The sequence below is a fragment of the Pelophylax lessonae genome (genome assembly GCF_965119305.1).
Source record: "Pelophylax lessonae genome assembly, chromosome: 1".
Taxonomy (NCBI): domain Eukaryota; kingdom Metazoa; phylum Chordata; class Amphibia; order Anura; family Ranidae; genus Pelophylax; species Pelophylax lessonae.
This window is the reverse complement of record NC_138768.1, coordinates 428,978,751-429,105,903: the sequence shown is the minus strand read 5'-3', so window position 1 is coordinate 429,105,903 and position 127,153 is coordinate 428,978,751. Positions and strand designations below refer to the sequence as shown.

Genomic DNA, 127,153 nt, shown 5'->3' with positions numbered 1-127,153 from the left:
TTCAACTGAAGGACACTTTTATGCTTCAGACAGTCTCTAGTTCTCTGTTATTTTCTTGGGCCTGTTAGCAATTGCTTATCAAAAGAAACGAAAAAAGCAGCGCTCGACCTTACAGACCTTCTGCAGATAGAAATACTGGTGCTCTGGCTAAAGTGCCTCCGCATTCCATGGGATAATTGTAACATCTTAGTTCAAGCCGGCAACTCGGTAGCATCCGTAAATTAATCTTTTTTGGCTACATGGTATAAATACAGCAAAAAACAAGCTGACTTATTTCAGCTGTAGAGCCTTACTCATAGCGTAATCAAAAATACATAGGACAACCATTTAAATATTCTCTGCTTTCCTCTGAAACAAATGTGGGAAACAGGTGACTGGTAATTAAAATTAATGAACATTAAAGTGCACACAATAGCTCTTAAAACAGTCATAAAATGCCAACCTGTGGGACTTTACACCCAAAACTTGCAGAAAGGGTGAACAGAAGACAATGTGGCAGCCTTGCATATCTGATAAACTGAAGCTGAAATGCACTAGAGGTGCACACACATTTTGCCTTCAGACCATAAGCTTAAATGACGGTTTGTCTAAGTCACATAGAGATGATGGAACGAGAAGTTGAAGCACTCTTCTGGAATGACATAAAGGGAATCGGTCATTCTGAAATTAGCTGTGACTGAAAGGTAGACTTGCACAGCCCAAACCACATTCAGACAATCAAGGGAAATTTACTTTTGGTGCACTGGAGCCGGACAGAGTAATGAGAGAACAATTTCCTGACTAAGGTGAAAGGCAAAAACTAATGCCCTGTACACACTATCAGATTATCTGAAGACTTTTGTCTGCAGACTTACCAAAATCATATAATATGAGGTCAAACCTAAACACTTTCAATTTGTATGCAATCCGGCAGGCCCTTGCACTACATAGAAAAGGTAAATCTGAAGACAAAAGTCTTCAGATAATCTGATAGTGTGTACAGGGCATAAGGCAGAAATGAAGTCCTGGGCCTCAATATCACCTTGTCCTTTTGCAAAACCTAAAGGGTTCATTAAAAGATAAAGGCCATCAGGTCAGATATTTACCCCACTTTGGTGATGGCTACAAGGAAAACCACCTTGTGGGTGAGTAGATAAAGGAATGTTTCTGTTTTTTAAATGGTTTCTGAACACAAAAATAACCAGTTTCAAGTCTTAGAGTCTCTGGGGGAGCTATATGAGAGACCACCTGTACAAAGACCTTAATCAGGAAGTGAGAGGCTAACAGTCTCTGAAAAAGGATTGCAAGGGAAGAAACCTGAATGCCAAATGCTTGTCCAAACCCAGCTCCAGGAAGTAGAGGATTTGTCTCACAGACAAACTCCTGGGGTGATAGCCTCAAAATTCCCAGCAATTAAAATATGCCTTCCAAGTCCAATGATAGGCTTTGAGGGAAGTAGGCTTCCTAGCCTTTAACATGGTGAGTATTAGACTGAGAGATGCCTCTGTCCCTCAGAATCTGGGCTTCGCAAGCCATACCAGAAGAAGCAATATGTGAAATCGGTTCTAGAAACAGAAGATCCTGAAAATCTGACAGTGCCCTAGTACCATCTTCCATGAATCCTACCAAGGTAGTGTACCACATCCAACTGGGCCAGTCTGGAGCAATGAGAATTAACAAAATGCCCTACAGGAAAAGCATAGATCAGGGTGTACTGAACCCACAGAACCACCAAAGCATCCACTGCTTTTGCTAGAGGACCCCTGTACCTGGAAACAAACCTGTCTAGTTTGTTGTTGAACCTGAGGGCCAGAAAGTTCATATACAGAATACCCCACCTGCGACACTTATCCTAAAAACTACTCCTCTGGGTCCAGGAGCTGCTGGCTAATGAACTGACAATTGTCTACTGGTGTGTGTGTGTGATAGCTCTGGACCAATAGAATATCTTCTGGTGCTTTTGGATTTTCACCCAAGTGAGTCCTCCCTTAAAGGGCATGACAACTGGTGAATGTGCAGTGTAGGAAGGACCTTGTTCTGGACTGCTCCCTCCTTCCTAGTCTCTAAAGACTATGTTCAGTATATATCTAGCTTTGGGGTGAGTATTGAGGAGGGCCCAGTACAAAGGTTCAAGACACTTCAAAATCTTTAGTCCAGATTTTAATTTACAAATCGTATCAAGAGAATCTAACATGTTTCAGGGAAGATTACCTTTTTGGGTACCCAAGGATTACACATTTCTTAAATAAAAGTACAAAGATATTTGTTGATCACCATATTGTAAAAAATATCATTGTAAAATTATAAAAATTACAGCCACATATAGAGCATCCATGCCACACTTCCCCGGTCCTATGTGGATCAATTTCTAGCATGTAAATTTAGAGTATATTTCAGTTTTTTTACATTGGCAAGTATGTTTTTGATGCGTTGCACACCAGGATTCCAATTCCACTATGTGTTTCTTAGAAAGATTCTGCTTCCTTGGTAAGATGCGAGGAGGCTAAGGCTAGATGAAATACAAATATAATTACAAACCTTCAACACTTTGAAGGCCTTTTCTGGCACTTTTTGTATACATGTAACAATTAGTATTTTTTGCTAGAAAATTGCTTAGCACCACCAAACATTATATATATATATATATATATATATATATATATATATATATATATATATATATTTTAAAGCAGAGGCCCTAGAGGATAAATTGGTGGCTTTTGCAATTTTTTTTTTGTCTCATGGTATTTGCGCAGCATTTTTTTTAAATGCAATTTTTTGGTAAAAAGTACACCTTTTTGAATTTTATTGCAAAAAAACACAATACATAACCCATCTTTTTGGTAAAAAATAAAATTTGTTGTGATGCCGAATAAACAGATACTCAACATGTCACGCTTTAAAATTGTGCACGCCTATGCAACCGCGACAAACATAAATTTTACTATCCACAGGCGCCATTTCAAAAGCCCTTACAGGTTACCACTTTAGATTTACACAGGAGGTATGATGCTAGAATTATTGCCCATGATCTGACATTTGAGGTGATACCTCACATGTGTGGGATGATCACTGTATAAATGCGTGTGGGACCAACGCCCCCGCATTTGCCTTTGCGTGCAAGCATTGGGGAGATGGGGGCACTTTAAATTATTTTTTAAAATTATGTTTTTTTTTTAAATCACTTTTATTGCTATCACAAGGAATATAAACATCTCTTGTGACAGCAATAGGCATGTGACAGGTACTCTTTATGGAGAGATCTGGGGTCTTTAAGACCCCAAATCCCTCCTCAGCACTTAAAAGCATTTAATCACACCAAGATCAGTGTGTTTGAATGCTTTTGATTTTTTTAAAATGGCGCCGTTTACATCCGGGTAAACCAGAAGAGATGTCAGGTCATTACTTCCGGGTTACCATAACCTAAAGATGAACAAAGCCGATCCGGTCTGTCTTCGGCTCTCTGATCAGCTGGTGAAAGTGCTGGCTGGTTGATCGGGACTTCCAGTGGGTCAAGCGATCCGGTAAAGCTGAGGGAGGGGGGAGGACGTCTCCTCCCACTGCTTGTAAAAGCAATCCCGTGTCTATTTAGCCGCTAAAATTGCTTTTACAAGAGAGTTGACCGTCAGCTCTAAAAAAATGATACTGGGATCAGCCCAGTATAACCATTTGAAGTCCAGTGATGTACCAGGTCCGCGACTGGTCGGCAAGTGGTTAAATGTAATTAAATTCAGTATATTTTTCTTGTATTACATACTGGATGGCTGTAAACTCCACAATAACTGAAGGCTAATGGAGTCCTTAGGGCAGGCGCAGGGGCACCACACACCAAAGGATATTGACTGCTCAAAAAGAGACCAAACAGAGACAGAATCTACAGGTATACAATATAGTTTTCACACGCAAAAAAAAAATATACAATTTGTAAAGCCATAAATAAATCGCATCTGGAGAGGACGGACGAAGGAATTGCATTACTTAGACCTATGAGGGACATATATTTGAAATAATATACACTTTAGATATAATACTTCTTAAAGTAGTTGTAAACCTCACACATATAATATGGACAAAGCATATCCCTCTATAGTGTGTGCTGCCTCAATCCAGGGCACTAAAGCCTCATACACACGCAACGATTGTTGGCCGACCGATCGGCCGTCTTTTGTCCAGTGTTGTTGTGTTGGTTGAAATGTGCTCTAGACCGCACACGAATTTTGTCGGCCAACAACAACCAACTGCGGAAGTGATGTCATGTTCTGGTTTACTTTTCGTGTGTTTTTTCTTCTCTGAGCATGCCCAGTCTTGCTCATCACATTTTTGTCTGCCGAAATCTGTACTGACTGATGGAAAATCGGCCGTTCTGCTGACGGTCAACAAAAATTTTATAGCCTGCACACCAGATTTTGATCAGCCAAAAAGTCGCAGTCGGTTGTCGGAAGCATCATACTAACAAGCCGACAATTGGCCGATCAGACGTTGGCCGAAAAAATTCACGGCCAACAATCGTTGCGTGTGTACGAGGCTTAAGTGTAATTTCTGTTTGCTGCCTCATTCCTCTGATATCAGCATAAGTCTCGTCTGACAATTTTTCTTGACACAAGAGAAAAAAGGTGACAGAGGTGGAAGTTCCAACACACAGCCTGTCATTGACAGCCCCAGCTCTGTCCCTGTGTGCTGTGGGAAAGGGGGGGGGGGTGTCCCTTCCCTCCCCTCCAATCAGCTTTCTTCACTGAGCTCTGCAGATAGTAACTTCAGCTCCCTATCACCCTGCTTTCTGAAAGCTCAGACAAGCTGTATCCATTTTGCACTTTGAAGGAAGTTGGAGAAGAGAGGTTAGCAGATAGAGATTAAACAAATCCTTCTAAATAAGTTGTACCTGTCTGTGTATCACCTTTGTAGTCACTTCACTGGAAATAGATAAGGGTTTACTACCACTTTAACCACTTGCTGACCGCCCACATATACTGCAGCAGGGCGGCCACTTTGTGCCAGATCACGTACCTGGTACGTGATCAAACCCTTCCGGGTCTGGGGCTTGCATGCGTGCTGCCGGCGACCCGCTCCCGCTGTTTTTTAGGCACAGTGGAGCTGCTCTGTGGGTACCAGGGACTTGATGTCCCCTGGCACCCACGGATTATTAGGCAGAGAGCCAGAAGGGCGATCTGCCTATGTAAACAAGACAGATTGTCGCTCTGTCAGTAGGAAAGGCATGGATCCTGTGTTCCTGCAAAGCTGAAACATGGATCATAGCCTTCCACTATTAAAAGCACCTCCCCCCAGTACACAACACTGGCTAGGCACACAGTTAACCCCTTGACTGCCCTTGATGTTTAACCACTTGCCGACTGCCGCACGACTATATACGGTGGCAGTCAGCCCCTCACAGGCAAAGTGATGTAGGGGTACGTCACTTTGCCTGTGAGGCTCTAGGGAGCGAGCACGCGCCACCAGAGGCGCGATCCCGCTCGTTTACGGACCCCCCCCGCACGTGTAAGCGGCGGACCCGATGTCCGCCACTCACTCGCCATCGTCGGTTACACCGGGAGAAAGGCAGGCGGCTAATGTAAACAAAGCCGCCTGTCTTTCTCCCCTGTGTAACAGCAGAGATCATACGGTCCTGCTATGTAGGACCGTAGATCTCTGCTGTTACATGAAAAGCCACATCCAATCACAGTTAGAAGCACACCCCTAGGGACACACTTAACCCCTCCTTCTCCAATAAAGTTAACCCCTTCCCTGCCAGTGTCATTTTTACAGTAACAGTGCATATGTATAGCACTGATTACTGTAGTAATGTCACTGGTACCCCCAAAAGTGTAAAAAATGTCAGTCAGGGGTCCGATCTGTCCGCCGCAATGTCGCAGTCCCGCAAAAAAAAATTGCATATCGCCGCCATTACTCGTTAAAAAAAAAAACAACAAAAATGACAAAAATCTTTCCCTTAGTTAGTAAACGCAATAACTTTTGCGCAAACCAATCAAAATAGGCTTATTGCGATTTTTTCTACCAAACATATGTATCAGAAAACAAATTGGCCTAAAATGTTAAAAAATTTTGATTTTTACATTTTCTTGGGGGAATTTCATATAAAAAAACCGGAATTTTTGTAAAATCTTACCTGTAAAATTCCTTTCTCTGAGTCCTCCGACAGTCGCCGCCTCTTCATATTCGTCACATATGGGGTATTAGACTTTGCTCCGAAGGAGTAGCTAGGCAACAGAATATGTTAATAAAGCTTTTAACATATCCAACATATCCCACCCTCAAGGGGTGGTCCCCTCAGTCAATACCCTCCTACTTCCTGCAACCATATCTCAGTTTTAGTGGAATAGCAGTAGAGTATACAACCAAACCCCAAAAGAGGGGCGGGGGCGGCGACTGTCGGAGGACTCAGAGAAAGGAATTTTACAGGTAAGATTTTACAAAAATTCCGTTTTCTCTTACGTCCTCCGACAGTCGCCGCCTCTTCATATTCGTCACATATGGGGACGTCCCAAAGCAGTGCAAACATGAGGGGTGGGAAACACATCCGCGCCGAAAGGCAACGCAGTTTCCACATCAAGAAAGGAACCTTACCAAAGGAAGGAAACCAGCTGGGCAACAGCAAAAAACAAGTGCTCAACAGGAGCAACAACCCAGGAAAAGGCAAAAACCAGGGGATACAAAACTTATCCCAACAGCCAGGAGTCCCCAACAAGGGACCCTAGGGAACAGCCGCACTAAGAATCTTGCGGCCAAAGGAAGCATCCGCCGATGCCCGAACATCTACTTTGTAGAATTTTGTGAAAGTGTGCACGGTCGACCAAGTCGCCGCCTTACACACCTGGGCTACAGAAGCCCCATGACGACAGGCCCAAGACGTACTCAGAGATCTAGTAGAGTGCGCCTTCACAGGCACAGGGGGAACCTTCCCCTGCAAGGCATAGGCCTGTTCAATGGTCTGTCTGATCCATTTAGCGATGGTAGAGGCCGAAGCCGCCATGCCCTTCCGAGGACCCTCTGGAAGAACAAACAAGGAGTCCGTTTTACGAAAAGACTCAGTCGATCGAAGGTAAACCCTGATCGCCCGAACAACATCCAAAGAGTGAACAGACGGACTCAGTGCCGACTTTGGAAAATTTATCGTCCAACCAAACTCCTGCAGAGTTTGCATCGTGACAGACAGGTCCTGCTCCAGACCCTGGCTGGTCGCAGACCGAACCAGAATGTCGTCCAGATACCCCAGGACAGAAATGCCCTGGGCCCTCAATAATGCCAGAACCGGTGCAAGCACCTTGGTGAAGACCCGCGGAGCCGAGGCGAGGCCAAAAGGCAACGCCACGAACTGGTAGTGATCCTCCGCAATGGCAAATCGAAGGTACCTCTGGTGACCCTCGAAGATGGGGATGTGAAGATACGCATCCTTCAAATCGATGGAGGCCATGAATTCCCCCGGAACCAGGGCAGCCACCACCGACCGCAGGGATTCCATGCGGAACTTGCGAACCCGCACAGAGCAGTTCAGAGCCTTCAAGTCCAGAATCGGACGAACCTTGCCCTCCTTCCTGGGCACGGTGAACAGGTTTGAATAAAACCCCCGAAATCTGTCCCGATGAGGCACCGGAACCACCACTCCCTGAGCCCTCAGGTCCTGCACCGCCAGGTGTAGGTCCCGCAGGCGCTCCGGAGACAGTTGAAGATTTGAAGGAAAAAATCTGCTCTCCGGCCGAGAGAGAAACTCGATCTTGTAACCAGACCGAACGATTTCCTGAACCCATCTGTCCCGCACACGGGCCAACCAGGGCTGAAGAAAACCGAGCAAGCGTCCCCCCACCCCAAAACTGGGTGAGGGCGCCCCTTCAGGCCGAACTGTTATGGGCTGCAGGTCCGGATTGGCCGGACTTCTGCTTACCAGACCAGGGCTTCTTCTGAGAGCCTTGACCTTTGAACGGCTTGCCCTTGTAGTGCGGCCGAAAGGCACGAAAGGACCCCTGAGGGGGCCGAAAATTAGCATGCTTCTTCCCAGAAGCCCCCTTAGCCTTGGGGAAATGAGGCAAGAGAGTGCTCTTACCCCCGGTGATTCCCTTAATCAACACATCCAGGGACTCCCCAAAAAGGCGAGACCCATCATAAGGCAGATTGGCTAAGGTCTTACGCGAAGATTGGTCCACCGACCAACATTTTAACCAAACCAGGCGGCGAGACAACACCGCCACACTGTGCACCCGTGCAGCCAACGGAATCAGGTCCAGGTCCGCATCACACAGATACATGACACCCTGGTGGATCTGATCCACCATATCCAGGGTCGCCGGCGAGGCCGAGTCGGCCACCAAGACGCGCCTAAGCATCTGCGTCCAACTTGCGATCGCCTGGGCCGCCATGAGAGAAGCAAACAGAGCTTTAAGCATAGAACCCGTAACAGAATACGTATGACGGGCCAGAGACTCCAGTCTCCTATCTGTGGCATCACGGAAAATGGGTGAACCCTCTGCAGGAATCGCAGTGGCCTTGTTCAAAACCGCAATCGCATGATCCACTGGTGGAGGCACGCACCACCTTTCATCAGTGGCAGGTGAAAAAGGATAACGCAGCTTGAATCTACTTGGTACCGCAAAAGGTTTGCGCAGATCGCGCCATTGATCCTTAACAGCGCGCTGAAAATCAGCATTGCAGGGGAAAACCTGTGGCGTCCTGCGTTTCCTCTGCGTCCCATAAGCCGCCAAGGCAGCGGGGGGACACACTTCGTCCTGCAAACGCAGCGTTTGCTTAATAGAAGCAATCAACTCATCCATGATTGCAAGCTCTTCAGGCGAGCCAGGGGGAGAATTATCAACCCCCTCAACTTCAGCCTCCACCTCAGACCCCACTAGATCAAGAGAGGAGCGGGACCCCGATAGGGAAGCCCCTGCTAGAACAGCCCCATCACCTTCACCCTCAGAATCAGAGGAGAGCACAACTCTGGGCCTTTTGGTAGATTGAGCAGCCACCAGCATTTGCACCTGAGCAGCAAGGCCAGCCACAATAGTGGCTAAATCCCCCCCTGGGGGGGAAGCAGCGGTCCCCTGGCTTTCCACCAATACTGTAGGAAATTTGCCCTCCTGAGAATCCATTGCCCCTGTAATGCCAGACAACCAAGGGTTAACTGCCCCTTTCAGCAAGCGCGGCAAGCGCAGCCCACCGCGTCACACTAAACACAATGAGACCCCCACAGGGATATGTAAACTGAACACAGGCAATGGATAGCAAGAAACAGAAGGATAAAACCTGAGGAGACCCTCGCCGCTGCTGCTGCCTCGATCGGTGTTCCTGGGAAGAGGAAGTGATGCTGCTAGGGCGCTCTATGTAAACCTATGGAGGCTACAAGAAAATGGCCGCCATGCATGTAAAACATGCGGCCGGAGCGAGGGCAGGCAAAATGGCGTCTTTTGGCGCCGAAACCGTCGCTCCACAGTGCAGTAATGCACACATGTTTGTATGTAAAAAAACAGAACCGATCGCCGCAGCGATCGCTGTAAGTGCCCAAACATGCCATAAAACATGCCCCACAGCACACAGCTTTCCACACTGATCATGCTGACACCCATAGTGCCACACAACTCCCCCCCCCCCCTTGCAGCCCACAGCATGCAGCCGAGAGATAGGGAGACAAACAGTGTGCATAGAGACAGGTTACACAGTCCCAGACTGACACCTCTCCAGACAGACAGGTCCCCACATAAATACACTTACCTCACCACCCAGTGGGGGACCCGCACAGGCGAACAAGCCGCTACACATGAGGCAGGGAGAGTCGCATACAAGACGCTCCGAACGTGGGTTAAGAAACCGCACAGCGTCCAGTGAGGTAGCCACCTCACCAAGCATCCCTGCACCGAACAGGGATGGGTCGTTCACTATGCCAGGAGCGTTACCTGGCTGAACGCTCGATGGCAGACTGGGAAGCCACTGACCCACGACCTGCGACCAGGGGGATCAGCCCGAGACCCAGTCCGCATGATCCTCTTCGTCCGAAGAACTAACTAACGCTGATAAAACAACAGCTAAGTAAAGGTAGAGAGAAAAACTCAAACAAAATATTAAAAAGAAGAAAGAGTCTGGGACATAAAGTCCCAGCACAGAGAGAGCCAGCCACTCCTGACAAGCTAGACATTAAAACTGAGATATGGTTGCAGGAAGTAGGAGGGTATTGACTGAGGGGACCACCCCTTGAGGGTGGGATATGTTGGATATGTTAAAAGCTTTATTAACATATTCTGTTGCCTAGCTACTCCTTCGGAGCAAAGTCTAATACCCCATATGTGACGAATATGAAGAGGCGGCGACTGTCGGAGGACGTAAGAGAAATGTAAATTTATTTTTGCAAAATTGTCGCTCTTTTTTTGTTTATAGCGCATGATCAAAAGAATCGCACAGGTGATCAAATACCACCAAAAGAAAGCTCTGTTTGTGGGAAAAAAGGACATCAAAACAGTGTCACACGACCGCGCAATTGTCCGTTAAAGTCACGCAGTGCCGGAACGCAAAAATAGGCCCTGGTCAGGAAGGGGGTAAAATCTTCCGGGGCTTAAGTGGTTAACCCCTACCCATCCAGTGTCATGACAGTGCATATTTTTAACACTGATCAGTGTATTAGTGTCACTGGTGCCCAAAAAGTGTCAAAACAGTGAAATAGTGTCCCAACTATCCGCCACAATATCGCATTCCCGCTATAAGTCGCTGATCACCGCCATTACTAGAAAAAATAAAAATATCCCATAGTTTGTAGACACTATAACGTTTGTGCAAACCAAACAGAATACACTTATTGGGCTCTTTTTTTACCAAAAATATGTAGCAGATTACATATTGGCCCAAATAGTTGAAGAAAGTAGATTTTTTTCATTTTTTTTTATTGGATCTGTTTTATAGCAAAAAGGAAAAAAATATTGTTTTTTATCAAAATTGTTTATAGCACAAAAAATAAGAACCGCAGTGGTGATCAAAGACCGCCAAAAGAAAGCTCTATTTTGAAAACAAGGACATAAATTTTGTTTGGGTACAGTGTTGCACGACTGTGCATTTGTCAGTTATAGTGACAAAAAAATGGCCTGGTCATGAAGGGGGGTAAATCTTCTGGAGGGCAAGTGGCTAAGCAAATTAAAGAATTCCCTGTCCCTTTAGAGATACAGGTGCATCTCATAAATTAGAATATTATCAAAAAGTTAATTTGTTTCAGTAATTTAATTTAAAAAGTGGAACTCATATATTTTATATAGATGCGTTACACACAGAGTGATATATTTCAAGCATTTATTTTGATTTTGAATGATTATGGCTTACAGCTAGTGAAAAAACCCAAAATTCAGTATCTTAGAAAATTAGAATATTGCAATAAAACCAATAATAAAAAGTATCTTTAACCACTTGCCGACCCCTCACATTGTTGCTACTGCAGCACAGCGGCTCCCCTGGGTCCAGCGACGTAGACCTACAGTGGGAGTCAGGCCGGAGGAGAAGAGGTGGCGATCACCGCCTCTCTTCCCCGATCGTCGGGGAAAGTGTGAGAAGATCCGCCCACTTGTGCTTGTGTAAACAAAGCAGGCGGATCTTCTCTGTGACAGACAGGAAGAGATCCCAGGATTCAGCATAGCTGAACCTGCGATCTCTGTCTGTGTCACAGAACCCCTTCCCCCCACACACGTCAGCAAGCATGAAGCATACATTTAACCCCTTGATCGCCAACAATGTTAACCCCTTCCCTGCCAGTGTCACTATTACAGTAACAGTGCATATTTATAGCACTGATTACAGTAGTAATGTCACTGATCCCCCCAAAAGTGTCAAAAATGTCAGTTAGGGGTCCGATCTGTCCGCCGCAATGTTGCAGTCCCGCAAAAAATTTCAGATCACTGTCATTACTATAAAAAAAAAAACAATAAAAATGACATAAATCTTTTCTGTGGTTAGTAAACGCGATAACTTTTGCGCAAACCAATTAAAAAACGCTTATTGCTATTTTTTTTACCAAAAGTATGTAGCAGAAAACGAATTGGCCTAAAATGTTAAAAAATTTTGATTTTTAAATATTTTTATGGGAGTGTTATATATCAGAATGTGAAAAATATTGTTTTTTTATTTTCAAAATTGTCACTCTTTTTTTCAAAAATTAAAAATCGCACAGGTGATCAAATACCACCAAAAGAAAACTCTATTTGTGGGGAAAAAAAGGGCGTAAATTTCATTTGGGTACAGTGTTGCACAACCACGCAATTGTCCGTTAAAGTAACGCAGTGCCGAATCGCAAAATATAGCCTGGTCAGGAAGGGAGTAAAATCTTCCGGTCTTAAAGTGGATAAAAATACGTTCATTGAGAATTTTTTTGTCAAAGACATGTAGCTAAATACATTTTGGCCTAAATATATGACAGAAATTGAATATATTGGATATTTTTTTACAGTCAAAGTAGAAAATGTAAATTTTTTGCAAAATTTTCGCTCTTTTTTTATTAATATCGGAAAAAATAAAAAGCGTAGAGGTGATCAAATACCACTAAAAGAAAGCTCTGATGGGGGGAAAAAAGGACGTAAATTTTGTTTGGTTACAGCTTTGCATGACCGCTCAATTGTCAGTTAAATTCACGCAGTGCCAAGTTGAAAAAAGTGGCCTTGTCATTGACGAGCAAAATCTTCTTCGGGAGCTAAAGTGGTTAATACAGAAATGTTGGCTTACTGAAAAGTATGTCCATGTACAGTATAGTATGCACTCAATAGTTGGTCGGGGCTCCTTTTTCATTAATTACTGCATCAATGTGGCGTGGCATCGAGGTGATCAGCCTGTGGCACTGTTGAGGTGTTATGGCAGCCCAGGTTGCTTTGATAGCGGCCTTTAGCTCATCTGCATTGTTGGGTCTGGTGTCTCTCATCGTCCTCTTGACAATACCCCACAGATTCTCTATGAGGTTTAGGTCAGGCGAGCTTGCTGGCCAATCAAGCACAGTGATACCATGATCGTTAAACCCGGTATTGGCACTTTTAGCAGTGTGGGCAGGTGTCAAGTCTTGCTGGAAAATGAAATCAGAATCTCCATAAAGCTGGTCACAGAGGGAAGCATAAAGTACTTTAGAATTTCCTGTTAAAGGACTGTGCTGACTTTGGACTTGATAAAGCATAGTGGACCAACACCAGCAGATGACATGGCTCCCCAAATCATCACTACATTACATGAAATCATTAAAATTACATTAAATCATTACTACATTACAGTGCCATATTCCATATACAGAAATAGAAGGGACAATTTAAATTAAACAGTGTGTGTTAAGTATCACTATTAATGCTGGTTCTGATAGAAAGGTGCCAGAAGATACAGTGAATCACAGTTTGCTGTGTAGCCACAGACCAGTCGGGGGCTCATGTGACCCATGTCTACAGCCAAAAATGCTTACAATGTGTGTGTGTGTGTGTGTGTGTGTGTGTGTGTGTGTGTGTGTGTGCAGTGAAGTTCTTAGAGGTGTTAACTTGGCCTCCGAACTTGCCAGATCTCAATCCAACCAAGTATCTGTGGGATGTATTGGAAAAACAAAATGAAGAAATGTCATTAGCACACCAAGGATACCTCAAAAGGGTCCAAAGCTTTATTCTGTGGTCACATAATAGATATGTAGCAACTTTTCAGAGCCACGCAGGGCCCCTTCATTAGGCAAGTGATATAGGTCACTTCATTAGACAAGTCATATAGGTCACTTGCCTGATGAAGGGGCCCTGCGTGGCTCTGAAAAGTTGCTACATATCTATTATGTGACCACGGAATAAAGCTTTGGACCCTTTCAAGGTATCCTTGGTGTTCTGATGACATTTCTTCACTTTGAGTATCTACGGTTTCCAACCTATGGTCATTACAACACACTACAACACACAGCATCACTGAACAGCCAGTTATCTTGAATGTGTGCCTGGGCAATATTACGTTTTGGAAAAACAAGTCCATTCTCCTTACATGCTTTTTGGTATGCCATTTTTAATGTTTTTCTTTTACTGTAGGCTGACTTGAAGTTTGTCCCTCAACTGTCTTCATATATGAAGTCTTCCCCAAGCGAACAATTTCTTCTTAAGCTAATGTATATGGATACCATACGGTATACTTTTTACTCATGTCTCTGAATGCTTTGGGCATGAAGAATGGTGTTACTTGCAGTGGCTTTCCCGTGGAGTAGTTGCAAGTGCCCTGTCCTCCCGGACTAAGACATTAACATCCAGGAAGGAAATCTGGGTAGAAGTGCATTGCATATGTAAAATTTAGGTTTAAGGAATTCCTGTTCAAGATATTCATAAATACACGCAACTGATTCAGATGATGCACTTTTGGCATTCCATGCTATGATATGGCACAGGTGCATAGAGGTAAACTAATCTGATAACATCTTTCCCACACCTCCATTATCTGTTTGACTGGGAGAGTAGGTATTTATTCCTTTATTTTCCGTAACAGGTTAGTAATTCCCGTTACATATATACATATCTAAAGGGATAGAGAATTATTTCACTTGCTTAATTAACCACTTGCCGACAGCTCAATGAGCTGGTACTGTGGCAAAGTGGCTCGTTATCGTCCAGCGATGTAGACCTATGTCACTGGACACCTCCCCTTCTCGGCGGCGCGCGCGCCGCCGGAGGCTCGCTCCCGCTGTATTCAGACACAGCGGGAGTCAGGCCAGGGGAGGAGAGGCGTGTAAACAAAGCGGGCGGATCTCCTCTGTGACAGGCAGGGACAGATTACAGGATTCAGCATAGCTGAACCTGCGATCTGTGCCTGTGTCACTCAATCCCCTCCCCCCACACACGTCAGTAAGCACCAGGCATACATTTAACCCCTTGATCACCAATAAAGTTAACCCCTTCCCTGCCAGTGTCATTATTACAGTAACCGTGCATATTTATAGCACTGATTACTGTAGTAATGTCACTGGTACCCCCAAAAGTGTCAAAAATGTCAGTTAGGGGTCTGATCTGTCTGCCGCAATGTCACAGTCCCGCAAAAAAAAAAAAAATCGCAGATCGCCGCCATTACTAGTTTAAAAAAAAAACAATAAAAATGACATAAATCTTTCCCGCAGTTAGTAGCTGCGATAACTTTTGCGCAAACCGATCAAAATACGCTTATTGTGATTTTTTTACCAAAAATATGTAGCAGAAAACAAATTGGCCTAAAATGTTCAAAAATTTTGATTTTTACATTTTTTGGGGGGAATTTCATATAAAAAATGTGAAAAATATTGTTATTTTTTCAAAATTGTCGCTCTTTTTTTGTTTATAGCGCAAAAAGTAAAAATTGCACATGTGATCAAATACCGCCAAAAGAAAGCTCTGTTTGTGGGGAAAAAAAGGACATAAATTTAATTTGGGTACAGTGTCGCACAACCGCGCAATTGTCCGTTAAGGTAACGCAGTGCCGAATCGCAAAATATGGCCTGGTCAAGAATGGGGTAAAATCTTCCGGTCTTAAAGCGGTTAAAAATACGCTCATTGAGAATTTTTTTTTTCAAAGACATGTAGCTAAATACATTTTGGCCTAAATATATGACAAAAATTGAATACATTGGATATTTTTTTAACTGTCAAAGTAGAAAATGTCAATTTTTTCGCAAACTTTTCGCTCTTTTTTTATTAATATCGCAAAAAATGAAAAGCACAAAGGTGATCAAATACCACCAAAAGAAAGCTCTGTTTGTGGGGAAAAAAGGACGTAAATTTTGTTTGGGTAGGGCATTGCATGACCGCGCAATTGTCAGTTAAAGTCACACAGTGCCAAGTTGCAAAAAGCGGCCTGGACGTAAAGCAGGAAAATCCTCCAGTGGTAAAGTGGTTAATATCTTAGCTAAAGCATATATCTCTAATATATGACTCTAAAATGTGGGTGGGTCTAATCGCTGCAATTCCTTCATTCCCACCCCCCTCCTCCTTCTAGAGCTGGCTGATTTGTTTATGCTATTACACATTTTAGAATGTTTCTTTGTGTGTGAAAATTATACTGTATCCCTGTAGATTCTGTCTCGGATTGGTCTCTAATTGTTTAAGAGGTAAATACCTTCTAGTTTGAGGCGTTGTCTATGGTACTCCTGCACTCTAAGGACTCCATTGGCTGCCAGTTATTATGGAGTTTACAGTCTTCCAGTTTGTAATATAAATGAAATTGGTAAAATATACTGCATTATTAGATACTGTATACAATTTTTGTAGTTACATTTGCATTTTATCTATCAGTGGCCGCCTCCCATGCTCCCGAGGAAAGCGGAACCTTTCCGAGAAATGCGTACAGAAATTGGGATCCCATTGTCTGGCGCATCAAAAAAACATACTTGTCAATGTAAATAACAGAACTGTACTGTAAATCATTTGCATTCTAGAAACTGATGTATATAGGACCAGGACTTGCATGGGAGGTAGGCTCTATATGTGGCTGTAATTGTTATAATTTTGCAATGATATTTTTTACGATATAGCAAACACTAAAAATCTTTGTACTGTTTTTCAACAAATGTGTAAACCTTGGGTACCTTAAAAGTCCTCCTAGCCCTAAAGAATCACCACCTCCTCTCCCTTTTCCTTGTCTGATATCAGAACTAGGCTCAGATAATCCAAGCAATGAGTTGGCTGCAGTGATGATTTCTGAAGGCTCAGGATTCACCCGAACCACTGTTAACCTCCCTGGCGGTATTCCCGAGTGTGGCTCGGGGTGAAATTTTAGTGCCATTAGCAGTAACCCCGAGCCACACTCGAGGTACCGCCAGGGAGCATCGCTGGATCCTTGTAGAGGGTTACTTACCTTGTCACCGGGATCCAGCGATGTGTGCCTTCGGCATACGGTGGCCGGATCTTCCCCCCCGATGCTTGTGAGCCCCGGCTTCCGTCTCCTGCGATGTGACGCTCGCAGGGGGGTGGAACCGGCGGAAAATTTGAAAAGTAAAAAACACAAACACACTGATTTCATTACAAAATAAAATATATTGGTATTAGTTTGCCCCCCAGTGCCCTTTCCTGCAGTTTTACTGTACTTTTTATATATATATACAATATATATAGATATATATATATATATATATATGTATATATACTGTGTGTGTGTATATATATATATATATATATATATATATACACACACACACACACACACACAGTATATATACATATATATATATACATATATATATATATATATATATATATATATATATATATACGCGTCCACACGCCCCCATCCGTGCTGGCCTCTACCATTCTGTTGTGAAGGCGCGGGGCGCCACGGTCGGACCTTCAGCCATGTTTTTGTGATATGCCTATATTTGCCTGATGTCTTGTAGCCTTTTAATAAATTTTGCCTGGAATTTTTATGGGATTACGCTATGGTCTCTTTGCCTTACTTTCAATATACACCTGTATCCATCTGACCATTTGGATTCACTGTGGAAATTGGACCCTTCTGAGTACTGTGTCCCTGATGAGATTGGAGTCTATCTGTTTACCCAAAGCCTGTGAGGCCAGTTCATTAATTTGATTGGCTATGTTGCTCTGGTAAGCTGCCTCCCATTATTACTGCACAGTGGTGTCCCTTGCCTGCACTTCCCTGTGATGGTCACAAGAAGAATTTCACCATTTATCTTGGAATTAAGCCTTTGTCTTTCTTTGGACTTGATTTTAACCTTCACTGTTTATGGGACTTTTATATATATATATATATATATATATATATACACTTAAAATGTAAGCTCTAACGAGCAGGGTCCTCTGATTCCTACTGTATTGAAGTGTATTGTATTTGTACTGCCTACCCTCAAGTTGTAAAGCGCTGCGTAAACTGACGGTGCTATATAAATACTATATAATAATAATAATAATATACACACACACATATATATATATATATATATATATATATATATATATATATATACAGTGGGTACGGAAAGTATTCAGACCCCCTTAAATTTTTCACTCTTTGTTATATTGCAGCCATTTGCTAAAATCATTTAAGTTCATTCTTCTTCCTCATGAATGTACACATAGCACCCCATACTGACAGAAAAACACAGAATTGTTGACATTGTTGCAGATTTATTAAAAAAGAAAAACTGAAATATCACATGGTCCTAAGTATTCAGACCCTTTGCTCAGTATTTAGTAGAAGCCCCCTTTTGATCTAATACAGCCAGGAGTCTTTTTGGGAAAGATGCAACAAGTCTTTCACATCTGGATTTGGGGATCCTCTGCCATTCCTCCTTGCAGATCCTCTCCAGTTCTGTCAGGTTGGATGGTAAACATTGGTGGACAGCCATTTTTAGGTCTCTCCAGAGATGCTCAATTGGGTTTAAGTCAGGGCTCTGGCTGGGCCATTCAAGAACAGTCACGGAGTTGTTGTGAAGCCACTCCTTCGTTATTTTAGCTGTGTGCTTAGGGTCATTGTCTTGTTGGAAGGTAAACCTTCGGCCCAGTCTGAGGTCCAGAGCACTCTGGAGAAGGTTTTTGTCCAGGATATCCCTGTACTTGGCCGCATTCATCTTTCCCTCGATTGCAACCAGTCGTCCTGTCCCTGCAGCTGAAAAACACCCCCACAGCATGATGCTGCCACCACCATGCTTCACTGTTGGGACTGTATTGGACAGGTGATGAGCAGTGCCTGGTTTTCTCCACACATACCGCTTAGAATTAAGGCCAAAAAGTTCTATTTTGGTCTCATCAGACCAGAGAATCTTATTTTTCACCATCTTGGAGTCCTTCAGGTGTTTTTTAGCAAACTCCATGTGGGCTTTCATGTGTCTTACACTGAGGAGAGGCTTCCGTCGGGCCACTCTGCCATAAAGCCCCGACTGGTGGAGGGCTGCAGTGATGGTTGACTTTCTACAACTTTCTCCCATCTCCTGACTGCATCTCTGGAGCTCAGCCACAGTGATCTTTGGGTTCTTCTTTACCTCTCTCACCAAGGCTCTTCTCCCCTGATAGCTCAGTTCGGCCGGACGGCCAGCTCTAGGAAGGGTTCTGGTCGTCCCAAACGTCTTCCATTTGAGGATTATGGAGGCCACTGTGCTCTTAGGAACCTTAAGTGCAGCAGAAATCTTTTTGTAACCATGGCCAGATCTGTGCCTTGCCACAATTCTGTCTCTGAGCTCTTCAGGCAGTTCCTTTGACCTCATGATTCTCATTTGCTCTGACATGCATTGTGATCTGGAAGGTCTTATATAGACAGGTGTGTGGCTTTCCTAATCAAGTCCAATCAGTATAATCAAACACAGCTGGACTCAAATGAAGGTGTAGAACCATCTCAAGGATGATCAGAAGAAATGGAAAGCACCTGAGTAAGGGCTCTTTCACACGGTCCGCTCCGTAGGCGGATCCGTGTTGCTCAGCAGGGATCGATCCGCGATCCCCGCTGAGCCGGGCGGATGACTGCTCCGTCTCTGCTTGCAGAGCGGAGAGGGAGGTGTCTCAGCCCCCGCTGCCCTCTATGGGGGATCGGATGAGAGCGGACCGCTGTCAGCTCTCATCAGATCCGATCCGCTCCGATTACTGAACGGATGGAAAAATAGGGTTTCCATCCGTCCAGATTTCAAGCACAGGATCGGATGCGGATGGCAGCGGGTGTCAGCGGAGGTGTCTCCGCTGACACCCGCTGCCCCATAGAGCTGCATGGAGGATCCGATCAGATCCGCCTAAAAAACTGACAGGCGGATCTGATCGGATCGCCCGTGTGAAAGAGCCCTTAAATATATGAGTGTCACAGCAAAGGGTCTGAATACTTAGGACCATGTGATATTTCAGTTTTTCTTTTTTAATAAATCTGCAACAATGTCAACAATTCTGTGTTTTTCTGTCAGTATGGGGTGCTATGTGTACATTCATGAGGAAGAAGAATGAACTTAAATGATTTTAGCAAATGGCTGCAATATAACAGAGTGAAAAATTTAAGGGGGTCTGAATACTTTCCGTACCCACTGTATATATTAAAAAAGAATAGCGCACACATGCAAAAGAAATGACTATCAAATATGGAGACAATCCATAAATAAAAATGGGGATTTTGTCCCACCATATGGCCATATCGTGCTCAAGCCCACCACTACATCAAAGTACCCCATTATCAATGGGTCCTACACTATCCATAAAAAAGGTGTGTGTGGGGTGCTCAACCTCAGAAGTCTGGTCAGACCGAATACATAATAAACAAGCAAAAAATTGGGGTTTGAGGTTGAGCACCCCACCCCCACACACACCTGTACTCTATCAGTGTCCACTATCAAGTAGATATAGGAGGAGTCCCTTGTAGTGCATTAGCACATCTCTCCCAGCAAGGAGTGTTGTCTCCAAGGGTTAGAGAGGCTGGATTCACCCCTTTTTTATGGATAGTGTAGGACCCACTGATAATGGGGTACTTTGACGTAGTGGTGGGCTTGAGCACGATATGGCCATATTGTGGGACAAAATCCCCATTTTTATTTAGGGATTGTCTCCATATTTGATAGTCATTTCTTTTGCATGTGTGCGCTATTCTTTTTTAATATACATGTCGCTTGGTTCATAGCTGCACCGGCTTTAGATATGCATGTTCAGGGTTTGCTCCCCCAATTTTTTGCTTGTTTAATATATATATATATATATATATATATATATATATATATATATATATACATACTTTAACTTATTTATAGTTATTTATTATATTATAATTTTTGATTTTGTGTTTCAAACGTTATCATACCCGAGATGCTATAAAGAAGAACGCACAGTAAAAAAAAAAATCATATGTATATAGTTGGTTTGGGCTGCTCGTCCTTAACCACTTAAGCCTCGGAAGATTTTACCCCCTTCCTGACCAGACCCCTTTTTTCAACTTGGCACTTCGTGACTTTAACTGAAAATTGTGCAATCATGCAATGTGGTACCCAAACAAAATTTTCGTCCTTTATTTTCCCACAAACAGAGATTTCTTTTGGTGGTATTTGATCACCTCTGCGCTTTTTATTTTTTGCGATATTAATAAAAAAAAAGCGAAAATTTTGCAAAAAAATTACATTTTCAACTTTGTCTTTTAAAAAATATCCAATATACTCAATTTATGTCATTTTTTTGGCCAAAATATATTTAGCTACATGTCTTTGACAAAAAAAATTCAATGAGCGTATTTTTATTGGTTTGCGCAAAAGTTATAGCGTCTACAAACTATGGTGTAAATACTGAAATTTACGCAGCTTTAATTTCTGACTGCCTATCTCATTTCATGAAGTGCTACAATGGCAGGGCAGTACAAAACCCCCCTAAACTACCACTTTTTGGAAAGTAGAAATCCTAAGGAATGTTCTGAGAGGCATGTTGAGCTCATTGAATATTTCATTTTTTTGTCACAGGTGTTTGAAAAATGACTAAAAAAAAAAAATTTTTTTTTTTTTTTTACACAAAGTTGTCATTGAAATGATATATTGCTCACACATGCCATGGGTATATGTGTAATTACACCCCAAAATATATTCTGCTGCTTCTCCTGAGTACAGGGATACCACATATGTGAGACTTTTTGGGAGCCTAGCAGTGTACGGGAGCCCGAAAACAAATCACCACCATCAGAATTTCAAAGGGCGTACATTTTTCATTGCATTTTCTCACTACCTATAACGTTTTAGGAGGCCCTGAAATGTCAAGATACCACAAAACCCCCCTAAATGACCCCATTTTGGAAAATAGACACCCCAAGCTGTTTTCTGAGAGGCATGGTGAGTCCATGGAATATTTTATATTTTGCCACAAGTTTTGGGAAAATTACAATTTTTTTTTTTTACACAACGTTGTCACTAAAATATAAATTTCTCACACATGACATGGGTATATGTGGAATGACACCCCAAAATACATTCTGCCGCTTCTCTTGAGTATGGGGATGCCCCATGTGTGAGACTTTTTGGGAGCCTAGCTGTGTACAGGACCACGAAAACCAATCAACATTCTCAGGTTTTCTAATGGCGTAAATTGTGCATGTCACCTCTGCACTACCTGTCACAGTTTCAGGGGCCCTAAAATTCCAAGATAGCACAACCCCCCCCCCCCCCAAATGACCCCATTTTGGAAAGTAGACACCCCAAGCTATTTGCTGAGAGGCATGGTGAGTCAATTTATATTTTGCCACAAGTTCCGGGAAATATATATATATATATATATATATCTTTTTTTTTTTTACACAAAGTTGTCAGTAAATGATATATTGCTCACACATGCCATGGGTATATGTGAAATGACACCCCCAAATACATTCTGCTGCTTCTCCTGAGTACAGGGATACCCCATGTGTGAGACTTTTTTGCAGTCTAGCCGAGTAGAGGTCCCCGAAAACCATTCCCCACTTTCAGGCTTTCCAAGGGCGTAAATTGTTGATTTCACTCCTGACTACCTATCACAGTTTCGGAGGCCCTAAAATTCCAAGATAGCACAAAACCCCCCCAAATTACCCATTTTGGAAAGTAGACACCCCAAGCTATTTGCTGAGAGGCATGGTGAGTCCATAGAATATTTTATATTTTGCCACAAGTTCCGGGAAATATATATATATATATATATATATTTTTTTTTACACAAAGTTGTCAGTAAATGATATATTGCTCACACATGCCATGGGTATATCTGAAATGACACCCCAAAATACATTCTGCTGCTTCTCCTGAGTACAGGGATACCCCATGTGTAAGACTTTTTTGCAGTCTAGCCGAGTACAGGACCCCGAAAACCAACCCCCACTTTCAGGCTTTCCAAGGGTGTAAATTGTTGATTTCACTCCTGACTACCTATCACAGTTTCGGAGGCAATGAAATGCCAAGACAGCACAACCCCCCCCCCCCCTTGACTCCTTTTCGGAAAGTAGACGCCCTAAGCTATTTGCAGAGAGGCATGTTGAGTGTTTTCCAGATCTCACTTTTTTGTCACAAAGTTTTGGAAATTGAAAAAAAGAGGAAAAAAAATGCATTTTCCTGTTTTTTCTTAATTTTCCCCAAAAAATGAGAGCTGCAAAATACTCACCATGCCTCTCAGCAAATAGATTGGAGTGTCTACTTTGCAAAATGGGGTCATTTGGGGGGGGGGGGGGGGGGTTTGTGCCATCTTGGCTTTTTATGGACTTCAAAAGTGTGATAGGTAGTAAGGAGTGAAATCAACAATTTACGCCCTTAGAAAGCCAGAAGGTGCGGATTGGTTTTCCGGGTCTGCCAAAAAGTCTCACACATGGGGTATCCCTGTACTCGGGAGAAGCAGCAGAATGTATTTTGGGGTGTCATTTCACATATACCCATGGCATGTGTGAGCATTATATCATTTACTGACAACTTTGTGTAAAAAAAAAAAAAATAATAATAATTTTCCCAAAACTTGTGGCAAAATATAAACTATTCCATGGACTCACCATGCTTCTCAGCCAATAGCTTGGAGTGTCTACTTTGCAAAATAGGGTCATTTGGGGGGGGTTTTGTGCTATCTTGAAATTTCAGGGCCTCTGAAACTGACAGGTAGTCAGGGATAAAATCAGCAATTTACGCCATTAGAAAACCTGAAGATGTGGATTGGATTTCGGGGTCGCGTACACAGCTAGGCTGCCAAAAAGTCTCACACATGTGGTATCCCTGTACTCAGGAGAAGCAGCAGAATGTATTTTGGGGTGTCTTTTCACATATACCCATGGCATGCGTGAGCAATATATCATTTAGTGACAACTTTCTGTAAAAAAACAACAAAAAAAAAGAAATAATAATTTTCCCGACACTTGTGGCAAAATATAAAATATTCCATGGACTCACCATGCCTCTCAGCAAATAGCTTTGGGTGTCTACTTTTCAAAAAGGGGTCATTTGGGGGGTGTTTGAACTGTCCCGGCATTTTATGCTCAATCTTATCCACACATCACCCACTCTTCTAACCACTTGAAAACCAAGCCTTTTCTGTGACTTTTTGTTTACATGAAAAAATATTTTTTTTTTACTAGAAAATTACTTTGAACCCCCAAACATTATATATTTCTTTAAAGCAGTGGCCCTATAGAATAAAATGGTGGATGTTGCAAATTTTTTTGTCACACGGTATTTGCGCACAGATTTTCCAAATGCAATTTCTGCGAAAAAATATATTTTTTTTAATTTATTGCACGAATACACTATATAATTCCAATTTGTTTGGTAAAATTTAAAAGATGATCTTATGCCGAGTACATAGATACCAAACATGACATGCTTTAAAAATTGCGCACGCCTCTGCAGCGGCAACAATCAGGTTACCACTTTAGACTTACAGAGGAGGTCTACTGCAAGAATTACTGCACTCGACCTGGCGTTTGCGGCGATACCTAAATTGCGGTTTACATATGTCACTAGACTAACGCGTGCGCCATTGCGCGCAAGCACGGGGGGGACAGGGGGGGGCTTGATTTTTTTATTTTGCTTTTTTATGTTATTTTGACACCTTTCATTTTTTTTTTTTTAAATCATTTTTATTGTTATCACAGTGAATTTAGATATCCCCTATGATAGCAATCTGTAGTGACAGGTACTCTTTTTAAAAAAAAAATTGTGGTCTTTTAGACTCTAGATCTCTCCTCTGACCTTAACGCATCTGACCACACCAAAATTGGTGTGATAAAATACTTTCCCAATTTCCCAATAGCGCTGTTTATTTCTAGCGATACAGAAGTCTTGAAATGCTTGTACCTTCCGGTATCTTAGGCAATAGAGATGATTGGAGCCATTCTCATCTCCAATTAGCTCTATGGTTAGATAATTGAACCACCGACTGCACTCTCGGGTTAACCGGTGGGACAGGAGAGCCCGAGAAAAACCACAGAAGGCTGCGGAAGGCGGCGGTGGGGGGGGGGGGGAGGAGTCCCCTCCCACTGCATGTAAAAGCAGTCTAGCAGCCAATTACCTGCTAGGATTGCTTTTACATGTAAGCCGACCGCTGGCTGTAAAAAACGATACCAAGATGATGCCTAAATCTGCAGGCATCATCCTGGTATAACCACTCAAAGTCCAGCAACGTACCAGTACATTGCTGGTCCTTGTTTGGCATATAGGTTTTTTTTTTTTCATGCAGCCTGTGGGCTGAACAAAAAAAAAGAGAACCTATCAGAAATCAGCACAGGAATAATGCGTAGTATTACTCATCATTAACCGCCCAAACAACCACCCACTGAATTTAATGATGGGTATACACGACACTATCCACGTATACCAAAATAGGATTTTAACTGCAGTGCTGAAATCAGAAAATCACCACAGCTGCTGCCAGCAAAGGTATCCATATATGCTGAGCGCAAACGCTCTTTGTGTCAGAATATATAAAATCAATGTTGTGGCAGCCGACGAGTACCTGCAAGAGAAACAGGTCACAAAATAATGAAAAAACAAACAAAGTACCTTAAAAGTACAGTAGGAAGAGTAGAAGAACATATAAAATGACTGACACAACAACAGTTTTTGGATCCTTTTATTTTTCTTTCTAACTGTTGTTCCTTGATTTGGGACTGCGATCTTCCAGCTTGGGTCTCTCAAAATGTCGATGGACATCCAACATCTTTCGAGACCCTGTGTTTGTGTGCCCTACATTGTGTTGTGCTGTATCCTACACTAAAACTCCACTAGTGTACGGTAGCGCTCGAAACATTCCCCGATGCAGAGACCAGGTTGTTTGGGACAATAATGGGTGTCACGCCTACATCTGCGCCTGCTACAGACACGACATCGTCTTTGGGGTCGTCTTTGGGTAGGGGTACTCGGGAGGACATAAGGAAAATGTCTCTCATGCAGCCGGCTCACTGCATCTGGAAGGGGAAGTTGGGCAGGCATGCCTCCTGGGTACAGGTAGGCAAGGATGATCGCTTCCTGGAATTCCCGGAAGGATCCAGTTCGTCCTGACCCCCTGTATAGGACAAAGGCGTTCAGCATAGCCAATTGGTAAAGGTAAACAGACACTTTTTTTGTACCAGCGTCTGGCTTTACGGGCAACTAAATACGGTGCCAAAAGCTGGTCGTTAAGGTCCACCCCTCCCATATTAAGGTTATATTCGTGGACACAGAGGGGTTTATCCATAACGCCAGTTGCCGTAGGAATTTGGATCGTCGTGTCTGCGTGAAGGGAGGACAGAACATAAACATCCCGTGTATCCTTCCACTTCACCGCAAGCAATTTGTCCGTTTTCAAGCAGGCTCTCGCCCCCCGACTAAGACGGGAATTTACAAGCCGTTGGGGGAAGCCCAGGCAATTAGGTCGCACGGTGCCGCATGCGCCAATTTGTAATTCAGAAAGATGACTAAATAGTGGCACGCTTGTGTAAAAGTTGTCCACGTACAAATGGTACCCCTTTCCGGAAAAGGGTGACACCAAGTCCCAAACAATCTTGCCGTTGCTCCCTATGTAGTCTGGGCAGTTCGGGGGCTCCACACAGCTATCTTTTCCCTCATAGACCCAGAAACTAACTGTATAACCTGTGGCCCTGTAACACAATTTATACAGCTTGACCCCATACTTGGCACGCTTGCTGGGGAGGTACTGTTTCATAGCAAGGTGGCCAGTAAATTTAATCAGGGACTCGTCAATGCAGACAACTTGTTCGGGGGTAAACAAGGCTGCAAACCGCTGATTGAAGTGGTCTATGAGGGGCCGAATTTTGTGGAGCCGATCATATTCAGGGTCTCCCCGAGGACGACAGATTTCATTGTCGCTGAAATGCATAAATCGCAGAATTTGCTCATATCTCGCCCTGGACATGGAGGCAGAGTACATGCGCATATGGTGAACTGGGCTAGTGGACCAATATAGCCGCACTTCACTCTGTTTAGTTATGCCCATGTGGAGGGAAAGGCCCAGAAAGATTTTAAAATTGGAAACCGTTATAGGTTTCCAGCCGAATGGTCTGGCAATGGGCAAATTTGGGTTGGCGGCGATGAATTGTCGTGCATATAAATTTGATTGATCCACAATAGATCTGTAAAGATCTTCCGTGAAGAACAGCTCAAAAAAGTTCAGGGGCGTAAAACCAGCTGTCTCCACGTGGATTCCAGGTTGGGCAGTGAATGGGGGGGGGGGGGGGGGGGGAGTACTGGCGCTGTAGAATCAGTGGGTTGCCAATTGGGATATGCCAGCGCATCAGGGAGGGCACTATGGGCTCTACGGGCCTGTCTACGAATACGCGGTGGCTGCGGGCCACTACTTGTGCTAGCCACCGCACCAGCTTCAACTGCACTTAGGGGACTCACCACGCCACCAGGTGATACTGCAGTGCTGGTTGTACTAGGTCCAGGGTTTACTAGGCCGCTGGCGCTTGCCAGGTCGCCAGAAGGATGAGCGGCACTAGTACCCACACTCTGCTCCATACGAGCACCCTGCGATTCCTGCATCTCAACAACTCCAGAATGGGGTCGGGTACGCCTGGGTCTAACAGGGACCCATCTGTCGTCGGAGCTATCTGTCAGGGAGCCGCTGCCGTCATCTGGTTCATATACTGACCCTGATTCTGCCAGTGTAGTTTCCCCATCGCTATCATCTGACACGGACAGTATATTATAAGCCTCTTCACCACTGTACAAACGTTTGGACATTTTGGTAACTAAATTTACCTGTACAGTGGTGTTGACTCACAGGTAATTAAAGCACCTGGTTGTCAAGGACTATTTCAAGCGCTACCAAAAACACTGCTAATGCTAGCAGGGATCAGGCCTGACTCTGCTAACACAGCGGTTTTGTGTGTTGTGTTTTTTTGTAAGTGACAGTAATCTATTGATTACTACACTTGCCTGGGTGAAAGGGTTAAACACAGGCGCTGGCAGGAATCAGTGCTGACCGTGCAAACACCGCATTTTGGGAACCCTAAACTATGGGGGCGCTAGTATAGTTCTGATCAGATATTGATCTGTTCAAAGTGTGTGTGTGTGTGTGTGTGTTAATCAAGGGGTTATTTCTAACTATGCGCCGAGAATGGCGGGGACCCTAAACCTCCTTTGGGATAGAAACTAACTCGCTATCGCAAACTCAAGTCACAAGCACACTCATACAAAATACAGTAAAAACAGTATATTATGTGTGTATTAGTGTGCAATGTGACAGGGGGGAAGGGGTTAACTGGATGTGATCAGGGGGGATTCAGGGGGTTAAATCTTTATTGGGAGGGGGTGGCGGGTATCCTACGGATAAAAGAAACGGTGGCAAGCGCTAAACCTGGTCACAAGTCACACTTAAACGGGTATATAGAAAATGCTATATACTGTATACAGTGTGTGTTGTGGCAGGGGGTGTAGGGGTGATAAGGGGGGGGGGGGGGTCAGGGGGTTAAATCTTTATTGGGGGGGTGGCGGTGACCCTAAACCTCCTTGGGACAGAAACTTAGTCGCTAGCGTTAATTCAGATCACAATCACACTAATACGAAAATCTAAAAACACAGTATATTACGTTTGTATTAGTGTTGAATGTGATGGGGGTAGGGGTTAACTGGGGGGGATCAGGGGGTTAAATCTTTATTGGGGGGGTGGCGGGTAATTAAAATGGAAAAGCGGGGGCCGCAAGCGCTACACCTGACCATAAATCACACTTATACAGGTATATAGGAAAATGCTATATGCTGTATACAGTGTGTGTTGTGTCAGGGGCAGTAGGGGTTAATTGGGGGGGCAATCGGGGGTTAAATGTGCCTATCTACCTGTGTGTGGGTGTGCTTGATGCAGTACTCACAGTTAGATGTGCTCTCCTCTCCCGCTGGATCCAAAAAGGACGATGGGAGGGAGGGCACATCTTTTCTGAGCCTGTGTTTACATTTCACAGGCTCAGAACGGTATCTGATTGGGCAGGACCGATCTACAGGTCAAGGCCAAAAATGATTGGCCTGGACCTGATGACTGATCGGTTCTGAACCCAACCGTGTCATCGGCGGGACCGCGGGAGCGCGCACCAGAGCGGCGAAGGCTAGTGACGTACCGGTACATCACTTTGCCTGGCCAGGGCTGACCGCCGCAGTATATGTACTTGCGGCGGTCGGCAAGTGGTTAAGAATTACTAGCAAAATAATTGTACCGCTTTCAGCACCTAAAATCAGAAAGAATCATACCGCCAGGGAGGATACTGTCAGGAGAGTCAGAGATATGTTGTCCAAAAGAGCCCTCACCAACTGTTCCCTCAGCAGGAGGTTATCCTTTGATGCCATAGGAGGTTAGCAGGGCTAGGCCTGAGGCCAGCACCTTGGTGAATATTCGAGAAGCAGATGAGAAGCTGAAGGACATGGCCACAAACTGGTAGTGCAGGGGCCCCACACCAAATTGTAGCAATTGCCAGAGTCTTCCTGGTGATTGGAATACAATGACAGAGCTGGTGGATTTCATATGAAAAGTTGGAACCAAATGAGATCCAAGAAGGGCAGATGTTATTTTTGGGTTTGGGAACAGCGAATAGGTTGGATTAAAACCAGTGGAACTGTTCTGCTGGCCCTAGGCTACAACCACCTCTGCTCAAAAATCTGCAAAGGTCAACAGGCTTCCACACTGAGGAAAATGGAGGCATACCCTCAAAAAAAGTGAAGGTGTGTCCTAGGATTTGGGAAACTTGACGTGCCAGATCTTGCAGATGAACAGGTAGCCATGCTTGGAGGATCTTAACGTGGAAGTCAAAAAAACGAAGGGAGTTTCATTAGGGAGAAGACTTGGCAGTCTGGTTGAACTTGTGTCTTTTTTTTTCAACCTATTTAAACGTGTTTTTCAGGACCAGATCTGAACCCAAAACCTCTGCTGCATCTGGCACAAGATCTTCTTGCTGAGCCACCTGAGATGCTGGACAGCTCCTTGCCTCAATCCTTGGAAAAAATGTACTTTCTATCTTGTTTCTGGTGAACCCTGAGACCTTTGCTCCTCCCAGGGACTTCCTATTTAGGCCATGCCTTTGCACTTCCTATTTGCCAAATTATTGTAATGTTCTCCAGCCAATATCTTGCACCTTTCTCTCCTGCTGCCAACTTTATCTTCACTACCACTCATTGCTGACCTTGGCTTGTTCCTCCATTATGCTTCTGCTTGATCCCAACCTGCAACCATTTGTTACAAACCTTTGGTTTGCCTGTATGACAAGTTCATGCGATTTCAATTTCCTATCTAATTTCTAATGGCAGGGCCTGCCCCTGTGCCCAGCAAGAGTAACTGTGAGGGGTTGGGGGGTTCAGGCACCACCAACAACCAGGGCCCAATTTTTCTGCACCTGTTTGACAAGTACGTTTGATCTGAAATTTGTATGTATATTTGTATATGACATTTTTTGCTTTAGAAATGTCAGTATTGCTGCAGCAGGCTACATACATCGTAGAGATGCACTACTTTACAGGCACATTCAGGGGACCCCCCAGGCACGATATTTGAAGGAATTTATAGTTTTACTTTAAGCCTCATTAACCACTTTAGGACCGCTCACAGTAATACTACTGCGGCAGAGTGGCTCGTTATCGTCTGACGACGTAGTATTAACGTCGTCAGACACTCCCCCTTCTGGGCGGCGCTTGCGCGCCGCCGGAGGCTCGCTCCCGCTGTTTTCATTCACAGCGGGAGTCGGGCCAGGGGAGGAGCAGCGGCGATCGCCGCTGCTCTTACCCGATCGTCGGGGATCGAGTCTGGAGATCCGCCCGCTGTGTGTAAACACAGCGGGCGGATCTCCATAGTGACAGGGAGTGACAGATCGGACTGTTCAGCATAGCTGGACATCCGATCTGTCCATGACTCACACAGTCACCTCCCCCCCTACACGTCAGTAAGCACCAGGCATACATTAACCCCTCCCTCTCCAATAAAATTAACCCCTTCCCTGCCAGTGTCATTTTTACAGTAACAGTGCATATATATATAGCACTGATTACTGCAGTAATGTCACTGGTACCCCCAAAAGTGTCAAAAATGTCAGTCAAGGGTCCGATCTGTCCGCCGCAATGTCGCAGTCCCGCAAAAAAAAAAAAAATCGCAGATCGCCGCCAAACACCAAAAATGACAGAAATCTTTCCCTTTGTTAGTAAACGCAATAACTTTTGCGCAAACCAATCAAAATACGCTTATTGCGATTTTTTTTACCAAACATATGTAGCATAAAACAAATTGGCCAAAAATTTTTTAAAAAAATTGGTTTTTACATCTTTTTTGGGGGGAATTTCATATAAAAAAAATGTTAAAAATATTGTTATTTTTTCAAAATAAACGCTCTTTTTTGTTTATAGCGCAAAAAGTAAAAATCGCACAGGTGATCAAATACCACCAAAAGAAAGCTCTGTTTGTGGGAAAAAAAGGACGTAAATTTCATTTGGGTACGGCGTCGCACGACCGCGCAATTGTCAGTTGAAGTCGCACAGCGCCGAATCGCAAAAAGTGGCCTGGACGGAAGACAGCAAAATCCTCCGGTGGTAAAGTGGTTAAAATCAGTAAATCACTGCTCCTTTAAAATGATCGTTTTTAAAAATGTTTTTTTCATTGCTACATGTTCCCCAGGTCAGTACCCATACACTTTTTTGGGGCAATAACTTAAGCCTTCATAATGAGGCCATTTGATTTATGAGGTTCGGCTCCCATAGACTTCAATGGGGTTCCTTTGTTCGAACAAACTTTTCCGGTGTTCGGGTGCAAACCGAACCGGGCAGTGTTCGGCTCATCACAACCGTCAGATGGCAAGGGCGTCTCCTGTGCACCCACTCCTGAGGTATGCTGCGACTGATCGTGACTGCTGTCGTGACCAGGGCTATGCGACCTCGCGAGATGTTTCACTCGCCGGCCAGCCCGTCAAGTGGGGCTATGTTGCGGCCAACCTAATAGTTGGGTCACGCTCGCAGGCCAGACAGGGAAGGCCATAAGGATCTGGAATATCTAGTGCATCGCCCAGTCCGACGGTTGATTTTAGTTCACACAGGAAAAATAAGAAAAAGTTAAAAAATTCAATCTAAAACCGCAGATGCCAGCAGAGAGCCAGGTCCTTACTCCCGTCTAGGCAGAAAAAAAAACTGGTGTCCTATAGCAGGAAGTGATGGTATACCCTCTGGGACTGCCCCACGGGTGTAACCAAAAGGGTTTCCACTTAGTCCTACTCCTGACGAGAGAGCAGCATAAAGCCCAATGGTCTGAAGACATGGAGCTGGGTCTGTTAGTGAATTAAAGAACAGAATTTGGGTCTGTCAGTGAATTAAAGAACAGAATTTTTATAAGAACTTACCGTAAAATTCTTTACTCTCGAGTCCTCTGACAGACGCAGACCTCGCAAGTTATCACTATTGGGTAATGGCACCCTCTGCAGGAGCAGGCTAGGTAGTGAAACTTCATTAAAAAAAGCTTTAACTGGACACACCCTTAGGGGCTGTCCCTCCAGACATTACCCTAGACCAGTGATGGCGAACCTTGGCACCCCAAAATGTTTTAGAACTACATTTCCCTATGATGCTCATGCACTCTGCAGTATATTTGAGCATCATGGGAAATGTAGTACCAAAACATCTGGGGTGCCAAGGTTCACCATCACTGCCCTAGACACAGAGCTTACTAATCAGTTTCGTAGCAAGCAGTACAGGAAGACAACCAACCCCAAAATAGAGGGGCGGGGCTGCATCTGTCAGAGGACTCAGAAAATATTTTTACAGTAAGTTTACAAAAATTCTATTTTCTCTTACGTCCTCTGACAGATGCAGCCCTTCCAAGTTTCATCACTATTTGGATGTCTTAAAGCAGTGTAGGTGTGAGGGGTTGGGAAGAGACACAACCAACAAAAAACAGTAAACGTGTCATTAAGGCCAGAAAAAAAAAAAAAAATGTAGGCAACAGAGGCTCAACCAACAGGAGCTAACCCCAGAACAAAAATTCACCCCAGGAAGAGAAAAGCATGTCTCTTCAACAAACCGCAGCCTGTAAAAAACTTTCAGGAAGGACAAACAGGGAATCAGACTTCTGAAAAGAGTCTGTTGCCGTCAGGTAAACCCTGATCGCCCGAACCACATCAACGAATGCAAGGCAAATTCCTTGGGATGCTTGGGCTTCACACAAAGCGAAGGTAAAACGATATCCTCATTAGAGGTGGAAGGCAGACACCACCTTAGGGAGAAAAGTCTGGTTGGGCCGCAAAACAACCTTATCCCTATGAATGACCAGATAAGGCAAACGGCAGGACAGAGCCGACAACCCAGACACCCTGCAAGTAGAGGCGATAGCCACCAGAAAAGACAACCTTACGGAACAAAGGCAGAGAGATTTCTCTGATATTGGAGGTCGTTGCAAAATGGACAAAACCATATTCAGATCCCACGGAGGCAAGGGAGCCCCTCCTCGGAGGAGCTAGATGACGCACCCCTTGAATAAAGGTGCGAATCAGGGAATCTCAACAAGGTAGTAAGTACAGCATCAGAGAGACCTCTGTCTCTCAACCCCTGGCCTTCAACCACCAAGCCGTTAAAGCCAGAGACTAAAGCAGGATAGAAGATCGGCCCTTGAGACAGATCTCACAGGAGGTAGCTGGACAACAGTTGAATCAGAGGAAAGGCATGAATCAGAGGAAAGGCATAAATCAGCAGATACCAGTGCCAAGGCACCACCAACGCGTCCGTGGCGTCGGCCAGAGGGTCTCGAGCCCTGGCCACTAACCTTTCCACCTTTTTGTTGAGACGAGACGCGAACAGATCCACGTCCAGAGTCCCCCACCGGGCACAAAGGAGACGAAACACCTCCGGATGCAGGGACCATTCCCCCTGATCCAAGGACTGACTACTGAGATAGTCCGCCTGCCAGTTCTCCACTCCTGGAATGTGAACAGCGGAGATAGCTGAAATGTGTGCCTCGGCCCAAGTCAGAATCTCTGCCACTTCCTTGGCCGCCCGGGCACTCCAGGTGCCCCCTTGGTGATTGATGACAGCCGTGGCATTGTTTGAACCCGAACCGGCCGACCATGCAACCGAGTCGCCCAATGGAGCAGGCAGAGTTTGATCGCCCTGAGCTCCAGGACATTGGTAAGGAGGATTCCTCAGTCGACCACATTCCTTGGGCACAATGAGTGTCCAGTACTCCACCCCAGCCCGCCAGGCTGGCACTGTGGTGATCACTGTCCACAACAGGGGCAGAAAAGACTTGCCCTGGCTCAGAGCGGGTGACAGAAGCCACCATGATCGCTCCGACCTTGTGAGACAGCTGAGACATACCATCCTGTCCAAGGACTGCGGATTCTTGTTCCATTTGGCAAGGATTTCCGCTTGTAGAGGCCTCGTGTGAAACTGGGCAAATGGGATCGCCTCGAAGGCCGACACCATCAGCCCCAGGGACCTCATGCAGTTCCACAGGGAGGAGAGATCGTTGTCCCCGAGCGGAGTTCAGGACCATACCCAGGTAGCTGAGACAGACTGACAGTCAGTGCCGACATATGGAAGTTGATGGTCCACCCGAACTCCTGGAGCGTCTGAACCGTGACTGTCAGATCGTCCGAAGAGTGGCACACAAGCTCGCCCTCAAAAAATGGATTTTTGTAAGAACTTACCGTAAAATCCTTTTCTCTTAAGCTCATTGACAGACGTAGTCTTCTTGATTCTCAAGAGCTGGGTTATGTTGTCTCCGCAGGAGTAGGACTAGGCAGAATGACAAAACGTTCTGGCTCCACCCTAGGGGGCAGTCCCTGAGGGTATATCCTCCCTCTCTCTGCTACAGGGAATCAGTTCTGTTTAAAGCAGTACAGAGAATTTAACCCAACCCAACTCAATGATAGAGGGGCGGGTACTACGTCTGTCAATGAGCTTAAGAGAAAAGGATTTTACGGTAAGTTCTTACAAAAATCCATTTTTCTCTATCGCTCATTGACAGACGTAGTCTTCTTGATTCTCAAGAGCTGGGACATCCAGAAGCAGTGCCACAAATGAGGGGTGGGATTGACAAAATCAAATCCAATCTAGTAGGCCCAACCGGTGCCAAACTAGAAGTTTTAAAGGCTCATTATAAACAAAGAATGAGACTAAAAGAAAAAAATTTTCCAACGGAAAAAAACCCTTGAGGTAGACCACTGGTCTCCTCAAATTGCGGCCTGCAAAACCTTGCGGCCAAATGAGGCATCAGACGATGCCATTACATCAACTTTATAATGTTTAGAGAAGGTATGCACCGACGACCAGGTAGCCGCCTTGCACACCTGGACCACTGACGCCTGATGGCGAAAGGCCCATGACGCACTAAGTGCCCGAGTGGAGTGCGCCTTAACAGGGAACGGGGGCTCCCGACCCTTAATAGAATAAGCCTGTACTACCGTCTGTCTGATCCATCTGGAAATGGTCGCGGCAGATGCAGGCAACCCCTTTTTGGGTCCATCTGGGATCACAAAAAGTGAATCCGTCTTGCGAAACGAGTCTGTCGTTTTCAAGTATACCCTGATCGCCCGGACCACATCCAAGGAGTGCAAAGCAAATTCCCGAGGATGACTGGGCTTAGGACACAGGGAAGGCAATACAATTTCTTCATTCAGATGAAATTCTGAAACTACTTTTGGTAGGAAGGATGGATTCGGACGAAGAACCACCTTATCTCTATGAACCACCAGATATGGTGAACGACAAGATAATGCGGCCAGTTCTGACACCCTGCGTGCAGAAGTAATAGCCACCAAGAAGGCCACCTTCTGGGACAACGTGGGTAGAGGAATCTCCCTAATATCTTCAAAGGGAGGTTTCTGAAGAACCGACAACACTAAATTAAGATCCCAGGGGGGTAACGGCGCGTACACTGGCGGAGCCAGATTTCGCACCCCCTGGATGAAATTCCGCACCAAGGAATGAGTAGCCAAAGGCTTCTGAAAGAAGATGGCTAATGCTGAGACCTGACCCTTGATAGTACTCAAGGCCAGTTTCTGCTCAACCCCTTGTTGCAGAAAAGCCAATATTCGACTAATCGAATAAGACCGAGGACGGAACCCCAAAGGTTCACACCATGCAATGTAGGACTTCCATGTGCGATGATAAATCTTTCTGGAAGTCGCTTTCCTTGCTTCAACTAGAGTAGGAATAACTGAAGCTGACAAACCTTTGTCCTTCAGCACCTGGGTCTCAATAGCCAGGCCGTTAAAGCCAGCGATCGTAAAGCAGGATGGAAGATCGGTCCCTGAGACAGTAGATCCTCCCTGAGAGGAAGTCTCCATGGGACGTCCGCCACCAGTCTGACCATGTCGGCGTACCAAGCTCGACGAGGCCAGTCCGGAGCTACCAGGATTACTGGGATTCCTTCCTCCTCTACCCTGCGAAGAAGTCTTGGCAGTAACGCGAGAGGAGGGAAGGCATATATTAGCTGGTATTGCCCCCACGGGGCGATCAGTGCGTCTGCGGTTTCTGCTAGAGGATCGCGGGAGCGAGCCACGAATCTCTGAACTTTCCTGTTGAATCGTGATGCCAACAGATCCACATCCGGTGTGCCCCACCGTAGGCACAACTGGTGGAAAACGTCTGGATGGAGGGACCATTCCCCCTGATCCAGGGTCTGACGGCTGAGATAATCTGCCTGCCAATTCTCCACCCCCGGAATGAACACCGCAGAGATTGCTGGAACAAATCGTTCCGCCCAGCGAAGAATGCAAGCCACTTCTTTGGCCGCTCGGACACTCTTGGTGCCCCCCTGATGATTGACATAAGCCACGGCCGTGGCATTGTCCGACTGGATCCGAACCGGGCTGCCCTGGAGCTGCTCGGTCCAGTGAATCAGACAAAGTCTGATCGCTCTCAGTTCCAATACATTTATCGGTAATCTGGATTCTTCCGGGGACCAAAGTCCCTGGACAGATAACTGACCAAGAATTCCTCCCCATCCGGATAGACTGGCATCCGTGGTCACTATCGTCCAATATATTGGCAGAAATGACTTTCCCTGGCTGAGCATTGGAGACCGAAGCCACCAAACCAGAGACTCTCTGGTCTGTTTGCTCAATCGTATCTGATTGTTCAGGGATTCCGGATTCCGATTCCATCTGAGAAGAATCTCTTGCTGAAGAATTCGGGTATGGGACTGGGCAAATGGGACTGCTTCGAATGAAGCCACCATCAACCCCAGAACCCTCATGCACGTCCGAAGGGAAGACCAGCTGTTGGACAGTAACAACTGGACTGCTGATTGAATCTTTCGAAGTTTCCCTACCGGAAGGAAAACTCTCGTCCTGACTGTGTCTAGAATTAGACCCAGATATTCGAGCCTCTGGGTGGGAACCAGAAATGACTTTTGCTGGTTCACCAGCCACCCGAATTCCTGTAAAGAAATCATAGTAATTTCTATGTTTTGTAGTAAGGTCTGAGGAGATTCTGCATGAAGCAGAAGATCGTCTAGGTAACCTAGAATCGATATACCTCTTTGGCGCAGAAGTGCCAACATAGGGGCCAACACCTTTGTGAAGACCCGCGGAGCCGTGGCGAGACCGAAAGGTAACGCCACAAACTGATAGTGGTTCTCCTCTACGGAAAAGCGTAGAAAACGCTGATGTCCTGCGAAAATGGGAATGTGAAGATAGGCGTCCTTGATGTCTATGGACGCTAGGACATCCCCTGGATGCAGGAAGGCTGCTACCGTGCGAATGGACTCCATTCTGAATCTTCTTATGTTGACGAAAGAATTGAGCGCTCTTAAGTCCAGAATTGGACGCACTTTGCCCTCTTTCCTGGGTATTGTAAACAGGTTTGAATAAAACCCTTGAAACCGTTCTGTCCAAGGAACGTGGACTACCACTCCTTGTTGTAGTAGATCTGTGACTGCTCTCCGCAGATCTTCTAGACGATCCGGAGATAGTCGGATATTGGAAGGGAAGAATCGCGCCGGTGGGAGAGATCGAAACTCGATCTTGTACCCTGACTTTATGACTTCGCAAACCCATTTGTCCGGGATTCTGGAAAGCCATGGATCCGGGAACCGGCGAAGACGTCCCCCCACCCCAGTTATGGGTGGGGGCGCACCTTCAGGCTTTGGATGGTTTATCTTCGGGTCTGGAGGGGGCGGGCTTTTGCTTGCCCGACCACCGACCCCTGACGCCTCCTGTAGGAGCTTTGGAGGACTTAGTTTTTTCACCCGCTGGACGAAAAAACCTCTTGTGAGCAGAAAAAGAAGGCCCTCGTCTTTGACGAGTTCCTTTACCTTTAAAATTTTGCGGTAAAAAGGTGCTTTTTCCACCGGTGAGATCCTTAATGATCTCATCGAAGTTGGCTCCAAATAGACGCTCTCCTGAAAAGGGGATATTAGCCAATGCTTTTTTGGAACCTTGGTCGGCTATCCAACCTTTTAGCCACAGTGTACGCCTGAGAACCACTGCTGAGACTGATGCTCGCGCCATTAATGGAGTGGCGTCTAACGCCGCATCACATACAAACTGTAACCCCTGTATCATTTGTTCCAACAAATCTGATACCGCCTGAGGGACTTCTTCTAAGTCCCGGCGTAACCACTTGGTCCATTCAGTTACAGCCTGCGAAACCAGACCAATAGCAATTATTGGCCTGAAAGCTGATCCAATCAAGGAAAACATGGTGCGAGACATAGCTTCTATCTTGCGATCCACTGGATCTTTAAAAGACGGAGCGTCTTCTAAAGGAATAACCGTGGCTTTATTCAATCTAGCAATTGGTGAATCCACCACAGGTGGTTCTGTCCATTTCTTAATAAGGGTTTCCTCAAACGGATAACGCCTGTCAATGCGTTTGGAAATATTAAAAGTGCGTTTTGGCAGACGCCATTCTTCATCGATTGGATTGCCAAAACATTTGGGCAATGGAAAAACCTTTGCCACTTTGATGCGCTTTTTAGTCCCAAAAGGGATCTCAGTTTCAGCTATTTCTGATGGAATACCCTGTAACCTTAAAGTCTCTTGAACAGATACAATGAGTGCGTTTACCAACGCTTCCTCTCGGGCTATGGCAGATGCCGAAACATCCTCCTCACTGTCTGAAGAGACAGGACCCGAGACACCAATACCAGATGAAGTACCTGCAACTGCAGAAATAGGCTCAGAGTCTGAATCCGAGGTTTCAGATAATAAGGGGTTAGGCGGGGGTCGCTTTCTTGCGCCCTGTCCTTGACAAGCCACTTCCACCCGGGACACAAAAGTTTCCATAATAGCTGACAAAGATTCAATTGTCAATGGGGTGCTGGAGGATCCCGCAGACCCCTCGAGGGGATCCGGAGGAGATACATGAGTGGCAGGGTCCATGTTAATACAGGACACTTTGCCAGCAATAAACAAAAAAACTTTTTTTTTTTTTTTTTTTGTGTGTCTCCCTAGCGCAATAGCGCCCCTCAGAGTACCTGCTTCTCGATCCCAGAGAGAGAGAGAGAGAGAGAGAGAGAGAGAGAGAGAGAGAGAGAGAGAGGGACCCCCAAGGCTCACCAACCGATGCAGTGCAGTTTCCAACAACTGCAGCCAGCGTCTGTCTTACACAGACTGGAAGGAGCGGTTTGCTTTTTCCCGGGCAGAAGGCGTGGCTCCGCCCCCTGTGTACGCCTTCCGGCGTTCCCAGCCCTCCACGAGGAAGCTGGGCTCACAAAACATGGCCGCCCCCATAGAAGAGACATAAGACTCCAAAAACATGGCGGCCGGCGTGACCTGAGGACATATATGTATTCGGTCTACGGCAAAATGGCGGCGGACCGCCGATATCGTCTTCCCAGCACATCCACCTGCACTCTGCTGAGAGGTGACATATGGATCTACAGAGATACACTGCACATAAGGTAGGATTATACCTCCTATGTCTGCTGTAATGTTACAGTCTGCTGGGTAGAGTGTTAGCTCTTGAACCAAGTCCACTTCCCACAAACACATGCTGTATTACAAGGGGGACTTGTAAGTGTCAGATATATACTGACCATATATGGAGGGGCCCATAATATATACTGCCTCATAAATGAGGAAAAAAAGGGAACGTTTTACTCACCATACCGAACCGACAGGCACCCTCTCTTCATAATATCCTCTCCACCGGGGTGGGGGTTTGTGGACGCCTCGACTCTCTGGTCCTGGCGTCCAAGCGAGCTTTAACTCGCAAAGTCAGTCCCTTTACTGGGACTCCGTCGCGGCCGACTCAGCGCACTGGTCTGCACGCGCCTTTTAGGCAGAAACCGGGGTGACCACTGGATCTCACATCCAGCCCGTCGCCCGGCCCCGCATACTTACTTGAATATGTCGCGGCCGACCAAGCGCAATGCCTGGTCTGCACGCGCTCGTAGGCCGGCTGGGGTGACCACAAGTGTCGCCCAGTCCGGCATTTTTGCTTGAAGATCTCACAGGAAAAAACACTGGAGAAAACTACCTAAAAAATGTCTTTTTCTTAAAGAAAAAAAGTCTTGCCAGGACCAAAAGATCCCAGCAAGGAGCTTAGGTCCTTACTCCTGACTAGACAGAAAAAAAAACTGATTCCCTGTAGCAGAGAGAGGGAGGATATACCCTCAGGGACTGCCCCCTAGGGTGGAGCCAGAACGTTTTGTCATTCTGCCTAGTCCTACTCCTGCGGAGACAACATAACCCAGCTCTTGAGAATCAAGAAGACTACGTCTGTCAATGAGCGATAGAGAAAAGAGATCGTACAGATAACCGAGAACCGCAATCCCCCTCTTGCGTAGCAGAGCCAGCACAGAGGCCAAAACCTTAGTAAAGACCCTGGGAGCCCAAGCTAGACCAAAGGGTAATGCCACAAACTGAAAATGCTCCACCGCAAAGTGGAGATACCGCTGATGACCTTCGTAGATGGGTGGAAAGAACCTGTCTGCTGGGCGAGTTTAAAATTCGACCTTGTACCCTGAACGAATCACATCCTGAACCCATTTGTCCTGAATTAGGGACGTCCAGGGTTCCCGAAAGCAACGCAGACGTCCCCCCACCCCTGAAACGGGTGTCCCTTCATGCGGCAGAAGACTGGGCCACAGCCTCGGACTGACCGCCCTTAGGCTCACCAGACCAAGACTTCTGGTTACCGCCGGAGACTTTGAAAGACTTTACTTTTTCCTGCGCCCCTGAGGCACGAAAAAGCCCCCGTTGAGCCTTGAAGGAAGGTCCCCGCCGAGCACAGGGTGCATTAACCTTCAAGGATTGGGGTAGAAGGGTACTCTTACCCCCTGTGAGACCCTTGACCATCTCATCCAAGGAGTCCCCAAAAAGACGTTCCCCCATATAGGGGAGATCAGACAAGGTCTTCTTAGAGGCATGGTCCGCCGACCAGCTCTTAAGCCAAATCATGCAGCGGAGTGCAATCCCCACCGCAAAAAGTCTTGTGACCAGGGGAGCTTCGTCCAGGGCCGCATCACAGAGATACACCATGGCCTGGGCCATTTGGTCCGTGAGCTCAATGAGAGGTCGGGGGAACCGACTCAGGCAGCAAGTTGAAAACCAGCCCGGAAGCGAACACAGGCTTGAGGAGCGAGCCCGCCACCAAGTACATGTGGCGGGAAAGTGACTCCACAAGTGTCCATCAGTCCTTTAAACACCAGGGAGTCCTCCACAGGCACCACTGTGGATTTATTCAACCTGGAAACAGTGTGGTCCACCTTAGGGGACACTGTCCAGCGATTGGAAACTGGGTCCGCAAAGGGGTAGCAGCATTGAAAACGCTTAGGCACTGCCAGCATGTGCTTAATGCGCCGCCACTGTTCGTTCATGATATCGTGAAACTTCTCGGGGCAGGGGAAAATCTGACCAGACTTCTGGGCTTTGCAGGAGCCAAAGACAACCCGCTTTCCTGACTGTGTGGGCTCATCATCAATATGCAAAGTCTCCCTACCGGAGTGAACCAGTGCTTCTACCAAAGCGCATTCCCGTGCCGCAGCTAGGGAGGGGGGGGGGGGCGCGATTCCTCCTCCTTGCCATCAGAGTGTGAAGACCAGGATCCGTCAGGGAGGGCAGTGTCCGTGGCAACCACCTCAGGCTCAGAATCCGAAGAATGAGAGGGCATTGACCGTTTTTTTAATAGGAACTCGTGACATGACAAGATCAACTTTGGACGCCAGAGCTTCAATGGCTGCAGACAGGGATGCCAGAGAAGGGGAATTCGGATGACCCAGATGCACAGACACAAGCTCGTGGGGAAATTTTCACTCTGGGACTCCATTTTGGTAAAATTATTAAAAAAAAAAAAAAAGGTACACTGGCCATCTAAATCCACGGTAGCGGTCCTCACCGTGAAATCGCGCTACTTGCGGAGTCCACCTTTAGCTAGCAGACCCACTGATGAGGCTAAATGGGTTTGAGAAATTGCCCAAAAAGACTAACAACCCCCCTGTGTCCAGAGAACTTCTGGGATTCTGGGAGGAGGTGACATATCACTAGAGGCCAAACTCCCCCTTTGAGCCACAAGAAAATGGTGCCAATAATAAAGAAGAAGCACAGGGAAAATGGCTGCCGCCCATACAGTGCGGCCTTGCCCATAGCCAAGATAGCGCCTGAAAACGGCGCCAAAACACAGAGCAAGGCAGAAAATGGCTGCTGCCCTTACATTGATGTCAGCCAGACTGGCCACACCCAAAATGGCGGCCGGAAACGGCGCCAGCAACCAAGAGCCCAGGGAACCAGGCAACCATGGGAATCCACCACAAGAAACCCCCCAGGACAAGGTATGAGCCATACACCACCTCCCTCAAACTTAGGACGCCGTTAGAGCGCCCCCACATGGAGCAGGATCTGTCCTGACCGGCCAAGGGGTCCTTACAGAGACCGCAGCTCTGACATCCCCAGGAGGGCCCACATCTGCCCCACACAACTGTCCCAGGGACACAGGGGGTGTAGCATCACTCACCATACCATGGACCGCGGGCTCCGCTCCGATAAACCTCGCCTCTCACACTGAGTGAGGGTGCTGTCAGCCAAGAGGAGACGCTGCAACTCAAGGCGTTCCAGGTTGATGCGTCCCTCATCTTCACATCCATTGATGCACAGGTTCTTCCGTCCTGCCTCTGCCCTTTACCTCTATGACTAAGACCCAGTGAGTGGGGAAAAACATATCAGAGGGTTTGGCTTGCAGGGTAGTGCAAGGCTGAGGCATCTCACACATTAACCACCCTAACTGGATTAGGAGAGAGTCATCATAGACAGCACATTGTTCCCCGTTTTGCAGGTCTCTTTGTACCCAAAGGGGGATGGTGAAATGGAGGAGAGAGTCAGGTTGCACAACGCCAAGGCTTTTTCAAACCGAGATAATAAGCTTTTCAACCTTTGCAAGCATGTTGTGTGAAGCTCCCTCTTCAACATTGTGACAATCTGAGGAAGAAAAGTCTTCTGCAGTTTCCTCCAATACTGCCTCTTCATTCCTCGAATACTGGTATACTGGGATCAGACTCCGGTGAAGTAACAGGAGAGGAGGCGTGGCATTTTTGGGTCCTGTACAAAGATAGCTGTATTAGGGCTGTAATCTGTCCACAAAAATGAGACACACTGTAGATGCAGAGAATTCCATTTTAGTCAAATAGGCTGCTTGTTGTGTGCTGGAATTGGAAGCAGAGACCGGTGTTCGGTACAAGGGACACAAAGAAAATACATGACCCTTTTAAAAACGTATTCTACATCAGACACGCAGTGTGGTATCACCACGTTTATTATTGGTTCACATTAGAAAAAAAGTTTTGTGAACTTTTTAGGATTTTCATTAGCCTCAGTGCTTAACTATATTTCATTATTAAAACATAGAAACCAAGTTTGATTTAGTATTAGAAGCTGCATGTTACAAGCATTTTCAAACATGGTACAGCTTCACTGAATGAGACATTCCCAACCTGAACTGGCCTCTAGGACTTCCAACACAGATTTTGATTTGTTCAAGATTTTTTTATACATGCAGACAAAGAAAAAACACAATAATTTTTAAAAACAAAGTTTTTTTTTTTGTATTCAAATTGAGACATTTGTCAAAAATAAGACATTTTATGAGGAAAAAAAAAGCAAGCAAATGAAGTTTCACAACTCCAAATATTTGTGTAGATAAAAAAAATAATATAAGTTGTACAGCCCCTTTACAAAATTTGATTCCTATCTTCACATTGCAACAAGGAGGCATAACGATACATTAAAATTTTCTATAATAGGACTACAAAGATTACCGGGAAATTCATACCACATGAATGCTAAAGCTTCATGAAAAAAAAAAAAAAAAAAAAGATTTTGCTAGAAACCCATATTGCATTACCGAACTGAAGAGCCAGATCATTTTAAGCACTAGCAAAAAAAGTCTTCCTTTAATCTACTAGAACCACATGTAAAATGGGTCACTGATAGTTTTCTTTAAAAACTGTCCAATTAGCCTCCAGCTCTGTAAGGTGCAGACAGGTTGCCAGTGTTTGTATTAAGCCTGTAGTGCACAGAATTGCTGGAAGACTGTCAGGATGTGATGGTCCAATTCTCCTGTGAACAACAAATTTTCCAGGGTCACCATGTACTGCTGGATAATCTGATGATGCTAAAAGAAAAAAAAAAGTTTAGTTAGTGTCATGCTACAGCAGTTCATTCCCCTCAAAAAAACATAACTCAGGAAGGTTTGACTCACCTGTAGGAAGATTTGCTGAAGCCTTTCTATACAGTTCTTGTACCATGGAGTGATCACATCAATGCCTCCAGTTTCACAGCGTACTAAGTGCTCAGTCAGAATCATGATAAAGCGCTGAAAGAACAACCATTACTAAAGCTTCTAAACCATATGAGTGAGAAAGGAGCAGTGAATAAATTAAGTTGTGTTAATTACCTGGAAAATGACAAGGAAAAGATTCTTCTGTTCGCTTTGAGCAGCCTCCACTTTTTCTTGCAGGCGCTCTATTTGTTCCTCCAGGGGTCCATCCTCCCTTCCACTATCGTCATCATTGTCTCTCTGAAAGCAATTACACATATATACGTCACTTGTCTGATAAAGCACATTCACTTGCTAATAGGCTGCATACCATTTCCAGGACATCTGAATGAATACATATATCCTTAGTGTTCCTGAACTTCCATGTGGCTGTCTCAAAAACAGCTTTGTTTCAAAGGTTTTATGCTTTTGATTGACTACCATAGAAATTTGTAAATAATGAAGACTGATGAGTAGAACTATAACATTACAATGAAAACCCCACCCCAATAGAGTTGCTTGTCTATAATCTGAGATTCATTACCTCTTCGGAAATATAAATGTAGGCCCTCTGCCAATAATCAGGACTGTATCAAAAGCCCATGCACCCATTCATCAGGTTTTCTTCCACTGTCCAACAGTCTAGACTGAATTAATTGCATGCTGAGCACAATGAGCAGACCTTACTAACAGATCTTGCTCTCTGGTAGGCAGAGAACGATCTAGATTTACTTGCAGTTCTTCTGGTAAGCAGACAGAGCTCAAAACTACTTTCTCACTAGGCACCTACCTAGGAGGGTGCTACATAAAATGTAAACATTTGCCAAACTTGAACAATTTGCAGATAAATGGAGTCAGAACATGGGAATGCCTGTATGACTTGGGTATTGAGGCAGCTAGAAAATTTAAGTATAAAAACCAAAGTACCTAAAGCTGTTTTTACTTGTATCCTTCATGACCCTGAATCAGGGTCCTAGAAAATGCAGTACGCTGTATTCGCTATGAGGTGGTTTTCTTTCTGAGCCCACTTTAGCATGAAAGGTAGAGTTTACAACATCAAATTGTCTTATAAGGGGCCTCAGTCCTCCTTTTATAATGGACTTCAGTCGTCCTTCTGAAAGAAGTCCATTAAATCTGTATGCCCTGGATCCTCATTCAAAATCAGATTAAACCTAGTCTCTACAACTGTGTGCAGCCACTGCTTCCCAAGATACAAGTAGCTCATCTATTGTCTGGAGTTGCTGATTTGGAGTTTGTAAATTTAGATTCATTTTTAAAAATGAGCAAAGCATGGCTAACTCATTCCTCATGCATTAGCATTATATATATATATATATATGTATATGAACCGTGTTATTTTTTACATCAAATTTAGGCCTAGTTGTATTTTAGTCCACTAAAATCTCCAGTACATTTTAGTAGATTAAAATCTACAGTAATATTTACAAACCGAAATATTGCTTTTTGACAAACAGAAGTGCAACTTTAGGCGTCGGTTCACATATGTGCGGCTGCGGCGATCGCATGTAATGTCGGAGCGCACTGCTCCTTCATTACATGCGATCGGCTGTGCGGTGCGAGTTTAGCCATACACTTTGTATGGCTAAATTCGCACTGCACCGGCAGCAAAGACGCACAGGACCCTTTTTTGCAGCCGCATCAGGATCGGATCGCACAGTGGTTCACACTTGTGCGATCCGATCCTGTGCGAACTGTACAGATCGCACTGCGATATGCGATCAAACTGGGGGTGTAGTTAAGATTTCATTGACACCCCCAGCGTATCGCATATGGCAATGTGAACTGCCAGGGGTGCGTTTGCGATGCGGGAACAGGCTGCGAATTCGCAGCCTTCCCGCATCGCATAAGTGTGAACCGGCACTAAAATGTAAAAGCAAAAAAAAAAAAAACACACAATTGAACTCAATTGGCTGTAATGCCATTGCACATAGTACCTGAACAACAAGAATATTGCTTTCTGACCGCTTAATTGGAACGTCAAATTTCAATTTAGTTTTAGTCAGTATTTTGATTAAAATGCCATTTTGGTTTTAGTCCTCTGAATTAAAACAGAATTTAATAATTTTCATTTCACTGAAAACATGCAGCTGATGTAAACTATGGTGAAAATATTTTAGTCTTTAGGATTGCAAAACCTGCTTAAAGGAAGTCGATTGCAGGTCAGTAAGTCGTCAGCTGCAGATCAAATTAATTCTGAATGAATGCAGAAGTATTTCAAACCGATGTTATCAACACAAGACCTTAACCATTTTGTTATTGGTAAACAGCCCTGTATATTAGCAATTACCACATAGCATTACACCCTTCAGTTGCAGGCTAAAATCCCAAAAATTGCATATTCACCCTCTAGATTACATACACGTTTGTGTTGCTTGGCCAGTCTTTGCTTTGCTTCTTCTAACTCCTTCTGTATTCTCTGAACATGTTTGTTCATTTTCCTAATTGTAGAATGCAAAGTTTCCCAAATGTACAATCTAAAAGAGAAAGTTCCAAAATACAATATAAATCAGCATTACAATACCAGTTCAGTGGAACCATCAATTCTACTAGCTATGTCCAAAGTGCATAATCTACAGTAAAAAAACATGGGAAAGGCAACGTTTTTAAAAGTTTCTAGGACTTGTAAGCCTCAAACCATGTATAGAATCATGTGAATTCTTGATGTAAGTGGCTGATAGTTAATCACTATGACTCTGCCACTATACAGGCATCAAGATACTTTGCTTACCAATAAACACCAAAGAGGGGCGAATATTACCTTGTAAACTCACGGGATAACTCAGGGGAAAAAATCCAATTGGCCACAGCAGCACAGTCAACAATCTGGGTCCGTATAAGCTTATCTACAAGAACTGCAGTCATCTTAAAATACAAAAAAAAAAAAGGTGAAGTTATATTTCACATATAAATGACAAAACTATTTTTGGGTGCAAAATTTGTCGCATCAAGTCAAGAGACAGATTTACCGGGAAAATGTTAAGTCACTAATTTATGCATTGGAGTGGAGATTTGCAATGCCAAGTACAATATTTTAACCACTTCAATACAGTGCACTTTCACCCCCTTCCTGCCCAGACCAAATTTTTCAGTTTTCAGCGCTCTCACACTTTGAATGATAGTCATGCAACGCTGTACCCAATGAAATGTTTTATCATTTTTTTCACACAAATAGAGCTTTCTTAAATCACCACTGGGTTTTTTGATTTTTTTGCGATATAAGTGAGAAAAAAAAACATTTAGTTTTAGTTTCTATTATAACATTTTTAAAATAGGTAATTTTCATAAATTTGAGCCAAAACTTATACTGCTACATATCTTTGGCAAAAATAACCCAAATTAGTTATTATTTAGCCTGTGTGAAAGTTAGGCTGGCCATACACTATACAATTTTCTTATTCAATTTCCTTTAGATTTACCTTAAACTATGTAGTGCAAGGGCCTGCCTGACTGCATACAAATTGAAAGTGTTTAGGTTTGACCCTATATTACATGGTTTTGGTAAATCTAAAGGAAAGTTGAACAAGAAAATTGTATAGTGTATGGCCAGCCTTAGAGTCTACAAGCTATGGTGCCAATCATTGAAAATTGAACACACCTGATGTACCGATCTAATTTCTTGAGGCCCTGAAATGTCAGGACAATACAAATATACACCCCCCCCCCCCAAATTACCCCTTTTTGGAAAGTAGACCGTACAAAGGTATTAACCACTTCAGCTATGGAAGATTTTACCCCCTTAATGACCAGGCCATTTTTTGCGATTCCGCACTGTTACTTTAACGAAAAATTGCGTGGTTGTGTGACGCTGTACCCAAATACAATTGATGTCCTTTTTTTTCCCCCACAAATAGAGCTTTCTTTTGGTGGCATTTGATCACCTCTGCGGTTTTTAGATTTTGTGCTATAAACAAAAGAGCAACAATTATGAAAAAAACGCTGCTATAAAAAACATTCCCAATAAAGTAATCTAATTTTTTTTTTTATCAGTTAAAGCCAATTTGTATTCTGCTACATATTTTTGGTAAAAAAATCCCAAAAAGCGTATTTTATTTGGTTTGCGCAAAAGTTATAGCGTTTACAAACTACGGGATAGATTTTTGGAATTTTTATTTATTTTTCTGCTTAGCTGAAACTTCCTGATATCTCTCCCTGCCTGCACGATCAGAAGACTCGCCTGCTTTGTTTACATAAGCAGGCGGGTCTTCTGTCAGTCAATTTATCTGACTATCACGGAAGGCCGGCAGCAATCGCCGCCACTCCTCCTGCGGCCCGCCTCCCGCTGTGCCGAAACACAGCGGGAGCGCAGCTCCTGCGCCGCCGAGACCTAGTGCACGAGATCACGTAGTACTACGTGATTTTGCGCAGCCGAGCCGCCCTGCCGCAGTAATACAGTGGGTGGTCGGCAAGAGGTTAAGAGGCATGGTGAGTTTTTTGAAGTTGTAATTTTTTCCCCACAATTCTTGGGAAAATATAGAAATTTTTTTTTTTTTTTTTTTAACACACAAAATTGTCATATCAACAAGTTATTTCTCACATACAGTATTATGCATACTTGCAATTACACCCCAAAATACATTCTGCTACTCCTCCTGAGCATGGCAATACCACGTGTGAGATTTACACAGCCTGGTCACATACAGAGGCCCAACATGCAAGGAGCACCGTCAGGTGTTATAGGAGCATAAATTACACATATAATTTCCTAATGACCCATCACACTTTTGAAGGCTCTGGAGCACCAGGACAATAGAATTACCCACAAAATGACCCCATTTTGGAAAGCAAAAACCCCAACGTATATTCTATGAGGCATAATGAGTCTTTTGAACATGTCCTTTTTTTCCACAAGTTTTTGGAAAATGTGGAAAGAAAATGAAAACCTTTTTTTTTTACACAAAGTAGTCAATTTCTAGGATATTTCTAACACATAGCAACAATTACACCCCAAAATACATTCTGCTACTCCTCCTGAGTATGGCAATACCATGTGTGAGACTTTTACACAGCCTGGCCACATACAGAGGCCTGACATCCAAGTAGCACCTTCAGGCATTCTAGGAGCATACATTTCACATCTAATTTCATTACAACCTATCACACTTTTGAAGGCCCTTGAGCACCAGAACAATGGAAATGCCCACAAAATGACAATTTTGGAAAGCAAAAACCCCATCACATAATCTAGGAGGCATGGGCTGCAGATAGGTACTCGGGTACTCTGAGTACCTGTCACCAGCCCATCAGAGTACCCGACTACCTGTCATAAGCACATCAGATTACCCAAGTACCTGTTATCAGAGTACCCGATGACAGGTACTCCGGTACTCTGATGGGCTAGTGACAGGTCCTCTTTATTGGGGGGGGGATTGGTGTGCACTGTAATCGGTAACTAGCTGTTACCACAATCTTCTCCCACAGGATCGGTATGTGGAGGAGGAGAGCCCGGTAACAGCTAGTTACCGGGTTTGTTTACATTCTGTGACCGGCTGTGATTGGACACAGTCGGTCACGTGGTAAAGAGCCAATTTCATTGGCTCTTTGCCCAGATCGGGGATGGACGGTGTCAGTAACACCCTCCAACCCTGCTCTGCGCACCCCTGGGGACGTGCACAGAGACAGTGCCTGTGGCCGGCTGTGATTGGACACAGCCGGTCACATAGCAAACAAAACTTTTTAATTGGCTATTTACACTGATCAGGGATGGGCTTTGTCCCGAGGGACACACCTCATCCCCGATCGCCATGCTGTGCACGGTAGAGCGGCGAGAATGGGCGGACGTCATGACGTACGCCCGGAGGTAGGAGACCTTCCTGCCGGCGTCAATTTACAATGCGCCAGTAGGGAAGAGGTTAAGCAAGCCAATATAGGCCAGCTTTGTCTTCCGTTTTGTCTCACAGTCCATTTTAGGAATACATATTAAGAAATCTGGGGTTATACTGCAGCCTACAGGAGAAATTGGCACTAGGAAAAAACTGAAGGCCAGCCTTCCTTTGGGCTATAACCCCTCCCGTTTGCTCAGAGGAAGGTGTAGCTTGGAAGGTACTCAGGAAGGCGGGAGGTGTAGCTTGGATGGTACCCGGGATAGCCGTTTCAGAGGTGTGCACAGCATCATGTGCTGCAAGAAAACCCAGCTAGAGGGGCCCCACTGGCTCACTGACTTCTTCCCATAGCCCCAGCATGAGGAGTCCCAAGATGGAGCCGGCACTCAGCATGGAGCAGTGCTCACAACCTCCAGCAGCCTGATAACACCGACCCCTGTCGGATATGGAAGATTCTCCCTCTGACGCCCTGCAACCCAGATACAGAACAAAGCCCTCTGCTGCTTCATCTGCTGCCTTTCCAAACCATAGGGCTCTAGTAAGCAAAAAAAAAAAAAAAAACCTATGGGGCACACCGTACCGATGATGATGAAGGGGGACGCAGTGAATTTCTAGCTGCCCTACCTAGAACAGATAAACCAGTCTTTGAAAACATAATAAGGCTAATGTTCACATATATGCGGTGCTTCATCGAAAACCCTTAGAGGTGCTGTTAACTCAGAGGTGCACTGAAAAACGCTCTGATTCCCCCCACAAGAAAATCGCATGATGTAAAAGCACCATGAGAATTCTGTGCGGTTGTGCTTTAGATAGAGGGAAGAAAAAAAAAAAAAAAAGTGCAGGCACCTTTTTTTGAATGTTAGAACACATTTCTGCTGTGAAACCGCAATATGTTGAGGGTGCTGTTCCACAGGCATCCTTAGCACTGACCTCTTTTGCGCTGTGGTGATGTGAGTGGTATGTGTAATCTGACTAGACAGGCTGTGGCTTCTATATCTGGGGATATGAATCATCAGGCAGGTGGTACTGCATCACCTAAAATGAGTGCCATAGAGGGAACACCAGTATACTTAATGGACTAAGAAAACCCCTGCATTGGGCGGGAAGTGTTATAGCCTCAAGAGGGCTGGCCTTCAGTTTTCTATGTGCCTAGTGTATTTCTCCTGGAGACAGCAGTATAACCAAAGGGTTTTTACCATGAAACTGTGTCCCTTTATGGATTGCGGGGGAAAAAAAAAAATTGTTCCTTATCTGAGTGGGTCATTATACAATGTAAACTAACATTCTATTTAAAGTGTGGTGTAAACTAAGATTCCAATTTGCTTCCCATGATTTAACAGGCTCTAGATTATAAAAGAACTGTAAGGGAGAGCGCTTACAAAGTTTAGTCAACACATACTTACCTGACCCTAACCCCCACATTTGGAAAACATTGGTATGTGCTGTTCCCTCTGCACAGACAGGCATACGTAAACAATAGGGATTAATCACACCAGCACCCATAACTGATATAGCACTGCTGGACGGGTTTTCTCCTTTTCCAGACATCAAACACCACTCAAAATCCATACCTGGGGATGGTTTTTCCAGACATCATAAACAACTCTCAGAACATGAAGCTTCCCTTCTTCACTGTCAGTTAGTGCTTTTAATACTTCATGAAATCTGGGGGGGAAAAAAAAGCAACACTAAACATTCTAAAACTCAGTAAAAAGGCATGCACTACAGATAATCAAATTCATTTACTGGTCCTACTTACTTTGCAAGTGCACTAAATGAATGACTGAAAGATTTACAAGCCAGGTTGAGCAGGCACTGTAAAAACACTTCTATTTTGAGTGGATTATAGCTGATTCCTTCATCTACAAGCAAAACAAAATTTAAAGATGAGGAAAGCAAAGCAAATCACGCAAAATAATTAATGTCTGTAAACTGTTGTGTTTTTCAATTTATTCTGTCCAGCACGTAATATGTTCCCATGTCCAAAAGCATAGTGCATACTTACCATCATCATCGTCTTGATTTGGATTTGGTAAATCTTTTAAAATATTTAAAATATCATCATTCACGGCCTTATTTTTGATAGCATTTGTCAAAGTCACGGCAATTGCATATCCAGGTAGAGCACCTAAAATGTAAACAAAACATAATCATTCCCATAATGCGTTAACAAGTGCTATCTTAGATTAAAAAAAAGTATATTGGGGATACCGATTGCAATGTCCAAAAACATTTTTTCAACAACTAGATACATCACTTAAAGTGGTAGTAAATTTAATAAGGCTTACCTGTAGGTACAGTGAATATCTCTTAAACGTGCACCTTTTAGGAGATATTCACAGTTGCAGCAGCCGGTGATGTCACCAGCGCATGCACAGTGTGCTCTGAATTGAGGGCACACTGAATGTGGCATCAATTCAAAGCGCTATGCTGCGATCATGACTCCCGTGTGTGGGTGTCTGTATTATGGCCTGGGCATTCAAACAGCCCCGGAGGGAAGACAGACGAAGATGGAAGCATCTACAGTGGTGACAGCGCACTGCTGGAGGGCTCAGTTTAATAGGCAAATCTGTCATAATGTGCTAGTATGCAGTGCATATTAGCGAATTTGACATTATGTGAGGATACTTAAATGCTGCTTTAAAATTGGAATGCTAAAAACTATAATCAATATAAAAGGATTTTTGAACTCACCCCAATCAAATTTTTAAAGTTTTATTGAGGGACACAGCTTATAGTAAGAAACCTATGGTTATGGACCATACTGCTGGCTGGAGGACAAATGGACCAGAAGCACCATAGAAAACTAAAGGCCAGCCCCTATGAGGCTATAACTCCCCCCCCCCATCTCATTTGTCCAGGTGTACCAAACAGTCCAGTGAATGATCACGAGGGGAGGGAGCTAGGCCACAAAAAGGAGATGAGGATTTTTTTTTTTAGTGAACAAAAATCACATTTTTCCTAATGTCCATTGAGCAACACAGCTTAATCGTAAGAAACCTAGGGAGGTCAAAAAGCAGTCCAAACAGAGTGGTTGACACATCCAAACAAAACCACTGAACCAGCCAACAAGAGAAAAGCACAACAAAAGAAATAGTCCCTTACAGAACTTAAGAACCGCAACTAGCATCTGTAAAGGCAGATACTTTAATATTGTAAAAAACTTAGAGAAAGTACGTGCAGAATAACAGGTTGCAGCCTTACAGATCTGTTAACACTGAGGCGCCAAAAAGCCCAAGAAAAACGCTCACTAGTGGAGTGGGCATTGGAGGGAAAAGGTCTCGGTTCGCAGGAGATTGAGAGTGGATGGATGGCAAGTGGGAGTCATCCACAGGAGAGAGCTGCTGACGTTCTGGGGTTTATCGATGTGTATGATGTGTTTTACATTCATCTTCTAAATGTGAGTGTATTATCTACAGTCTTATTTTTATCTGCAATAAATGGTGTTATGCTAGGGCGGTTGGGCGCTCTTTTCCTTTTTTTTATCCTTGGTCTAAAACATTTTCTTTATACAATGGGGATCGTTGTAGGACAACACTGATAACACAGGAACCCTTCTGGCTGCAGCAATAGCCACAAAAAAGGGCTACTTGCTTGATAATGTCAAGGGAATGTGCTTAATAGATTTAAATGGGGTCTTTGCAACACCAACATGCATTTACATCCCACAGCAGTTGGAGTGGAGGCCAAACAGGGGGAGCAATGTGTGCAATCGTTGAGATTTACACCAGGGCGAAAAGCCCAAGAGGCACTCAGGGCCCTAGTAGAATGCGCCTTCACAGGGAAAGGTGGAACCTGACACTTAAGTGAATACGCCTGGTACCACAGTCTGCCTGATTCATCTGGATATGGTCACAGTAGAGGCAGCCAATCCTTTCCAAGGTCCTTCCGTGAGGACAAAAAGTCTGACTTCCTGAAAGACTCAGTAACCGCTAGGTAAACCCTAATTGCCTGAACCACATCCAAAGATTGCAAGGCAATTTCCTTGGGATGCTTGGGCTTAGGACAGAGTGAAGGCAGTACAATGTCACTGCATTCATTGAAATGGAAATCAGAAACCACCTTAGGAAGAAACTACTGATTAAGTTTAGGTCGAAGTACCACTTTATCTCTGTGGACCACCAGATAATAGCACTCTGTGGAGAAAAGCCAAAATCCTGGCCACTGAAAAGGAGCATGGATGCATCTTAAGCGATTCACACCATGAGATGTATGATAAATCTTCCTGGAGGTAGATTTTCTAGCCTTCAACAGTGTAGGAATCACTGAGTCAGAAAGACCCCTGTCCTTCAATACCTGGCTTTTAACAGCCACGCTGTAAAAGCCAGCGACTGTAGAGCAGAGTGGAAGATTGGCACTTGAGACAGCCGATCTTCCCTGAGAGGAATTCTCCAAGGAGCATCGGTGACCAACCCTACCAGATCTACGTACCAAGACCGGCGAGGCCAGTCTAGGACCACCAGAATGACCGGAATACCTTCCACCTCTATACTGCGCAGAAGCCTCTGAAGAAGTTTCAGTGGAGGAAATGCATAGATCAGCCGATACTGACCCCAAGAAGACACTAGTGCGTCTGTGGCATCGGCCAGAGGATCCCAAGACCTGACTACAAACCTCTGTACCTTCTCATTGAGTTGAGAAACGAACAGGTCTACATTGGGTGTTCCCCACCGGACACACAGCAGGTAAAAACACCTCCGGGTGCAGGGACCATTCCCCCGATCCAACACTCCAGTGACTCCAGCAAAGCATTATCGCTCTGAGTTCCAGAAAATTGATCGGAAAAGTCTAGACTCTTTGGACACACAGCTTTCCAAGACTGCCCCATAGGCGTGGTAAAGATTTGTCCTGCCTAGTGTCCTACTCATGAAAAGGGGGGAGGGTTTGGGCAGTATAACCTAATGGTTAAGAAGAATATGGAGCTGTGTCTGTCAATGAAAGATAGAGAAATTCGATTTTTGACATAACATAAAATCCATTTCTCCAATGTTCATTGACAGACAGCTCTTGATATTCATAACCATTGGGTTATACTGCCCCATACAGGAGGACACTAGGCAGAAAATAAATTCTGGCTACACCCATGGGAAGTCCCAGGGGGTATACTGCCTCTCTCTGCTATAGATACTCAGTTTTGTAACAAGCAGTGTCAGGAAAATAACTCCACAGTGGGGTGGTTGCTATGCCAGTCAATGAAAAATCAGAGAAATAGATTTTACAGTAAGCCAAAAATACCATTCTCTTGTTCATTGACGGCCACAGCTCCTGGTATTCATAACCATTGGGACTTCCCAAAGCAGTGTTAAACATGAAGGGTGGGAACAACCACAAAATTCCCAAGGCTAAACATTAGCCAACAGGAGCTCAACAAAACTGGAGCCCACCTGAAAAAAACAATACACCCTCAAAAGAGTATCAGGTCCTCTTAAACAGCAGCTTGCAAAACCTTGCGGCCAAACGAAGCATCCGCAGATGCCAACACATCCACTTTATAAAACTATGTAAAAGTGTGCACCGACTAGGTGGCCGCCTTGCAAACCTGCGTCACTGACGCCTGATGACGGAAGGCTCAGGAGGCACTAAGCGCCCGAGTAGAGTGCGCCTTGACAGGGAAAGGAGAAACCTGACCCCTGATGGAAAAGACCTGAACCAGCCGACTGTCCGATCCATCTGGAAATGTTTGCAGAGGAAGCAGACAACCATTAACTAGGTCCATCCATGAGCACAAATAGAGAGTCTGACTTCCTGAAAGACTCCATAGCTGCCAGGTACACCCTATATGCCTGGACAATATCCAAGGCAGGCAAGGCAATTTCCTTTGGATGTTTAGGCCTGGGACACAGGGAAGGCACCACAATGTCTTCATTCAAATGAAAATCAGAGACAACCTTTGGAAGGAAAGACGGACAGGAGTGAAGAACCACCGAATCATCAGATAGGGTGGACAGGATAACGCCGCCAGTTTCGAAACCCTTCATGCAGAGGTGAGGGCCACCAAAAAGACCACCTTATGGGACAACATAAGCAGGGGAATCTCCCAAATATTTTCAAAGGGAGGCATCTGTAGAGCTGAAAGCACCACACAGATTCCAAGGCAGCAACGGAGCCCGTACTGGACGGACCAAATGTCGAGCACCCTGAAGAAAGGTAGGCACTAGGGGGTGTGTGGCCAAAGGTCGTAAGAGGAAGACCACCAAAGCCGACACCTGGCCCTTGATGGTATTCAAGGCCAACTTCTGTTCAACCCCCCCCGATGAAGGAAGGTTAAGATCCAAGCTATCGAGAAGGAGCGAGGACAAACCCCAAGAGACTCACACCACCCAATGCAAGTCTTCTACGTACGATGGTAGATCTTCCTAGAAGTAGATTTCCTAGCTTTCAACAGTGTAGGAATCACCGATTCATATAAACCCTTATCCTTTAGCACCTGGCATACAACAACCAAGCTGTCAAAGCCAGCGACTGTAAAGCAGGATGGAAGATCGGTCCTTGGGACAGAAGATCCTCCCTGAGAGGAAACGTCCAAGGAACGTCGGTGGCCAGCCGCATCAGACCGGCGTACCAAGCCCGGCAAAGCCAGTCTGGAGCCACTAAGATGACCAGTCGATCATGCATAGAAGTCTGGGCAGAAGTTTGAGAGGGTAGGCGTAAATCCGCCGATACTGACCCCATGGGGCCACCAGCGCATCTGTGGTGTCCGTCAGAGGATCCCTTTACTGAGCCACAAACCTCTGCACCTTTCTGTTGAGCCAAGACGCCAACAGATCCACCTCAGGGGTGCCCAGCCGGAGACAGCTAATGAACACCTCCGGATAAAGAGACCACACCCCGTGGTCCCGACTGCCAATTTTCCACCCCGGGAATGTGTACGGCGGAGAGGGTTGGAACGAACCGTTCTGCCCACCTTAGAATGCCAGCTATCTCAAGAGCCACCAGGACACTTCTTGTGCCCCCTTGGTGATTGACATAAGCAACGGCCGTGGCATTGTCCAATTGAATAGGCACTGGACAACCCTGAAGACGATCTGTTTAAAGATCCAGACAGTCTGATTGCTCGTAATTCCAACCAATGCAAGGGTAGGAAGGATTTTCCCAGTCGAAGCGCCAGAGAACGAAGCCACCATATCAGGGACTGCCTCATTCCCCGACTCAGCCGGATCTGATTGTCCAGAGACTGCAGAGTCTTGTCCTACTTGGTCAGAATCTCCCTTTGCAGGGACCTCATATGGAAATATGCAAACAGAACCGCCTCGAAGGTAGACACCATAAGGGCCAAGCACCCGTATGCAAATGCAGAGGGACGACCATCTGTTGGACAGCAGGTGCAATTTCTGGAGTTTGTCCAGAGGAAGGAGCACTCTGGCTAAAGCCGAGTCCAGAGTCAGGCCCAGATAGTCCAGCTTCGTGGACAGAGCCAGTGCATATTTCTGAAAATTCAGAATCCAGCCGAACTCCCGCAGAGTTTGTATTGTGATCTCCAGGTTCTCCACCAGAGCAGAGGGAGACTCCGTTTGCAGGAGATCGTCCAAGTAGCTCAGTACCACGATCCCCCATTGGCGTAGCAAAGCTAGCACCAGGGCTAACACTTTTGAGAAGACCTGAGGAGCAGAGGCGAGACCAAAGGGTAATGCCACAAACCAAGAACACTCCTCTCCCACAGCAAAGCGGAGAAAACACTGGTGACTGGCACATATTGGAATGTGAAGGTAGGCATCCTTGATATCGATATAGGCGAGGAAATCTACCTGATGCAGGGATGCCACCACAGTTCGAATGGATTCCATTCTGAACTTGTGTACTCGCACAAAGCAGTTGAGCGCCTTGAGGTCCAGGATTGGACGCACTTTGCCTTCCTTCCTGGGGCCTGTGGACAGGTTTGAGTAAAAACCACAAAAAAGTTCCGGAGTTGGAACCAGGACAATCATCCCTTGAAGGAACGGGTCTTGTACTGCCCCAAACAGGCCTCGTAAGCGGTCTGGGGACAGGCGCACATTGGAAGGAAAAACCAGTGGCGGGTGACAACAGCAAAACTCGATCTTGTAGCCGGACCGATTGACTTAGTGGACCCACTTGTCTTGCATTAGGGAAGTCCACGGGCCTGGTAGTCAGCGAAGATGCGACCCCCCCACCCCCGATACGGGTGAGGGCGCACATTCATGCTGAAGGAGCCTTTTCCATGGGTCTGGAGAAGCCCGATCTTGGCATGCCAGACCAGGTTCTTTTGGATCCTCCTGAAGAGGCCCTGAAAGGCGTCAAACCCTTGTCAATCAACCCAGAGGGGCAAAAAACGTATGAGCTGAGAAGGAAAGCCCACGTCTATGATGAGGTTCCTTGCCTATAGTAGCCTGCGGGAAAAAAAGTACTCCCCACGCGAGACATTTAATGATGTCAACCAGGGTAGCTCCAAACAGGCGATCTCCTTGGAAAGGAAGATCAGTCAAGGCCTTTTTTGAAGTCTGATCCGCAGACCAGCACTTGAGCCAAAAGACACCCCCAAGGACCACTGCCAAAACAAAGGTGAGCCATTGGGGAGCAGCATCTAAAGAGGGACCACAGAAACTGCAGCCCTTAGACCAGCTGGTCCACCAGCTCGGCAAAGGCAGGGGGAGCTGTCCCTCCCTTAGGTCACGGCCTAAGAGCTTAGCCAACTCGGTCAGAGTTTGCGACACCAGGGCAATGGTGAACACCGGCCTCATTGCCGAACCAGTCAGAGTGCACATATTGTGGGCCACAGCCTCCACCTTCCGGTCAACCGGATCCTTAAAGGCTAGGGACTCTTCAACTGGAATCATAGTTGCCTTGTTTATTCTGGAAACCGGAGGGTCCACCACTGGTGGCACAGTCTACTTCTTAAGGAGGGACTCCTCATGGGGTAATGCCTAGTAAAGTGCTTAGGAACCCCACGGGGATGGTTTAGTCACCCCCACTCTTTAGCGACAACTCTGTCAAAATAGGCAGGGAAAGAAAACACTTTTGCAGCTCTGGATGACTGGTGAGTGTCAAAGGGTATCTGCGCCTCTGTCGCAGCTTCAGCTGTGTCCTCCATCTTTACGGTCTCCCGCACAGATACAATCAGTGCATCACCAGAGCCTTTTTGTGCGCGGTCGCAGATGTGGAGGAATCATCCTCACTATGAGGGGATTCCAGGCGCGTGGTTGCAGACCCAGCAGGGTGACTTACGTCTGCAGTGGCCGGATCAGGTTCAGTATCAGATGAGAGGAGGCAGGGGAAGGCGGGGGGGCCATTTTGCTAGCCCGTCGCCGAAAGCCATCTCCACCCAGGACACAGACTCCAGTACCACAGTCAGTACATGGATAGATGGTTGGGACCCACAGTGTCAGAGGGGGATCAGGTGGGTAAATGTGCACCAAAAACTCCATGAGTCACCAAGGGGACCCCGCAAAAAGTGTAACACACTCCTAAGGGACAACCCCCACAGCGCTGGTAACAGCACCCGGTTGCCAGGCACAAAGCGCTCCTCAGCAGAGGAGAGGACCCCACCAGACTCACCATCCACAGAAAGAGGCACCTGCAGCCACCAAGAGAATCTGCACTACACGTGCGGCGATCAGGAAGTTAAATGATCCAGGAGTCAGCACCAGGGGATGAGGGGCTCCCACCGCTGAAATCGCCGCCCACATGGCTCCACCACTATTTCCAATGGCAAATCACAAGAAAATGGCCACCAAACTACACAAACATGGCCGCTGTGTATAGAAACACACAGGCTACAACAAAATGGCCAAAAAAGGCTTACAGGGACCCAGGAGGGAGACCAGGCAGGACGGGGGGCCCTGTATACCGTGGCAAAACCTTAATTAATCGTAGCATGGAAATCTGATACCGTCACATGCCTTACTGCAGGCAATGCTATGGAACACCAAAATTGTCTGAACACATGAAGCAAAACTGTTGCAGAAAGTCTTCCCGAAAATGGAAACTACAGGAAGGAACAGCCGATACAGGCATGCACTCTTGAGTAAACAGTCAGCAAATCCGTAGCTGAAGGCGATGAACTCAAACAAACTGCCCAATATGCACACCATATACAAAGATAAACTACATTGGGTGCCTAAAGAGAAGGGAGAAACTCCTCGAATACAGTTCCTAGCCGTTCTCATCCACTGCAGAAGATAAACTACATTGGGTGCCTAAAGAGAAGGGAGAAACTCCTCGAATACAGTTCCTAGCCGTTCTCATCCACTGCAGAAGCTCCACACTACCTTATCAGCAAGGTAAAAAACAACTGCTAGTCACTAGATACAACATTGGGTCTTCAGACACCGGAACAGATAAAATGCTACAGAACTGGTACGGATAACTCTGCAAGGAATACCCAGAATTTACTGGTAAAACAGACATGAATAGCGGAGCCCTGTGCGATTTGGAACACAAGCAGGTCATCACTGCTGACTTTAAAACCATCTCAGAGAGAACCCCAGTATACTTATTGAACTGGAAAAACCTGTGCTTGTAGGCTAACTGGAGAGACTTTCAGGATTTCCAATATCTATCAAACATTAAACCAATAAACCAGAAAAAATTAAACATCTTCCAGTTGAAGCACAAAAAAACTGCAGGAAAAAAAACAAATACATTCATTCTCACAGGCACACTAAGTGAAATTAGCCAAGTGTTGTGTAGGGGGGGTATCAAAGGGGCTGGCCCTCGGTTCTCTACAAAGTATGCTTAGCATGCCTAGTGTATTTTTCTTGTAGACAACAGCTAGTTTTCTTACTATAAAGCTGTGTACCACAACAGACGATAGAGAACAGAAGAATTTTGACTCGCCTGTACGATCCATATCAGAGCAGGCACCTCCAAACTTTCGAAACAAAGGGTCAATTTACTGCTCTCTAAATCTTTAGGTGAACCAAACTCTGCCCAGTAGAAGTAGAAATGCCCAGGCATCGGTGGGAGTAAACAATGCCATAGGTTTGGTGGTCAGTGGGAGTAAAAATTACATCATTGGTATCAGTGGTAGGAATGGTGCCCCATAATTTGGTGTCAGCAGGAGGAATAGCGCCCCATAATTTGGAGTCAGTGGGAGGAGCAGTGCTCCATCTGTAGTATCAGTGGAAGGAGTAGTATCCCATTGTTGGCATCAGTGGAAGGAATACTGCCCCGGGGGGCCAGATTAAGGCAAGCAAAGAGCCACATCAAGCCAACTGGCGGTAGTTTGCCGACCCGTCTTAGAGTTCAGTACTAGATACAGGCAACTTAATCATATGCCAGATAGACTTGTACTTTCAGGTGATTGGTCACTGGCAAGCTTTTGAGGACATGCACCCCTGAAGTGCCTCCACTAAACCCTACCCCACTCAGCGAGTCCTCAATTTTATAGCAAGATATGCAGGTAACAGGGAGCGTTTAGGGAGTGGCCAGTGTCTTCTACTGTTATGGAATTTACAGGCAAGTAAAAAAAAATCCTCTGATCTTAATAGTACAGTACAGGACACAGGCAACTTAACCACTTCTGGACCGGAAGATTTTCCTGCTTAACGACCAGGCCCTATTTTGCGATTCGACACTGTGTGACTTTAACGGACAATTGCGCAGTCGTTCTCTTTTCCCCACAAATAGAGCTTTCTTTTGGTGGTATTTGATCACCTGTGCGATTTTTTTTTTTAGCGCTATAAAACAAAAAAATAATATTTTTCACATTCTGCTATACGACAGTCCCAAAAAAAAAAAAAAAAATTAACAATTTTAGGCCACGTTGTTTTCTGCTACATAGTTTTGGTAAAAGAAAAAAAAAGTTGAAATAAGCGTATTTGGATTGGTTTGCGCAAAAGTTATTGTGGCTACTATCTACAAGAAAAAGGTGTAATTTTTTTTTTTTTTTTTTTTTTTACTAGTAATGGCAGCAATTTGCGATTTTTTGTGGGACTGCGACATTGCAGCTGACAGATCGGACCCCTGACATTTGACACTTTTGGGAGTACCAGTGACATTATTACAGTAATCAGTGCTAAAAATATGCACTTACTGTAATGACATTGGCAGGGAAGGGGTCAATACTGTTGGTGATGAAGGGTTAAATGTAAGACTAGGGGAGTGATTCTAACTGTGGGGGGGGGGGGGGGTTGGGCTTTTGAAAGGATCACAGAGACATGCGATCCTATATAGCAGGATCACATAAGTCTCTGTGATCATTGCAGGCAGAAGGACGGACGGCTGTGTTTACATCAGCGGTCTGTCCTTTTCTCTCAGCGGGGAGAGATAGAGGGTGTCAGGCGGCAAACGGAGCCGCCTGACACGCACCAGTTCCCCGCTGACGATCAGAGGCGGGAGCGTGCCAGCGCTCGCTCCATAGCTCCTCCCAGGCAGATGACGTTTATATACGCGATTCTGCCTGTAGGTGCCACTCTGCCGCCGTTTATATACAGTAAGCGGTCGGCAAGTGGTTAATTATAAACCATAGGACATCCCCAAACAAAAAATACAAGGATGGGCAACTGGGTTAGCGGAACTGTTCTAAAAAGGCCCGAAAAACAGGGCTAAAAGCAAGTTTGAGCGCTGTTGCAAGAACCTTGCAGCCAAAAGCTGCATCCACAGAAGATTGGGTATCTACATGGTAAAACGTAAAAAAAAAAAAAAAAAACAGAAGACCAGGTGAAGGCCTTAATCGCAAAAGTAGCGTTAATATGTGCAACCAGTGGTGTGATGTAACACCTGGTCATCCACTTGAAACTGAGGTCTGACTAGTTGAATTTTAGGGAATTGTATGTCCTCAAAAGATTGCCAGTGTCCACTCACCTGAACCTATAACCCATTGTGCCTGAATACATCGCTGGTGTCCTATACTGTATGATTAAGTGTTCATGAATAGATTTACTATCTTTTACTTTAAACGACATTTTGACTATACCATCAAATCTCTCCTAAGCCAACCACTGTAAAAACAAATCAGCTGTTAACAGAGACAAGGTTAAGCTTAGCGATATTCAAATTTTCCTTAGAACGTAGCATTTTATAGAATGTAATACTGATAAGGCGAACGGTGTTCAGTCTGACAGATATTAGAAGAATAAACCCAGCGGAATCAGAAAACTAAACAATTTTTTATGGTGGCTATATATATGCAAAAAAATCGGCTGAAATTCGGTCATTTTGACAGTTCATTCGTTTTTCAGCCAGGTAATGAGCACAAATCTGTAAACTGGTTGTGTCGTTTTTGAGCAAAAAAAACAAAAAACAAAAACGAAGGACAAATTTGGAAATTTTCTATCGCACAAACGATAAATTGAAGGGTTAAGGCGTTTCTTGTCCAAACTGTTTGCATTAGGCATATGTGAAAAAACTAACAAAAACCAAATGTCCATTATTTATTGGTCATTACATGATATCACGATCGTCTGATCGGCCAAATGTTCCTTTTTTTTTTTTCGAAAAGGAGTTTGAACGATTTTTCGTATAGTGTATGGCCAGCATTAGTTTGCAGCTCCAGGTCACCACAAAATCTCACTCACTGCTGGATTTTCTATGTATTGAACTTACATTGAGAATGAAGCAGATTAAATCCTTCCGGCTTTTTACAAATTACAAAAAAAAAAAAAAAAAAAGAAAAAAATATGGAGACAAGTTCCAAAACCATCCAGAGCCAAGGCAGATGCAAAAGGGAATTCCATTTTCCTCAATGAATAAGATAAATCAGTTTTCTATGGACTAAAGTTAAAAGGATAGAGAGCGATATTATATATTTATTATAGTGTGTGTGTGTATATATGTATGTGTATATCAAACTGATTTTTATACAGATGCTTGCACATCAATGCAAATGGTTCACTTCCAATTCCCCCTCCACAGCAATGCATAGATTTTAATATTCGTTCCCACCCAGCTGCTTTGTCAAGCTGCCAGGAGCAATTAAAGTACCCTGTACTTACAGATATGAAGGAGTATATATTTTTACTCCCCTTACCACTCCAGGTGACAATGCTGCTGGCCGGTAATTAGCCAAGCCTTGTCTCATGGAGTGGTGCATCTCCTAAGACTTCTCTGTAAGTTACAACTAGAGTGACTAAACTTACCATACTTGGGAGTAAAAAGTAAGAATGTATGTACTATTGTGTAGGGCATTAAACTGAATCTGTTTTCTATGCATTCTATCAGATCCTGGACTGCTGTGTTTCTGCTGCAAAGAAAGAATGTAAACATTTTACCTAGTCAGTCTAAATAACCTGTTCTATTAACTTTTTTTTTTTTTTTTTTATTAAAAGGCAATTCATACCCAAGAAAGACACAGCAGTTTACTACAAAGATACAGTTATAACATTCCACCAAATCAGTATACGTCTGTTTGCTTGTTAGAGCATAATAACAGGATTTTTGACTTACGGTTAAAATCCATTTCTCTGATGTTCATTGGACGGACACCGCTCCTTATCTTCTGGACCATTGGGTTATACTGCCCCCTACAGGAGTAGGACACTAGGCAGGAAAGCTTGACTATGCCTATGGGGCAGTCCCAGGGAGTATACTCCCACTCTCAGTTATAGGCACTCAGTTTTCTTACAAGCAGTGTCAGAAGAATGCCAAAGCCACAGAGAGATGGGTGCTGTGTCCGTAAATGATCAGAGAAATGGATTTAACGGTAAGCCAAAAATCCCATTTTCTCTATCGTTCATTGACACACAGCTCCTTATCTTCTTGACCATTGGGACGTCCCAAAGCAGTGTCAAACATGAGGGGTGGGAAGAGCAAGAAAAAATTCAAGGCTAAACCGTAGCCAACCAGGTAATATGGAGCTCAACCATAAACAGCTGGAGCCAAAAAAAAAAAAACACCCTCAAAGAGGACCAGGTCCTCTAAACAGTAGCCTGCAAAACCTTGCGGCTAAAAGAAGCATCTGCAGATGCCAACACATCCATCTTATAAAACTTTGTGAAAGTGTGCACAGACGACTAGGTGGCCACCTTGCAAACCTGCATCATTGATGCCTGATGACGGGAGGCCCAGGAGGCACTAAGCGCCCGAGTAGAGTGCGCCTTGACAGGGAAAGGAGGAACCTGACCCCTAATTGAATAGGCCTGAATCAGTGTCTGATCAATCTGGAAATGGTCCCAGCAGAAGTGGCCAACCCTTTCCGAGGTCCATCCGTGAGTACAAATAGGGAGTATGGCTTCCTAAAAGACTCTGTAGCTGGCAGGTACACCCCGAACAACATCCAGGGAATGCAAGGCAATTTCCTTTGGATGTTTAGACCTGGGACATAGGAAAGGCAACACAATGTCTTCATTCAAATGGAAATCAGAGACGACCTTTGGAAGTAATGAAGGACAGGGATGAAGAACCACCAGGTAAGGTGGACAAGACAACGCCGCCTGCTCCGAAAACCCTGCGAGCAGCAGTAATAGCCACCAAAAAAGGCCACCTTCTGGGACAACGTTAAGCAGGGGAACTTCCAGAATACTTTCAAAGGGAGTTTTCTGGATAACTGACAACCAATTTGAGGTCCCACGGCGGCAATTGAGACCGCACTGGAGGAGCCAAGTGTCAAACTCCCTGGATAAAAAGGTACGCACCAAGGAATGTATGGTCAATGGATGTTGAAAGAAAAACCGCCAAGGCCGAAACCTGGCCCTTGATGGTACTCAAGGCCAGGCGCTGCTCAACCCCCAGTTGGGAGGAAAGCCAAGATTCGAGCCACCAAAAAGGAGCAAGGGCGAACCCCAAGAGACTCACCCCACGCAATGTACGTCTTCCAAGTTCGATGATAGATCTTGGAAGATTTTCTAGCCTTTAACTGCGCAGGAATCACCAACTCAGACAAATCTCCATCCTTCAGCACCTGGCTTTCAACAGTAAAGCAGGATGGAAGATTGGCCCTTGGGACAGCAGATCTTCCCCGATAGGAAGTCTCTCAAGGAGCATCGGCGACCAGCCGTACCAGATCGGCGAACCAAGACCGAAATTTCTTCTGCCTCGATCCTGCCCTTGGAGTCCTGGCAGAAGTTTGGGGGGGGGGGGGGGGTAAGAGACGTAAATCAGACTGACTCCAAGGAGCCAATAATGCGTCTGTGGCATCGGCCAGAGGATCCAGAGACCGTGCCACAAATCTCTGTACCTTCCTTGGAATGTGTACAGCAGGGAGGGCGTCCTTGGAATGTGTACAGCAGGGAGGGCTGGAACTAATTGGTCTGCCCACCATAAAATGCCGGCTACTTCCCCGAGCAGCCAGGACACTTGTGCCCCCTTCGTGCTTAACTCCCACCACGGCTGTGGCATTGTCTGATTGAATTCGTACCGGACACCCCTGAAGACGAATTGTCCAATAATCCAGACAGTCTGATCGCTCGGACTTCCAGTACATAAAATCAGCAGTCTGGACTCTTCCAGAGTCCAGACCCCCTGAGCATAATCTGTGCTGAGGACACCTCCCCACCTGCACAGGCTGGCATCCGTGGTGACAACCGTCCAGGAAAGGGGGAGAAAGGATTTTCCCTGTCGAAGTTCTGGAGTACTAAGTCACCTCTAGAAACCGTGGATTTTTGTCCAATTTCACCAGAATCTTTTTGCAGAAATCTCGTGTGGAACTGTGCAAACTGAGCCACCTTGAAGGTAGACACCATCAGGCCCAGCACCCGCATGCAAACCCAGAGGGATGACTGTCTGCTGGACAACAGAAGCTGAATTGCCTCCTGCAATGTCTGGAGTTTTTCCAGAGGAAGAAACACTCTGACTGGAGGCAAAGTCCAGAGTCGGACCCCGATAGTCCAATTTTGTTGACAGAACTAGAGCAGACTTCTGAAGGTTCAGAAACCAACCAAACTCCTTCAGTGTTCGCAGAGTAGTTTCCATCAGAGCAGTCGGAGGCTCCACTCGCAGAAGATAATCCAGGTACCCCCATACTGCAATCCCCCGCTGTCGCAACAATGCTGGCACCAGGGCCAACCCTTTTGAGAAGGCCCGAGGGGTGGAGGCGAGACCAAAGGGTACCAAAAACCGATAATGCTCCTCGCCCACGGCAAAGCGGAGGAAATTTCCCTGATGAAGGGACGCCACTACCGTGCAAATGGACTCCATTCGGAACTTCTGTACACGCACAAAGCCATTTAGCGCCTTGAGGTCCAGAATTGGACGTATCTTGCCCTCCTTCCTGGGAACTGTAAAGAAGTTTGAATGAAACCCCTGAAAATAATTACGAAGTCGGAAACAGAACAATCACCCATTGAAATAACAAGTCTTGCACTGCCCCAAAGAGACCCCATAAGCGATCTTGGGACAAGTGCAGGTTGGAAGGGAAGAACCTTTTCGGAGTATAAGACCAAAACTCGATCTTTTAGCCGGACCGATGAATGACTTTGTGAACCCCACTAAGACGCCCCCCCACAGATACGGGAGAGGGCGCACCGCCATGCAGAGAAAGTCTTGTCCGCAGGTCTGGAAGAGCCCGCTCGTGGCTTGCCAGACCAGGTCCTCTTGGAACCTCCGTTGGTGGCCCTGAAGGGCTTTGATCCCTTGTCTTGAGACCATGAGGGACAAAAAGGCCTCTTACGAGCCGAGAATGGCTGTCTACAACGGGGCTCTTGTCCTTTGTAGCCTGCAGAAAAAGATACTCTCCTCTCCCCCCGGTGAGATCCTTAAATGTTGTCATCCAAGGAAGCTCCAGACAGATACCCTACAAGGGGGAGATCAGATAAGACCTTCTTAGAAGTCTGGTCCGCAGACCAGCATTTCAGCCAGATAATACGTCGAAGGACCACTGCTGATACAGCCAGCCAAGGAATCAAAGGAGCCTCATCACAGATAAACTGTAGCCCCTGGACCAACTGATTGGCCAGATTCGCAAAGGCAGGGGGAAGTGGCTTCCACTCTAGGGCGGCGCCTGCTGCGATGCGGATGCGCAGGCAGGGTACCCTGATGGGCCCGCAGTGGCTAAAAAGGGGCAAGTGCCCTACACAATAATGGCGGCATGGCTGCCATCAAAAAAATAAACCGCTCCCCAAAGACCCACAGTGACCACCAAAATCTTAGAGGGCTGGGAGGGGAACCCGGAGTCCCACTGTCCCAGGGAGGGGCCAACGTCCACCCCAAAATCCTTCAGGGGAAGAGGGGTAACAGCTACTTACCATACAAGGAACAGGGTGGGCACTGCTCCTGACAGACCACCGCTACATCGGAATGTGGGTGAGCACTAGTATTCTGCATATTTATACCTAGTAGCAAGAGATCCTGGCAGAGTGACTTGAATGAAAATTAAAAGACACAAAACCACAGGCCATTATCACCACAAAGGAATGCTTAGAATAAAACCCACTTACTGCTACTCTCATCCTCATATTTGTTAACGCACTTGGGCTCTGCTGGGTACAGGGCAGAAAAGGCCGATGGTACGATATCCAATATCCGCTGATAGTAGGAAAGCCTAGGCAAACAAAGAGACAGTTTATTTTAAGAAAATAACTTCATTTATTTTCTATTAAACTATTTTAAGTCTATTTTTTTAAACTTAACCATAGATTCAATACACTGGAAAAACACAGTTCTTGTCACACATTTGTTTTTACAGTGCTCAGGTACCGAGGTCATAAGAGAACAGAAAAAGAAGAGGACTCCACTCAAAAGGGGTTGATTTAATAAGGCGCGGTTCACACTACTGCGACCTGAAAGTCACACAACTTACAGTGCGACTTTGCCAGGCAAATGGATTACTACTTTGATGCGACTTAGACGTGAGAGAGGGGCTACACGGCTGGGAATGTCTGTTATGTGGGATCCAAATCACATCAATATAGATGGAGAACCTGACTTGGAGACAACTTTCATTAAAGTCTATGGGCACAAGTCGGATAGAAGTAGCCTTGAAGTAGTACAGGAACCTTTTCTAAAGTGAGTGACTTCAATAGTGCTAAGACAGCTCTCATTGACTAACATGGGATTTTTACAAGTGCAAAATCTGACACAGCTGTGCATGGTAGCCAATCAGCTTCTAACTTCAGCTTGTACCAATAATCTTTGGCAAAAACATGGAAGCTGATTGGTTGCTATGCAAAGCTGCACCAGATTTTGCATTCTCCAGTTGTAGTAAATCAATCCAATAATGGCCAGTTTGGCACAGATCAAATAATCCAGGTAGACTGACACAGGAATAATTCAATCCACTCATTGCCACCAAAACTTGAAACATATAGTTTGGATTGTCTGACCATATTAGTTAAAGTTGGACTGAACCAATGACTATTTATTTTTCTATTTCTTAAACTTGGTCCTCTTGCAAAGGACATACAAAGCTGAACAAGGTCATTAACCACTTTAATACAGGGCACTTCCCTCCCTTCCCGCCCAGGCCAATTTTCCCCTTTTAGCGCTGTTGCATTTTGAATGACAATTGCGCGGTCATGCAACACTGTACCTTCACCAAATTTATGTCATTTTCCCCCCACAAATAGAGCTTTCTTTTGGTGGTATTTGATCACCTCTGCGATTTTTACTTTTTGCTAAACAAATAAAAAAAGACCGAAAAGTTTAAAAAAAAAAAAAAAATTTTGTTTATGTTATACAATTTTGTAAATAAATAATTTTTTTCCTGCACTGATGAGCACTGATGAGACTGCACTGACAGGCACTGATGAGGAGGCACTGATGGGGTGGCACTGATGGGGTGGCACTGATGGGGTGGCACTGATGGGGTGGCACTGATGGGGTGGCACTGATAGGCGGCACTGATAGGCGGCACTGATAGGCGGCACTGATAGGTAGCACAGATATGCAGCATTGGTGGGCACTGATAGGCGGCACTGCTGGGCACTGATAGGCGGCATTGATGGACACTGATAGGTGGCACTGACGGGCATTGATAGGTGGCACTGACGGGCACTAATGGGCACTGATAGGCGGCACTGGTGGGCACTGATGGGCACTGATGGGCGGCACTGATCGGCACTGACAGGCGGCACTGATGGGCACTAATGGGCACTGATAGGCGGCACTGGTGGGCAATAATGGGCACTGGTGGGCGACACTAAAGGATGGCAGTGATGGGCACTTGTGGGCAGCACTGATAGGGAGGACACTGGTGGGCATCACTGATGGGGAGGGCAATGGGGGGCTCCCTGAGCCCTGATTGCCATCCCTGGTGGCCATAGTGGGCATCCCTGGGGTCATAGTGGGCATCCCTGGGGTCATAGTGGGCATCCCTGGTGGATCTAGTGGCATCCCCCCCCGAGGGTCTGCACTGGTAATCAATGATCTGATTACCAGTGCCGACCCCCCCCCCCTGTCAGGGGAGCCGCCGATCGGCGCTCCTTTACTCGTGCCTGTCAGGCACGAACTAAGGAAAGCCGATCAACGGCTGTTCCTATTTACTATGTGACCAGCCGTGATTGGACACGGCTGATCACATGGTAAAGAGCCTCCGTCAGAGGCTCTTTACCGAGATCGGAGATGCAGGGTGTCAGACTGACACCTCGCATCACCGATCGCCGCTCTGCGCGCCCCCGGGGGGCGCCCAGAGCGGAGTTATCCTGCCGCCGTCATATGACGTCCGGTCAGGATAACTCAACCACATTCCCGCCGTCAATCTGTAATAGGGCGGGCGGGAAGTGGTTAAAAAAAACAAAAAACTGGATTTTTTACTTACCGTATAATCATTTTCTCTGAAGTTCATTGGCAGACGCAGCTTCATATCTTCTTGACCATTGGGTTATGCTGCCCCCTACAGGAGTAGGAAACTAGGCAGGAAAAAGTTTTCACCACGCCTATGGGGCTGTCCCTGCAGGCATAACCCCACACACTCTGCTACAGCCCTCAGTTTCGTTGCAGTGTTTAGAAGACCACAACCCCATTCCACTCATAATTAGAGGGGCGGGTGCTGCGTCTGTCCCAAAGCAGTTATTAGATGAGAGGTTTGAAAAACAATGCAAAGAACAACGCAATTTCTCAAGGCTAAAATGTAGCCAATCAGCCAACACTGATCACCTGTAAAAAAAACACATACACCCTCAAAGAGAAAATTCTCTTTTAAACAGAAGCATCCAAAACTAGTGGTGCACCGAAATGTCGGGACCATACCATTTCGGCCGAAAAGGGGTTAAAGATGCCGAAAATGTATGGCTGCAAATAGTAGTAAGAAGTGAGCCATTCACTTCCCTGTCAGACGAGTATCTCCACTGACTGCTCTGTTCCTCCGTCCAGTGACTTCCGAGGAGAAAACCCAGCATGCACATTGCACAGCAGAGGAGGATCCTCGTCCTCCCCCGTGCCTATTGCAGAATGGATCCACCCACCTCCTCCTTCATGTGCGCAGTGCTGCCGAGCAGGGTAATATCTATCTTTCTCTCATGTGCTCTGGTGCTGTGTGCTGCTGAGGGAGGAGGAATGTTATCTCTCTCTCTCAAGTGCTGTGTGCTGCCGAGGGAGGAGGAATGCTATCTCTATCTCTCTCTCTCATGTGCTCTGGTGCTGTGTGCTCAGTGTTCGAGGAGGGTAATATGATATCTCTCTCTCTCTCATGTGCTCTGGTGCTGTGTGCTGCCGAGGGAGGAGGAATGTTATCTCTCTCTCAGCAATAAGCATTGGCTATGGGTGCTGTAAAGTATTTTAACAGAACTATTGCTGTGGTCCTAAGGTTTAGCAGTGAAAGTTAGTGGGCTGAGGGTGCTCCTGGGAATGTGAGGGAAGAGGCTGCACCCACATTGTGTTCTGGGAGACAGTTCCCCCACTCTGATGGGGTTTAGGAGCAGAGCTAGATATGGGACAGCTGCATCCCAAGTCTCTAATTCCTTTCTTAGGACAAAAAAAAAGCCATGCCACCTGCTGTTAGATCAGGAGAGTTGCCAGTGCATGCACTGCCTCATTCGCATATACCCAGCACAAGAAAAATATTGGGTTTGCTCAAGCAGCGCACACAAAAGAAAATGATCAAAACTGTTTTTTTTTTAGCAGAATAGTCAGACAAAAACCAGGAATGGGTGCTGTATATTTGATGTCAGGTGACACATTCTAATAATAAGACATATTCATTTCTGTCTAACAGATCACTAGTCACTTCAAAATCCTGTTTACCAAATAATGTTAGTGGTGCCTTTCAAAGTGCCATTTGCAGAACCTTTGATGCTAATGAACACCACTATCCGGGAGACCATGGGAAAGATACTCTGTGCACTTCCACACAGCCTAAGCCATTGCTGCACTGATGAGCTCACAGTAAGCCCCGCACACATGTTTATCACTGAAACAATTCCCTTGCTTTTATGTAAACACCTGCATCATAATTATGCATTTCATTTGCATGTCCCATACAGTTCAATAAGAAGAGATCTGTACAAAAAAAAAAAAAAAACGACACCTCTCCTTCCTGACTTCCCAGAAATAGCTTAATGCAGGGGTCTCGGTCTCTCTCTCTCCCTTCCATACTGATAAAGGATGTCTGTCTGTCTGCCTATAGGAGACTCATTTCTCTGCTGGGTTATCATATCAGTGACAAGTATGCTCATTGGTGTAATTAGCTTCATTTTATAATTTCCTAGTTAAATGACTTTAATATCAGGGATGATGTGATTATAGAAACAGTATAGCATTCAACATCAGTTTCTCATAGCTGCAGGACTACAAGTCCCAGCATGTTCTCTCAAGTCACTGGTGACTTGTTTTTTCTGGATATCAATGTGCCACATATAAATTATCAACTATTCTCTCTCTCTATCTCATTTGTGGGAAAAAGTCATTTTCGGTTTTCGGCCAAGGGCATCCTGCATTTTCGGTTTCGGCCCAGAATTTTCATTTCGGTGCATCCCTATCCAAAACCTTTCGGTAATAAGAGGCATCTTAAGATGCCAACACATCTACCTTGTAGAATTTTGTGAATGTGTGCACTGAAGACCAAGTTGCCGCCTTCATGCATCACTAACGCCTGATGGCAAAAAGCCCAAGAGGCACTCAGCGCCCTAGTAGAATGCGCTTTCACCGGGAAAGGAGGAACCTGACCCTTTAGTGAATAAGCCTGAACCACCATCTGCCTGATCCATCTGGATATGGTCGCAGAAGACGCAGCCATTCCATTACGAGGTCCTTCGGTAAGGACAAAGAGTCCAAGTTCCGGAAAGATTCAGTAGCCGCTAGGTAAACTAATGTGGCGTCCGCCAGAGGATCCCTCGACCTGGCCACAAACCTTTGAACCTTCTTGAGTCGAGAAGCAAACCGGTCGACATTGGGTGTCCCCTAATGGACACACAGGAGATGTAACACCTCCGGGTGTAGGGACCACTCCCCCTGATCCAACATCTGACGACTCAGGTAATCCCCCTGCCAGCTCTCCACACCTGGGATGTGCACAGCAGAGATAGCTGGGACAAACTTTTCCGCCCAATTCAGGGTCTCTGTCACCTACCGGGGACGCCAAGACACTCTTGGTGCCTCCTTGATGATTGATGTACGCCACAGCCGTGGCATTGTACGATTGAATCCTGACCGGGCAACCTTGCAGACGAGCCATCCAATGACTTTTAGCACTATGAGCTCCAAGATATTAATCGGCAGCTTGGACTCTTCCACTGTCCAGGATCCCTGGGCGCAAAGCTTCCCCAGCCTGACAAGCTGGCGTCCGTGGTTACCACTGTCCAATACAATGGAAGGAAAGACTTGCCTTGGCGAAGTGCTGACGAGTGAAGCTACCACAGAGGAGCAGACTTTATGCTGCGACTCAACCGAATCAAAATATACAAGGATTTTGGATCCTTGTTCCATTTTACGAGAATATCCTTTTGTAAGGGTCTCGTGTGGAACTGAGCAAACAGGACCACCTCGAAGGTTGATACCATAATGGGCCATACACACTAAGATTTTCTCAAGACTTTTTCCTTTAGGTTTGACCTCATATTATATGGTTTTGGTAAGTCTAAACACTTTCAATTTGTACGCAATCTGGCAGGCCCTTGCACTACATAGAAAAGTTAAATCTGAAGGAAAAAGTCTTCAGAAAATCTTATAGTGTGTATGGCCCTTTAGACCCAAGGCCCGCATACAAGTCCGCAGAGAGGACAGATTGTTTGCCAACAACCGGATCGCCTGGGGGAAGAAAGACCCTCGCCAAAGCAGGAGTCCAGAGTCTGGCCCAGATAATCCAGTTTCATTGAAAGTATCAGGGCAGATTTTTTTAAAATTGATGTTCCAACCGAACTCTTGCAGTGTTCAGACAGTGATTGTCAAGTCGCCCAACAGGGCTGAGTGAGAGTCCGCCCTCAATAGGAGAGATAGTCCAGGTACCCCCAGTACCAAAATCTCCCATTGGCGCAGTAATGCCAAAACCAGAGCAAGCACCTTGGTAAAGACCCTGGGGGCGGAGACGAGACCAAAAGGGTAACGCCGCAAATTGATAATGCTCCTCTCCTATAGAGAAGTGGAGAAAACGCTGGTGTCCAGCGTAGAAAAGGATCTATGGAGGCCAAAAAGTCTCCCTGGTGTAGGGACGCCACTACGGTGCGAATGGACCTATTCTAAACCTCTGTACCCACACAAAGCGGTTCAAAGCCTTGGACGTCCAGGATTGGACGCACTTTGCCTTCCTTCCTGGGCACAGTAAACCGATTTGAATAAAAACCCTTGAAAACGTTCGAGAGGGAACCGGCACAAACACCCTTTGCGACAACAGATCTTGTACCGCCTCTCAGATCCCTTAAACCAGGGATCCTCAAACTACGGCCCTCCAGCTGTTGCAGAATTACACATCCCATGAGGCATTGAAAAATTGACATGCACAGACATGACTAGGCATGATGGGAATTGTAGTTCCTGAACAACTGGAGTGCCATAGTTTGAAGACCCCTGCCTTAAAAACGGTCTGGAGATGGGTGCAGATTGGAAGGGAAGAACCTGTCTGACGGTCTTGTACCCTGATCAGATCAGTTCGTGAACCCATTTGTCCTGAAACAAGGAAGTCCATGGTTCCGGAAAGAAGCGAAGACATCTCTCCCCACCCCAGAAACGGGTGAGGGTGCCCCTTCATGCAGATGAGGATTTGTCAGCAAATCCAGATTTGTTTGGCTTTGGTTTACCTGACCATGTCTGAATGGCTTTCCTTTTCCTTGTGACCCGGTGGTACGAAAAAGCCGCAATGAACAGTAAAAGAAGGCCCCGTCTAGGACATGGTGCCTTGCCCTTAGAGGATTGAGGCAGAAGAGTACTCTACCCACCCGCAAGTAAGGCCTTTGATCAACTCATCCAGGGAGGATCCAAACAACCTCTCCCCCGTAAAGGGAAGGTCACAAAGCCTTTTTGCAAGCCTGGTCCAGAGAAGCTCTTTAACCACACTATGCGTCTAATAGCAATCCCCACAGCAGACACTCTGGCCACCAGGGGAGCCGCATCCAGCGACGCATCGCAAATATAGCAGGGCTTGAGCCATTTGATCCATGAGCTCAATTTGCCCCGGGGAGAGCTGTTCCATTTCCAAGACACCTTCAAGTAATTTCACCTATTCAGTGATAGTCTGTCACACCAAGTTAGTAAAAAATTGGTTTCAATATTGAGCCCGCTAACACTTGTAAATGGCACGACAGAGACTCAGTCTAGAAATGGGGTCCGTAAGGCCGGGGATTCTTCCACCAGGACCACAGTAAACTTATTCAGTCTGGAAACTGGATGATGCACCTTTGGTGGCAAGGTCCATCGAGTGCAAACCTTACCTGCAAAGGGATAACGGCGTTTAAAACGTCTGGCCACCACTAACATGTGCTTGATGCGCCCCCACTGTTCATTGACAACATTGTCAAAAAGTTTGTCAGGAAAATACTTTGCCTGATTTTCTGGGATTTGCTGGTGCCAAAAGACACCTGCGTTCCTGACACTGTAGACTCATCCGCCATTTTTAAAGTTTCTCGGACTGAAACTATAAGTGCTTCCACCAATGCGCATTCCCGTGCAGCAGGCTGAATGCGATGAGAGCCACCAGGGCTGGGTGCATCTGCGGCAGCCATATCTGCCTCAGAATCTGAAGATACAGCAGAGAGAGGCGAAGGGCGCTTACGGCTAGCGTTACTTTTTTACACTAAATCCACTTTTGATACCAGGCTTTCCAAAACTGCTGTAAAAAGCCGACAGGGGCTGTGAACCAGAGGGTTCCGCAGCAGCACTGAGGGGGGTCTGTAGGTGAAATTTTGTCCTTGGACTCCATTTACACTGAAATAAAAAAGATGCACTGTCACATTAAAAATAGTCGCAAACACGGGATCGCACTGCTGCACTAGCGGCATAGCAAGTCCCAGCCTAACAGTCTGTCAGCAGTGTGTGTGAGGAAACCTACAAGAGACGCAAAAAAAACGTAACCAATCCGATCAGGCGGCTTGCAGGAACGATCTGATCTGTGCAGCAGAAAGAACGATCTGACCCAGGAAATGAAAAACACCTGGGTCATGCCTAGAATATCTAGTGTCTGCCTTTGCTGTCCAGCACCATGGACTACCCTGGTATACCTGAGAGGCCAGGGGAACCAAGGGATACCCCAGGATCTGACTATTCCATGGAGAAGGCCCACGTCCACCCCGAGACATTCGCGTCCCAGCAAGACGGTCCACTCGCGGCCTCATCCCTGTCCAACAGGGCTCTGTCCTGGCGAGACCTAGTGCTGGACTATAACCTGCTCACGCTCGCTGGCCAGGCTGGGAGACCTTAAGATCTAGAATATCCAGGCCGAAACCCACGCGGCTGTTGCTTGTAGTTCTCCAGGATATCTATTAAAAGAACAAAATTACAAAAAAAGGTTCCCAAAAATTAACAGCTAAGACCGAAGTCCCAGCAGGGAACTAGGTGCTACTCCTTAACTAGGCAGAAACAAACTCAGGGCTGTAGCAGGGAGAGTGGGGTTATGCCTGCAGGGAGAGCCCCATAGGGGTGGTGAAAGCTTTTTCCTGCCTAGTGTCCTACTCCTGTAGGGGGCAGCATAACTCAATGGTCAAGAAGATATGAAGCTGCTTCTGTCAATGAACACTAGAGAAAATTGATTTTTGTCTTCCCGTAAAATCCTTTTCTCTGATGTTCATTGACGGACACAGCTTCATATCTTCTTTGACTGATGGGTTATGCTGCCCCCTACAGGAGGACACTAGGTGGAAAAAGGTTTGACTATGCCTATAGGGCAGTCCCAGGGGGTATACTCCCACTTCCTGCTATAGGATCTCAGTTTTTTAACAAGCCGTGTCAGAAGAATACATACATGAAGATACCAGAGAAAGATACGGCTGCACTCCACAGCTACACAGTACAAGCACAGTGTGTCATGTGAAACGTTAACCTGTCCACCATCTGTCTGAACAATGAATAAAGGAACTTGAAAATCTTATCTTAGCTGCGGAGTGCAGCCGTATCTTTTTCTGGTATCTTCATGGTCTACGGTGGTGAGCCATGGCGAGCTGCTACAACGGATATGTTGTACTTTCCCCTTTTTGGCCTGAGCAGTCCATTGGAGTTGGAAGTACAGTTTCATTATTGGCTGGGATCTCAAGCTTGTCTCCCAATCCAGAGGCCCTGTTGGTGTTTATGGTCATATTTTTCCGGTAAGGAGCCATCTATTTTTGGTGACAGATTCACAAGTGGTGGTGTTAGTTTCTTTCTCACTGAAGAATCACACAATTGCATATTAGTTTTCATTCACCAATATTTATATACAATCATATGGACATTACATTTAATCACGTTTTATAATCAATATTTTTGTTATATTAATTAGCGTAACCCTTTTTGGTATTTTTATTAAGATTCAGATCCCAAGGCTTTGGCAGAAGTCTTGCTGATGGAACAACTAGTGTAATCCCCTGGAGGAAAGTACAGCTAAAAGGCATTGGTGGGAACCCGGCCAGTGAGTCCACACCCTGTTGAAGGCCAAAAACATAGCGCTAGGGAAAAACGCACAGATGATCCAATGCTTCCGCCCCACAAAGGCAAGGTATCATCAGAGGGTTGCGAAATTCTCCAATCCAGGCGTCGCCAACCTAGTTGTGGCTCACAATGAAACGAGACATGACTGATCTGTCGAAATGCAGCTGATCTTACCCAGGCTGGGAATTGCATGTGCTCGAAAGAAAGACTACCAGGCTCTATATACCTGCCCTGTCACCAATCACTGCAGTTGACTGAAGACAAAAAAAAAAAAAATAACACAAAAACCTGGAAATATGAAAGCAGAAAAACTTCCAGGTCCTAACTCCCATAGGTGACGCAAAAAACTAAGCTGCATGTTGCAGTTGGGGGTAGGATGGCTGGCCACCAGCAAGGGCCGCCACTAGGTTGTGAACTTTTTTGTTGTACCTAGCATTCTATTCTTTCAGGTGGCATAATAACCAACTGGTAATGATCTAAAGATCCAGCTATGTTCTTCAATGAACAAAAGAGAATTTGTGAAGCTGCAACATAGAAGCATGTTCCTACCTCATGCACTTCTCTAAAACTTCACGAACAAACTGTGGTTTAGGTCTATCTAGATCTTGAGAAAGACAGTCAGACCTAAAACAGAGGAAAGAAAACAATTATTTGCACATGTCCTGAAAACAGACTTAAAAAGCAATATTTTGTTGGGTAATATGATCTACTCCTGCAATCTTAAACCGGTAATTCAACCAAAAATGTACACTATTGCAGCGTACCAATCAGAGGAGTTGTTTGCATTAGTTTTTGTTTAGGCTGGATTTCTACTTTAATTAGAAAATCATGTAAACAAGCAATCCTGTTAACACCACCCACACATGGATTCTGCTAAATGGACAATGGAGGGGGCATCATAGTTGCATTAGTTTTTCCAACCTAAGTCCATCTAGTTCAAAAAAAAAAAAAAAAAAAAAAAACAGCACACAGCAAAGCGTGATCCAATTTGCTACAGCAGGGGAAAAAATCCTACCTGATCCCCTGAGAGGCAATTTGATATTCCCTGGATAAACGTTGCACTCTCTGCTCAGCACACACCTATTTAGCACAGCTCAAATAGGTCCTAAGGAACCTCCTCCCACTCCCATACAAGCTACACCAAATACAGGAGAGTTTTGAAAACCCAGTAAAAGGGGCAACAGACTTGTGGGGAAAGGTTATTTGTACTTTTCCATGTTTTGGATTCACTAATATCCTTTGCTGTTGTGATAAGAGTCCTACCCCTTGCATCATTAATGTTGCTGCTTTGCTGAAGCTGGGGTGTCAAGTGCTTTCTTAATCTACGATTCTGGAGGCCAAGTATTGCTTTTCCTCAAGGTCCCTCTTAGGGCTCAACTCAGAGGTGCCTCTTGCCTACTGCTGAGAATGTGTTTAGCTGTATCTGCTCCATCAGGGTTGCAATCCCTTTAATCAGTGCATGGTTAGTTTCCACCTTTGGGTGTTTCCCTTGTAACTTTACCATCAGGATTCACTTTCAGTTATGCTGGCAGGTCCCCCATTTGGGCAGAGGGTTTGGCCACATCTGATGAACAATTCAGGCGTTGGGCCCTTTAAACCGCTCTCGGGCTGTTGTAAACAGTTTTTGGGCAGTCCTTCATTCTGTTTTTTGCTGGGCATATTAACAGTTTTTGCCATTTGCCCACTCCTCACAGTTGGACTACCTTTGGACATACCAACACTAGATGATGACTTCCTGGGTACCAACTGTAAAATCCTTTTTTTGGAGTGTATTTGGCAGCACAGTTCCCACCGCTGTTCTACATTTATGATAATACTCTTGGTACTGCTTGCTACAAACCAAGGCCTGAAGGGTAGAGGAAAGGTTATCCTGGGTAGGCTTAAATATATTTTTGCCAGTGTCCAATCTTCCTGTAGGTGGCAGTACAACAGTAGAAGACTTCCTGTGTTCCTCAATGGACTCCAAGAAAAGGATTTCTTAGCAAGTAAAAAAATATATTATTTTAACTAGAATTACTCTGCAATAGCAGCATAAAATTTAAAGGGCTAAAACAATTCTTACATAATTTATGTTCTGAAACACTATAACCCTAGTTCACTCATGACAGATTCACTTTAAAATAAACCTGTCAACCACTTTAAACTAAAGTTCAACTCCAAGTAAAAATTGCTCCCTTGAGCTGCATACACATTGCAAGAGTTAAATGTTTATTTAAGTCTAGGGGACTCTGAAAGCAGTTTTACTTATCCAAACCATCACGCCAGTGGACTTCTCTGTGCTGTGAGACTAGTACTCGGACCTCATATCAAGACCGATACAGGGCCCATAGCAGAGCATGGGGGTGTGTAGCCCCACTGCAAGGGAGTGTTTTTTTTTTTTTTTTTTTTTACTTCCCCAGAGTTGGGCTTTAAAAGTACTACCCAGGGGTCACTTCGCTCACAACTAATTATTGTTCATCAATGCACTTACCAATCTTCCCAATTCCATCGGAACTGAAAGTTACTTAGATGGTGCGAAAACCAATTTATGAATCTAGTAAATAAAAAAGGATAGATTAGAACTTTCAACATTTTAAAAAAAGGATTACTCTCAAAGTGTATGAAAACTCCAAACAATGTTCAAGTGGAACTTCACTCTCCCAATTAATCAACAGTTTTGTAATCCTCATGCTGCTAGCATTAGTAAATATAGATAGGAAAGTATATATTTATATTTACTTGTTTAAAACTTTACATTTCTTTAGTTACTTCCTGGTTTCTATGCCTAGGCAAATGATGTCCTACATCCCAGGAGTCTTCAGGAGAGGAGGGGTTTTCTCAACAAAGCACATTCTCTCTTGTATGCATACTTCAGTAAAGGGCAGGAAGTAAAAGCTAAATCAATCATTTGCCCTTAACCACTTACCGCAAAGTGACGTAGGGGTACGTCGGCTGAATTTGCCGTGTTATACTGCGGCGATGCCTCTAGCTAGAGGCATCACCCCGGTACTGTTTAGAGCCGGCGGTCGGCTTTCCGGCAGTAACTACTGATGCAGCTCGGGAGCCGCTCGGTCATTACCCCGGCGACCGGGAGGGGGAGGCTTCTGGAGGTCCGAAAGCACCAAATTGAGGTCCATAGGCGGCAATGGAGACCGCACTGGAGGAACGAAATGTCGGGACACCCTGAAGAAAAAAGGTACACACCAGGGAGTGTGTGGCCAAGGGTTATTGGAAGAAGACCACCAAAGCAGACACCTGGCCCCTGATGGTACTCAAGGCCAATTTCTGTTTAACCCCCCGTTGAAGGAAGGTCAAAATCAGAGCTACCCAGAAGGAGCGAGGACGAACCTCAAGAAAACACACCACGCAATGTTCATCTTCGATGTGCGATGGTAGATCTTCCTAGAAGGAGATTTCCTAGCTTTTAACTGCGTAGGAATCAACTCAGATAAACCTCTATCCTTCAGCACCTGACGTTCAACAGCCAAGCCGTCAAAGCCAGCAACTGTAAAGAGGATGGAGATTGGTCCTTGGGACAGCAGATCTTCCCCGAGAGGAGGCTTCCAAGGAACATCGGCGACAAGTTGCACCAGATCGGCGTACCAAACCCGGAGAGGCTAGTCCGGAGCCACCAAGATGACAGGAATCCCTTCTGCCTCGATCCTGTGTAGAATTCTTGGCAAAAGCTTGAGAGGAGGGAAGGCGTAAATCAGATGATTCTGACCCCACTGGGCCACCAGCGTGTCTGTCGCGTCTGCCAGAGGATCCTGTGAGCGTGCCAAAAACATCTGCACCTTTCTGTTGAGCCGAGACGGCAACAGATCCACCTCGGGGATGCCCCACCGGAGAGACAAGTGACGAAACACCTCCGGATGAAGGGACCACTCCCCTTGGGCAAACGCCTGCCGACTGAGGTAATCCGCCTGCCAGTTTTCCACCCTGGGAATGGGCACGGCAGAGAGGACTGGAACAAACCGTTCTGCCCACCTTAGAATGCCAGCTACCTCCAGATAAAGACGATCCGTCCAATGATCCAGACACAGTCTGATCGCTCTGAGTTCCAAGACATTGATAGGTAGTCTGGATTCTTCCAGTGTCCAGATCCCCAGAGCAGAATGTTTGCTGAGGACGCCTCCCCAGCCTGACAGGCTGGCATCCGTGATGACCACTGTCCAATCAAGGGAAGGAAGGACTTGGCCAGATGAAAAGCCGAAGAACGAAGAGACCATATCAGGGACTGCGATTTGTGAAGTTTGTCCAGAGGAAGGAGCACTTACTCCAGAGTTAGACTCAGATAGTCCAGTTTTGAGGACGGACCCAGACCAAACTTCTAAAATTCAGAATCCAGCTGAAATCCCGCAGAGTTCGTATGGTGATTTCCAGGTTTTCCACCAGAGCAGAGGAGACTCCACTCGCAGATGGTCATCCAAGTAGCCCAGTACCGCAATCGCACGTTGGCCTAACAAAGCAAGCACCGGTGCCAACACTTTTGTGAAGACCTGAGGAGCAGAGGCAAGACCAAAGGGTAACGCCACAAATTGATAATGCTCCTCTACCAAAGTGGAGAAAAGGGTTGGCACATATCGGAATGTGAAGGTAAGCATCCTTGATGTTGATCAAGGCAAGAAAATCCCCCTGACTCAGGGATGCCACCACTGTGTGAAGGTACTCAATCCTGTACCCGCAACAAAGCAGTTCAGAGCCTTGGGGTCCAGGATTGGATGCACCTTGCCTTCCTTCCTGGGAACTGAAAACAGGTAAACATTTCGAAGTCAGAATCCGGACAATCACCCCTTGAAGCAACCAGTCTTACACCGCCCCAAACAGATCCTGTAAGCGTTCCGGGGACAGGCGCAAGTTGGAAGGAAAGAACTTTGCTGGAGGACAAGAGCGAAACTCGATCTTGTAGCTGGACCGAATGACTGTGGTCCCACTTGTCTTGTACCAGGGAGGTCCACAGGTTCGGAAACCAGTGAAGACTTCCACCCCCCACCCCCGATGCGGGTGAGGGCGCACCTTCACGCTGAAGTAGCCTTGTCTGCCGGTCTGGAGAAGCCCGCTCTCGCCTTGCCATACCAGATTAATTTGGATCCTCCAGAGGAGGCCCGGAAAGGCTTTGAGCCCTTGTCAGTCGACCCTGAGGGACAAAAAAAAAAAAAAAACCCTCATATGAGCCGAGGAGGGGGGACCACATCTACGATGAGGTTCCTTGCTCTTAGTAGCCTGTGGAAGAAAAGGTACCATTTCCCCCGTGAGACCTTTAATGATGTCAGGGTAGCTCCAAACAGGCAATCTCCTTGAAAGGGAAGATCAGTCAAGCATTTGACCAGCATTGGAAGCATTTAGACCAGCATTTGAGCCAAAAAAACACGCCAAAGGACCACTGCCGAAACGGAGAGCCGAGCCACTAGGAGCCGCATCCAAAGAGGCATCCCAGATAAACTGCTGCCCCTGGACCAGCTGGTCTGCCAGCTCAGCAAAGGCAGGGGGAGCTGTTCTCCCTCCAGGTCACGGCATAAAAGCTTAGCCCACTCGGTCAGAGCTTGCGACACCAGGGCAATGGTGAATACCGGCTTCAGTGCCAAACCAGCCACAGTGGACATATGGCAGGCCAGACCCTCCGCTCGCCTATCAGCCAGATCTTTAAAGGCCGGGGAATCCTCAACCGGAATTAAGGTAGCTTTATTTAACCTCGAAGCCGGCGAGTCCACTACAGGTGGGAATGTCCACTTTTTAAAGGTGGGAATCCTCATAAGGATACCACATAGCAACTTAGGGGCCACAAGGATGCGTTTTGGACAACCCTGTGTTGTGACAATATTGTTAAAGTAAGCGGAAAAGGGGAACATATTGCGGGCCACAGCCTTCCTCTTCCTGTCAGCCGGATTCTTAAAGGCCGGGGACTCTTCAACTTAATCACGGTTGCCTTGTTCAATCTGGAAACCGGTGGGTCCACCACTGGTGGAACAGTCCACTTCCTAATAAGGGACTCCTCATAGGGGTAGCGCCTAGAAAATCGCTAAGGGACCACAAGGGGACACTTTGGTTGTCCCCACTCTTTAGCGACAATTTTGGCAAAATAGGCAGGGAAAGGAAACACCTTTGCCGCTCTAGATGGCTTGTTATTACCAAAAGGGATCCTGCGCCTCCGTCGCAGGTGTGTCCTCCATCTTCAAGGTCTCACGCACAGATACAATCAGTGCGTCCACCAGCGCCTTTTCATGCGCATTTGCAGATGTGGAAGAATCCTCCTCACTATCAGAGGATTACGGGTGTGTGGTTGCAGACCCAGCAGGGTGCCCCACGTCCGCCAATCAGAGTTAGGATCTGATGAGACCGATGAGGCAGGGGACGCCTTCTGCTAGCCTGTCGCCCGAAAGCCACATCCACCTGGGACACAAAGGACTTCAGGACCATTGTCAGTGCATTGATGGATGGTTGGTACCCGGAGGGTCCCACAGCCTCAGAGGGGGATCAGGTGGGGAGATGTGCTCCAAAGACTCCGTCACCAGGGGGACCCCACAAAAAAGGTGTAAAACACTGCAAGGAATAACTCCCACCGCGCTGGCAGCACCACCCAGTTGTCAAGCAAAAAGCACCAAGCGATCCTCAGCAGAGAGGGAGAGAACCCCACCAGAATCCCCATACAGCAGAAACAGGCACCTGCAGCAACCAGAATAATCTGCAATCAGGAAGCACAAAGATCCAGGAGCCAGCACCAGGGGATGAGGAGGGGCTCCCACCTCCGAAATCACTGCCCACAGGGCTCCACTGTCATGGCTGCCGCTATTTTCAACATACAGGCTACAACAAAATGGTGGCACCACAAGGCTTCCAGGAACCCAGGAGGGATCCCTAAGCCTCAAGGACAGTACAAGGCAGAATAGGGGGCCCTGGCAGGAGCCCCCACCAGGTACAACCCTCCCTCCCCTGCACAGCCGATCATCCAATCCCCGGCGGCGCACCCCCCCAGCCCCCATCACCAGTATAGTGTCCTGCTCCCACCCCAAGAAGTGGACCAGGCCACCCAAACAGCCCTACCATAAGTGGGGAGGGGGGGGGGGGGTAGGATGGGGTACAGATGAAATGGGGTGCCTGAGGGGGAAGGAGGGAGTCTGACTGTACCAAGGAGGGGCCACGTCCACCCAAAACCCTCTAGGGGGAGAAGGCAACAGCTACTCGCCATACCAGGAATCTGGTGGGCACCGCTCCAGACAGAACCCCATCTCCATCAAAATGTGGGGCTGTCGGCCAGGGGGGGGGGGGGGGGAACGCTGCGACTCGGGCCGAGACCCGGTCGTATGCGACCTTGCGAGGCATTTAACTCGCAAGCCAGCCACCGTCCGGCAGGGCTATATTGCGGCCGACCTAGCGCAGAGCTGAGGTCTGCGCGCACTGGCCAGACTGGGTCTAGATCTAGATTATCCAGCCCGTTGCCCAGTCCGGCAATTCATTGTAGATCTCACAGGAATAAAACCAGGAGAAAAAAAAATTCTATCTAAAACGAAAAAAATTGCCAGGACCAAAGAGCCCAGTAAGGAACTAGGTCCTTACTCCTGACTAGGCAGAAAAAAAAAAAAAAAAAAACTGGGTACCTATAGCAGGGAGCGGGAGTATACCCCCTGGGACTGCCCATAGGCATAACCATATTTTTCTGCCTAGTGTCCTACTCCTGTAGGGGGCAGCATAACCCAATGGTTATGAAGATCAGGAGTTGTGTCCGTCAATGAACAAAAGAGAAATGTCTTTTCAGCATGGAAAAAAAAAAAAAAAAAATTGGCTCTTTAAGGCCATTGGGAGGAAGAGATGTAGGACGTCGCTCCAGTCCTTTAGGGCCATAGATTCGAGTCGGGGGCCATCTTGCCCTCACTCGACTGCCTGCCTGGGACATGGACAGACCGGATCGTTGTCCCCGCTACCAGCGGCTCCAGTAATGCGCCACTGGGACAACTTAAGTGAGAGAGGATCGCCGCCTCGTAAGAAAATACCGGGGCTATGGCAGCTATCTGCCAACGTAAGTACCGACGTAAAACTGCGGCAGGCGGTCTTGAAGTGGTTAAAGTGGATGTAAACCCGACTCATGAAATTTGACCTGGGCACATTTGTAGTGTTTACTTATCTCTCTAAAAAGCCCTAAGTCCCATGTCTTTCTGCTGCTCCGTTCTTCTGCTATCAGACAACCGAAATAAAACCAGCCTGAAATTTGTGTTGGGGGATGGTGCATAGAGATAGATTAGCAGCCTAGTCTGGTCTATTCACAGCAAAGCTCTGCATGTTTATTCCTTCCTATATGTGGAGAGGGGTGTGTATGCCTTTCCTCCAATCAGCTGACAGTGTATGCCAAGAATCCAAACACTGTGCTGGAACAGGAAAAAACAATTCTAACAATGTTTCTAAATCGTTTAGAAAGCAGATATACAAATAAAACCCATGTAGGGAGGTTTGTTTCATCTCTGTATCATCTGATGCTGTTCACTGGGTATACGTGAGATTTTACATCCACTTCAAAGAGTAGCTAGATTTTAAAGGGCTTGGATTGAGGGCTCATGCACACCTGTTAGCGTGTTTTGCGACCTTTCATTGGCATTCCAACACACCTTCAAAAGCACACTTACTGCCGCACACCAGAACAGTACTGTGCATCAGGAAAAAAATAAATTAAAAAATGCCGCTTGTCTGTTATTTGTGTGTCCTGGTGCATTGGCAGCTCATCCATTTGGGTAGGTGCACTAAACAAACAAAGATAATGCAATGTAGCATATCAAATCTCCCACTTTGATTATCTAGTATAAGTTTACCATTTGTCAGGACAATCCCCGTTTTGAGTACCATCCACCATTCTTTGCTGTTTTAGACTTTAATGTATAGGTGTATCATTCTAAAAATTAAAAAACATTATCAACAGTACCACCAACACAATAATTACCTGTCCACACAAGTTGCATTCATAGTGTCTAATCGAGTGTAAAGCATCTCTGTGGCTTGGGCAAGCTATTTAGTTAAGTTAAGGCACATGAACAGTATTATCAGCCTATTCAAAAAAGGCCATGAACCCTTCTGAATGGCACTAATGAATGTACCACTAGACACCCAATGAAAGTATTATTACAGCGCAAGCGCATATACAACATAAAATAAAAAAAAAGGGAGAGAGAAGAGAAGGGGGGGGGGGGGGGGGAACAAAAAAAAAAAACACGGTAAGCAACACCTTTAAAAGAAAAAAGAAAAAAAAAAAAGATAAGTTTACCTTTGCTTAAAAAAAAAAAAAAAAAAAAAAAAAAAGCGTATTTTTTTTCCAAGTAAGAAAAACTGAATTTTTGTAAAATCTTACCTGTAAAATTCCTTTCACTGAGTCCTCCGACAGTCGCCGCCTCTTCATATTCGTCACATATGGGGCATTAGACTTTGCTCCGAAGGAGTAGCTAGGCAACAGAATATGTTAACATTAAAGCTTTTAACATATCCCACCCTCTAGGGGTGGTCCCCTCAGTCAATACCCTCCTACTTCCTGCAACCATATCTCAGTTTTAGTTGAATAGCAGTAGAGTATACAACCAAACCCCAAAAGAGGGGCGGGGGCGGCGACTGTCGGAGGACTCAGAGAAAGGAATTTTACAGGTAAGATTTTACAAAAATTCCGTTTTCTCTTACGTCCTCCGACAGTCGCCGCCTCTTCATATTCGTCACATATGGGGACGTCCCAAAGCAGTGCAAACATGAGGGGTGGGAAACGCATCCGCGCCGAAAAGGCAACGCAGTCTCCGCATCAAAGAAAGGAACCTTACCAAAGGAAGGAAACCAGCTGGGCAACAGGAAAAACAAGTGCTCAACAGGAGCAACAACCCAGGAAAAGACAAATAACCAGGGGATAAAAAAAACTTATCCCAACAGCCAGAGGTCCCCAACAAGGGACCCTAGGGAATTGCCGCACTAAGAACCTTGCGGCCAAAGGAAGCATCCGCCGATGCCTGAACATCTACTTTGTAGAATTTTGTGAAAGTGTGCACGGTCGACCAAGTCGCCGCCTTACACACCTGGGCTACAGAAGCCCCATGACGACAGGCCCAAGACGTACTCAGAGATCTAGTAGAGTGCACCTTCACAGGCACAGGGGGAACCTTCCCCTGCAAGGCATAGGCCTGTTCAATGGTCTGCCTGATCCATTTGGCGATGGTAGAGGCCGACGCCGCCATGCCCTTCCGAGGACCCTCTGGAAGAACAAACAAGGAGTCCGTCTTTCGAAAAGACTCAGTCGATTTAAGGTAAACCCTTATCGCCCGAACAACATCCAGAGAATGTAATCTCACCTCCTTTAGATGTTTAGGCTTCGCGCACAGCGAAGGCAAGACAATATCCTCATTAAGATGGAATTCCGAAACTCGTTTCGGAAGAAAAGAAGGATTAGGTCGCAAGACCACCTTATCCAAATGAACAACCAGATACGGAGACTTGCAGGACAAAACTGCCAGCTCCGACACTCTGCGAGCCGAAGTGATCGCCACCAAAAAGGCGACCTTTTTGGACAACATAGACAACGAGATCTCCCTGATCTGTTCAAAAGGAGCACGTTGCAACACAGACAGAACGAGATTCAAGTCCCAAGGGGGCAAAGGATCCCTCCTAGGAGGAACCAGATGCCGCACACCCTGAACAAAAGTGCCAACCAAGGAGTTGGAAGCCAGGCGCAGACACCTGACCCTTTATCGTAGCCAGCGCCAAACGCTGATCGACACTCGTTTGAAGGAAGGACAGCACTCGGGAAACCGAGTATGTGCGGGGTGAAAACCCCCTGGACTCACACCAGGCAAAATAGGCCTTCCAAGTACGGTAATAAACCTTCCCCGAGGAAGACTTCCTCGCGTTGATCAAAGTATGAACGACCTCTGGGGAGAGACCCTTCTCCTTCAGGACCTCGGTCTCAACAGCCAGGCCGTCAAAGCCAGCGACTGTAAAGCAGGATGGTATATCGGTCCTTGAGACAGGAGATCGTCTCGAAGAGGCAGACGCCACGGGGCGTCGACCGCCAGATTCACGAGGTCTGCGTACCAGGACCGGCGAGGCCAGTCCGGTGCCACAAGAATCACCGTGCTGCGTTCGAGTGTAACCTGCAAAGGAACCTGGACAGCAACTGAATCGGTGGAAACGCGTACATCAGCCTGTACTGATGCCACGGGGCCACTAACGCGTCCGACGCGTCTGCCCGAGGATCGCGCGTCCTTGCCACGAACCTTCTCACCTTGTTGTTGAGACGAGACGCGAACAGGTCCACATCTGGAAGACCCCACTTCGCGCACAACATCTGGAAGACAGCCGGGTGGAGAGACCATTCCCCCTGATCCAGGGTCTGGCGACTCAGATAGTCCGCCTGCCAGTTCTCCACCCCCGGAATGTGAACTGCCGTTATCGCCGGGACATGAGTCTCGGCCCAAGACAGAATGTCGGCCACTTCTCGAGCCGCTCGGGCACTCCTGGTGCCCCCTTGGTGGTTGATGTAGGCCACCGCCGTGGCATTGTCTGTCTGCACCCGAACCGGGCAGCCCTGCAGGCGGTCCGTCCAGCGATGAAGACAGATTTTTCGCACGCAATTCCAGAATGTTGATCGGAAGGGAAGACTCCCCCTCCGACCAAGTTCCCTGGGCGGACAGAACGCCCAGAACGCCACCCCAGCCCGACAGGCTGGCATCCGTGGTGATCACCGTCCACGAGATAGGACGAAACGACTTGCCCCCGGACACCATCGGGGACTGGAGCCACCACAGAAGTTCTCTTCTGGTGCGATGACTCAACGAGATTTGAAGATCCAGAGATTGAGGCCGCCCGTCCCACATGGACAGGATCTCCGCTTGGAGACCCCGCGTGTTTAACTGGGCGAAGGGAATCGCCTCGAAGGCCGAGACCATCAATCCCAGACATCTCATGCACGTCCGCAAAGACGAGTGCGGAAACGTCCATGAGGGACCTGACTTCCTCCTGAAGAGTTCTGAGTTTGTCTTCCGGCAGGAAGACCTTCGCCTGCACCGAGTCCAGAATCATTCCCAGGTAGGGAAGACGAACCGACGGACTCAGTGTCGACTTTGGAAAATTTATCGTCCAACCAAACTCCTGCAGAGTTTGCATCGTGACAGACAGGTCCTTCTCCAGACCATGGCTGGTCGCAGACCGAACCAGAATGTAGTCCAGATACCCCAGGACAGAAATGCCCTGGGCCCTCAATAATGCCAGAACCGGTGCAAGCACCTTGGTGAAGACCCGCGGAGCCGAGGCGAGACCAAAAGGCAACGCCACGAACTGGTAGTGATCCTCCGCAATGGCAAATCGAAGGAACCTCTGGTGACCCTCGAAAATGGGGATGTGAAGATACGCATCCTTCAAGTCGATGGAGGCCATGAATTCCCCCGGAACCAGGGCAGCCACCACCGACCGCAGGGAATCCATGCGGAACTTGCGAACCCGCACAGAGCGGTTCAGAGCCTTCAAGTCCAGAATTGGACGAACCTTGCCCTCCTTTCTGGGCACGGTGAACAGATTGGAATAAAACCCCCGAAACCTGTCCCGATGAGGCACCGGAACTACCACTCCCTGAGCCCTCAGGTCCCGCACCGCCAGGTGCAGGTCCCGTAAACGCTCTGGAGACAGTTGAAGATTTGAGGGAAAAAATCTGCTCTCCGGCCGAGAGAGAAACTCGATCTTGTAACCAGATCGAACGATCTCCTGAACCCATCTGTCCCGCACGCGGGTCAACCAGGGCTGAAGAAAACCGAGCAAGCGTCCCCCCACCCCAAAACTGGGTGAGGGTGCCCCTTCAGGCCGCACTGTTATGGGCTGCGGATCCAGATTGACCGGACTTCTGTTTTCCAGACCAGGGCTTCTTCTGAGAGCCTTGACCTTTGAACGGTTTGCCCTTGTAGTGCGACCGAAAGGCACGAAAGGACCCCTGAGGGGGCCGAAAATTAGCATGCTTCTTCCCAGAAGCCCCCTTAGCCTTGGGGAAATGGGGCAAGAGAGTGCTCTTACCTCCGGTGATCCCCTTAATCAACACATCCAAGGACTCCCCAAAAAGGCGAGACCCATCATAAGGCAGATTGGCTAAGGTCTTACGTGAAGACTGGTCCACCGACCAACATTTCAACCAAACCAGGCGGCGAGACAACACCGCCACGCTGTGCACACGTGCAGCCAACGGGACTAGGTCCAAGTCCGCATCACACAGATACATGACACCCTGGTGGATTTGATCCACCATATCCAGGGTCGCCGGCGAGGCCGAATCGGCCACTAGGACGCGCCTAAGCATCTGCGTCCAACTTGCGACCGCCTGGGCCGCCATGAGAGAGGCAAACAGAGCCTTAAGCATAGAACCCGTAACAGAATAAGTATGATGGGCAAGAGACTCCAATCTCCTATCCGTGGCATCACGGAACACAGGGGAATCCTCTGCAGGAATCGCAGTGGATTTGTTTAAAACCGCAATTGCGTGATCCACTGGGGGTGGCACACACCACCTTTCATCAGTGGAAGGCGAGAAAGGATAACGCAGCTTGAACCTACTTGGTACAGCAAAAGGTTTGCGTAGATTGCGCCATTGTTCCTTAACAGCGCGCTGAAAATCATCATTGCAGGGAAAAACCTGCGGCGTCCTGCGTTTTCTCTGCGTCCCATAAGCCGCCAAGGCAGCGGGGGGACACACTTCATCCTGCAAACGCAGCGTTTGTTTTATGGAAGCAATCAATTCATCCATGATTGCAAGCTCTTCAGGCGAGCCAGGGGGAGAATTATCAACCCCTTCAACTTCAGCCTCCACCTCGGACCCCACTAGATCCAGGGAGGAGCGGGACCCCGATAAGGAGGCCCCCGCCATAACAACCCCATCACCTCCACCCTCAGAATCAGAGGAAAGAGCAACTCTGGGTCTTTTAGTAGATTGAGCAGCCACCAGCATCTGCACCTGAGCAGCAAGGCCAGCCACAATAGTGGCTAAATCCCCCCCTGGGGGGGAAACAGCGGTCCCCTGGCTTTCCACCAAGGCGGTAGGAAAATTGCCCTCCTGAGAATCCATTGCCCCTATAACAAATGCCGGACAATAAAGGGTTAACTGCCCCTTTAACAAGCGCGGCGAGCGCAGCCCACCGCACCACACACAAGCACAATGAGACCCCCACAGGGACAATAAAACTGACACAGGCAATGGATAGGAAGGATATAACCTGAGGAGACCCTCGCCGCTGCCTCGATCGGTGTTCCTGGAGAAGAGGAAGTGATGCTGCCAGGGCGCTCTATGAAAGCCTATGGGAGGCTACAAGAAAATGGCCGCCATGCATGTAGAACATGCGGCTGGAGCGAGTGTAGGCAAAATGGCGCCGTTTGGCGCCGAAACCGCCGCTCCACAGTACAGTAATGCACACGTCTATATAAAAAAACATGTCAGATCGCCGCAGCGATCGCTGTATAATGCCCAAACATGCCACAAAACATGCCCCACAGCACACAGCTTCTCACACTGACAAGGCTGACACACACAGTGTCACACAGCTCCCCCCCCTTGCAGCCCACAGCATGCAGCCGAGAGATAGGGAGACAAACAGTGTGAATAGAGGCAGGTTACACAGTCCCAGACTGACACCCCCCCAGACAGACAGGTCCCCACATAAATACACTTACCTCACAGTGGCGTGGGGGACCCGCACAGGCGAACAAGCCGCTGCACATGAGGCAGGGAGAGTCGCATACAAGACGCACAGAATGGGGGTTAAGAAACCGCACAGCGTCCAGTGAGGTAGCCACCTCACCAATCATCCCTGCACCGAACAGGGATGGGTCGTTCACTGTGCCAGGAGCGTTACCTGGCTGAACGCTCGATGGCAGGCTGGGAAGCCACTGACCCACGACCAGGGGGATCAGCCCGAGACCCAGCCCGCATGATCCTCTTCATCCGAAGAACTAACTAATGCTGACAAAAAGAACAGCTAAGTAAAGGTAGAGAGAAAACTCAAACAAAAAATCAAAAAAGAAGAAAGAGTCTGGGGCACAAAGCCCCAGCACAGAGAGAGCCAGCCACTCCTGACAAGCTAGACATTAAAACTGAGATATGGTTGCAGGAAGTAGGAGGGTATTGACTGAGGGGACCACCCCTAGAGGGTGGGATATGTTAAAAGCTTTAATGTTAACATATTCTGTTGCCTAGCTACTCCTTCGGAGCAAAGTCTAATACCCCATATGTGACGAATATGAAGAGGCGGCGACTGTCGGAGGACGTAAGAGAAAAAGCATTTTTTCCCCCTCGCATGAATCGGGAATGCAGAGCATTGCACACAGAACGCATGTGAATTTAAAGCAGCAGCAAACGTGCAGTGCAGCCTGTCCGGATGGGCGCAATGCTTTTTTTCTACCACACAACACTACAAGGGCGGTGGTGTGAACAGATTAAATAGGGAGACAAGGCCATTTTGCCTTGTCATGCAGTTGGACTGCACTGGAATAGCTGCCCAACACAGTACCACTGCCTGTGGTGTGAATGCACCCTTAAGGTGCAGCCATACAAGAAAATAAAAAAAGAAACAAATCATGCACTCAAAGAATACTAATAGCTATACATGGTGTCTAAAATCATATTATACGCACACACATTTTATTAGTAATAGGTTATGAATTTCATATACAAGGCCTGCGACATTGCAGAACGATACACCCTGGTAGGGAACCAGCGATCAGAGGTCTTATTTGGAAACCATTTACTACTCACATGCATCAATGTCCATTTATGCAAAAAACAAACATATTGCATAATCCATACAGTTAGTCTTTAAGTGGCTGTAAATCTCAGTCATGAAATTTGAATAAAGCACATACTGTGTATCTGTAGTGTTTACCATTCTCTCTCCAAAGCACTAAGTGTGGTTTCTCTATTATCAGCATGAGTCACTTCTCAGTTTTCCCAACAAATAAGAAAATTTGTGAAAGGGAAGTATCTCAGAACACAGCTCTGTAATCTTTTGTTTCCATTTGCTGTGTGTAGGTTATGTGTCCCTTTCCTCCAATCAGTTCTCACACCGTGTATAAGAACTGTACCTGCAGCAGCTCTCCAACCCCTCCTCTGTACTCCTCACAGATGCAGAAGGATTGTATCACAATTGCGCTCTTTTGAAGGGTTGTAGACAAGAGAAGACTGCAGATAAACAGGTACAACTTTGGAGGAGTATTTGTTTAATCTGTGTATGATCTGAGGCTATTCACTTCACTGGATTTGGGAGAGGGTTTACAACCACTTTAAAGTGATTGTAAAGTCTTTTTTTTCTTTAAAAATAAACATGTTCTACTTACCTGCTCTGTAAAGCTGTTTTGCACAGAGAAGCCCTGATCCTGCTCATCTCAGGTCCCTCTTTGGTGCTCCTAGCTCCTCCCTCCTGCCCCCACAGCAAGTGGCTTGCTATGGGGGCACCCAACCTGAGCTGCAGCTGCATGAGTCCATTCAGACAGAGCTGTGCTTCAGCCCTGCCCCCTCGCTCTCCTGATCAGCTGACTTTGACAGTAGTAGGAGCCAATGGCACCACTGCTGTGTCTCAGCCAATCAGGAGGGAGAGTCTTGGATCGCCGAGGCACTCGTGTACATCTCTGGATAGAAACGGGGCTCCGGTAAGTATTAGCGGGGGCTTCTGCACACAGAAGGTTTTTATCTTAATGCATAGAATGCATTAGGAAAACACCTTCTGACTTTACCACCCCTTTAAGGTATAGTCACATAGGAAAAAAAAAATCCCAATTTATGGAGCCAGGAGCCACTCATGCAAATGAGACCTACAACACAAAGCAGATCATTTAAAATATCACCAGGTCACAGACCTAGGAAATTCACTAAGGCCGCCACAGCCATGATCCTATGATCATTTTTTTAGTGCTGGTGGTGCTCTCCATTAGAATTGATCTGAATGGCTATACAGTCACCTGTTCACATTTACAGGGCAAGGGAAGGGCACCTCCCACAGCAAGTTCTCCTAGGCTCCCCCATTCCACCAGGGAGCCTGGGACCACTGCAACCTGTTACGTCGTTAGAACACCTTCGAGTGGGAGGAACGTCTGTTCCCCAATCTCATCTCTGACCTTAACAAACCGGAAACTGAGGATTTCATCACTTCTGGTTTCAGCTGTAGTCAGGAACACCAGACGTCTGCTTAAACCTTGCCGACACCCAGGGAGAAGCAGGGACTTGCTTCAGAGTTCCCAGGAATCTTCTGTGATCTACTATTTAATCCCCCTTTAGATAATAGAGATCGAGAGGGGATGAGTTTGCAGTCCAAATGAGGACCAGAACTCCCAGGTACGGCAAAAAATATATGCACAATTAGACGCCTACATATACATTACATTAGGCAGCAGAGCGGTCGGCACGGCACAGAGGATTATCCTTTGTGAGGAGCTTGTTATTGCTCCCTATGGCATCCTCTGGTTTCCTCTTCCTTTCCTACTGTGTCCAGGGGAATGAGTACTTGTCCGGAAATACCATTTAAATTACTACCTGCCTACTCATAAGATCTTGAATGAGGATGAAATATCTTATGGAAGTGGATATGAGGATTTAATGCTATTTCCGTTATAGTATTAGGGCACTACAAACGTATATTAATAAGGCGTGTGCTGTCTATATATGTATGCACATGCACCCCAATACTTTGGTTGCATATATTTAATACAATGAGGGTGCAATCCACCATCATTATACCCCTATATAAAATCAACGCTTTTTATACTACTTGAGTCTACCTATGGAACTGCCGTCTGCCCTATGATTTTACACACGAGGGAACACCATTTGGTTTTTTGGTCTCAAAGCCCTGAAGAAGCAAAACCAAGCGAAACGCGTTGGCTGCGCAGGGACCATTTCCATCTCTCTTGTTGAGACCCGCCACTTCGTTATCTCAAGTCGTGCTCTTGTTTTTATGTTACTATATGTTGTATGTCCTCAGAGCATGCTTGCACATGCCTTTTATGAGAAAGTATCAATAAATATGCGTTTTGAACAAATCTGCTGTTTTGTACCATATTCTGACCATCTCATCTTGGCCTACAAAACCCCACTTCTCTTTTTCTTTTATTTTTTTTTTCTTTTTATTTTTTTGTGTGAAGCCTACATATACCTTAGTATTTATGAACAAAATGGAAGACACAGTTCTAAAAGGAAAAGGATACCACTTGTGGCAAAGATCCAGGCTGCAGTTTGCAAAGTTCAATTAACAGTGTTGTATACATAACATCAATATATGGAGGCATTGGAAGCTGAAATAATTCTCCAAAGATGACCTGAAATGTAACATTAAAAATAATGACATCACATTTAGAATACGATTGAATTGCTTTTATAAGGATAAAACATTTAACATTCCAATCTGTCTTTAAAAATTAAAGGGGGGGGGGGGGCATAAGGGGGAAGAATACAAATGCAAAGCTTTCGAGTGGTAAATCCTTTGAGTGGACAACTAGAATATTTATTTATTTTTTTTTTTTTAATTAATAGGATGTATTACCATACATGTCAGCTCGGGATGTATTAGTAATGTTTAATGAAAGCGCTATGGAAAGTATGTAGAAATATAGGAAACAAGGAGGTTATTCTAGAGTTTGGCATTTTCCACAACCTAAAAAATGATTGATCCCTACCTAAACCTTTGTTCAGGTACTGCAGCATTTGAGCAAAGTTAAAGTGGTTGTTACCCCCCAAAAAAAAAAAAAAAAATGCTCCTGTTCCAAAGCATGATCAGTAGCATAGTGCTGTTGTATTGTCATTTGTCCCTTTGTTTTATCTAAAATGGTTGATTCTGCCAGTTCCTGTGTCACCCTCTGTGTGCTGACCACGGTATTCGTGGTTGCCGATTCCAGACCACCATGGTCAGCCTGCGTGCCTCTGCCTCAGTCATCCCCTGTGTTCTGGGTGTCTTGTTCCTCTCCCCCTCCCTCCTTGCCTGTCAGCTCCAGTCTGTGTCTGCAGAGCCAATCTCCTCTGAGCCCCTCCCCTCCTGCCTCTATCCAATGCATTACATCACACAAGGCCTTGTATAGCAAGATATTCAGTGCAATGTGCCCGTTTTTTTTTTTCTAAATGCTAATCCTAAATACCTTTGTTTTTCACAACTCCTCTGTGTGGTCACATGACCTGCCTCTGATGGCTGACATCACTGGGGAATCTTAGCCCCTCCCACTGCTGTTAGATCAAGGAAGCAGAGCAGAGGGAGATCATGTGACTGCACAGAGACGCTGTGGGGGGGGGGGGGGTATTTAGGATTATAATTCAAAAGAAACACACTGTACTTTATATATCTTACAAAAACAAAGATGATACAAGTAATTGTGTTATGTGACTATACATCCTCAGTCTTCACAAAAGCAGTGTTTTTTACCTATATAGTCGTCACCTAAAGTGGCGAGTCTGATTCAATTGTTTGATTTTCTTAAAGGCTAAAATATGAAATCTGACTGATCGCAATGAGAGCACCAAGTCTAATATTTTACACAACTGAAATGGAAAATACCTGCACAAAACATCGGTGTACACATACCTCAACAATATGATAATTTAACGGAATCTTATTTTTTCCTGGGTAACTAAGCAGCTGTGCAGCACTAAAAACGTAAAATGAGAAAAACGTAAAATGAGAAAAAAAAAAAAAATATCAGATAAACATTTACAGCGCTAACAAAAAAGCATTTAGGAAAATTTAAGTATAGCAAGACAAAACCATTTTTTTTTGTTTTATATAGGGTAGAAATTAGAAAGCTTGTCAGTTTTTATTGCTGTCTGTGCCTCTGTTAAGGAGATTCACCCTCTCCATTTGTCCCGTTTACTATTATCATTGGAAAAAAAAAAAAAAAAAGAAGAAGAATTGCCAGGACCAGAGATCCCAGCAAGGAACTAGGTCCTCGCTCCTGACTAGGCAGAAAAAAACTGAGTACCTATAGTAGAGAGGGAGTATACCCCCTGGGACTGCACATAGGTGACGCCAGACTTTTTTCTGCCTAGTGTCCTACTCCTGTAGGGGCAGTATAACCCAATGGTTATGAAGATCAGGAGCTGTGTCTGTCATTGAACGGGGAGAAAAAAAAAAAAAGGGGGGGGGGGTTTTGGACACGGGGCAGGAAAAAGCTTGACTAAGCCTATGGGCAGTCCCAGGGGGTATACACCCACTCTCAGCTATAGGCACTTCATTTTGTTACAAGCAGTGTCAGAAGAAAGCCAACTCCAAAGAGGGGTGGGTGCTGTGTCCGTCAATGATCATCAGAGAAATGGATTTTACATTAAGTCAAAAAGTCCCATTTTCTCTTTCGATTGACGGACACAGCTCCTGATTCTTCTTAAACCATTGAGACGTCCCAAAGCATTGTCAAACATGAGGAGTGGGAAAAAAAAGCAGAAAAAAAAAAAAAACATCCCAAGGCTAACCATATAACAGAAAATGTGAGAAAGTGCGCTAATACTGTTGATGTGCTGCTACCAAACATCCAATGTGTGGAATAAAAAATAGTGAAAAAAAGTCTGGTGCGCTACAATGGGTTATAATGTTGAAGACAACAATATCTAATATTGAGCTTATACATATAAAAAAAACTTTTTTTTTTCACAATAAAGTCCACGAAAAAAAGGTGTAAAGTCCAAACAAGTGCTGAACAGATCCCAGCTTTCCAACTCCAAAATAAAACGAGTGTGGGAAAACGTAGAAAACAAACTGGTGTTGAAGTGATTTTCAGCAAGGCATGTGACAGTTTCCCACCACCTCTGGAGTATACTTCTTACCAGAGTAAAAATAAAAAAGGGCATATATAGAGATGGTAGTCACTCTGAAGAAACCTCTGATGACACCTCAAAACTAGGGGTGAATCAATTACACCTTCACCAAAAGGTACAGGTAGCTTCTTACCAGATGCAAAGGAATGAAGGACGTTTTAAATTATGATTCCTTTTTCCCCAGAACTTGCAGTGATGAAGGAGGAGGTTCTCTTGGCTCTTGCACTCGATTTAGCAAGCCTTCCTCTTGCAATCTCCATCTTAGATACCACATGGAGGAGTGAACTGCATCTCATGTTCTTATGGAAATTCCTGAACCCTTCTAGGAAGCATCGCTGATTAATGTTTAGAACGTCTGTACAGCTCAGCGAACCTCCCGCAAACTGAACCCAGGCGGAATTGCCATGGATGCTAAATCGAGTGCAAGTGCCAAGAGAACCTCCTCCATCACTGCAAGTACAGGGGAAAAAGGAATAATTTAAAACGTCCTTCATTCCTTTGCATCTGGTAAGAAGCTACCTGTACATTTGGTGAAGGTGTAATTGATTCACCCCTAGTTTTGAGGGGTCAGAGGTTTCTTCAGAGCGATTACCATCTATATATGCCCTTTTCATTTTTACTTTGGTAAGAAGTATACTCAAGAGGTGGTGGGAAACGGTCAGATGCCTTGCTGAAAATCACTTCAACACCAGTTTGTTTTCTACGTTTTCCCACACTCGTTATTTTGGAGTTGGAAAGCTGGGATCTGTTCAGCACTTGTTTGGACTTTAACACCCAAGTTCAACATTAGATATTGTTGCCTTCAACATTGTAACACATTGTAGCGCACCAGACTTTTTTTTCACTAACCATGCAACAGAGCTGAACCATAAACAACTGGAGCTCACCTGTAAAAACAATACACCGTCAAAGAGGACCAGGTCCTCTACAGCAGCCAGCAAAACCTTGCGGCCAAAATAAGCATCCACAGATGCCAACACAACCACTTACCAAAAAACTTTGTAAAAAAGTGTGCACCGACGACCAGGTGGCGGCCTTGCAAATCCTGCGTCACTGTTGCTTAAAGATGGAAAGATCAGGAGACACCAAGTACCCTAGTAGTAGAGTTAAGCCCCGTACACACGTACCGATGGTCGGCTTACAAATGTTCCTCTTTTCTCCCCGGGATGTCGGTGTCTGCTGAAAAGTGCAAAGACAGCACAAGGACAGCACAAGAATTTTGTCCGCCGACTGCAGAAGTGATGTCATGTAATGGTTAACTTTCCCTGTGTTTTCTATTTTCTGAGCATGCCCAGTCTTGCAAATCTGCGGTCTGTCGGCCGAATTGTGTACTGACAGGCGAACAATCGTCCGTTCTGGTGTCGGCATACAAATATTTTCATGTTTGCACGAAAGACTTTTGTCCGCGGATTGTGCGCAGACATCTGTCGGAGGCACCATACTAACACGCGTACAATCGGCAGATCCTTCGTCCACCGACGTTTGTATGCCGACGATCGGTACGTGTGTACGGGCCTTAAGCCTAAACAGGGAAAGGAAGAAGCCGACCCCTGATGCATTAGGCCTGAACCACCATCTGGGCCCATCTCTCTGGGAATGGTCGCAGAAGACACAGACAACCCTTTGAGAGGTCCATCCGTGAGCGCAAATAGAGAGGTCCATCCGTGAGCGCAAATAGAGAGGTCCATCCGTGAGCGCAAATAGAGAGGTCCATCCGTGAGCGCAAATAGAGAGGTCCATCCGTGAGCGCAAATAGAGAGGTCCATCCGTGAGCGCAAATAGAGAGGTCCATCCGTGAGCGCAAATAGAGAGGTCCATCCGTGAGCGCAAATAGAGAGGTCCATCCGTGAGCGCAAATAGAGAGTCTAACTTCCTAAAAGACTCCACAGCTGCCAGGTACACCCCAGTTGCCCGGACCACATCCAAGGCATGCAAGGTAATTTCCTTCAGATGTTTAGGCTTGGGACACAGGGAAGGCAACACAATGTCTTCATTCAAATGACAGTCCTTATCCTTGTGAAATCCTATCAGGTGAAGACAGGATAACGCTGTCAGTTCGACACCCTGCATTCAGAGGTGATAGCCACCTTCTGGGGAAACGTAAGCAGGGAAACCTCCCAAATATTTTCAAAGAGAAGCTTCAGTAGAGCTGAAAGCACCACATTAAGGATTCCAGGGTGGCAATAGAGGCCGCACTGAAGGAACTAAATGTCGTACAGCCTGAAGAAAAAAAAAAAAAAAAAAAAAAAAAAAAAAAAAAAAAAGGTATGCCACCAGGGGTGTGTGTCTCCAAAAGGTCATTGGAAAGTGAACACCAAAACCCGATACCTGGCACTTGATGGTACTCCAGGCAAATTTTTGTTCAAACCCCCTCCCCGATTGAAGGAGGGTTAAGATCCGATCCACCGAGGATGAAACCCAAGAGACTCGCACCACGCAATATACATCTTCCACGTACGCTGGTAGATCTTCCTAAAGGCAGATTTCCAGCTTTTAACAGCGTAGGAATCACCTAATCAAACAAAAATTCCACCCTTCAGCACCTGGCATTCAACAACCAACCTGTTAAAGCCAGTGACTAAAGCAGGATACAAGATTGGTCCTTGTGGCAGCAGATTCTCCCTGAGAGAAGTCCCCACAGAGCATCGGCGACCAGCCGTACCAGATCAGCATACGAAGACCGGCGAGACCAGTCTGGAACCACTAGAATGATCGGAATCCCTTCTGCCTGAATCCTGCATAGGAGTTGTGGCAGAAGTTTGAGAGGATTGGAACTAAGCAGTCTGCCCACCTTAGAATGCCGGCTACTTACCGAGCCGCCAGGACACTTCATTTCCCCCCTTGGTGATTGACTGACCACGGCCGTGGCACTCTCCGAAATAATTCGTACTGGAGACTCCTGAAGACAATTGTGTTCTAGTACACTAATTGGCAGTCTGGGCTCTGCCAGGGTCCAGACCACCCGAACAAGTCTGTGCTGAGGAGGTCTCCCCACCCAGACAGGTTGGCATCTGTGGAGACAACCGTCCAGTACAGGAGGAGAAGGATTTTCCCTGTCGAGAGCGAAGCCACCTTTAGAGACTGTGGGGATCCTTGATGCATTTCACCAGAATCTCTTTAGCAGAGATCTTGTGTGGAACTGTGCAAACAGACCGCCTCGAGGGTGGACACCATCAGGCCCAGCACACGCATGCAGGCCCAGAGGGATGACAGTCTGCTGAACAACAGAAGTTGAATTGCCTCCTGCAATGTCTGGAGTTTTTACCTGAGGAAGAAACGCTCTGGCTGAGGCCGAGTCCAGTGTCAGACCCAGATGGGCCATTTTTTGTGGACAGAACCAAAAGCAGACTTCTAAATGCTCAGGCTCCCACTGAACTCCCTCAGAGTTCGCAGAGAAATCTCCAGTAGTCCATCAGAGCAGTCGGAGACTCCGCTCGCAGAAGATCGTCCAGGTACCCCAATCGCCCTGCTGGTTAAAAAAAATGCCAGCACTGGGGGCAACACTACTGTGAAGACCGGAGGTGAGACCAAATGTCAGCGCCACAAACTGATAATGCTCCTCATTAACTTCCAAAATGGAGGAAGCGCTGGCGACCAGCACATATTAGAATATTAGGCATCCTTGATGTCGAAAGAAGCGAGAAGAAATCTCCCTGATGTAGGGACGCCACTACCATGTGAATGGACTCCATGGGGAACTTCTGTACTCTCACAAAGCAGCTTAGCGCCTTGTGGTACAGAAATGGATGTACCTTGCCTTTCTTCCTGGGGACTGTAAAGAGGTTTGGGTAAAATAAAACCCTTGAAAACGTTCCGAAGTCGGACCCAGAAAAATCACCCCTTGAAATAACAAGTCTTGCACTGCCCCAAAGAGACCCCGTATGTGACCTGAGGACAAGTGCAGGTTGGAAGGGAAAAAAAAACAAACCCTTTTTAGGAGGACAAGACCAAACTCGATCTTGTAGCGTGACCGAATAACTTTTGTGGACCCACTTGACTTGTACCAGGGAGGTCCATGGATCAGGAAAACCAGAAAAGATGTCCCCTCACCCCAGATACGGGTTAGGGCGCCCCTTCATGCAGAGGCAGCCTTGTCCGCAGGTCTGGAAAGAGCCCACTCGTGGCTTGCCAGACCAGATCCTCTTGGAACCTCTGGTGGAGGCCCTGAGTTTTGATCCCAAATCTTAAGATCCTTAGAGACAAAGAGGCCGCTTAGGAGCCGAGGAGAATGGCCCACATCTACGAAAGGGCTCCTTGCCTTTGGTAGCCTGCGGAAGACAAGTACTCTTCCTCCCATGAGACCATTAATGTCATCCATGGAAGCTCGAAATAGGCAACCCCCTACAAGAGGGAGATCAGATAAGGCCTTCATAGAAGTCTAGTCCGCAGACCAGCATTTCAGCCAGACAATTTGCCGAAGGACTACTGCTGATACAAAGAGCCTAAGTAGTCAAAAGAGCTGCATCCAAAGAGGCATCACAGACACTGTAGCCCCTTGATCAACAGGTTTGCCAGCTCCGCAGACAGGGGGAAGCCATTCTTGCCTCCAGGTCCAGGCATAAAGGCTTAGCCCACTCGGTCAGTTTGTGACACCAGGGCAATAGTAATTACCAGCCTAATTACCGAACCAGCCACAGCGCACATATGGCAGGCCAGAGCATCCGCCCTCTTACTAGCTGGACCTGTAAAGGTCGGGGACTCCTCAACCGGGATGAAGGTAACTCAATTTGACCTGGAAACTGGAGAGTCCACTACAGGTGGGACCGCCCATCTTTTACGCAGTAAATCCTTATAAAGGACACCGCAAGCAACAAACACCTAGCAACCACTGCGTTTTGAAAAACCCCACTGTTCGTGACAATGTTATCAAGGCAAGCGGAAAGAGGAACACCCTTTGCCACCTTGGAGGGCCTGTAGGTGGCAAAAGGAAGCTGTGCCTCTGACGCGGCATCACCTGCAACCTCCATTTTTAAAGTTTCACGCACTAACAAAGACAGTGCATCCACCAGCGCCTATTTAAGCGGGCTAGAGGAGCAGAGGAATCAACCTCACTATCTGAGCATTCGGTGCGTGGATGCAGACCTAGTAGTGTCGCTACATACTAAGCTCACCCAAGACCGCCAACTGCGAACCTTGCAAAGGGGACGCCCGCCAAGATTCCACAAATAGACCACCTATTGAACCCTGCAAAAAAAACAAGGGGGGGGGGTCGCCCTCCATAGGACAAAGCCCCCCTAAAAAAGGGGGCCACCCGCCGTTACACAGACAGGCAGGTAGGGTACCCTCTGCGACCAAAGCCAGTTCGTATGCGTCCTCGCGAGACATTTAACTCGCAGGCCAGCCCCTGTCCAGTGGGGCTATGTCAGGGCCGACCTAGCAATCCCAGTAAGGAACTAGGTCCTTACCCCTGACTAGGCAGAAAAGAAAACAGTGCCTATAGCGGAGACCCCCTGGGACTGCCCATAGGCACAGTCAAGCTTTTTTCTGCCTACTGTCCTACTACTGTAGGGTGCAGTATAACCCAAAGGTTAAGAAGAATTAGGAGCTGTGTCCGTCAATGAACGAAAAAGAAAAGAGTAATTTTTTTTTTTTTTTATCATCACTGTACCAGTCTAGGGAGTTGATCAGGATTTTTATTTTACATACTAGGATTGCTAATGGCAGTAAATTTCACAGCTATAAGCAAATATTTTTTACTGAATGAGTGTTTAGACAATATTATTGTGATTAGCTGCGATTGACTAAATGGGTTGTGATTGGCCTTGTATGTACCATGTGATCACTGTGACCAATCATAGCTAGCAACACAATTTTATACAATGAACGGCATGAAAGGAAGCCATTCGCCGTTTACAACAATCATGTGATGTCCTCCCAGAACAAATAGGATTTCTGCCCGATTGTCACTTTACAATGGCCTGGGTGGTAAGCAGTTAAATCTTGTAATTTATTATATTTGCCACTATTAAAAGAAGTCTAGAAAAGTAAGAGTAGGCTGACATTTCTCCTGCAATACTTTAAAGCACATAAACAATAAATGTGTAATTTACCAGTTTTTCCTCTCTTTCCAGTGTGACTTAATAATACAGTGCAGGTTTTCTTCTATAACAAATCGCTCAACAGAATGAGTTCCAGGCATCACTGGACCCTAAAGCAGGAAAGATAAAAGATCTCAACTTCATAACTATATATTCTTGAAAAACCCTTCATTTTAGTGTTCAATCAACAGTTTACACTTAAATATCAAAGTTAACTGCTATCAGTGTATATATAAGCAGAAAATCTTAAAAAAAAAAAAAAAAGTGCAAATAGGATTAACAAGTTGAAAAAGCCAAAACATGTACCTCTGGCGCATCTGTGTAATCAAACATCCTGAAAATAACCCTAGGCATTGGATAAATCGAATCCTCTGTGTGAGGTGGGGGTGTGAACGGTGGGAGGTTATGTTGCAGGGCTTCACACAGTATGCTGTCAAAAGCTAGGTAAGGACGTAGGATGTGCCTCTCTTGCCAGCGATCCTTCTTCAGCTTTTGAATCTGTGCCCACAGGCAATCCAAGTACTAGAGGAAAAATACAGTCTTAAGCCCGTTAATGTGTCAGGAAGAGTAAATGTTATCCAATTAAAGCTGAACTCCAGACAAACCACAACATACACAGATGAAATATGAAATACAAGAATTTGTTTTACCTGCCAAAATAACTTGCATTCACCCGAGATTTACACAACTTTGCTACACAGCACCTCCCTGTCTAGCAGGGAACCCGATTTTTTTCTGCTGCAGTTCAGTAAAGCAGGCCATACATGAGCCGAAAAACAATGTCAAAAAGAACAATTGTTAAATTTTTGAATTTGAGTGCCCACAGCGACAGCAGTTTTTTGTGCAGCCATTCAAAATGGCCGATTAAACATGTTTAGAAATCTTTAACCACTTCCCGCAAACAAGACGTACCTGTACGTCAGCTTGAAGTGGTTGTACCAGGGTGTTGCCTCTAAGTGCAGTCATCACCCTGGTACAACCACTTCAAGCTGGCGTACAGATACGTCTGTCAGCTAGGAGGTATCACCCCAGTACCGTTTTTTGTTTTTAGAGCCAGCGGCCGGCTTTCTGGCGACAACCGATGTGGCCCAGCAGCTGCTCTGCCAGGGCCTCCCGGTGGCACATTCGCCGGCTGGTCAGAGTCCCGATCTAATCCACATTTGGCTTTGATCAGGTCTCCAATGAAGTAACCCGGAAGTGATGTCGCTTCTGATCTACTCAGCTGCCAATGAGGTCGTTAAAAAATACATGTCAGTATTCAAAAATGCAGATTTTAAGTGCAAAAGGAGGGATTTTTTTTAAGGAACAGTGAAAAAAAAAAAAAGAAAAAAAAAAAATAGGAAAAAAAAAAAAAAAAATGTAACCACTTCCAGCCCGCCATATAACAGAATGACGGCCGCAAAGTGGTTAAGTTATCCTGACTGGGCGTCATATGACGTCCAGCAGGATAAGCTGCTCGCACGAGGGCACTGTGTTTGGTGGTGCGGTGTGTCACTGACACACCGCATCTCTGATCCCGGTAAAGAGCCTATGACGTAGGCTCTTTACCATGTGATCAGCTGTGACCAATCACAGCTGGTCACATCGTAACCAGGAAGTGCAGTTTATCGGCTTCCCTCCATTCGCGCCGACAAGGCGCGAGAAGAGGAGAGCCGATCGGGGGCTCTCCTGACGGCAGGGTCTGCGCTGATAATCAGCGCATTGATTATATGTGCAGACCCACCAGGGATGCCAACCCATGCCCACCACGGGTGCCCAGTGCCGCCAACAGTGCCACCTCATCAGCGACTATCAGTGCCTCTCAGTGCAGGAGGAAAAAAAAAAAACGTATTTACAAAATTTTTAACAAAGAAAAAAAAAAAATAATAATTTTCGGTCTTTGTTTAGCAAAAGGAAAAAACCCAGAGGTGATCAAATACCACCAAAAGAAAGCTCTATTTGTAGGAAAAAAAAAAAAAAAAAGAAAAAAATTGTTCTGGTACAGCGTTGCATGACCGCAATTATTCAAAATGTGACAGCGCTAAAAGCTGACAATTGGCCTGGGCAGGAAGGGGGTGAAAGTGCCCAGTATTAAAGTGGTTAAAGTGCCCCTGTCCCCGTGTGCTCACGCACCAAAGAAAGCGCATATGCAAGTCGCGTCTGCAAATGTAAACAGTGTTTGAGTGTGAGGTATCGCCGGATTAGCAGAGCAAGAGCAATAATTCTAGCAAGAGACCTCCAACTCTAAACCATTAAAAAATTTTAAAAGCGTCGCCTGAGATTTTAAGTACCGCAGTTTGTCGCCATTCCACGAAAGTGCACAATTTTAAACCGTAACATGTTCGATATCTAGTTACCCAGCATGACATATATATATATATATATATATATATATATATATATATATATATATATATATATATATATATATATATATATATATATATATATATATAAAAATTGTATTTTTTTTTCTATAACAAAGGGGGTCTAACTTGTTTCGTTTTTTTAAAATTCAGGGACATGTATTTTTCCCAAAATTTGCACTTGAAAGACCGCTACGCAAATATCGCATGACAAAATATTGCAACGACTGAATTTTATTCTCCAGAGTCCTTGCCCAAAAAAAAAAAAAAAAAAAAAAAAAGTATGTAAAAAAAGGTTTGGGGGTTCCAAGTAATTTTCTAGCAAAAAATACAGATTTTAACTTGTAGACATATGTCACAAATAGACTTGGTCCTTAAGTGGTTAAGAACGAGGATCTTATTGTTGATGGGAGACTCATTCAGGGGGAAAAAAAAAAAAGTTTCGCAGGGCAAATACCAAAATGATAGCACAATCATGAGAAAAAAAAAAAAAATAAATAAAATCGATATTTGTTCATTTTTCGACTCATGTTTGTCCTGCTTAATATTTACAGGTGTTATCCCTCCTCACCCGTAACTGGACAGTGAAAGGAGAAGAATCAAAATTATAAGCTCATCTGTCACTCTGCTCACTTCGCATGTCTCCTTGCTCTGCTACACACTTGAAGGCAAATTCAGATACTTACACTGCTTGCATTAAAAAAAAAAAAAAAAAACCTACCTTTAATAATATACTAACGAATATAGAGCTGCATTAATGTGTACATTTGCTTGGAGTTCATCTTTAAAACAATGCAAGTCTCTGTAAATAAACATCGAAATCCCCATACCTCTTCCTGTGGGTGAGGTTTATCTGCAGACCATATTTGTAACATAGACACATGAATTTTTTGACGTTGTCTAAAATACATAAAAAAGATAAAAATTAGATTTTTACCCATTTTTAATTCTAGCCAGGTACTCAATGAGCATAGATTACATACTTTAAATTAGGCTACAGAATAACACAACATACAGTTTTTAATGAATAAATCAGTAAATACCGGTAGAATTGCTACCTACAAATAGAACTTTTGTCATTCTATTTGTAGCGATTCTAAAAGTGACCAATTCCTACTCTATTAGGTTCACATCTGTATGCGTGTAAATCACATGTGTTCCCACACCCTCATGTAGCTGCACACAAAATGCAGTGTTTAGCAAAACACGCAGGGGTGCCATTAAACCCAAATGGCATCCCCAGGCACTGAAAAATTTCAATTTTTGACTCATTATAAAATACATTTCTATGATGTTCATTGACGGGCACAGCTCCTGATCTTCTTGACCATTGTGTTATACTGCCCCCTACAGGAGTACGACACTAGGCAGAAAAACAACTTGACTATGGGCATTCCCAGGAGGTATACTCCCCTTCGGCTATAGGCACTCAGTTTTGTTACAAGCAGTTTCAGAAACACTATAACTCCATAGAGGGGTGGGTGCTGTGTCTGTCACTGTAATATCAGTTCTCCGATGTTCAGTAAGTAAAAAAAAAAATAAAAAAAAAAAAATTATATTTTCCCTTTCGTTCACTGACAGACACAGCTCCTGATCTTCTTGGCCATTGGGATGTCCCAAAGCAGTGTCAAACATGAGGGGTGGGAACAGTAAGAAAAACCATAGCCAACCAGGTAACTGGAGCTTAACCAAAAACAACTGAAGCCCACCTGAAAACATTACGCCCGCAAAGAGGGAATAGGTCCTCTAAAGAGCAGCCTGCAAAACCGTGCGACCAATAGAAGCATCCGCAGATGCCAACACATCCATTTTGTAAAATTTTGTGTAAGTGTTCACCGACGACCAGGCGGCCGCCTTGCAAACCTGCATCACTGACGGCTGATGACTTAAGGCCCTGGAAGCACTGAGCGCCCGAGTAGAGTGCGCCCCGACAGGGAAAGGAGGAACCTGACCCCTAAAGGAATAGGCCTGAATCACCGTCTGTCTGATCCATCTGGAAATGGTTACAGAAAAAGTGGACAGTCCTTTGAGGCCCATCCGTAAGCACAAATAGTGGAGTCTGACTTCCTAAAAAGACCGGTAGCTGTCAGGTACACCAGAATTGCCCGAACCACATCCAGGGCATGCAATGCAATTTCCCTAGGATGTTTCGGCTTAGGGCACAGGGAAGGCAGCACAATGTTCTCATTCAAATGGAAATCAGACAACTTTTGGAAGGAAGGATGGACAGGGACAAAAGAACCACCTTATCTTTGTGGACCACCAAGTAAGGAGAGCGAGAAAACTAGGGGATAGAACCGATATGTTTTTTTCAGGGCCGATACCGATACTTTGGCCACAACGTACCGGCCGATATTTTGTACATATAAAGTTTAGAAAAATAAAGAATTTTTGAAGCAAATCTAGTGCAGAACATGTTCATTTTTGTTTAATGCTTAATGGCTGGCTGGCTGGCACAGGGCCTGTGGCTGGCTAGCACAGGGCCTGTGGATGTGGGTGGCTGGCACTGGGCTGCTGTGGTTGGGTGTATGGCTGTGATACACTCCCGCGAGTCTAGTCCCGACTCCAGACAAGGCTGTCCAAGGCGAGGGAGGTGGCCTAAGAAGGCAGAATGACGTCACAAAAATATTGGCAATATCGGCCAGTTCCGGGCCGATGCCGATATATAGATATAGATATATATATAGATATATATATATATATATATATATATATATATATATATATATATATATATATATATATATATATATATATATATATATATATATATATATATATATCGGGAAAACTGCATATCGGCCTTGCCGATAATGGGTCTATCCCTAAAAATAACCCTGCCATTTCCGACACCCTGCAGGCAGAGGTAATTGCGCCCAAAAAGGCTACCTTCTGGCACAACATAAGCAGAGGAATCTCCTGAATATTTTCAAAGCGAGGCTTCTTGAGGTCTGAAAAGCACCAAGTTGAGATCCCAAGGCAGCAGCAGAGACAAATGTCGAACCCCCTGGATAAAAAGGTGTGCACCAGGGAGTGCGTGGCCAAAGGTCGTTGAAAGAAGACCGCCAAGGCTGACACGTTGCCCTGGAAGGTATTCAAAGCCAATTTTTGCTTAACCGCCCCCCCCCCCCCCCCCCCCATTGAAGGAAGGCAAAAAACAGAGCCACCGAGAGAACGAGGATGAACCCCAAGTGACTAACCCCATGAAATGTACACTTTCCAAGTACAAAGAGGTAGACTTCCTAGCTTTCAAATGTGAAGAACCACCGACCCAGAGGAACCTCTATCCTTAAGCACCTGGCTTTCAACAGCCAAGCCGTCAAAGCCAGCGACTGTAAAGCAGGATGGAAGATTGAGCCATGAGACAGCAGTTACTTCCCGAGAGGTAGTCTCCAAGGGACATCAGCGACCAGCCGCACCAGGTCGGCGAAACCAAGACCAGCTAGGCCAATCCGGAGCCACTAGAATGACCGAAATTCCTTCTCCCTCGATCCTGCGCAAGAGTCTCAGCAGAAGCTTGAGAGGAGGGAAGGCGTAAATTAGAAGATACTGGCCCCACGGGTCTGTGCCATCCGTCAGAGGATCCCGTGACCGCGCCACAAACCTCTGCAACTTTCTGTTGAGCTAAGATGCCAATAGATCAATCTTTGGGGTGTCCCACCTGAGAAACAACTGATGAAACACATTCAGATGAAGAGACCACTCCCCTTGGTCCAATGCCTGCCGACTGCGATAGTCTGCCTGCCCGTTTCCCACCCCCGGAACATGTACGGCAGAGAGGGCCGAAACAAATCGTTCTGCCCACTGTAGAAGGCCGACTACCTCCCGAGCTGCCAAAAAACACTTCTTGTGCCCCCCTGGTGATAAACAAAAGCCACAGATGTGGCGTTTGTCTGATTGAATTCACACTGGACACCCCTGAAGATGATCGGTCCAATTGATCCAGACACAGCCTGATCGCTTAAAGTTCCAGGACATTTATCAGTAGTCTGGACTCTTCCAGTGTCCAGACCCCGAGCGGAGCTCCGGCCCAGGACACCTCCCCACCCGGACAGACTGGCATTGTGGTGACCACTGTCCAATACAAGGGGAGAAAACAATATGCCCTGTCAGAGCCGGGGAGTGAAGCCACCAGATTAGAGACCCTTTTGTTTCCCAGCTCTTCCAGATCCGTTTTCCAGAGACTTCGGACACTTGACCCATTTGGCCAAGATCTCCATTTGCAGGGGCCTCGTATGGAACTGTGCAAAAGGGACTGCCTCAAAAAAGGTAGAAACCATCAGGCCCAGCACCCGCGTGCAAGTCAGGAAGGAAGACCACCTGCTGGACAGCAGGAGATGAATTGCAGCATGCAATATCTGGAGTTTGTCCAGAGGAAGGAACACTCTGGCTAGAGCAGAGTCCAGAGACAGAGAGTCTAACTTTGTGGAAGGAACCAGAGAAGACTTCTGATAATTTAGAAGCCAGCTGAACTCCCTCAGAGTCCAAATAGTGATGGTCACACTGTCCAACAGCACAGTAGGGGACTCCGCTCACAGGAGAAGGTTGTCAAAGTAGCCCAGTACCGAGATCCCCCGCTGACGTAACAAAGCCAGCCCCGGGGCCAAACACTTTTTCCTCACTCTTGACTAGGCAGGAAAAATAAAAAACTGAGTACCTATATCAGAGAGGGAGGAGTATATCTCCTGGGCCTGCCCATAGGCGTAGTCAAGTTCTATTTCTGCCTAGTGTCCTACTCCCTTAGGGGTCAGTATAACCCAATGGTCAAGAAGATCATGAGCGGTGTGACATCAATGAACGAAAGAGAAAATGTGGTGAGGTTTCCATTACACAGAAACTCAAAAGCCCCAATGCGGTTTTTGCGCGGCTGCTTAAAGTGCAGATAAATTTTTCCTGCAGCAAACAAAAGTACAAATGAATGGGCTGCTGTGCACATGCAAACTCGGCATGCAGAACCGCTTAGATGTAAACCTAGCTTTAAAGTGCGGTCAAAGACAAGCATACAGACATTATACTCACACTGTCCAATAAGCAGAGTTTGATAGTGCTGCCCAGTGAACTCCAAATGCAAACAGACTTTCAGAAATACCAACTTACCACCTCAGCACAATAGGTGTACATGAGTACACTTGTATGGAGGAGTATAGCCTTAACTCAGCTAGGTTAGCATAGAGCACATTTAGCCTAAAGGAAAGTATTTTTAGGCATTTTCAAGCACCACAAATAGGACCTACCTCCACACATCTCTACTGGCTTATTACTATGAAAGATTTTTGGCCAAAAATAATTTTCAGTAGCAGGAAGGGGCAGGCATACTTCAGCATAATCATGAAGTGCCAAAACTTTCAAGAGGGTTGTACAGAATACATACTTGATGTAACTTTCAACTTGTGAGAAAATACGGTCCATCTCAACATCCTTCTTCTCATAAAGTTCTTTTCCAACCCAGGGTAAGGAGGAGAGGACAGCAAACACATACCAGTCAGATCGAACCTAAATAGAAAACATGCTAAGATTACCACCTTTAGATATAAATGAAAGTCACAATTTATAAGAAACTGGACACTTTTTATGCCTAGTACACACCACATTTATTTTATACAGTCAATTTACCGTCTGGAAGGCGAAAGACCACAACAGAAAAAACTAGGAGACTACTTGTCCAATTACAGAAAACTTAATTATCAAAGTAGAATAAAAAACTTCAATCTCTGTTTACATTATATTGCCTAGCATGCAACACTACTACTACTACATGAGGCCTAACCCCCCCCCCCCCTTTTCATAAAATGCAGCCCGCTGCGTACAACCCTGCTTTTTCAGTTCTAAACTGCTGTTTTTTCCCCCCACTATGTTAATGCCAGAATTATACCTGAATGTTATGGTCAGGTTGATCATAACCATTTGAACAAAAATCACAATGTTCAGAGGAAAGCTGTAGTGTCTGCATCACTTTACTGGAGATGTATGAATATCTCACCAAAACTAAATTCCTAATGTAGCAAATACCTAAAAGACGTTTAATAAATTGCAAAATGGCTTTGTATCTTCCATGTTAAAAAGAGAAATGCGAAAAGCAAAAATTAAGAATTATACTCACCTGTGTAAATGCAGCATCTGTTGCTGCAGTTGTACCCAGCTAGTTTTACACAGAGAACAAAGCAATCAAAGACCACAGGTCCACTCTGAGCACAAAGTCTTGACTGTGTCACCGCTCTGCCCCTTCAGCACTCACTGGAGCGCAGGACTGTAGAGGGGGCGGGAGTGGCTGGCACTGGCTCTCAGCAGCACGCCGAGAGGTTGGGCCAGCTACTGGGTCAGGAATCTGGGCAGATCCCAAAATGATTGTAGGGAACCCTGCAGAACTTGGACTGGCTCTGTAATGTCAGCAAAAAGCAGGCTTTAGCCTGCTGTCAGCTGAATCTGTGTAAGAGAAGTGCAGAACTATTTGCTCTCCTGTGACCCCCCAGAAGTACAGCCAAATGAGCTTTGGCCATACTTTTCCTTTAAAGTTTTTAACAAAGTGGAATTTTCCTTTAATGCTGTGGTAGGGCCAATCTGCCACTTAATATATGCAGACCAAAAGAGGGATATATACAAACTCCTTAAAACCTTTTTACCCATGGCGTGACTCTTACTGAGGAGACCGCCTGCATTCATGCCAGAAACCCAAACATGTAGAGGGGGAAGATTTTTTTTTTTTCTTTACTTTCTTGAACACAAAAGAATAGTTAGAGTGAATGCATAAAATTAACCGATTCATGCGACTGAAACATACCCAATCAGCTCGCTCCCTAACTGCTGTAAATAACACTTTCTAAATAATGTCACAATTGTAAACTGGCATCTGTTTAACAGGTTAAAATCCAGTGATGTGATTTTAACCTCTTGGTGCTGACGGTACGCAAATATGCAGCCTCTCAGCGGATGGGCCTTGGCGCAGAGAGGACGCTTATTTGCGTACCACATTGCAAACACAGCTGTGCGCGTTCGACAGTTATCGGCAGCTAACAGAAGGTTCCCAATGGCTACTTGCGATCGGGAGCTTTCCAATTATGTGACCGTGGTGACAGCTAATCACAGCAGTCGCATGATCATAAAGCCCACCCACCCCACCCCCATTTGAAATTAACCTTTAAGGCAACGGCGCCAATGGCTTAATTTTAGCTCAAGATTACTGCCTATTAATATAAGGACTGAAAAAAAATTTACCTGAGGTACATCTTCCTCCTGAGTGACCGCAACAAAGTTCTCAAACATTGCAACCATAGAAGGTGCTGCAATAACGTGGCAATTCACAAGATCAGACAGGAAGCGTACCTGTATGGCAAGATTGTGAAAAAGACAAGACAGTCAAGAAAAAAAAAAAAAGGAGGGGGAAAAAATATGGGTTAGATTTCCTAGGAAATTCAACAAAAAAAGTTAGGACTGCATAAGCATTTTAATTTCTTGCTACCGAAAGATATAACATCATTGACAACTGATTGGCACCACATCAATTTCAGTTAACGGCAATGAAATTACTGCGGACAAGTGATTTGGTCTTTTACTATGATGATGGTCTGTGTAGTCCTAACCTAGATTTTATAGGTCTCGCTGGTCAATGGTAAGTCACTTGAAAATTTGCTTACAATGTAAGAAGCTTCTGTATACAAATTGGATTTTATTGTTTCTTTGAGCTGACGAATCATGGCTTCTACGAATTCCCCACCGAAGTTGTAGTTTCTAGCATTCAGCAACCCCACTAACGTACTGTAAACAGTCATTTTCTCTGGCAAACAACGGGAACTGCAAAAAAAAAAAAATAAAAAATGATATTTAAACTTTAAAACAATAGGTTTGAAAATATGTAAATGTAATATCAAATGTCTTGTGAATATGCCCCAGTGCTGGCAAATAAATAATCAAAGTGAAAAAGAAATGAAAGCATAACTTAACCCAAAAGAGTAAAAAAAAAAAATGTAATATATTAAAGCTTACCAATCCCTAAGTTTTCACCTGTTGATATAGTTAGTGTGTTTTCAACTTCCTTTTAAAGCACAAGCTGTCCAGCAAAAGTAGAAAGTAGAGGGTTGACAGAAACTATTTAACACTGACATGGTTGCCTTACGATAGGCAGCTGTAAACCGTTGCCAAAAGTTAAGATGAAAAGTGAAAAACTAAACCCTCCTAGCCGTTATAGCCAAGGAAGCTGCATTATACACTACTAGATTACCAAAATTATTGGAGCGCCTGCCTTTACACACAAACTTTAATGGCATCCCCGTCTTAGTTTGTTCTCTTCTGGGAAGGCTGTCCACAAGGTTTAGGAGTGTGTCTATTGGAATGTTAGACTATTCTTCCAGAAGTGCATTTGTGAGGTCAGGCACTGATTTTGGAGAGAAGGCCTGGCTCACAGTCTCCGTTCTAATTCATCCCAAAGGTGTCTATCTGGTTGAGGTCAGGACTCTATGCAGGCCAGTCAAGATCCGCCACCCCAAACTCGCTGATCCATGTCTTTATGGACCCTAATTTGTGACCAAGACTGGGATGTAATTAAAGGTTAAGTCCAGTCAAAACCCAACTAATGCTAAACCTGCTCTTTGTCACATCTTAAGACTATTCTATCTAACCCTGTAAAGCAAAAATCACTGTACTTACCTTTCCTACACTTGATCAGGTCCGGTCTCCAGCGATGGAAGCTCTGTGCAGGAGAGGACTCGGTGAAATGAACGGGAAGGAACTTCGCCCAGAGACTTACTATGGAACTTCCGTTGTCGAGTGCCTCTCCTACACCCGTCTTTACGCTAAAGCCGCCACTGACAGCTTAGCGTGGGACTGGATCGGGTGTAGAAAAGGAAAGGATCGGGTATAGAAAAGGAAAGTACAGTGGTTTGTTGCTTTACAGGGTTAGATAGAAAAGTCTTGGAATGTGGCACAGAGCAGATTTAGCGTTAATTAGGTTTTGACTGGACTTATCCTTTAAAGTTTATGTGCGTCCCAATACTTTTGATAGTCTATTTTAGTTTTTGGGCCCTTTCACATGGACGTTCTGTTTGTCCATTTTTCATCTGTCTGTTTGGGGCTTGATTTACACCAATGCATGTTGCTTTTGAGTGTTTCTGTAGTGCTTTTTGCTGTGTTTTCCATGTTATTTTTTTAACCACAATGTGTTTATGTTTTTGTTTTTTTAATTTGTTGAGCAGATTTATAAACGCAAATCTCTTCAAAATCGTGGTAAAAAACCCGCAATACTTGTGTTTTGGATGCAGGTCCATTGAAGTCTATAACATGAAAAAACACTGCATTTTGCGGGGGGGGGGGGGGGGGGGGTGCGCAGAGGCACAAAAATGCATTCACGTGAACGTGTTCCAAAAGGAACCCATGTTCCAAAAAAAAAAAAAAAAATTAAAATGCATTTCTGCAAAAAAGCATGAAAAACCATTGGTGTGAATGGAGCCTGAGGATGAAAAAGAGACAGCAATTCACTCCTATGGTCTTGTGCGTGTAAAAGGATGATCGTTTTTATTTGAGCCCATTCATGTGGTTTTGTTTTTGTTTTTTTTAAAAACAGAGCAAAGCTGCATGCTTTTTCTATTAAGACAGATCTGAATGGATGCAAATAGATGCCATCTGTTTACGTTTGTTTTTAGGCAAGAAACTTTTTACACTTCTCACCTATGATTAGCTTAAACCACTACAAAAAAAAAAAAAAAAATTGAACATAACTGAAGTGCAAACTGAACCGCACTGAATACAGATGTGCAAACTGATGTAAACTGGGTAACAGAATTCATCACTATTTTCATAGCAAAAAAACGTGACTGAATGGATAACACCTATGTGAGAAGACCCTTTAGGCTTAGTCCCCGTTCACACTAAGGCGACCTGTGAGGCAACCTGGTCGCCTCACAGGTCGCCTTCCATAGGGAAGCTGCGGACCCGTTCTAATAGGAGCGACACAAGTCGCTCCGACTTAGAAAAAGGGTCCGGAGCTTCTTTGGGGCGACCCGGAGGCGACCGCTATAGACTTCAATGTTATTAAGTCCGTGGCGGCCGCTCCGAGGTCGCCCCCCCAAGTCGAACCAATGTGAACGGGGCCTTAGATACATCTTAAGCTGTTAGACCAGCTCATCAAGCCACGGATATCACAATTAAAAAAACCACGTGAATGGACACACGTTGCGATAGCTTGCGACACTTCCAGGGGGGTGTCAGTGTCTCTCACAGGCTAATGCGGCTTTTGCTCCTGTTGGCATCATCAGTACTACTCACAGCGGCAGGAGATGCTTCAGCTGATCTAGAAAGATTTTTTTTTACTATACTTTCTTTTTTTACCATCTGTGGTCATCCGTTACCGCGTTTGAGATTTTTCTACTTTTCTGTCTAGCTGACAATTTGTGACAGGGACAAGAAGTGAAGGGAATCTCAAGGAGTCCTCAGATAGCAATAAAACTATTCTGTTCTTACCATTCCATACAGTATCGAAAAGAATATGTTACTGAATGTACAGGTTTTATTGTAAGCTAGTTATAAGAGATTACATGGAGCAGCTCAAGTAAAAAATATATCACAATAGTCCTGATTTATGGTGCAACAGAGGCCAGCTGTAAGGGGACAAACTTTAATAACACTTTATTTAAAAAAGTATTCAAAATATAATGGAGGACACACACTTACACGGCACAGAGGATTCTTAAGATAATACTTTTATAGTTTGGTAGATCAGCTTCCAAGACACCAGCAAGGCCCTCCAAGTTACTTTCCAGTGATGATGAGCTCTGACAAAAACAGAACACAAAGTTTAATTTACAGTTAACAGACACATCATGAAGACCACATAATTAGCAAAATAATTTGTTTTGCTTTTCTAAAAATCTATTTAAGAAGAAAAGAAATATAATAATAATAATAATAATCTTAGTGGTCAGATCAGATACATTTTAAAATGCCCAAGAGTCCAACAGAATCCTAAGCCACCACAGGAATTTTCACCCCCCCCAAAGAACTTTAGTAACCTACATTTTCCATAGGCAGCACTTTAAAAGTCCCTACAAGTCATACCCAACTTCGGCACGACTTGCACGGACTTCATATAATGAATGTCAATGCAAGTCGCTCCGAGGTCGCCCCAAAGTAGTACAGGAACTATTTTCTAAGTCGGAGCGACTTGAGTCGCTCCTATTAAAACGGGTCCTGTAGCACTGCATGGACCGCGACTTGTCAGGCTGACCAGTCGCCTGACAAGTCGCGGTAGTGTGTATGGGCACTTAGAGTTATTTGTGAATGGGATTAGATGTACTGCACTTACTCAGGCATGAGCAGTAAAATCCTATATGTGTAGCAATCACAGTTTTTGTGCAAAGGAGCCCAGATTTGTGTATTTATGTTTGCATGCGGGAGCTAAAAAATTTTTGTGTAGGGAGGGTTTAGGTCGGGATCCAAACGATTACCTTCTCTCCAACTCTACATATTAATGACTCCAGGCGCCCTTCTATTTCAAGCGGTTCAGATGTTCTTCTCCTTTTGTGAGGTTGTCCTCCTGTGTGCAAAGACAAGACAGGTGCATTCAGGGCCAAGATGCCTTCAGCTTTTCATTGAAAGTATCTAATTAAGTAAACTTACAGCAGCAGAGAAAGCAGGACAGGTAATTATATAGGAACTGAAGTTATGCACTGTGACTCAAAAAACAAAAAGCATCCTCTTAATGACTAGTATATGGTAAACCAAATAATGATCTTGGGTATACATTGCCTGTGCAGTAAAAGCTGATGAGAAAGAAGAAGAAGAAAAAAAAGAAAAGGATTGCTATGCATATTTTTTTTAGTACTGAGTATAACGGAACCGCGACCCACACTGTTTGCGGGCTTCCACCAGTAAACCGCTTCTTCCAGTCTTGAATATAGATATCAAATATTCTAGCCTCCCCCATACAAAGCTAGCTGACAACTTAGCTTGTACAAGTTCTTGAACCTTCTCCTTTATTGAACAGTCTCACACAATTTATACACGAGGACATCCCCACTCCTGATCAAATTACCCCACCAAGTCACATGCCTAGTTACATTAGCCTATGCAGATGAAATTGTATACAGAATACACTCAGGTTTTCGTACAAAAAACTTCTAGATCCCTAGGGCAGTGGTCCTCAACTCCGGTCCTCAGGGCACACTAACAGGCCAGGATTGCAAGATAACTGAAATACATCACAGGTGATCTCATTTGCTGCTCAGTGATTGCAGTTTTCTAGTCTGCATCTCCCCAAGGGGATACTTAAAATCTGGCCTTTTAGTGGGCCCTGAGGACTGCAGTTGAGGACCACTGCCCTAGGGAACTAATCTCCTCTGGTGGTAGGAACCTTCCCCTCCCCATCCTCCTTATTTCTAATTCACCCCTCTTATAAACCCCCTCCCAGCCTCAGCCATCAGGATACACCCTGGGTCACGGAGACACTGGGAGCTGTGACTCTGCTCGGGTGCCCCCATAGCAAGATGCCCTCAACAGGAGTGAGAGGCCTAGGAGCTCAAGCCAGGGACCCAAGAGGAGGAGGATCTGGGCCACTCTGTGCAAAACCAACTGCATAAAGCAGGCAAGTATAACATGCTTGGATTAATAAAGTGGCCCTTTTACATCGAACACAGTTGGCTGCATTCTGAACTGCACTCCAACTGTACGGATAGCCCAAAATCAAGGTAATCCTATGGGCATAGTTCACATAAGTTAAAGCAGAGTTCCACCCACATTTAAAACTTTGCCCCATCCAGTTCTTTGTTGCAGGTTAAAAATGCATTGGTACTTTTTTTTTTTTTCTTCGATTTACCTTGATTTCAATGGCAAAGTTGTTCTCTTCCCGTGTACCTTCGCCAAGGTACATAATTTCCAACTGAGCAGGGAATGCGCTACAAACGTACAGAACTATGCCCCCTCAGGCCAAGCCCAAAAAAACCCATGGAAAATGCACTGCAAATGCTGCAGTAAAAAACATTTGAAGTGTGCCTAAAAATGTATGTAAACATGCAGTCAAAATGCACAGTTAAGTGCAGTTTCTGGTGTGAATGGGCCCTAAAGCAGAGCTACACTGCATTTGAGCACCACCAATCAAAAATGCTATTTGATTCATTTATAATATTCACAGAAAGCTCACCCATCTATCCATGACTTTATTCTTTATTTTGCTGAGAAATCACTTTAAAAACACCCCCTAGCATTTCTAGCTGTGGCCATCTTGAATAAGGACAGGTGATTAGTCTAGCATTTACTTTGTGGAATCAATCTGCCCTTAGCTCAGGAATGCAGGCAGGAGGGTGTGCTTAGCTGAGAAAACCCCTCTTCCCCTTCTGGAGACTCCTGGGATGTATGACATTTGCCTAGGCAAGAAACCAGAAAGTAACTGACGCGAGTAAAAAAAAAAATACCCCTTTAGAAAAGGGGGTTCTAAATGCAGAAGGTTTTTTTTTTCCTTCTTTAAAAAGCATTAAGATAAAAAAAAAAAAAAGTGCACACCAAAGCCTATCTTTATCCAGCGATGTTTCACGAGTTTCTCAGCTGCCTGGGACTCCACTGTTCATTGGCTGAGACAGAAGCACGGCACGATTGGCTCCCACTGCTGTCAAAGTCAGCCAATCAGGAGAGAGGGGCGGGACCGGGTCGCAGCTTCGTGTCTGAATGGACACAGGGAGCTGTGACTCGGGTCCGACGCCTCCATTGCAAGCTGCTTGCTGTGGGGGTAAAAAACAGGTAGGGAGGGAGGGGCCAGGAGCTCCAGCCAGGGACCCGAGAAGAGGAGGATCCAGGCTACTCTGTGCAAAACCAACTGTGCAGAGGAGGTAAGTAGAACATGTTTTTTTATAGAGAGGAAAAAAAAAAAAAAAAAACACAACTTTACATTCACTTTAACACAAGTAAATAGGATATATTTTCCCATCCATTTACTAATTCCAGCAGTACAAAAATAGTCAATGTTAATTAAGAGAGTGATGATCCACTTTAACAACTTAAAGACCAGACGCCACTGTGGGCGTCTAGCTCTCCTGCCCAAACCGGCGTAAGGGTAGGTCGGCTCGCGGGAGCGGGTCTCAGGCATACGCTCTCTAGCCCTGCAGATAAGCATTGGTTCCGGCGGCCACGATGGCCGCCGAGAACTTGGCGATCGCTGCAGGGACTGACAAACAGGGCTCCGGTGGTTTTTTCGGGAACACATGAGCACTGTTTCCATCCACCAAGCCTGGCCCCCACACACTTTCAATCACCCCCTAGGTACACATTTATCCCTTTGATCGCCCCTGGTGTTAACCCCTTCCCTGCCAGGGTCATTATTACAGTAACAGTGCATATTTTTAGCACTGATTACTGTAGTAATGTCACTGTTACCCCCAAAAGTGTCAAAAATGTCAGTTAGGGGTCCGATCTGTCCACCACATTGACGCAGTCCCGCTAAAAATCGCAGATCACCGCCATTACTAGTAAAAATAAAAATGACAAATCTTTCCCCTAGTTTGTAGACGCAATAACTTTTGCGTAAACTAGGGATGCACCGAAATGAAATTCTTGGCCGAAGCCGAATAATAATAAAATGTTTGGCCGAATGCCGAATACCGAACGCGGTGTTTTGCATTTTTTCCATTTATTTTGCCAATTTTTTGTCCTCTCGTGTCTCTCTCTCTCTCTCTTGTCCTCTCACTCTCTCTCTCTCTTGTCCTCTCATGTCTCTCTCTCTCTCGTCCTCTCGTGTCTCTCTCTCTCTTGTCCTCTCATGTCTCTCTCTCCCTAAATGTTACTGTAGGGAATGGGATTCAGTGCACACTGCAGCCTTGTACCATAGGGTTAATGTTAGTGACACTGTAGGGATTGGGAAGGATGCTGGGAATGGAAATCAGGAAGCATGCAGGCAGCCTTGTAAATTTTAATTGCAGATACAGGGCACTGGGCAGGTCAGGGTTAATGTGGTAACATCAATTACTCAGTGACAGTCAGTCAGTGTCAGTGTGGACTCAATCAGATTATAGTGACAGTCTCTCATAGTGGTGGTAGTAGGAGGCTGGAGGTGGACTAGTAGGAGCCTGGAAAGGAGCACAGCCGCATACATACATTACTCACTCGTGCACTGCAGCCCGCCCCACACATTCAGTGAGTCTTACTCTCCTCCCTAGTTTTTTCAATGGCACATTCAGGAAGCCAATCACGCCGTGAGTAGCGGCACAGCGGAACCAATCAGGTGTGCAGGCACGCGTGATTGGTTCGCTGTGCAGCTAGTCAATATCGACTATCGTTCAGCCCTATTATTCAGCACAAAATTATTCGGCCTTTTGACTTATTCGGCCGAACACCGAAAGTGCTATTTTTTCTATTTTCGGCCAAATAATGTTCGGCCGCCGATTATTCAGTGCATCCCTAGCGTAAACCAATCAAAATATACATTGGTATTTTTTTTTTTACCAAAAATATATGGCAAAATACACAAATTGGCTAAAAAAAAAAAAAAAAAAAAAAAATAGATTTTTTTTTTTTTTTTTTTAAATCGGGAATGTTATATAGCAGAAAGTGAAAAATAAAATTTTCCCAAAATTGTCGCTCTTTTGTTCATAGCATATAATCAAAAACCACAGAGGTGATCAAATACCACCAAAAGAAAGCCCTGTTTGTGTGGGGGGGGGGGGGACAATTTTATTTGGCTACAGCGTTGCACATGCGTGCAGTTGTCAGTTAAAGTAACGCATCGCCGAATCGCAAAAAAATGGCCTGGTCATTAAGGAGGCAAATCCTTCCAGTCCAGAAGTGGTTAAAAGCGCATTTTAGAGACGTAAAAAAAAAAAAAAAAAAAAACCACAAACACGCCAAAGCTGCAGAGAAGAGCTTATGAGCATAATGAATACATATACATGAGTCCACAAAATAATTGAAAGTTAATATAGATTAAATATGAAAGTCCATAAAGAAAATCTTTCAACGGCTATCCACCACGTGTGCACCAGTGTCACCACTCCCTATAGGGTGTCCACTCACCAGATGTAAATGCCAACTATTCTCATATTGGCAAAAAACAGCGGGTACCCTCTCTCTAGGGTTAATGGTAATTCAACAGGCGTCCAATCGTCAACCGTGCACGGGTGTCACACGATGCAATCCGCTTGCTGGAGATCAGTGGAGGGGACCCATCGGACGGTGTCAGCTTGAAGAAAGCCCCTGACAGAACCAAGCTAGCATGTGGTTTCATTTATATGAACTTTCAATTATTTTGTGGATTTTTTTAAATCACTTTTTGCATGGCTGATATTAATAGCGCCACTATCTACTTCAATGATTTAACCACATCTTTTTTCCTTAGTATAGGATGCTAATGTTTTTTGTTCAAATGGCAGCCTTAACCACCTCCTTCCCAAGCCTATTCAGACACTTCGCCCCTACATGTAAAAATATTTTTTTTTGCTAGAAAGTTACTTAGAACCCCTAAACCAGTGTTTCTTAACTCCGGTCCTCAGGGCACACTAAGGTCCCTTTCACATGGCGACGGAGTCTGTTCTTCTCAGCGGGGGGATCGATCCGCCAATCCCCACTGAGCAGGCAGATGACAGCTCCATCTACGCTCTGTGCGGAGAGATGGGAGGTGTCAGATCCCCGCTGTCCTCTATGAGGAGATCAGATGAGAACGGACCATCTGTCCGTTCTCATCCGATCCCATCCTCCAGACGGATTGAAAATAGGGTTTCCGTCCGTCCGGATTTCACAGACAGGATCGGATAGCGGCAGGTGTCAGCGGAGAGGTCTCCGCTGACATCCGCTGCCCCATAGGGATTGCATGGAGCATCCGATCCGGTCCATGTGAAAGGGGCCTAACACGCCAGGTTTGCAAGGAAACTGAAATGCATCACAGGAGATATCATTTGCTGCTCAGTGATTGCAGTATTCTAGTCTGCATCCCCCCAAGGTAATACTTAAAATCTGGCCTGTTAGTGTGCCCTGAGGACCAGAGTTGAGAAACACTGCCCTAAACAAATATATATATTTTTTTTTTAAGCAGAGATCCTAGAGAATAAAATGGCGACCGTTGCAATTTTTTATGTCATGCAGTATTTGCGCAGCGGTTTTTCAAATGCAATTTTTTTGGAAAGAAAAACACATTCTTGAATAAAAACAAAACCAAACAGTAAAGTTAGCCCAATTTTTTTTATACTGTGAAAGATGATGTTACGCTGAGTAAGGAGATACCAAACATGTCACGCTTTAAAATTGCATCTGCCCGTGGAATAGCGGCAAACTGCGCTGCCTTAAAATTCTCCATATTTCCATTATTGCTCTCGCTCCGACGTTCGCTACAATACCTCACGTGCGGTGCGATCACCGTTTACATATGCGTGCGGGAATAACGTATGTGCTCACATTTGCGCGCAAGCACGGTGGGTGCTTTATATAAAATTTCTGTTTTACAAACTTTATTGTTAAAAGGGATGAACAACATCCCTTGTGATAGCATGGACTGTGACAGGTCCTCTTTATGGAGAGATTTGGGGTCTATTACACCCCAAATCTCTCCCCCGGCCCCCCATGCAGCTGATCGGACTGATCGGCTGCTTCTCTGGCCACTGGTGGCCAGGTAAACAAAGGAGTGGAAACGGAAGGGACGAATACTCATAGCTCCCGGTTTCCAGGGTTACAGAGAGAGGGAAAACGACGTTAGTTCCTCTCTCTGTTCCAAGCAGCCATTGCCGCATCGCTCCAGGCCTCTGCAATGGGAATGGAGAGCCAGCGGCGGGAGGGGGGTGGGACCCCCTTCTGCCACTTGCAGAACTGATCAAGTGGCTATGGGGGGGGGGGGGGGGGGAGTGGTTGTGGAACCCCCTTCTGCCACTCGCAGAAGTGATCGAGTGGCTGGAGGGGTGGAACCCACTTCTGCCACTCGCAGAACTGATCGAGTGGCCGGACGGGGGTGGAACCCACTTCTGCCACTCGCAGAACTGATCGCATGGCCAGGAGGGGGGGGGGTGTAACCCCCTTCCGCCACTCGCAGAACTGATTGAGTGGCCGGATAGGGGTGGAACCCACTTCTGCCACTCGCAGAAGTGATCACATTGCCAGGAGGTGGGAGTGGAACCCCCTTCCGCCACTCGCAGAAGTGATCGAGTGGCCAGAGGGGGGGACCCCATTCTGTCTCTCGCAGAAGTGATCGAGTGGCCGCTCAGCTCACTTCTGCTTTGTAGAATCTTCACCTGAAAATAACCGTACTGGGATGATGCCTGTAGGTGCTGGCATCATCCCGGTATAACCACTGACACCCAAGGATGTACATCCTTGAATGGGAAGTTATTAAACGCTTGTTGACATGGCGCAGTGGTAGCACTGTTATAGTAGTGCGCCCTTAATTCATATCCTGGTGTGTTTAATACACATACATGTGTAATCGCGCATAGACACGTACATGAGAGTAAATGTATTTCAATGATCAGAACTAGTGGGCAAAAAAAAATGCATTTACATTTATCATATGCACATACACAAAAAAAAAAGAGCATATTTGGAGAATGAATTGATACATACACCCATGTGCAGGAGGCTTTACACCACTGGAGCCAACACACAAAAGGGATTCAATGTGTATTGCTGTATCTAGTGCCCAATGTACTGAGCTTAGAATGCAGATCCGACTTCAACCATAGCTAAGAAGTCAGTCCCATAGCATAACCCAATCTGGGAGAGGGCTAGCTTTGTGTCTTACAAACGATGCTGGGAATTGTAGTCCTACAACAGACTGCTACAAGCGACGTTTATTCATGCAGCCCCACCATGAGCACCTCCCTCAGCACAGCCCCTCATAGAGTCTCTCACCATCACTCTCATCGCTGTGCCTCCGCCGAGACATAGCTGCTCCTCGGTTATATCCCTCTCTGTGCAGATAGCAGACAAGCTCGGCTCCGAAAGGCGCAAGAGTAAGAGGAAAATCTCGCGAGGGCTTCAGCGGAATCCCACTCTGATTGGCCGCCCGGTTTCTGGAACTTACTCCAGAGGCACCAAAGAGAGAAGCGTGCACGGCTGTAGGACGCCGCTGGCAGTCGCTTCCGGTTATCGCAGAATGGAATGCTAGTCAGGGAGACGTTCTTGCCAGCCACTAGGTTGGTGTCTATGGTTTTAGGGGGTGTGAACTTCCGGGAGGCTTGTTCGCTGAGGGAGCGTGTATAAAGAGCAGAGCTTGATGTAAGCAGATGCTACTTCACTTGGCAAAGCCATGTTTAGTATTGCTGTGACTGCTTAGTGGCAACCGGTTTGCCCATTTCTGATATAGAGTAAAGCTGTATATACACTATACAATTTTCTTTAGGTTTACCAAAACCATATAATATGAGGTCAAACCTAAACATATTTTATTTGTATGGAATCAGGCAGGCCCTTGACAACATAGTTGAAGGTAAATCTAAAGGAAATCTAACAACAAAAGTTGTATAGTGTGTATCCGGCTTTAGGCTCCATGGACACTAGCAGTTTTTTAAAACTTAGTTCCAGCCATTGTAGTGTTTATTTACCACTAGAGCATTTTGCTCTCTTACGTCTGGGCCACTTTTTGCGATTCGGCGCTGTGCGACTTTAACTGACAATTGCGCGGTCATGTGACGCCGTACCCAAACGAAATTTACGTCCTTTTTTTCCCACAAACAGAGCTTTCTTTTGGTGGTATTTGATCACCTGTGCGATTTTTACTTTTTGCGCTATAAACAAAAAAAGAGCGTTTATTTTGAAAAAATAACAATATTTTTAACATTTTTTTATATGAAATTCCCCCCAAAAAAGATGTTAAAACCAATTTTTTTAAAAATTTTTGGCCAATTCGTTTTCTGCAACCTTTGTTTGGTAAAAAAAATCGCAATAAGCGTATTTTGATTGGTTTG

The 127,153-nt window shown here is 45.6% G+C and overlaps 1 protein-coding gene across 1 annotated transcript; it reads right to left on the bottom strand.

Moving 5' to 3' along the window:
• Window positions 1-43,780: 43,780 nt before the first annotated feature.
• NCBP1 (nuclear cap binding protein subunit 1) lies at window positions 43,781-126,345 on the bottom strand. The gene is made up of 23 exons (XM_082243316.1): window positions 126,099-126,345; window positions 118,733-118,821; window positions 117,960-118,060; window positions 114,932-115,088; window positions 114,513-114,620; window positions 112,672-112,793; window positions 108,131-108,200; window positions 105,262-105,477; window positions 104,968-105,065; window positions 97,695-97,758; window positions 96,331-96,441; window positions 87,077-87,141; window positions 80,642-80,704; window positions 78,721-78,795; window positions 68,625-68,728; window positions 52,364-52,486; window positions 52,118-52,220; window positions 51,930-52,023; window positions 47,298-47,401; window positions 46,899-47,013; window positions 44,657-44,779; window positions 44,462-44,575; window positions 43,781-44,374 (listed from the first exon to the last, which is right to left on the bottom strand). Exons 1-23 carry the CDS (start codon window positions 126,130-126,132, stop codon window positions 44,261-44,263), a joined length of 2,367 nt encoding a protein of 788 aa, XP_082099442.1. The 5' UTR covers window positions 126,133-126,345; the 3' UTR covers window positions 43,781-44,260.
• Between the last annotated feature and the right edge of the window lie 808 nt (window positions 126,346-127,153).

What these genes read in the sequence shown, in the direction of transcription:
- NCBP1 (XM_082243316.1), bottom strand. Translation starts at nt 126,132, where the DNA reads ATGTCTCGGCGGAGGCACAGCGATGAGAGTGATG. An exon ending in TTAAGAATCCTCTGTGCCGT is followed by an intron (nt 115,089 to 117,959) that starts GTAAGTGTGTGT and finishes TTTTTTTTGCAG; the next exon opens with TTCCCGTTGTTTGCCAGAGA. An exon ending in TTATCCCGTGAGTTTACAAG is followed by an intron (nt 47,014 to 47,297) that starts GTAATATTCGCC and finishes TTTCTCTTTTAG; the next exon opens with ATTGTACATTTGGGAAACTT.